At 42.7% G+C, this 112912-nt stretch overlaps 3 protein-coding genes and 1 long non-coding RNA gene across 5 annotated transcripts; all 4 read right to left on the bottom strand.

Annotated features, from left to right (window-relative positions):
- Nucleotides 1-33663: 33663 nt before the first annotated feature.
- On the bottom strand, nucleotides 33664-34649 carry LOC120433101. The gene is made up of 2 exons (XR_005608316.1): nucleotides 34235-34649; nucleotides 33664-34126 (listed from the first exon to the last, which is right to left on the bottom strand). It is a non-coding gene; the product is annotated as an uncharacterized LOC120433101 (long non-coding RNA).
- Nucleotides 34650-37980: 3331 nt separating this feature from the next.
- Nucleotides 37981-50632, bottom strand: ankef1a (ankyrin repeat and EF-hand domain containing 1a). 2 transcript variants are annotated; one of them, XM_039598552.1, is made up of 11 exons: nucleotides 50354-50632; nucleotides 49851-50057; nucleotides 49226-49387; nucleotides 47036-47235; nucleotides 46799-46948; nucleotides 46476-46599; nucleotides 43721-44537; nucleotides 43227-43453; nucleotides 42781-42929; nucleotides 39447-39602; nucleotides 37981-39270 (listed from the first exon to the last, which is right to left on the bottom strand). In XM_039598552.1, the coding sequence occupies exons 2-11, from the start codon at nucleotides 50038-50040 to the stop codon at nucleotides 39115-39117; spliced, it is 2331 nt and encodes a 776-aa protein (XP_039454486.1). In that variant the 5' UTR covers nucleotides 50041-50057; nucleotides 50354-50632; the 3' UTR covers nucleotides 37981-39114. The 2 variants fall into 2 exon arrangements, with proteins under 2 accessions (XP_039454486.1, XP_031590026.1); XM_031734166.2 differs by lacking the exon at nucleotides 50354-50632 and adding an exon at nucleotides 50186-50336.
- A 1731-nt stretch (nucleotides 50633-52363) lies between these two features.
- emilin1a (elastin microfibril interfacer 1a) lies at nucleotides 52364-92200 on the bottom strand. Its single transcript, XM_031734156.2, has 12 exons — nucleotides 91819-92200; nucleotides 64028-64144; nucleotides 62292-62470; nucleotides 61814-61913; nucleotides 61454-61562; nucleotides 61204-61374; nucleotides 58476-59753; nucleotides 57017-57431; nucleotides 56586-56702; nucleotides 55526-55543; nucleotides 55292-55426; nucleotides 52364-55193 (listed from the first exon to the last, which is right to left on the bottom strand). The coding sequence occupies exons 1-12, from the start codon at nucleotides 91929-91931 to the stop codon at nucleotides 54874-54876; spliced, it is 3072 nt and encodes a 1023-aa protein (XP_031590016.1). The 5' UTR covers nucleotides 91932-92200; the 3' UTR covers nucleotides 52364-54873.
- Nucleotides 92201-95491: 3291 nt separating this feature from the next.
- On the bottom strand, nucleotides 95492-104092 carry LOC120433194 (uncharacterized protein K02A2.6-like). Its single transcript, XM_039599067.1, has 3 exons — nucleotides 104047-104092; nucleotides 103197-103309; nucleotides 95492-97090 (listed from the first exon to the last, which is right to left on the bottom strand). Exons 1-3 carry the CDS (start codon nucleotides 104090-104092, stop codon nucleotides 96011-96013), a joined length of 1239 nt encoding a protein of 412 aa, XP_039455001.1. The 3' UTR covers nucleotides 95492-96010.
- Nucleotides 104093-112912: the final 8820 nt, after the last annotated feature.

The raw sequence follows: 112912 nt of genomic DNA, 5'->3' as shown, positions 1-112912 counted from the left end.
CAGGGAAGATGTCAATGCTCCCACACTGAACAACATTCACTAACACGGATGGAGAGGAACATGAGGCCTAGTAACTTATTAATTGCACAATAATCCTCTGGTAGCAGTAACCATGGAATCAGTTTCTTCCTTTGTCAAGTAAGCACATAGCTTGCAGAAAATTAGATAGTGGGCAGACTGGAAGCAACTGTTTTCCAGTCCTAAAGCTCACAGGAAACCAGCTGTGTGCAGTACTTTGCTGCATCATCACTGTGGCTAGCATTGCAGAAAAGGAAAGCAGAGAAACACTCAAATATAAGCAACATAGTGTGAAGTAAAAAGTCTTTTATGAGCAGAAGCTTCACGACAAATTATCATTGTGTGTCCCTGCATGGGCCGTGTAGTTAATGTTGAGTGAGAGGCACGTACACGCTGCTGACACCACGTGTGGATCATCCACCCCTCGAAGTTTAGCACCTTGTGTGTTTGCCTGATATCAGACAGAAACATCCCTGCGTTACACTCTGATTCTCTTTCATGGAAATACGCAAATAAATACAAAAACGATTGAGTTGTCTCTGTTTACATTTGGACTCAACAATAATGATACTGAAGGAGAACAGGTGCCAAAAATCAAACATGTTAAACTGGTACTTTTTTGTCCCTTATAGTTTAAATAATAAAATCAAATCATTTCCCTGCGCTGACTCACAGATCCCCATCAGTGCTCAAACAAGAGCGACATACAGAGTTCATACATACAGGCCATTGTATTTTGACAGGTCACCTTTCATGACACAAACGTCATCTCCGCTCCATATGAAAAAATAATGAACGCCAATCACGTTACAAGAGGGAAATATGCACAAAGACGGCGAGTGATGTTTTCTCAGCACGGCCACACAGACTCGTCTGTGGACTCAGCAGCATGGGAATGCCCCCACCCCCTCCTCCAACCGCTGCCTCTGCTTGGCACTGTAACAAATGTGTCTTCAATTGCTCTGAAGCGAACCTGTCTCCTAAATTAATGATAATGATAACTCTGCACGAAAAATCCATTTGGAGAGGAGAGCCAGAGGAGCGAGGATGAGACTAAGGAATGTGTGTGTGTTGAGGGCTGTTCTACGTGGCTTCAGATGTGTGCTTGAGTGTGGTGAGGGTGAAGAGAATGAATCTACAGGTTTCACGTTCATTCATTTTACTCTGAAGCAACATTACAGGAGCACGGCAAACAAAATTAGGCACTGATGGAAATGAAGGATTTAGAGTTTGAACAGAAGCATCAGAGGCTGTGAGGCCGGATTTAGGACCTAAAGAGGTAAGCTCAGGTTTGACTCTGTCACAAAGCTGGTTCACTTTTATTGCCTAACTTATGCTCCAAGTTAAATCCATAAACACAAAAACACCACTAGCTGTCCAATCAACTCTCTGGGCAATAGCGTCACCACTCCTTGGAGATCCTGTCGACCTGGGTGCACAGATAGTATGCCAGTCTGTAGTTTTTAGAGACATCCCTCATGTGCAGACTGCCAGCAAAGCAAACTTTACTCCTTTTTTCTCTTTACTGCTGGTCTAAAGCAATTTAAAGGCATCTGTTTTTCCACGTAGCTTTAATAGTGTTTCTATACCGTGGCTTATTATTCTATGAAAAATGAAATGCTACAATGATGCAAGTAGTCAATGTTTGTGATTGGTCATATATGGCAAACACCCTCTCATTGATGGTGTTAGACTGGGAAACCCTGGGTGGACTACTTAGTGGAAACACTTTGTGAGACTGCTGATGGTGGTGTCAGTGAAGCTGCATGAGGGGAGAGATGTCCTGAGTGTTGGCAGTACAGGACACACCTTCTAAGGTCAACAGTCTCATAACACATCACTTATTGTCAGTATTATTTCATTAATGGGAGTCCCAGTTAGGAAATATATCATGGACTGACTGTCTTTACTTTATGAACGTATAAATCCATACACGTGTATATTCGTGGGAATAAATCTGAGCTTTGAGTTGTAATATGTTTACTGTTAAGCTAGGTGAGACAGAAAAGGAGGAACAGTTCATTTATTTGACCGATGCATAACAGAGATGCTGTATTGGACAGCTCCAAACAACTTTGCTCCAAATAGTAACCCTTTAATATTCAGCAGCCATAATATTTACAGTTTGTGGCATCTTAATTTCACACTAGCATTAGCCATTGGCTCTAAACAGAAGTGCAGCTGAGGCTGGTATTTAGCTTGGCAGCTATCGGTTTGCTACAAATCTGACACAACGATGGCGCTAAAGGTGAAAACTTAAGTGAAAGCTCTCCAGTAATGTTCCTCCTTTTCCTACATGCTTTTTTTCTTCCAGTATTTGTTTTACTGTCCCAGATGAATGTTATGTGTGCTAGATTAATAAGTGTTTTTAAATTGGTTGTAGGTCTGCAGGAGTGAGCATGCATGGTTGTTAGTCTCTCTGTGTTAGCCCTGTGACAGACTGGTCACCTGTCCAGGGTGCACCTGGCTCAGGCCCAGTGTTATCTGAGAAAGGCTTCTTTTAAGTGATAATTTAAAAACACCTTATGAAACAATAATTCATAACTGTTTTTAAAACAGTTTTCACATGGTTGTTGACAACAGAAAAGAAAAACCAGGATAAACAATCCATCAATAGCGTGTCTATAAGCATATCTGGATCAATACAGAACTGTTTAGCTCCTGCTTCTACAAACTCCAGAGGTTTTTGCCCATTAGTCCAGTGGTAGTAATTAGATTAAATGACTAGACTGAGTAACGTGAACACAGCAAGCACAAAAATCAAAGGTACAGATTGTTACTGTTTCACAATGACAGACCCACAGCATTAGATAACAATGCACGGCCTTCCTCTGTTTTAATTTTAGTTCCCCATCAAATCTGCAGCTACAAGTACCAAAAACCATGCAGTGAACCTGAAACTCACCGGCCCCCGGGAGTCTGGTGTCCTGGGGGAATTACATGTGGGTAATCCAACCTCAGCAACATCTAACTCCTAATTTAAACCTGCAGATGGTTACATTCTCAAAATCGAAAGGTAATGTCATTTTACATTTTGCAATTTTTAAAAAGTCTTTGTATCAATGGATTAAAATGATCAATGATTAAAAAAAAGGAACAATTTATATATTGCCACTTTAGAGCAACAGTTATTCTGAGGTGCTTTAATGTTTGAAGGTAAAAACCTCCAATAATCAGGTGACTCCCTACATGCGAGCACATGGTGACAGTGGGGAGGAAGAGTCTGGTTTAACAGGAAAAACACCTTCAGCATAGCCGTACTCAGGGAGGAGCGTGGTGACCATGGCAACAGACTCACTGTCATGTTTGAGTGTGGATGTGGAATCCAAATGATCAGAACATGGCAGGCAATGAAAACTTAAAGTTTGCCTTAAATAAATATGTGTGCTGGGAAATAAAGTCCAAAGAGGAAACTAAATCCATGAATCTGGGAAAAACACAAAAGCGCAAAACCAAACTCACCAGAAAGCAGCACAACGCACTGACAACCAACAAAAGACTTAAATACACACTGAGGGAAAATGGGATTGGACACAACTGCGGGAAACACATGGGGACAAACAATCTGGGAAAATGTGAGGAGGGGAAGTAAAACTGAACACAAGGCACAAGTCCTTAAAATAAAGCAGGAAGTGAAACGTGGTGACTAAGTAGGAAAACAGCTGAACTAAACTGTAAACAACCAAGAACTGAGAACACGATTAAACAGCAAAGCACACAAAGATCAATACTATCAAAAATATGACCAGAAAGTAAGAGAAAGGAGTCAGGAATATCCAAAATGAAGTAAAACTACAAAGTCTATAAACTCCAGACACTGGGTAGACTGGGACTGTGATACTCACAATGTTTTTCTACAGCAGTATTTCAATATTATAGCATGAATGTAGAAAACAGCTGGATTTGTCGTCCAGTGATTCAGAAAAATCATCGATGATTTTGTTGTCATCGAGATTTGGACGACAGTATTATTATCATCGCTAGATTCAGGTTAATCCAGTTTCATGTGCTATGAGAATTACATTTTTACTTATTTGTTTTTTTATCTGACAGATTTATCAGCTATGTGAACCACGCATTGTCAGCCTATTTCCAGAAACTTCCCCCTGGCACTGCTTATCCTTTAGTTTCTTCACCACAGAGCAAACTGTGGCTGCAGGGTCTGAAGTCTTTCGCTTGTGGATTTGAGGGCGTCTCTTTTGTTTAGCATCTGAATATAATGACACGCCTTAAGTTCTGATGTTAAGATGCTAATGAAATGAATTAAAAGCTGTCACTGAGAGAATGAAGTCTTTACCAATCCAGCCTTGCTTCACTTTTTCATCCGTTAAAGCTTCCTGCTTTTCCGCTGTTTCACCAGGATGTCGAAGTTTTTCAGAAGAGGCCTTTGAAGTCAGAGCGGTATTTGCAAGGAGGGTTGTGCATGTATGTGTGTGTGTGTGTGTGCGTGTGTGTGTGTGTACGTGTGCATGTATGAGTGTGTGTGTACGTGTGTGTGTGTACGTGTGTACGTGTGCATGTGTGTGTGCGTGTGTGTGTACGTGTGCGTGTGTGTGTGTGTGTGTGTGTGCGTGTGTGTGTGTGTACGTGTGCATGTATGAGTGTGTGTGTACGTGTGTGTGTGTACGTGTGCATGTATGTGTGTGTACGTGTGTACGTGTGCATGTGTGTGTGCGTGTGTGTGTACGTGTGCGTGTGTGTGTGTGTGTGTGTGTGTGTGTGTGTGTGTGTGCGTGTATGAGTGTGTGTGTGTGTGTGTGTGTGTGTACGTGTGCATGTATGTGTGTGTACGTGTGTACGTGTGCATGTGTGTGTGCGTGTGTGTGTACGTGTGCATGTATGTGTGTGTGCGTGTGTGTGTGTGTACGTGTGCATGTATGAGTGTGTGTGTACGTGTGTGTGTGTACGTGTGCATGTATGTGTGTGTACGTGTGCATGTGTGTGTGCGTGTGTGTGTACGTGTGCATATATGTGTGTGTGTACGTGTGCATCAGGGGATGGAGCTTTTGCTTTAACTGAGCTTCGTCTCACGGTCAAAGAGCAAAACACAGCAAGTGGAGGAGAAGATTAGCTGCAGCATTATCAGCCCTGTAGCAGACAAGCTCACGCACTCTGATCTCTCTCCCCCTCTTCTGCTGATTTCATTCTTAATTAAACTTCACAAGGAAGGTGGGAGGCTGGAGGAACTGAAGGCGGAGGAGAGAGGATGGGGGTGAGCTGTGAAAGAGTGACGAAGCGAAAAAAACAAACCCACAATAGGTACGGCCTAAAAACAGAGAAAGAGGTGTGAAAGAGCTGCAAGCGACAAAATCAACTGAGGCAGGAGATCAGAGATGAGGCGAGGCAGCAATGGAGTGATGGATGGAGAGGCTGTATATCTATGGTATGTTATATACATGTTTCTGTGTCAGTGTGTTTGTGAAGACAAAGAGGGCAGGATGAAGGATGAGAGATGAAGCTAGTCAGCCAGGCTGAGTCGCTCAGTGTGGGGGAGGGCGCTGCAGCAGCAGCAGCCGTGCTGTGACTCAGCACTAAAATCTGCCCCCCCCCCCCATTTCCCTCAGATATCAGCCCTTAGTCATCGTACTTAGCCATCGCACACAATTAGACCGCTTTTCATCAGTCTGTTCAGAGCTCGTCACGACGATGCGTTTTTATATTAAATGTTGCATCTGATTAGAGCTGCATGTGTTCCTGAGGATTCAACCACATAAAGCACGGTGCATTTAGATCTGGCCAGCTCTTATTTGTTTACAGTTTTTAGGTGCACATACAGTATTATTTTATGGCTCCTATTAGGGATAGTAAAGCAATTCAGTTCAAAAGATATTTTCTGTTTTGCAATTCATTTAACAGTCTTAGTACACAAAATGGTCTTTAAAATGTTCAAATGTGTTGCTACAGAATAACGTATTGACAACATCAACGGGACTCCAGTAATTTTATATTGTAGTGTTAATGCTTATTTCCTTCAGTGGTTCTTGTGCTACATTTATATTCTGTACAGTAAAAACAACAAAAAAGCAAAAAGTTTATCTGGATAAATGTCGTAGGAGTAGCTGAAGACTCAGTTTATTAAATCAAAAAATGAAAGACTCTATTGGGTAAACTTAACTGTGCAGTCGATGATCATTAGAAGAAAGTCTGCATTGTTTTGAAATTAGAAATGAAAACACCTAGAATGCTATTTCCAGACAAGGACACACACTTCATATAACAGTCAGTGAACACAAAACAATTTGATTCGACTATTAAACCAGTGGGTGGCTACTCTCAGTACTTATAAGGCCATCTTCACCTTCAGGGTGTGAAACCTGAAGAACAATATCAACAATCTATGTGAACAGCAAAACCAGCCAGTAGGCGTGAAGCATGTCAGGGCCTGGTGCTGGCCAACTCTTCATGCTGGAGACCCTTTCTTGGACAGGGGGGTCTGCTGTGGTCTGCTCTTAGATCCAGTATCCACACAGCATTTCTGTTGTGGGTTGCATCCTTCTCCCATTGGTGGTGCTGTTCTCATATTGTTCCTCTGCCACTGAGAGTACACCATGGATGGTTCAGTAGAGAACAGCTGGTTTATTCTCCTACTTTCTTTCTCTCTGGTGCACCTCTTTTTCACCTTAATGCAAAACTGCCAGAACCTTTCCTTCAATTGCTCTGTTCCTCATACTCCTATGGTTATATGGTAAATGGTAAATGGACTGATTCTTATATAGCGCTTTTCTACTCTCCCAGAGTACTCAAAGCGCTCTATACAACATGCCTCATTCACCCAATCACACCCACTCATACAAGCACTTCTAAACTCAAGTGCAACTAATAAGCATTCACACATTCACACTCCGATGGACACATCGGAGTGTGAATGTGTGTGAATGTGTATTTGTATTTGTTATTAAACATTTTAATTCAATATGTAAGTGCTAGAGATGGCACGATACCACTTTTTTATGTCCGATACCGATATCATAAATTTGGATATCTGCCGATACCGATATGAATCCGATATAGTGTTTTTTAATCAATAAAACTGTTTTTTAATATCTTGCTGCTTTTTGTATAAGTTCATACTCAAGTTTAAAAAAAAAAAAAAACACTAAAGCTATTCTGTTATACCTGTATGTAAAAAATACACTGCACCCAAAATATTTCATAGTTCAGCAACACTGATCAATCTAATAAACTTAAACCTGCTCCATCCTCCCTATTCTGGTATTTTAAAGAGTACTTAGCAGAAATATTAAGCAACCTAACTAATAGGGTTGCAAACTCCCAGCAAAAAAAAAATAGGAAACCACCCCCACCCTCCACCTCATGATGCTTAATCGATGTAATCAACTTTAATTTGATGCAGGGTGAAAAAAAATGCAGAGAAATAAATTATTTTTCAAGAATAATTAAATAGATTCAACATCTTTCTTCAACAGAATTGCAGACTGCACAGATGGTACTTTCCCAAAGGAAAAAGTACTATAGCTTACTAGGGTATATTAGACTTAACAGTTACTATATACAGTAATGGACTTCTACACATTTTACATCAGATTAAAACTTTGGGTGTACGATTCAGATAATTATTTATTAAAAGCTAGACATTTTAAATGAGAATAAGAAAGAAAAGTATGTCTTTGTGCCCCCTTTTCCCTGTTAATGCCCTATCGGCCCCCCTGGCTAAACTTTGCTAGATCCGCCCCTGCACAGTTACCAGCCGTCAGCTACGTAGAAAAGGATCCTGGTGTAGAAAGTAATATTAAATACATTCTAACAACAGCTTATCTATGGAGGACCACAAGAGCCACGCGCATCGAAATAAAAAAATTCGGTGCTTAATTTTAATAAACTGCATTTCAAAAACCTTTTTCGAATTCCACTTTAATAAAAACATTTTCGAATTCCACTTTAATAAACTGCATTTCAAAAAACATTTTCGAATTCCACTTTAATAAACTGCATTTCAAAAAACATTTTCGAATTGCACTTTAATAAACTGCATTTCAAAAACCTTTTTCGAATTCCACTTTAATAAACTGCATTTCAAAATCCTTTTTCGAATTCCACTTTAATAAAAACATTTTCGAATTCCACTTTAATAAACTGCATTTCAAAAAACATTTTCGAATTGCACTTTAATAAACTGCATTTCAAAAAACATTTTCGAATTCCACTTTAATAAACTGCATTTCAAAAAACATTTTCGAATTCCACTTTAATAAACTGCATTTCAAAAACCTTTTTCGAATTCCACTTTAATAAACTGCATTTCAAAAACCTTTTTCGAATTGCACTTTAATAAACTGCATTTCAAAATCCATTTCCCTTTCCTGTTCGCTCAGGGATTAACATGTGGATTAGCAGTTGGATTAGCAGTTGGATTAACAACTTCATTTTAAAAATCCTGCTGCTATTCAAATTAGCCACACCGTGGGATGTAAGGAGCTCTCTGATTGGTTGGTCAGACACAGGCTGTCTGCCAGCCTGGATTTTTCTAGCTCATAGCTTCGCCTGCTACGCGCGTGTGTGCCTGTACAAAGGCCGTTCAGCCTCGGGATTTACACTCGGCTCGACACGGATATGTGAAGAATGAAGGGAGCCTGCAGCGAAACGGAGAGCCAACCTCTGACTGAGTGCCCGCTTACTCAGTCTGACCACCTGTTGAAGGTAACGTGCTAACATGGCTAACGCTAGCATCACCCCACGTAGCCCGTTATTTTAAGGTCATTTTAGCTTATGAAAATTTTACGTCGCAGCTGTACACGAGCTAGCTGCGTGTTTTGTAAGCTGCTGTGCTCTTCACAAATAAAGCTGGAAGCAGCTCAGACTGTTAGAACCAGCACTGAGGCCTGTTACATTTATACGGTGTTAGAGCAATAGCTGCAACCTACAGCCTTTAAACCAGCGACACAATGCTGACAGTAAACTCGTCAGTCCAGATGTTACCACATTACTTTGTGATACTTAGAGTTAAAACAACTGAGACAGGCTGATTAAAATAACAGCTGTCAGTTCTCTCATTCCTTATATCAAGACTGGAGATCACACTACTGATTTCAGTTCATTTAATATGTGAGCGCACAGATTCATTCTCAACTGGACATAAATGATGATCAAAGGTTGTATATATGATGAATTCATCAAATCCCAGCCTCTAAGCATTCACTGAACCTACAGTATCTACACCTGTGTGGCAAATGTGTGGTAAAGATACAGATAATGAAGTTTAATTATTAATACAATATACATCATGAAAAACAAAAGCTGAAATTGATTCAGTTTAGTACTTTTCTCTGTATGCTCTGTGATTATAAATGCCTTAAATTCTGTGATATATATACTGTAAATGATTTTCACAGAGGTCTTAAAGTACTTAAATCACTGCTGATAGTCTGGTTGTTTATATTTTCATGTTTTTGTGTCTGTAGGGCTGTTTGATGACGATTTGGACTCCTCTGGGAGATGAGGACACACCCACATCTGTTCCAAATCAAATCAAATCAAATCACCTTTATTGTCACATCACATGTGCAGGTACACTGGTACAGTACATGCGAGTGAAATTCTTGTGTGCAAGCTTCACAAGCAACAGAGTTGTGCAAAATACAATAACGCAACAAGCAAAATATAAAAATGGTTAATCTAAAAGTAATAAATATATGTACCATATATAAAGGTATATACATTACTGAATGTGTGTACTAAATATGTTTTTCACGTGTGTGTGTGTGTGTGTGTGTGTGTGTGAGTGTGTATATACATGTTTTACAAATGAAATAGAGTAAACAATAAAATAAGATATATAAAATATAAAATATACAGAGGTAGGTATGTGCAAAACAGTGGCATTAATGTACAGTATGGAGTGCATAATGTTGAAGTTCCAGTAGTGAGGGTGAGGTGTCTATGACGTGTTCAGCAGTCTGATGGCCTGGTGGAAAAAGCTGTCTCTCAGTCTGCTGGTACGGGACCGGATGCTGCAGAACCTCCTTCCTGATGGAAGTAGTCTGAAGAGTTTATGGCTGGGGTGACTGGAGTCCTTGATGATCCTCCCGCTTTCCTCAGGCACCGCTTCCTGTAGATGTCTTGGAGGAGGGAAGCTCACCTCCAATTATCCGTTCAGCACACCGCACTACTCTCTGGAGAGCTTTGCGGTTGTAAGCGGTGGTGTTGCCATACCAGGTGGTGATGCATCCAGTGAGGATGCTCTCAATGGCACAGCGATAGAAGGTCCTGAGGATGCGGGGCTCATGCCGAATCTTTTCAGTCTCCTGAGAAAGAAGAGGCGCTGCTGCGCCTTCTTCACTGTCTTGTTTATGTGTACTGACCACGTAAGATCCTCAGCCAGATGTACACCAAGGAAGCGGAAGCTGCTCACTCTCTCCACAGCGGCGCCGTTGATGGTGATGGGGTGTGTACTCCTCTGCACCTCCGGAAGTCCACTATCAGCTCCTTTGTCTTTGCGACGTTGAGGGTGAGATGGTTGTCTTGACACCAGTGGGTCAGGGCGCTGACCTCCTCCCTGTAGGCTGTCTCATCACCGTTGGTGATAAGACCCACCACTGTAGTGTCGTCCGCAAACTTCACAATGATGTTGGAGTTGTTAGTGGCCGTGCAGTCGTAGGTGTAGAGTGAGTACAGGAGAGGGCTCAGTACACACCCCTGTGGAGCACCAGTGTTCAGTGTGATGGGGATGAGGTGGTGCTGCCCAGTCTGACCACTTGGCGTCTGTCAGACAGGAAGTTAAGGATCCAGCTGCAGAGGAGCTGCTCAGTCCTAGATCCTGCAGTTTCCTGTCCAGCTTCGAGGGAACGATGGTGTTGAATGCTGAGCTGTAATCTACAAACAGCATTCTCACATACGTGTCTCTCTCTCCAGGTGTGACAGGGCAGCATGGAGTGTCAGGGCTATGGCATCATCAGTGGACCTGTTGTGGCGGTATGCGAACTGTAGAGGGTCCAGTGAGTCGGGTAGTGCGGAGCAGATGAAGTCCCTGACCAGCTTCTCAAGCATTTGCTCACGATGGGGGTCAGGGCTACAGGTCGCCAGTCGTTCAATGATGAGATGGTGGAGGATTTGGGTACAGGGACGATGGTGGCCATTTTGAAGCAGGCTGGGACTACAGACAGAGAGAGGGAAAGGTTGAAGATATGTGTAAACACTCCAGCCAGCTGAGCCGCAGCATGACTTGAGGACGCGGCCGGGAATCCCGTCCGGACCAGTAGCTTTGCGTGGGTTCACTCTCCTGAAGTACCTCCGCACATCCTCCTCAGACACAGTGTGCGCACTGACGTCATCCATGGTGCGCACACTGTCCGGTCTCCTGGTGTTCGCTGTGTCGAATCTAGCGTAGAATACGCTTAGATCCTCACACAGAGAGGCCGTGGTCTGCGGTGTGCTGGTTTTCCCTCTAAAGTCTGTGATCGTGTTTAGTCCCTGCCACATACTCCGAGGGTTGTCAAACTGTTGCTCCACCCTGTCCCTGTACTCACGTTTGGCTGCTTTGATCGCCTTCCGGAGTTGGTAATGTGCGTGTTTGTAGTCCGATGTGTTCGCGGAGGCAAAAGCGGTGCTCCGTGCCGCTAGCGCCGTCTGAACATCTCCGCTAATCCAGGGTTTTTGATTTGGGAAGGATTTAACTGTTCCGGATGGGACGACATCTTCCACGCATTTTCTGATAAATCCACAGACTGAGTCTGTGTATTCATCGATGTCTTTAGCAGCCACGTGAAACATTTCCCAGTCCGCGTGATCAAAACAGTCCCGCAGCGTAGACTCCGATTGGTCCGACCAACGATGCACCGCCCTCAGGGTTGGAGCTTCCTGTTTCAGCTTCTGCCTGTAGGCGGGTAGAAGCAGGATGGAGCGGTGATCTGATTGGCCGAATGGGGCGCGGGGGAGGGCTTTGTACGCATCCCGGAAAGAGGTGTAGCAGTGGTCAAGAAGCCGGTCTCCACGAGTGTTGAAATGGATGTGTTGGTGGAGTTTTGGTGAGACTTTCTTCAGGTTACCCTTATTAAAGTCCCCGGTCGTGATAAACGCCGCCTCTGGGTGTGAGGTTTCCTCACTGCTGATCGCGCTGTACAGTTCCCTGAGTGCTCGGTCAGTGTCGGCTTGTGCATACTGCAGCCATGGATGGTGTTACAGCTCTGAGTCAGCTTTGGGCCATCAGACGCACACACTGGAAAACCAGCGCCTGTACTTCATGCACGAGAGACGGCCTCAGTGATGATTGACTCTGCATCCTCTACTTTACCTCCTAATCTCTTTCTCTTTAACACACAATTAAAATCACTCCAAAAGAGTGTAAACTTACTGAGGAAGTCTCTAACTTGTACACATTTGTACTTTTACTTGTTTTATGAGTTATTTTTAAGAAGAGTAAAGTTATTCACAAAGTTTTTATTCTTCTGTATTTATTCTTTTGTATCATGTACCACAGTCATACTGAACTTTACAGACCTGGTGAATTGGGGGGGAAAAAAAGTCATATATATATACATGAATGAATCATTCAGCTTCAGCAGTATTTCTATTCATCTTATGAATTCCAGTCTAATGTCAATTCACTGTTTGAGTTCAGTTTTGGTCTTAAACTCCAGAGAATACCACCTAGTTCAACAATCTTTTTATCTGATTATTTGCAAAACGGTTTTCTTCTGAGAGATGCTGCTAGAGCTGAAATTGAGCCCAAAGAAACAACAACAAAGTTTAGTTCCTCTGGATTTTCCATGGAAAATTGTTTTATCACTCATCCAGGTGACTTCTCCAGTGTCACGGATGAGTGATGAATGTATCTCCACTGGAAACCATTGTGTCCAGTTAAAGTCAATCGACTTTTTAAGGAGAGTTGTTAGATGCTGTGCTCATGAGGACAATGAGTTTTAACTTGGAGCACAATAAAAGCTGCCATATTGGATCAACGAACAAAACACTTAATTGAGCAGAATTAAGTCAAAATGTAATATCCTCATATAATGACACATCACACATGATCCAGCATTGTTCTAAGAATGCAAACTTTCTTATTGGAAATTTTCACAGCTGCCAGAAAGTGACAGATTTCTGGCTGGTCTTAATGAGTGGTTGTTGCTCTCTCGCTTTTCTCTGGAATTGCGGCACAGAGGATGTAACACCCATGATAAGCGCTGAGGTGTGTGTCCTTGTCAGGAATCAGCCATCCTCAGCTTCCAGGTTAAGAAAAGTGGAACCAGAAGATATTCAAATACATCTCTTCACAGCTGCTGATGAATTCTACAAAAACAAAGTTTGTTAAAAACATTTGCAGATGAATCACCACTGATTTATCAGTGACATCCATTTACTCAAAAATTACTGACAAGTGGATAACTAGAATATATAGTTTATAATTTCAACAATGTACTGTACAAAATGGAACTGTATATGACAAATTGTGGTGTGGTGCTTGTGGAATTTTTAACAAGGGCCCTACAAAACTTTACAGTACTCATGCTGCCAAACTTCTGCTGGCTAGGTGTGCAGTTCCTGCTTTAAATGCATTCACTTTTAAGATTTAAGAAATCTAAGTGATAAGAGGCCAGAAATGTTTGAACTCGCTCATGAACCTACATCACTGAGGCCGTCTCTCGTGCATGAAGTACAGGCGCTGGTTTTCCAGTGTGTGCGTCTGATGGCCCAAAGCTGACTCAGAGCTGTAACACCATCCATGGCTGCAGTATGGAACAGATGTGGGTGTGTCCTCATCTCCCAGAGGAGTCCAAATCGTCATCAAACAGCCCTACAGACACAAAAACATGAAAATATAAACAACCAGACTATCAGCAGTGATTTAAGTACTTTAAGACCTCTGTGAAAATCATTTACAGTATATATCACAGAATTTAAGGCATTTATAATCACAGAGCATACAGAGAAAAGTACTAAACTGAATCAATTTCAGCTTTTTTTTTCATGATGTATATTGTATTAATAATTAAACTTCATTATCTGTATCTTTACCACACATTTGCCACACAGGTGTAGATACTGTAGGTTCAGTGAATGCTTAGAGGCTGGGATTTGATGAATTCATCATATATACAACCTTTGATCATCATTTATGTCCAGTTGAGAATGAATCTGTGCTCTCACATATTAAATGAACTGAAATCAGTAGTGTGATCTCCAGTCTTGATATAAGGAATGAGAGAACTGACAGCTGTTATTTTAATCAGCCTGTCTCAGTTGTTTTAACTCTAAGTATCACAAAGTAATGTGGTAACATCTGGACTGACGAGTTTACTGTCAGCATTGTAATCACTAGTTTAAAGGCTGTAGGTTGCAGCCATTGCTCTAACACCGTATAAATGTAACAGGCCTCAGTGCTGGTTCTAACAGTCTGAGCTGCTTCCAGCTTTATTTGTGAAGAGCACAGCAGCTTACAAAACACGCAGCTAGCTCGTACAGCTGCGACGTAAAATTTTCATAAGCTAAAATGACCTTAAAATAACGGGGCTACGTGCGGTGATGCTAGCGTCAGCCATGTTAGCACCTTACCTTCAACAGGTGGTCAGACTGAGTAAACGGGCACTCAGTCAGAGGTTGGCTCTCCGTTTCGCTGCAGGCTCCCTTCATTCTTCACATATCCGTGTCGAGCCGAGTGTAAATCCCGAGGCTGAACGGCCTTTGTACAGGCACACACGCGTAGCAGGGCGAAGCTATGAGCTAGAAAAATCCAGGCTGGCAGACAGCCTGTGTCTGACCAACCAATCAGAGAGCTCCTTACATCCCACGGTGTGGCTAATTTGAATAGCAGCAGGATTTTTAAAATGAAGTTGTTAATCCAACTGCTAATCCAACTGCTAATCCACATGTTAATCCCTGAGCGAACAGGAAAGGGAAATGGATTTTGAAATGCAGTTTATTAAAGTGCAATTCGAAAAAGGTTTTTGAAATGCAGTTTATTAAAGTGGAATTCGAAAAAGGTTTTTGAAATGCAGTTTATTAAAGTGGAATTCGAAAATGTTTTTTGAAATGCAGTTTATTAAAGTGGAATTCGAAAATGTTTTTATTAAAGTGGAATTCGAAAAAGGATTTTGAAATGCAGTTTATTAAAGTGGAATTCGAAAATGTTTTTTGAAATGCAGTTTATTAAAGTGGAATTCGAAAATGTTTTTATTAAAGTGGAATTCGAAAAAGGATTTTGAAATGCAGTTTATTAAAGTGGAATTCGAAAATGTTTTTTGAAATGCAGTTTATTAAAGTGGAATTCGAAAATGTTTTTATTAAAGTGGAATTCGAAAATGTTTTTTGAAATGCAGTTTATTAAAGTGGAATTCGAAAATGTTTTTATTAAAGTGGAATTCGAAAATGTTTTTTGAAATGCAGTTTATTAAAGTGGAATTCGAAAATGTTTTTTGAAATGCAGTTTATTAAAGTGCAATTCGAAAATGTTTTTATTAAAGTGGAATTCGAAAAAGGATTTTGTAATGCAGTTTATTAAAATTAAGCACCGAATTTTTTTATTTCGATGCGCGTGGCTCTTGTGGTCCTCCATACTTATCAAGCTTAAACGTGCTGCTGTTGTTCCGCCGCTGGTTTCCTCTTTCTGGTGCAAAGTGGGCCAAAAACAAAGAAGAGAGACGGACTCGCGACAGAAAAGCCGATCAGCTGATCATTGATCAGTTTCATGATTGAAGTAGCGGCAGGAGAGGGAGGGAGAGAGAGAGTCAGTCGCTCCATATATCGGTTGTTAAGCTTAACATGGGAACGCTTTACAAACATTCAGAGATGAACTTAAACACTTGCTTTACTTCTCTCTGGGATAACTTCCTCGGAGATGAAATGCCGGATTGGTAGCGAGGCTACAAATACACACAGCTGCTCTATCACGTGAGCGCACTGCGCCCACGTGCTACAGTTATGAGCCGAATTACACCGTGGCAAGTTTTTTGAGGTGCTTTTTGATATTTAGTGGATCGGATTACATTTTTTATTTCCCTCCGATATCCGATCCAGTAATTTAAGTCAGTATCGGACCAATACCGATACGTAATATCAGCTCGGTCCATCTCTAGTAAGTGTAATGCATATAGAATCACCAGACTAGGTGATTTTTGGTGCATCTGACTGCAAGTCGTCACAGATCTGGCCCCTGTCTTTGAAGAGACCTGTCATGTTTCGGCTGTGTGCAGGCAGGAGAAGGACCCAAACGCAAAACTCACCGAGACAAAAGTGAACTCAAAACACTGCTTTATTGCAGGCTAGCACCAAAAAAATATAACAAAACTAAACTGGGACATGGATAACTAACACACAGGAAAACAGCCATGAGGGAGACTACGACACTGACAAAGAAAACACAGGACTTAAATACACAGAGGGATAACGAGGGAATGAGACACAGAAGGAGAGCACAGCTGGGAGTAATCAGGCTGGACGAGACAAGGGAAGCAAAACTAGAAACACTGACATGAGACACGGACCTTCAAAGTAAAACAGGAAACACACTGACTGAACTCTAGACATGTAACTTAACAGCAACTGGGGAGACAGAACATAAGAACCTGAAACAGGGTACAGAAAGGCACAGTAGGCAACATGGAACACACAGGGAAGCCATATGACAGAACTTAAGAACTAAACTTTTGATAACCATAATTGAAACCTAGGGAACAACAAAGACAGTACAACAAAGGACTCAAAACATAAACCATAATATACAAACACAAGATCTCTTCAAAATAAAATAGGAAACCTAATGAGACGCAGACATGACAACCAGAACTTGACAATGTAAGACAGACATGAAACACATGAAGAGCAGGGGAGACTTAACAGGGGTTGGAAGACACAAGGGGAACCTAATAACAAAGAACTAGACAAACTCATGAGCTTAATCATATAAACATCCAAATAAACTAAACTCAAAACACTGGGTCATAAGACCCAGGACCATGACAAGACCATTTCACGTCTGCAATTTTATCACACACGGCTGTAATAATTTTGATTGTGCTGTGATCTCTCTTAGCCTGGTTGGACTGTAGCATCACAGAGAAAATCCCAACAATCAGATTATCCACTATGAGCAGCACTTGGTGACACCGGGAAGGAAGAACTCTCTTTTAACAGGATGAGACCTCCAACCGAAGGGAAGCCACCGGCCATGAGGGGAGGTGAGAAAAACACAGAGAGTTCAAGAAAAAACCACATGTACTGTAGAGGGTTGTTTAAGAGAAAGCCTCTGTTTTTCTGTTTTATTCATATCATTTACATTCATGACTGTTGGTGCTGGATATAGCATAGCAACATGTTAACCAAAGCAAGAATGTGTATGCCAAGTAACAACACAGGAATTGTTTGGATTTTTTAAAGGCTTTTAAAAAATGTTTTCTGTGATTTGATAGGAAACAAGAGCATTCAGACTGTAACTCTTACCAAAGGCTAATGGTTATACTAAAACTTTGATGTTTTACGATGTTTTTATCACAATATGATGACGTCAGCCTGTTATTGGCATCGTTGTGTTTCTATGCTACAATATGTTTTTTTTTCAAGGTCAACTTTGACCACGGGTGCTAACTATGAAAGTCAAATGCTTAGTGAACCTGAGTACTCATGCTCCCTAAGGCCTAGCATATTGTTGTTAAGTTTGAAGACGATCTGTAAAAAATTTTAGGTAATATGAAGTTTTTACTGATTTTCACAGCTGGTGTGACCTTGTAAGTTGCACCTTGACCACACACCTTTGGTAGCCATCAGCAAGCTCCTGGCATAATTCAGGTTGGATGTTTGACTGCTCTTCTCAGCAGGATTTTTACATTTCATTTGAATTGGTTGGTTTCCTGGCAGGGACCTGGCCTAGTGCACACATTTCAGAGGGATTAAGGTCAGGACTTTGGTGAGGCCATTCCAGCAGCTTAATGTTAGCCTGCTGTATCCTTTCCATTTGTGATCACTATCCTGGTGCAACATCAAACTTTGTCTAAATTCAACCCTCTATCTGGTCATTTGAGATGACATTTCAGAATATTGAGGTTGTCCTCCTTCTTCATTATTCCATCCATTTTTTACAACCTACCAGTAGCTCTGGGAGCAAAAAAGTGCCAGAGCGTGATGCAGCCAGTTTTACTCCTCCAAACGTACGTCTCGTCGCTGTGGACAAATAGCTACATTCTTGTCTCATCTGACCATGAAACTTTTCTCCACAAGGCATCTGGCTTGTCCATGTGGGGAGCTCCAAATGTCACTTGAGCTTGAAGGTGCTGACTTTGGAGCGAGGGCTTCTTTCTCTGTGGCACCTAGTTCCTGTTTGTAAATGTCATTAAAGAAACATGCAATCATTGTACAATCATTCCACTCTAGAAACGGTAACGTTCAAAGAAAACATTAAAAGCCCCAAATTACCACGACATTCATGCCCATGATGAGTGTATTTGAACATCTGATTACAACTGTAGGCATTAGCACGTATGCTGTTGTGTCACTATGGGGGAAACGAGGACTTAGGAGTGAATTAGAGACCACATCATCGTGTAGTAAGTTTCAGCACTATTATAAAAAGAACTCCTGTCTCAGTGGAGTTCTAATATTTTATCCTATAAACATGACTGACTCCCATCTTTTGTAGCAACTCTGTGTTTTGATTCTGACGGTTTGCCTGCAGGCCTGTTATGTTGCTTTGTCTTTAAATGGGAGCTAAACTGTGAGCAAGTGTACATCAACAGGGACGTGCATGAAGAATAGCTCTCAGGCTCAGCCAGCCCACTGGGGAGAGTGATACTCAATCTGATAATTGAGGTATTGATGAATCAGGAATGAGTGGTGACATTGATGAGTGTGAGACTGAAGGCCTTGCATCCGATGGTGAGGAGGACCGTTAGAGGGAGAATCGATGTGAATCGACCCGCAGAGCTACGCCTCCCTGGCCTTATTTTCTTTTCCTTTTCTATCCTTAGCTTTTGTATTTCTTTCATCTGTTTGCTCCAGTTTTCCCCACATTTTCCTGTTTTCATCTCCTCTTTGGATCTATTTGCAACCCCCCCACCTCCCCTCTCCACCCCCTTCTTTTCTGTTTTTTGCTAGTGTGGGATGAAGCATGTAGAACAGGCTTACATCCTGTGAGTGGTTTGTGGTATTTGTGACTCAAACGAGGAAACGACATAGAAGCGTTTGTCCTTAAACAGTTCACTCCAACCGAGCAGAGACAGATCGAGGCGGAACAACTGGACAGAGCAGAACCACGCACAGTCCAACAACAGGTTATGGAAGATATTGTCCCAAACTAACACAATAACAAATGCACAAGCGCTGTCACATAAAGCAACACAAGGTAAAGAAATGTAACATAATATAACTCGATGTAATGTTACAACAGAACCGAGAGCAGAAAAGGACTCAAAACAGAGCAGAAGTGATGAGGGTGCACTGGCCCAGAATCTAAACTCCCTCTTGGCTAGCTCACAGGAAGTAGCACATTACTGTCGAATGAACTCCAAATTCTCGCCCATATGTGCATATGTGTATACATGAAACTGCATATAAATGTGTGTTAATGTTTGAACAGCTGACACTGCCCCGATGCATGACTAGGGCCAGTGAGCAGAGAAATGCAATGAGCTTTGTCAGGATATGGAGATTAAAAGCAAACAGAAACGTCTTAAAGAGAAATGCAGATAAATGCCCATCGCAGGAATTACAAACGGACCAGAATGATTCTTTGTGATGCTTCAGTGTTCATTAATAAAACTAAAGCTGTGCTGAAAAGTGACAAGTGAAAAATGACAAGAATGGCAGGATAGGCTGCACATATATAGTGCGCAGGTTTTCTTTGGTAATGCTCTGTTTTATTTGATGCAACGTCCTGTTTGGCCACAGATGGTCAGTCCATTTTAAATATCTCTGCAACTATTTGGTGAATTACCATGATATTCTTGCTGTTTTGCACAGAAACAATTTTAGTTTTTGGACAGGTCACACTGTTCAGGACATGCTATATTGCTAACACAAGGCTAATATTTCAGAAAATGTTTTCCTGAAAGTTAAATATAAATTGAACCTTTTCATGTCAACTTCTACTCTGACTAAAATGTTGATTGAGGGGTGTTGGTTGGCATGGTTGGTACTGTGATGATGATTAGTAGTGATCAGTAAAATTTACATTAAACAAAAACAATAAGTACTTACATCCAGAGTCCAACTAGAACCTCAAATATCTGGAGCAGTACCCTCCATAGAAAAGGAGACTAAAGGCCCTCAAGTCGTTGCAGAGGGAAGTAGAAAGGTGTGATAAAGAAAGGGATGCCTAAGAAGTACAGCAAACTCCCCACACCTTAGAAACTGCCAAGCAAAGACTCACAGTCTTCGCCAGTCACTTGAAGAGATAAACTAGAAAGTAGGAGAAGAAACCAGCTGTTATCCACTGAACCATCCAAGGTGTACTCTCAGTGGCAGGGGAACAATGAGAACAGTACCACCAAGACTGGAAAAGCACATGGGAGAAGGACGCACCCCATAACAGCAATGCTGAGTGGCTACTGGATCTAAGAGCAGACCACAGCAACCTCCCTGAACAGGATGCAGCAAGTATCACAGAGGCAGACATCCAAGAAAGGGTCAGAGTTGGACAGCACCCGGCCCTGACATGATTCACACCTACTGGCTGAAGAAGCTGATTGCAGTCTGGCAGCACTGCTAGTAGATGAGACACACCCAGAATTGAAGGCCGGACTGTCCTGATCCTCAATAATCCCCAGAAGGGACCGGTCCAATCAAAATACCAGCTAATAACCTGCCTCAGTACCACGTGGAAGCTCCTGTCAGGCATCATAGTGGCTAAGATGAACAGGCACATGGCGGGGCACAGAAAGGAACAGGCAGGAATACCAGAGGGGCGAAACACCAGCTACTGGTAAACTGAGCAGTCAGCTGAGACTGCAAGACCAGCCTTACCGACCTGTGCACTGGCTGTACTGACTATAAGAAGGCCTATGACTCGATGCCCCACACCTGGATCCTGGAATGCCTAAAACAGGACCCTAAGAGCCTTCATCAGGAACTCAATGGGGATGTGGCAGACAAAACTAGAGGCCAACTTCAAGCCCACAAGTCACCATCAAGTGTGGGATCTACCAAGGAGATGCTCTGTGCCCACTGCTGTTCTGCATAGGCCTGACTCCCCTCAGTGAGAACCGTCAGCCGCCTCTCTACATGGATGACATCAAGCTGATGCACAGCATCAGGAAACACAGCAACGACATCAGAATGTAAAGTCCTGTTGTGGTACAGCCACTTTGGTATAGCTTCCACTGCAACACAGCAGAGGTTAAAAGACCAGAGAATTCATCATTCTGGCAAACGAGCACTCAGAAGTTGCCACAGCTCTTTACACCATAAACAGCATTTCTGCAGCACACACTGCATGCATCTGCCTTTTCCTCATGTCCTGCTCTAATCTCTCCCCTCTCTTGTTTATTCTTTGACATTGCTTTCTTCTCCTTCCCTGTCTTCACCGTGCAATAACCACCCTAGCCGAGCAATCCTCCTGTGTCTGTCTTCCCTCCTCTTCATCATGTATCACAGCCCCAGGGTACAGATCAATACTCTTTCCCCCAGCACCCCCTCCTCTCTAATCTCACTCTCCTGCCTCCTTCTCCTCCTCTCCCCTTTCCTGTCGACTCCCCCTTCATCCCCCTCCCTTCCCTCTGTTTCGCCAATGCGTCAGGCATTTCCCAGTACAGGGTCAGCAAAGTCACGGTGCTGGTTGGCCAGTTGTGTCTTCTCTATGACGGAGACCATTTTCACACGTCTCCTTTTCTCACATCTATGACCGATAATGCATGAAGCTCTGCCATTGCACTCGTCTGAGTGTCGTTCTAATCACACTGCAAAGTGCATGCAAATGTTTCACCTCAGCAGATCGAAAACTAGCTCCCAATGTCTTGCACCTGCCTGTTGCTATGGAAACTGGGTATCCTCTGTGCGTCACCTGTGCCCATGTTTGGTCTGGTTTCCTGCTCCCTTCCATCAGCTTCCCTCGTGCTCTTTCTTGTCATATTTCACTGTCTCTGACGCTCTCGCTCCCAACAACTCACTGAAAGAGAAACACACAGACACTAAAAACATTAAGTGCATTAACTAAATGAATTCCTTTTTTTTGCACATTGCAGTACACACACACATACACACACATACACACACAAACACACCGCTGGGATCCCCTCAACAGAGACAAAAACATAATACTGTACACATTTCAGAATACAAGCACTGTAGAGAAAACAGCAGTATCGAGTTCCTGTGTGATGCTCTTAATCAGAATTAGCTGAGCTTTGATCAGCGGCTGTTTACGGTTCAAACAGATGTCGTTCTTTATGAATCAGCAATGAGGACCAGAGCGGCACACACTGAAAGCATCGGGATTACTCGTCATCAAACCCTGCTGCTCTCCCCTAATACAGAGCTGATACTTAAACCCAACTGCAAGAACCAACAGGGCACCAATGGAGCCTTCCCACTTTATGATATAGCTAACAGCTAACAGCTAGCCTGGCTCTGTGAAAAAGAAAAGAAGCAGCAACTGTAACGTTTGCTCATTTATCTAATTTAATCTACACAAAGAAGGGTCCAAATGAGCGCTACATGGCAAAGTTTGTGTTTAATGTGTTTCTTTGACATAAGTGGAAACTTTAATGAACCTGCAGTTTCTCCAAAACTGATTCAGTCCCAATTTTAAAATGCCCAACGTTACAGTATTAATAATAATAATAATAATAATAATGGATTGGATTTCATATAGCGCTTTTCAAGGCACCCAAAGCACTTTACAATGCCACTATTCATTCACTCTCACATTCACACACTGGTGGAGGCAAGCTACTGTTGTAGCCACAGCTGCCCTGGGGCAGACTGACAGAAGCGAGGCTGCCATATCGCACCATCAGCCCCTCTGGCCAACACCAGTAGGCAGTAGGGTAAAGTGTCTTGCCCAAGGACACAACGACCAGGACAGAGAGCCCGGGGATTGAACCGGCGACCTTCCGGTTGCAGAAAAGCCACAGTCGCCTCTATTAATACATGTTCTTACAGCCAGATACAAAAAACATTTTGTACATCAGCCTCTAGTGATCGTTCCCACTTCAGGACAACTGGACAGGGAGGGAATTTTTATATCATCCAGGAGAAGAGATGGTAACTACATTATTTATACCATATTTGGGGAATTATTTTATTACAGCAATTGTAAAATAACAACAATAATACAGTAATAATTACTCTCTGGCAGATACCCTTTTCCAGACATCCAACCAGTGCAGAATGGTCAGAGTGTTTCTCTCTGTGGCGAGTCCTGGGGTGTACACGGGGGAGCAGGAATGGAGACAGCACAGTGCAGCTCCTGTACTGCACATCATTAAATCACACAGAGCCCTGCCCAGTCTTACATACTGTCTATCAGATAGTCACTAATCCATGAAATAGATTAAAGTTAGTGCAGAAACAATGTGGTGTAGCTGACAGCTGTCTGCTATGACAAATCTCCACTCACTTCACTAAAGGTCCCCACACTTCCAGTGCCTTTAACACCAGTTTTACTGGACTTGTCTAACAAAATGCTTTGCTGTGTTACACAGCCCAGCTAAGTACTTTGGTTTTGGTGAGTGAACCTGTAATCTTGTATTACCTTTTATAATAGCATAATATATGTGTAAACAGTTTGGTCATGATTGTGGTCATACTTTGAAAAACATGATTGAAAGAGAAAGAAAAAAGGGTCTCCTGCGTCTCCACGTTTGACATTGTACTAACCCGTCTGACCCCCAATGCACACGTTACTCTGTAACAATCTCACCCAATGTCTCAATATAACAGGCAGCTGGATGCAAACAGACACTTTCTCTCAAAATGTTCTCATCACGTAACAAATGAAGCAAAGCTGATGGCCCCGCCCCTCCCTGACCCTGGTTCTGCTGGAGGTTTCTTCCTGTTAAAAAGGAGTTTTTCCTTCCCACTGTCGCCAAAGTGCTTGCTCATAGGGGGTCATATGATTGTTGGGTTTTTCTCTGTATTTATTATTGTGCGATCTACTGTGCAATATAAAGCATCTTGAGGCGACTGTTGTTGTGATTTATATAAAATTGAACTGAATTATTCATCATAGATCATCCCGACAGTGTGTTTGATAAGGTGAAAAACCCATCCATCAGTGTATCTCTACCACTGCCCCCTACAAACTCCCTTCCAAACAAACTCTAGAAGAGTAAGTTTTGCACAAATGTGCCAAGTTAGTACAGGGCAGACGCTGATGCAGCTAATAAGGAAAAGTGTAGGATCTTGGCTGGATGCTGGATGTCTGTACACTGCAAGAATCTGAGACAACTTCACCCAAAGCTGCCAGAACAGTTGTGGACAGTGGGGCGCCAGGTATCAGAGAGCAAGGTCCTGCCTGGGGGAAAACCGGGCAGAAGGACAGGGAGAGACAGCGAGTCAAGCAAAGACAGATAGATGAGACTCCAGTTAGAATGACAGGGAGAGAGAGAGAGAGAGATGGGGTCTATCAATGTGAAGTCAGAGAGAGAGAGCCTCCACTGCAGTAAAACAATCCTATACCAGGCTGACCCTCCTCCTCCTCTTTCTCCTCATCGATTCAGTAGCGCAGCAGCGGCATAGCAAAACTCTTGCAGAAAAGAAATCTCTCAGCTTTGGGCTCTGCAGTGGCGACACGGTTTTGGGAAAACACCTCTCTCACCTCTTTGATTGCTGCGTCCTCATATTTTAATCGACACACCCAAATACAGCCTATTGTACTGACACCCACGATGATACCTGCAGTTTCATTAAAGGCCACTTTCTTTTTGAAAGACACCCTTTTCCCACTTTAACTCACTGCTAAACTTATCCTCACCTTCCACTGTGTCTGAGTGATTTTCCTCACCTGCTATAACCTCCATGCAGATCTTCGTTTTCAGTCCTCTCACGCTCCTCCTCCTCTTTATAGCCTACCGGCTGCCTAACGACAACCCTTCACCTTCTTCTTCCTTTTATCCTGAAGCACATTTCTCTCGTACACGATAAAACCAGGAACACTGTAGAAACGTGGGGATGCTTGACATTCGGTTAATTGTTTTCTCTCTGCATCCTCTGCTCCGCAGCCACGGCGGTATCATTACCATTCAGAGTGAGAGTACAGTGGCAGTGGTAAGTGTGTGATGTGTGGGGCTTTAAGGGAAATAATGCTAATTGGAAACATAATGTGACAAAAACTCTTCTGACTCCTAATTAGATAATAAAACAAGTGCTTGCATGGCAGCAAAACTAAAAAAGTTCAGTTGCAGTCTTGATGCATGAGTGGCAGCAGGGCTTGTTCTATTTTCTTGTCACCCTCCTTTTTTTTTTTTACATAACATTCATCTGTATTATTTATAGGCTTAGCAGAAAGCCCTGCTAACAATTCCTTATATAACATTTTTATTTTATGGCTGTTTTCTGCTTGGAGTTTGATTAAAACGTCTCTCTTGCTCAGGAATCCACTGCTGAGCAATTGGCCACTGAGCAGGCCCCAATCAGCAGGGAGTGTGTGTGTGTGTGTGTGTGTGTGTGTGTGTGTGTGTGTGTGTGTGTGTGTACAACTGTGTGTGTGTGAAGGAGACGGAGAGTGAGACCATCTCCCCTCATTGTATTTTCTGAAGGAGGCAGTTTGGGGAGAGTGCAGCTGATACTGCAGTAAGAACCAAGCAAACACAAAGGCTCGGACACAGTACATCAAAGTGCTCTTATCAGTACTCTAAATCCAAAATATCCCACTGAAAACAAAAGCACAACATTGACGTCATGAAACTGAACTCGTGTTTATCAGATTTTGTCTCATGTATACAGGAGAAACGCAGGAAGCTGTCGGCTCTAAACACTCCTGTTTTTAACAGTTGTTTCTACTCGTGGCTCCAGGTGACGTCAGTGACAGCTGACAGTAGAGGTCAGTGGATTGATCCAAATATCAATAATGCTGGTGTGGGTATCAGATCGATACCAGCATGATAGGACTGATACTTTGTTTCTAGCCTCTAATTTCATTATGTGACCCCTTGAATTGTATGAGATGATCTTCTTGGAAATTAAAAAATATACGTTAAACCTGCTGTATGAAAAATGTCAGAGCGTATTTGTGTTGACTGTCACATCTACTTTATTTAGAACCTACAGCACATTTACAGACCTGAGGTTGATCCAACGCGCTGTTTACAGTCTACGTCTCCAAAAACGAAAAGCTCAAAGTGTTTTGTCGTGTTAAAGTATCACATGCTGGTATCGGTGTGTATATGTTGGTATCTGCAACACTGCGCCTGTACTGACTTATTAACTAATCAATACCAAAACTTGCAGTACTGCATTACCTGTTAGGCCATATCAGTTGCTCTGTTTGTGAACGCAGCAGCCCCGCCCACCTGCTTGTTTATAACAGGCAGCCAATCAGAAGAAAGCTGGCTTAAAGGGACAGCTGACTGTTTCACAAAATAGCTGGGCTGTACCATTCCACAGAAAAAGATGGGGGAGGATTATTTTGTACAGTGAATCATGGAAAACCTCATTAAAAAATGATTGAATGAAAACATGGAGGTGAAAATGAGCACAGTAGGTCCTCTTTAAGTATAATGCTCACCCTTCTTTACGCTCTGCATCTGTTCAACACCCAGACCCAATCCATTCACCCATCCGTCCATCTGATATTTAATACTTTTAGCATTCCTGTTTCTCCTACATTAGAAAATATAATTTTTAATACCGTTTCATAAATCTTCTTTCCCAAGTCAAATTAATAATATCATGTCTTCTTAAGTACACCAAACTATTATGATATATGTATCTACTCTGGTCGAAAGAATCCACGCTTCGTACTGATGTCCACAATACTTTTATTCTGCTCACAATCATGGAGCACCGTGAAAACTAGAACAAGTAAAAAATAATATCAATAGCACATATATTCATCTCAGCGACATATTTCTTTTCACAAAGTGCACAAGTGTTAAACAAATAACAGCGTAATGCTTTTTACCGTGTACACCTCATAAACCAGCAGTAGAAAAGATGTATATTCGAAAAAGTCCGCCGTGTTACCGCTCTGTCTTGTCTCTCCCACAAGACAACTTCCGGTTCCCGCGACTCACAGGAAGTGACTACTTCACAATAATTTTATCAGAAACATTTCTTATAAGAAAGGTGTATCACTGGATTCACAGGTTATCTTTTTCCTACTGCAAATGTACACAAACATCAATACCAAATAAAGAAAACAACGAGAAAACAACATAACGATCTCAGATGCGCTACTGGTGTTGTCATGGCAACCAACACAAACATTTCAGCATCAGCTACACTCCCACCAATTACCTTTGATTATTACAATTGTGAATGTAAATACACTTGCATTGTTCATTAAATCAATGGTAATTCTCAAGCACCATGTTGTTGTTTTTAAACACTCTTGCATTGACATAAGCAATATTCTTTTCTCAACAATGAATTCAACAATTTGAACAGTAGAATTTACATCTCCATAACATGTGCATGAACTACAGCATAACAACAAGTTCTATTTTGGAAGGAAAATGTAATCAATCAATGACATTTTTCCCAATTTTAGCTGTTTTTTACCAGGACCACTAATTTCTGAATGGGTCTTTGAATGATGGAGGGTTGGACGAGGCGTTCGCCTCCTTTTCCTAACCTCCGATCACCAGTCTGGATTGTCACCTTCCGAACAAGTCCATCATCATCCTCATGTGCTTCCACAACCCTAGCGAGTTTCCATTCATTACGAGGAACATCTTCCTCTTTGAGAATCACAATGTCACCCACTTCCACATTAGGTCTTGGTGTATGCCATCGCTGTCTCAGAGCAATATTGGCCAGGTATTCCTTTCTCCATCTGTGCCAAAATTGCTCAGTCAGATACTGGACCCTTCTCCACCGTTTCTTGGCATACAGGTCCTCCTTGACAAATTTACCTGGAGGTGGAAGTGGGATTGAGGATTTCATGGTGATCAAGTGGTTTGGTGTGAGTGGCTCCAAGCTTTTGGGGTCGTTGATGTTATCAACAGTGAGTGGGCGGTTATTCACGATGCACATAGCTTCATAAAGGAATGTCCTTAATGAGGCATCATCCAACCTTCCCACACTGCAGGCAAGGACCGTGCTCAGTACGCTTCTCACTGTTCGGATTTGACGCTCCCATGCACCTCCAGCATGACTAGAGTGGGGCGTATTCATCTGGAAGTCGCACTGATTTTCTGCTAGGTATGCAGTCACTCTTTCCTTATCAAGTTCTTTTAGAGCTTTTGCCATCTCGTTTCTTGCCCCATAAAGTTAGTTCCCTGATCGGACCTAATGTGCCTAACAGCTCCATGAAGGGCAATGAAGCAGCGCAAAGCATTGATGAATGCGTCGGTCGTCAAATCCTCCAACATCTCTATATGCACTGCCCTTGAGCAAAAACATGTGAAGAGGAGGCCGTACCGTTTTTGATCTTTGCGACCTTGTTTGGTGTGAAAAGGACCAAAGCAGTCCATACCACAATAAGTGAATGGTGGTGTGGGATCAACACGGTCACTAGGTAGATCTGCCATCCGTTGCTCCTCTGGTGGTGCACGGGCTCTCCTGCACTGTACGCACTGCCTGATGTATTGGGCTACAGCCTTACTTCCACCAGCAATCCAGTAACCACTGGCTCTCAGTGCATTGAGGGTTTGTCCTCTCCCTTGGTGTTGTATCTTGCTATGATGGTGTGCAATGATGAGGTTTGTAACAGCACCATCCTTAGGAAGGATCACTGGGTGTCTTAACTCGAGAGGCACAGATGCCTTCCTCAACCTTCCTCCTACTCTCATTATGCCATCTTGGAGGAATGGGTCAAGCTGAAAGAGTTGGTGGTTGCAAGGCAGCCTTCCTGGTTTCTGGCTGAGTGTGTTTAACTCCTCTTGAAAGGCATCTTGTTGTGCCAGCTTGACGAGAGTCTGTGCAGCTTGTTTTCTCTCTTCCACGTTTAAAGGCTCAGCGGTCCTGATCCTCTTTGCCAGCCGCTGGATACGAGCAATGACATTGACAGCTGTAGTCCATCTTGAGAACCGCAGCAGATGCTTCTGGATGTCAAACTGCCTTGCTACATCAACCTTCAACACCTGAGTATTCCTCACCTCTGGGTCTCCCACCAGCAAATCTGAAGTAGCCTGTTTTGTGGCTATCTCTCTTTCCCATAGAAAGCTGGGACCAGAGAACCAATTTGACTTGATGAGGTCAGCTACTTTGAGGCCTCTAGAGGCATGATCAGCAGGGTTTTCTCCTGTGTCAACATAATACCATTTCCGTGCATCGGTGGTTTCTCGAATTCTCTGAACGCGGTTTGCCACGAACACATGGAACCTTCTTGCTTCATTATTAATGTAACCAAGCACGACCTTTGAGTCTGTCCAGAAATATTCGTCGTCAATCTTGAGCTCCAGCTCCTCCCTTAACATGCTACTCACAGCTGCCGAGGTTACTGCAGCAGTTAACTCAAGTCTCGGTATGGTAACTATTTTGGTTGGTGCAACCCTTGCCTTGCCCATGACCAAGGAGCAGCATATCCTTTCTCTGCTTACCACTCTGATGTAAGAGCACTGGCCATACCCTTGACTGCTTGCATCAGAGAAATGATGAAGCTCGGCTCTCTGAATCTCACCAAGGCTGTCAGGTATGAAGCATCTTGGAATTTCAATTCTTTCCAGGTTCTCCAAATCCTTCATCCAAGTCTCCCACCTTAACTTCAGGTCCTTGGGTAGTGGCTCATCCCACCCTGTGCCTCTCTGACACATCTCTTGCAGCACTCTTTTTCCTTCAAGAATGACTGGGGCTAGAAACCCTAAAGGGTCATACAAGGAGGCCACAATTGAGAGAATCCTCGACGCGTTGCTGGTTTCTCCTCAAGCGACACCTTGAAGGAGAAGCTATCATTTTCGACGCTCCATCTTATACCTAGCACTCTTTGGACTGGTAAATCATCGTGATTAAGGTCAACATTCTTTACCTCTGTAGCACGCTCTGCAACATCAACGGAGTCAAGGACCTCTCGGCTGTTGGAGAGAAATTTGTGAAGGTGCAGCTTTCCTTTAGCACACACAGCTTGGGCTTCTTTGACCAGTTCAATTGCCTTACCCACCGACTCCACACTTATGAGACCATCATCGACGTAGAAATGTTTCCGGACGAAACTAGCTGCGGAGGGGTACTCTTTCTCACATTGACTGGCAAGGTGTTTCATCCCATAATTGGCGCAGCCAGGGAGGATGATGCTCCAAACAGGTGAACCTTCATGCGGTACTCTCTGGGTTCAGAGTTTGTGTCTCCATTTTCCCACCAGAGAAACCGCAAGTAGTCTCTATCATCCTCACTCACATGAAACCTGTGGAACATTTTCTCCACATCACACATGATTGTGATGGGATACTTACGAAGCGGCACAGCACAGCTGTTAGGCTATTTGTGAGGTCAGGTCCTGTTAGTAGATGGTCGCTTTAAGGAGGTGCCGTCATACCTTGCAGAGCAGTCGAAAACCACTCTGATTTTGCCTGGTTTTCTGGGGTGGTAAACTCCTTGATGTGGGATATACCAGACTTTCCCCAGCTCTGCTTGGTTTTCCACTTTCTCTGCGTCACCATCCTTGAAGACACCTTCCATAAATCTCACGTAGTCTATTTTGAATTGTGGATCTCTGTCCAGCTTCCTCTTTAGGTGCTTCAGCCGTACTAACGCCAGCTTTTTGTTGTCTGGGAGATGCGGACGTGCTTTGAAAGGGAGAGGCATCTCCAGGTGACCATCCTTATTTTGTTGGATTCTGTCTTTCAAGATCTGCAGGAAGCAAATATCTTCTTGAGATATGCTTCTGTCACCAGGTTTTGTGTCTGCAAAATCGGACTCGAGGGCCTTGATGACAGCAAACGGTGTTATGGGTGGCACCTCTCTGACAGACACTCGATGGCAAAAACCAGTCACATCTTTAGCCTGCATACGCTGTGGTGCGCTTCCCACAATGCTCCAACCAAGGTCCGTCTCAATAGCATAAGGCTCATAGTCGCCCCAGTGATGACCCTTCTTGGAATTAACGCTCTGGAGCAGTCGTATCCAATCAACAATCCAACACCACAGTCCATCAACGGAGGTATCTCCCGGCTATGCTGACAAGGTGTTTCCATTTGTTGGCTGTCTGACAAGTGGGAATATGTGCGGGTCAAGAGGAATGAAGTCCCTTGTGTAGGCTGGAGGCAAGCTGATGGAAATGTTAGAGGAAAATCCTCTAACTTTGAGCTCGCATACTCTTTGACTCTTCACAACGGAGTCTCTCCCCATCATGGTGGAAAGTTTAAGTTTCACCGGTTCCATTGTTGCCTGCAGCTTTTCGCACACCTCCTGATCAATAAATGTGTGACTGCTTTGAGTGTCCAATAGTGCATATACTAGAGTTTCGGTGTCCGGAGCACTAAGTGTTGAGATCCACACTGGGACTATCATCGATGTACTCCCACCTTCACCGCCACTCACACAACATGATAATGACGACGTACTTTCTTCCACTGCGCCTTGTGTTGATGCTGCTGTAGAACGATCTTCATGCAATGGCGTTGGGTGACTCTTTCTGCATATGCCACACATGGCCCTGTTCCTACAGTCTTTAGAATTGTGACCCTTTCTTAGACATGCAAAACACAACTTCTTTTCAAGTATGCATTTTTCTTATCCTCTACAGACATGTCCATAAGCCTCTTGCATTTATGTATGGAATGGTTCTCACCACAGCAAACGCACTGGCTATTATTGGAATTTTGTGTTGGTGTGTTCCATTTCTTTGGTTTCTCCGCATCTCTCAACTTGAATTCACCAAGGTCAGATTTGGCGGTGGAGTTTGATGGAATTGGGAGGTTCACATTTGTGGCAAACGTGTTTGCTTTCGAACGCTTCATCTCTCTTGATGGTGCCTCTGCAGAGTGCCTTAAGGCATGTAAGGATGACACTGGATTGCATGCTATGTGTGACTCCTTAGAGATAAAGGAAGCAAACTCATTAAAGCTTGGATAGTCGTTGCCCCGATCCAGCTGCTCTGTGACATAACGGTTCCACCTAGATGACACCCAATCAGGAAGCTTGACTAGTATTTTCTGATTCTCCTCGCAGTCGTTAAGAACCTGTAAGCCCTTTATGTGAGGCATGGCATTACTACATGTTTGGAGGAAATCACTGAACTCTCTTAGCTTGAGATATTCCTTTCCACCAATCTTCGGCCACCCATTTAGCTTCTCTCTGAAAGCCCGCTGCACTACAAAGGAATGGCCATATCTAGCATTTAACCTATCCCAGGCTTGTTGATAGGCTTCTTCATCTTTTCTGTAGACGCTGCCTTCAAGAGAGGATTTTGCCTCACCTGCTATGTACTTTTGCAGGTAGAATAGCCTGTCAGCAGGGTCAGAGCATCGCCTCTATGAGGGCTTTGAAGCTTATGCTCCATTCTGTAAACTTCAGAGGATCGCCCGAGAATACAGAAGGTTCTGGAGTTGGCAAGCGAGTGAGAGCTAATGACTCTTGTAGCGATTGGACCAATGATGTCTCGTTTTGCACAACCTGCCGTTCTTGATCTGGGATGTGGTGAGCGAAGGGGTGTGCATCACTCACTTTGCTGAATGGAGGACTGCGTGTCCCATCCCTTCCCTCTTCTTCCGTGTAGACATTTAGCTTTGCCTGAATTACATCAATGTCCCTCTGATTTTCAAGTTTTCTCAGCTGCTGACGTTGAGCTTCGATGGCAGCTTCCATATCAATTTTGGCTCTCTTCTTGCAGCCAGCTGAGCAGCCGCTTCCGCCCTCATAGCTGAAATGCTAGGTGACTCTGAGAGATGGTTAGAATTGTGACAGCTGGGTGCAGTAACTCTGGAGGCTGTGGATCCATATATGGACCTAGCATATTCATTATCAAGTAGCATGCGTAACCTTGATCTTTCTGCCACCGTGTCAAACTCACCTTCATCTTCAGTTAGACGCGTACTCTCATCAGCTGCAGCAAGTCGGCCGTCACGGCTGAGCACGCATCGATCTTTCTTCGAATTTCTTGACTTGGTGAGGTTTGGAGTCGAATTCTGTCATACTGTTCCTTTAATTCAGACTCTAGCTTCTCAGCCTCATCCATCATGTTATACATGTCACTCTCAGAGCATACTTGCTTTAACCTTGTGCGAATGTCTCTTATGTTGCTTTTCCATTTCTCATATGTTGCTTTGAACCTCTTCTCCTTTTGAGTTAACTCTTGATCTTTCAGTTCCTGCATTTTTGGCGTTAATCGCCTTTCACGAGAGGATTTTCTTGTTTTTGTCTCAGATTTCTCAGACACTACACTTTTCCCTCTTCCAAATCCCCTGCATCTTGTACTTCTGACATAACATCAGGGTGACTATGACCATCTTTAGACATTTTAGACTTTAAAGGGGGTATCTTATGAAGAGGACAAGATATCTAAGGTAATTACAAGAATGGAATGGATATAATAGGCGGACAATTATTAAAATTAACACAAAGGCACCTTAGCTTAGATTCTTACGTATGACAGCAAATAAAACTTCAGTTTCAGCCTTTTTAAAGCTTGCAAACAATAGGTAAGAAAACAACAATAATTTTCAGAACTTTTTTTTTTTTTTTTTTTTTTTTTTTACACAGTCTGAAATTTGAACACTATTAATTTCTTGTCCATTATAGCAAATTTGCAGCTCATGTTCTATCCATCAACACAGGAGGCATAATAACTGCGTAATGAGGACTCACGCTTCTTGAAACCGCTTCTTGGAGCGTCCGCTGAATCTGCAGCTCCTGATTGGTTGTTACAAAATGCAAAGCAAGTGTCCACTGAAGCCTGTAGCTCACTGCAGGATGAGAAGCAACCAAGACCTGTAGCTTGCTGCAGGATGAGAAGCGCGTTGTAAACCGAGACCTGTAGCTTGCTGCAGGATGAGAAGAGCTTTGCACACCGAAGCCTCCAGATGGATTGGGACACGTTTTCACTGTATCTACTCTGGTCGAAAGAATCCACGCTTCGTACTGATGTCCACAATACTTTTATTCTGCTCACAATCATGGAGCACCGTGAAAACTAGAACAAGTAAAAATAATATCAATAGCACATATATTCATCTCAGCGACATATTTCTTTTCACAAAGTGCACAAGTGTTAAACAAATAACAGCGTAATGCTTTTTACCGTGTACACCTCATAAACCAGCAGTAGAAAAGATGTATATTCCGAAAAGTCCGCCGTGTTACCGCTCTGTCTTGTCTCTCCCGCGCACAACTTCCGGTTCCCGCGACTCACAGGAAGTGACTACTTCACAATAATTTTATCAGAAACATTTCTTATAAGAAAGGTGTATCACTGGATTCACAGGTTATCTTTTTCCTACTGCAAATGTACACAAACATCAATACCAAATAAAGAAAACAACGAGAAAACAACATAACGATCTCAGATGCGCTACTGGTGTTGTCATGGCAACCAACACAAACATTTCAGCATCAGCTACAATATATATTCAGCTTTACACTTATTATGTGCCAGTCCTGCTTCTTCATGGAGGCGTTTCTTTGGACTTTAGTATATTTTGAATGTGCTGTAAAACCAGACTGAAGACTGAAAGCACTTCAGTCAACAGCCCTAAAAAGGCAGCAGAGGTAAAGTCTAATGGCAGCCCTCTGGTCTTCATGATCACTGCCAGCAATGCTGATGAGTTGTTTTCAGGGCAGAGGAAATTTGTTCCTGCAGTTTGAGGAAAGGAAGCCGATTAAAGCCCAATGCCAGCGTGTTCCTTACAGAAACAATATGTTTCTGTATAATAAGATCTTAAAGTAGAGAGTCAGTGTTTTAAAATCCCATGTTTGATTATAGTGACCTGGTAATATCAAATATTGTTGTGGATTTGATTCCTTAGACGTTCCTTTGGCATCCTGTTATTCTCTTTTTCTTAAAATACAGTTTTTTTGTTTTTTTTAAATCAAAGTACAGTCAGTGAAATGGTTGCAGCTGCAATGCATCCTGTGAGATATTTATTATGCCAGCTTTTGGTGTCTTTCCCAGGAATTGTTCTGTTACATGAGCCAAGACCCCATCCTCTGTTTACCACCCAGCGTTACTGGTCTCACTATGAAATTCAGATCAATATTCTCATAATAAAAGTTCCAGGCCTGGAGCAAATTGGAATCTAAAGCTTAGAAAGCTAAAGAGATCTATGGCACTGGCAAAGCTGCACTAATGAATGATGAATCACTGCAACACACACACACACAGTAAACCTGCACAGGTGCTAAACAAAGACAAAAGATGCTGGCAGAGCTTGCTGTATGTTCTCCTGTTGTGTCACATTCAGCGTGAAACATGACTCCCGCATCAATAATGGACACAGATCTGCACAGATGCCGTCGACAGTGCTTTGCCATATCGTGGCTACCATGTTTACACTATTGGTGAGAAAAGTCACGAGCACTGGATCCATCTTACCCTGAAATTAGAGATTTTTTAACCCAAAATGTTGTTCATCATCAAACTTTTAAAGCTAACACCTGTGTGTCTATGTGGATCTGTGCGTAGATGCTTCTGGAGACTACAGGCAGACACAGACACGACTGCACGTGCACTTGTGCACAATGAGTCTGTGTATGATTATGCATGTATGTCAGCACTGGATGCTGTATGCATATGTGAGCACATTTGTGTCTGTATGAAGGCATGACTATTGCAAATAATGACACATCAATAATGCTCTGATGTGACAAACAGCAATAATATAAAATAGTGTGTGTTTTTATGTTTGTGTTTGTCCCCAGAGGCTGTTTGGGGAAGTGAAGGGTTGAAGTGCTGAGTAAGCGGTGCAGGGCCAGAGCTGAGACTGCAGTGCTGCTGCCTGCAACACAGCTCAGACTGATACTCAGCAGAGTGGAGGGTGAGGAGGGGGAGGGGAGAAGCTCCAAAAAGGCTGCTTTTACCTGCGACTCGACTCTCAGACATGTTCAGTTGGTACATAGGCACGCTTTCACTGTATGGCCCCGCTCACACGGACGGGCCATTCATGCCATTCAAATAGAAGAGCTTGTTCCTGATTGTGCTAATGACACATCATAACTCGTATGCAAAGCCACTCGCACGTGTCTCCGAGTGGTTGTGCACACACATGCGCATGCTGCAAGCCGACGCCCTAACAGCCACGCTGCATCACAGCCAGCGATCACAGCCTTGTTTACTCCCTCTAACCTGTGCGCCACTGATTGTGCTAGAAAAGCCCTCATCTCCTCCTCCCGCCCACTCTTCCTCCGTCGTGCTCCCTCCCCATCCTCTGAATCACCCTGCGCTGCTCTCTTGCCGCCCCCCCCCTCCTCCTTTCCTCCCCCACCTCCTCGTGTGCCTCTGCCTTCCCTTTTCTCGCTGTCACTCCTCACCTCCCCTCATCTCTCGGGTCTCTTTATGAATGGCACTGCTGGGCTTCCATTCCCCTGCTCACTGTCTCCATTCGTCTCTCTGTGTATCGTCACATACATGCGCGTCTTTTTTCTGCCTCTCTCTCACTGCTTTCATCCATTCCCCTCGTTCCCTCTTTCTCTCCACATCCCTGTCATCGATGGCGTTGTGCTTATGTATATTTAAACAATCCTGGGCCCGTATTGAGAACCTCAAACCTCCCCACCCTCTCTGCTGATATATTTGATTATATAACTCCGTCCCCATGGACCTTGAGGACGCTGCAATCTAATTTTATCAGGTGATGGTGGCGATGATGATGGGAGTGTGCCTCAATGCGACATTTAAAGCAGAAGAAATGCCTGTTTCCATGGCTGCATTCATGTAAACATCAAAAAATAAGCCTTATCCTAACAGGGCTCAGACACAGTATCGTTCATGTAATCTGGGCAAAGATGAAACAAGGAGGAAGGTGAAGGCGTGTTCCTCATCATGTTCAAACTAAAATGTTCTGTTCGCTCATTTTAAATCGTCTGATTCTCGGTAGAAAACCACGAGCTCACCGAACACACACGGCTGCCATTTTCTGTGCTCGAAACACAAGAGCTTGCTCCAAGTTTTCTGTTCTAATAAACAACCATACCGCTGCTTTGGAAAACTTGCCAAACAGCGCCATGTGCTGGTACAAAGATGGAACTGCACAGGACTGGAGTTCAAGAAGGACCACATCACCCCTATCCTGAAGCAGCTTCACTGGCTCCCGGTTCAACTCCGCATTAATTTTAAAATACTCCTCTACACATTTAAGGCTATTCATTCTCTCCGCCCACCACATCTCTCTGACTTGGTACAGATCTCCATCCCATCCCGGTGCCTCAGATCCTCCTCTTCTCTTCTTCTTTCTGTTCCTTCCCCTCTTCTTATTACCATGGGGGGCGGGGCTTTTAGCCGCTTTGCCCCTCGGCTGTGGAATACCCCCTGACCTCAGAAACATCAGTTCTTTCCCCCGTTTTAAGTCCACCCTCAAAACCCACCTGTTCAAGAACCAGAGCCTACTCTGTATAACTACTCCATGCTCTTAAACTTTGTTTTATTATTGTGTTCATTTCCTGTTTTTATGCTCATCTTATTTGTTCTGTAAAGTGTCCTCGAGTGTTTTGAAAGGTGTTTCTAAATAAAATGTATTATTATTATTATTATTATTATCCACTGTCTGAAACCACCTATTTCTCCTCCTCTTAAACCCATTTTCTTTAACTGTAACCTCGTTTAGCTGCACATTCAATGCCTGAGATATCTCAGAAAAAGAAAGTGCAACTGCAACAATACTGCTTAGCTTTTCTACATGATAGAAAATGCTGCTGTATTAAATGAAAGAAATCTGCCAGCACAACTCTTAAATTGTAAGAAATAAATTACAGAAAAAGTTCCAGTAGCTCATTGACAAAAGTGCCATTACCCAATCGAGTGGAATATTTTTATACAGAAAATGTCTCATTTTATTCATTTTACTGTGGATACATTGTATAAAAAGAAGATATTTCTGTAGTCGATAGTGAGAAAACAGGAACTTTTCTGTTTTTTAATTGTTTATCTTCATTATGGTCTTATGAATAGCTGTGGAGGGAGTCTTTATCAGTAAGACAGCTGTAAGTTTTATGAAAATACAGTTAAAAGTCCAAAAACATCCAGTGGGCCGAATAGGGGATTTTTCCAGGCTGATTCTGGCCCCCAGGCCTTAGGTTTGACAACCTATCGTTCTCGTGACTGCCCGTCACTCTGTGTGTCGGAGATGACCACATTAAGACATTATAGCAGCATAAATATGAGTAAAAATAAGAAAAAGCAAAATAAATGTCATTTCATGAAATACACAAACAATTTTTTTCTATAAAAGTCTGCAAGTGATCACATATTTGGCCCATAAAGTTCATTCTTATGGAACGCAAAGTTGCAGCCATGACAGCAGAAAAGCAGTGAAAAGTGATGGAAATCACTGAAAAAAGCTACAGTTTGTAAAACGTGCAGATCGGCTGCAGCCAAACATCAGGATGCTCACAGGTCATCCTTCTGAGTCATGCTGTCAAACAACATTATGATTTGACAGTGCAGATGACCTTTGACCCTGTGGATGTAATGTTATCCATACACCATGTTGCTGCATGGTACGGCTTCCTGAGTTAAAATGTATTTCATCAGGGCCATATGTTACTGTGCAGTGCTGTCTGTGTTTAATCACCTGGCTGTGATAAATGTGCCCGAGACAAATTTTCCCTAAAGGAAACAATAAAAACGAATCGATTATGTCCAATCAGTTCATCCTTGAGTCAAAGTGGATGCTTGTGCCTCCTTAAAAAAGAAAAAAAATGTTCTTCAGGCATTCCTGAGTTATCACATCGATGATTAGAGACGCACAACCTGGAAACATCAAACCTGTGACCACGTCTGTCACGGGCACAGAGCCATAATAAAAGCAGCAGCAACCTGATGCGATGGAAGGAAACATTATTCAAAGCACGATGTCCAACAAGGCAGAAAAAAAAGCCATGTGGAAAAGACTGAATGAAATATCCACAATTATGATAAGCGGCCAGTTTCGCTCCAAGATGTCAGTCTCTGTCTAACCTCGCCGCCTGTTACTCTGCGGTGTTTGTTAGCTCCAGCATTGTGGCCTGGAGCTGGTGGCTGAAAGGCACCATAAGTTCGTCAAAGTCCACCTCGAGGGATGGGTGCTTATTCCTTCTCTCTATCTTTGACATCAGCTGGCTGGTGGTGGGCGGCTTCCCCCAAACCTGACACAAAAACACAAGTCACAGTGAGAAGTGGAATTACACAGTCACTTCTGTAGGAACGTTTGTGCACTAGTGGGCTTAATGCGTGGTTGGTTTGTGCACGTTGAGACTGCTGCAATTAGCTGCCAGCAGAAGACACATTAAGCCGTCTTCTTGTAAACAGCAGAGAGGCTCACCGTCTTTGGCACAAAGGTGATGTCCACGATTTTGGTTCTCCCGGTCGTGATGCTGGTGTTCTGCAGGATGACACTATTTGAATCCTTCTGGGGTGGAGTCTTTTCTGCTGCTGCAGACGATGTCTCTGCTTGCGCAGCGAGTTTTGGAGCAGCAACCTGTAGTGAATACCAAGACTTTCAAAGCTTCTGCAGCCTCTGCATATTCGCTGTGTTCGATACAAAGTGTCAGATTCAGGTTGGTTAAAGGCAGTTAGAGATGTCCAAATACACAAGATTAGGTCACTAACAATAAACGGTTATGTTTGAGGATTAAAGCTCAACGGTTTTCAGTAATGGTGGAGAGGCAGGATAAAGAATAATCCAAAGGTTTAGCTGTTACACCAAGGGAACAGAAGTACTCTGTTAAAGCACCAGACAGCTAATGTTTACTTTGGACTGATAAAACCTGGTGAAGGAATCTGTCTCAAGAATAGAGCCAAAGAGGAGCATCAGTAACAAAACGTATTTTGTATATAAATGTGCGGTGCTACAAAAAAGTATTTGCCCCCTTCCTGATTTCTTAGTTTTTTGCATACATGTCACACTTACATGGCTCAGATGTTTCAGATGAGAAACAAAGTCATTGACATCGGTCTTGAAAAGGTTACAAAGGCACTTCTAAGGCTTTGGGACTCCAGCGAACTGCGATGAGAACCACTGTCCACTAATAGAGAACCTTCCCAGAAGTGGGTGGCGTACCAAAATGACTTCAAAAACACATCAACGACTCATCCAGGAGGTCACAAAAGAAGCCCAAACAACAAAGAACTGCAGGCCTTACTTGTCTGTGTTAAGGTCAGAGTTCATGATTCAACAATAAGAAGGAGACTGGGCAAAAATGACAGAGTTCAAGGAGAAAACCACTGCTGACCAAAGAGAACACAAAGGCTTGTATTTACCAAAAAACATTGTGATGAAGCTGTTGGGATAATACTCTGTGGACTGACGAGGCAAAAGTCCCGTCGGAGTCCTGTTACGGCCGGCATAAAACTAACACGGCTTTTCATATGAAGAACATCAAACAACAGTCAAACCTGCTGAATTCAGCTCTACCAGAAAATCCTGAAGAAGTATATCTGGCCATCAGTTCGTGCACTGCAGCTTAAGTGCACTTGGCTTCTGCAGCAGGACAATGATCTGACACACACCAGCATGTGCACCTTGTTGGCGTGGTGAAGTTGGACTTCAGATGAAGATGGCCATTCATGGTCAAAAACCCTCCAATGTGGCTGAATTAAAACAATTCTACAAAGAAGACTGGGCCAAACGTTGCTCCACAGTGAAGGACCCACAGCGAAGGACCCACAGCGAAGGACCCACTGCTAGTTATCACTGACTGCAGTTGTTGTTGTCATGGTTGACACTTAGTAGCTTTAGGAGGCAATGACTTTTCCACACAGCTCCATGTAGGGCTGGATCATTTTGTTCCCTAATAAATGAATACTTGTATTTACTCAGGTTATCGTTGTCTAATATTAACATTTGTTTGATGATCTGAAAACATGTTAGTGTGACAAATAAGAAATCAGGAAAGGGGCAAATAATTATTCACGGAACTGTGAACTTCACTAGATATGACTTCCTGCCAGATGTTTGCATTGTTGCTGACCTGCTGCTGATGTGATCCTGCCTCTGGATGGTACCAAGTTAGACTGAACTGAAGGTCCTGTGAATCTGCAGATGTAGATCATCTAGGCCTGGTTTAAGCAATTTGCATCGATTCGAGTGTTTCTTTTTGTCGGCCATCATCGTCAGATGCTCAGCCTATCTGCTTCCACCGGTCGCTCTGTCAGTGTGTCATCGCAATAATGAATGTTTACCATTGGCACTGTCAAAGCATACACAGGACAGGAGAAACTGTCTGCAGGCTGCAGGACGTGAAACCTGAGCTTTGCCAACTGCATGTCAAAAAAGGCTATCAGCTGATTGGCCAGGACTGTGGCTAAGCTTGATATCGACGGCTGCCAGAACGCTGTTTTTGTAAAACCCTGTCTACATGTGAGGCACGGTCATGGGAAGAATGTGCTGCTACACCAATCCTTCTGCACAAAGGCCCATTATTAACTTAATCACCAATCACACGGGTGTTGATGTTCTTATCAGGATATTCTGGCGTTCACCACAGACGCTGCAGAGCTCTGTACTGTTTGTGTAAGCTTGTTATCACATAATCATTGGCTCTGCTGGCTTTCCCATCCCCTAGCTGCTCTGTGTGTGTGTGTGTGTGTGTGTATCCTATATTTCTTAGTGTTATTATTCTTTCATTGACAAATATTAATTTTTTTGTTCACATTTAACTCATTTTTAAAGACAAACAGGCTGTTATAGTAAACAAGAACAACATGCAGTCGGGTACAGAGAGTGGTGTAATTCCCACAGAAGCCCCACATGTTCCCACGGCTGTGGTTAGAGGGTAGGATGACCATAGGGCTTCTTGTGAATCAGTCACACAGTGCTGAAGGTGCATGCATTATTTACAATGACTGATTAGTTTATACGTCCCAGTGATTGAGAGTTTGTGAATTACAGTAGGCCTGATAAGGATTGTTGCCCTTTATTGTAGAAAACAGTGAAACGCCTGGCAGTTCATACCGCCTCCGACCGAGCTCAGAGGAAAACGCTCTGTGATTCGTCGGCTCTCTGTGTGACAGATATTTTCATTGTCCCCAGAACTGCGACTGAATTATAAATACTCCTGATTATTCATGAACGCCTCACAAACACCTGCTGCTTCCACGGTCTTAATGACGTCAATACATCTGAACTGATTGTGACCTGCTTACAGGGAATACAAATTTAAACACCAGCACGGTGTAGCTGTAACCAAACACATGTGGTGTCATTTGCGTACGAGTGCCCAGCTTTAAGTAATCAGGTCCCTTTACAGGCTCGGGTTTCCCTGATGCTACGAGGGAGAAGAGAGCAAAACCAGTGTGTGTCGTTTTACATGATTTAGAGGTCATGATGGGGATCAGGAGACAGAGCGGATTGTATGTGTGGCCCAGACACTGATCCCAGAGCTGCCCCTGGTGCATACATCAGCGTGGGAGTGTGAAAAAGCACTGAAGCACAGGAAAACGCGCTTGCATGAATGTCTGGATGAATGAAAACGGTGTGAATGCTCAGAGTAGAACAGCACTATATAAGAACCTGGCCATGACTTGCTATATTCTTATAGTACAGAGTGAACATTAGATACAGTATAGACAAAACAAAGATAAGAGGGAAAGTCTGAAGGCAAACGATTTTAATGTGTTTTCAAAGGTCTCCTTTAAGTCGTAGATTTTTCGTGTACCTTGGCTTTAGTCGCTTTAGGCTTTTTAGCTTCAGCCTCCTTTCCTTTTGCTTTGTCCTTTGGTTTAGGCAGAGAATCCATCTTTTGTTTGACCAAGTCGATTATTACAGGGTTTGCAAAATCTCTGGAAACATCAAGGCAGTTTTGCTCTGTACAGAAATAAAATCCAGTCAGTCAAATAACAGCAGCAGCAATTAAACGAGACATGGTGATTCTAAATTGGCCATAGATGTGAAAGTGCTACGATGCAGGGTTGTAGTCAATGAGCCTAGAAGGACAGTATATAAATGTTGGTACATTATACATCACTACAAAGGAGACCTCTAGAATAAATGTTGATGCAGAGTTCAATAAAAAAGAGAAGTTAAAGAGTAACTATACAAAATCCTGTGTTTCCATTTTGGCATTATAAGAAAAAGTTACAAAGACTTTGAACTACGTCACACCTCTCTTGTTCTCTGCAAGCACATTGGCACCCGCCTCGATGAGGAAATCCACACAGGAGACTCGAGACGTTTCAATGGCCCTCATGAGGGGCGTGGCTCCACCCAGGGCCGGGGCATCGAGGTTAGCTCCAGTATTCACCAGAAGTTCAATGAGTTCCCGCTGCCCGGCGTACGCTGCATGGTGGAGGGGGGTCCAGAAGAACTGGTCACACACATTCACATCAGCCCTGTCACAAACAGTGATGTCGGAGTTTAAGGCATATATTTGTATTTAGGCCCATTCTTTGGCTTGGATCAGCAGCCATCACTCAAACAGCAGCAAGAAAAAAGCTCATCATCCAAAGACGATGTCTCAGTTTGCTTCTGTGTGTGTGCTTTGTAATACAAAGCTAAAGAAACGGGTAAAAAAAATATTGAAAATATTATTTTGGCTTTTATTGTAAAGCCACAGAAAAAAACAAATGGCGCTGAAATCAGAACATGAACTTTCTCACCCCTTGCTGAGGAGGTACTGAGCCATCTCATAGTTGCCAGTGGAGCACGCGACCATCAGCGGCGTCTTGTAAAACTCATCCTGAACATCCACCGGCACCCCTTTACTGAAGGCGTGGTCCAGAGACTCCAGATCATTGGTTCTCACACAGGAGTTCACGTTGACGTAGACCGGCGGCGGCTTGTGTATGTACCATCCTGAGTCGTTCATCACCGGATGGACTGGCGGGTGAGCCGGGTCGAATCGGAGGACGTCCGAGCAGTTAAAGTATGAGCTGATCATGAAGTTGGGTGGGCCTCCGTCTGCTCGTCGGGGCTTCAGCTCCGGTGGGAGGGTGCAAATGGGCATGGGGAGAACAAACGGAGCCTTCTTCTTCTTCTTGCCTCCTTTTTTCCCCTTTCCTCCCTTTTTCTTCTTAGGCATATACGAGGAGAGGCGGAACGGTTTCTTGATGTACTTGACTCCTCTGATGAAGTCACTGATGTTGACGTCTCCTCCATGAGCTGAGATGACTGCTTGGATCTGGTCTGGTTCAACTGGAGCTTGTAGCTCCTCTAATACAGAAACAAACCTCTCTGCAGTAACTGTGTCTGACTTGTTGCCAAAGGCTTTCCACAGTTCAGCTTCATACTCTTGAGACCAGTCGTGGAGGGTCAGTGCCCAGAGATCTGACATCTGGCCAGCGCCGCTGGGATCGCTGCCTTTTCCCTGCTTCCTCTCCGCCTTCCGGAGCTCCTTGGCTACTGCGTTGTGACCGGAATCTTTGGCAATCTGATGCGGCAGCAAACCTTCCCGGTTCTTTAGTTTAGGGTTACAACCTGACCACAGAGCAGAGTTTATATAAACACACGGTAGAATGGCCTAATCTAACTCAGGACTGTGGTTGCAGCTGTTCGCTGGATCTACAAGTATCATAACAGAGATATGCAAACACAGAGGGGAGAACACTGATCCTCCAGTATGTTATAAAAATACTGAGGAGAAGAATTTTAAATTCAATTCTGGATTTTACCCAGCACCCAGTCTAACCAGTGAAGAGACGTCAACATGGGATAAATCTATTGTCTGACATCCTGATAACAGCGAATTACACAAGTCCAGTTTAGAAGTCATAAATGCATGAACGTGGGCTGTTTCCAATATAAGACAGGGTTTAACATGCGCATTGAAGGACAGAAATGTCTCCAAATCATCTTAAGAAACATGAATGATGGGACAGATTTGTCCCCAGCTGGGCAGCAAACAGTCCAAAAAGACGTCTGATCACACAGGAAGCTGACAACGTGCACACTCCCACTGAAACCAATACACAATGACAGGTGTGGTGAGCAGCAGTTGTGCACAAGCTGGTAATTATGGACAATACTTACACGTGTGAACATGAAAAAAGCAGGGGGACTGTGTTATTATGTTAATCTCTGAAACGACTACCAGGGGAGTACGTTTGATCATAAAACGATAGTTTGATCCATATTTATAGCAGCTGGGAAATCCCCATGTTTCCGCCGTGATCAAAGGAGACGTGCTCTCATATCGCATTACTACAAAGAAACCAGAACAGAATCAAAAGTGTGCTCGACTCTTCCCAGTGTCCTCACACGTGTAAATGAATGACATATCAACATTTTGGCAGTAATGTAGAAATGTAAAAAAACCAAAACAGTAACTCCAAATTTTAGAGCTGGCCATGGAGCGTGCTCCTTTACGTTCCCATGTATACGAACACCTTTCTTCTAGAAATGGAGGGTAACATAGAAAATCATCGTCTAACTAAAAGGGTACTGTAGAGCAGTTTTTGGAAAGAACTAAAATTCCCATATTCCAAATAGATTCCCGTTCCCCTCTTTTAAACTTTGATTGAAGATGTTCAGAGTAACCATCGGCATTCTTCTCACTTTAACAGGCCATGCATATGAATCATTACACAGTTTGGGTATACAACACTTACGTAGCAATACCTCAGAAATACTGTGATCAACAATAATGTGACAGCCTCATAAACAATTACAGAGGCAACGCCTACAGAAGGTAAGACAGGTGCTGAGAAGACAGCATTAAGATCTGAGCCGATACAGACGTACGGCCATCATCATGGCCACATAAGGACATAGATGCTTAGGTTGGGAGGTACCCTGGGTACGCAGTCCAGCACCTTTGGGCTCTACGAGCAACGACAAAACAAAAAGAGAGGGAGGGGATCAGAGCGACAAGCCAGGATGAAACAAGAAGCAACCATGAATACATGGCCCCCATCCCCACCACACCCCCAAGATGAGCTGCTACAGCAGTGCCACAGGAGGACAGAGCCCCTGTTTGGGCTAGGAGGTGGCTGACATCAATAAATCCTACCAGTGGTTAGAAAAGCTCGGCCTAAAGGACTCCACAGAGTCATGGCGGCACAAACAGACAGGCAGCTGCTGACGACCAACCACACAGAGCTGTGACCGATAAAGAGCAGATGTGGCAATCCCAGCTCACAGTAATATTGGGAAGAAGTCTGATGGGTGGAAAGAACAGCTGGAGATGTGAAAGTCCAAAGTTCTCCTGACGTACATTTTGAGTAATAGCTGATGTGTTTTCCTCCTGCGTTTGAAAGACTGATCAGCGTTAGCCTACAAATGTCACGATATCAGACTGAAATTACTGAACGTAATGTTGATATAAGCTTTAAATGTCTGCACAGTCGGGGCTCCGTTTAAAGCATCAGCAGGAGTGACAGGCCTCATCACAGAAAAAGACTTTAAAGAGTACAGTACCTCTCTGTGCCAGGAACTTGCAGCAGTTTGCATTGCCCGAGGCAGCAGCGTAGTGTAAGGCTGTGCAGTCCTTAAGGCTCATCGCACTCATGTCTGCTGAGTATGCAGACAGCACCTGAAGCACCTGAACACATGAAATCAGCCCAGAGGAACACGTTAGACGATCCTAAATCTGAAGTGCTGCTTACACTAACAGTGGGTCGCTGTCATTTTAATTCAGCTTTCAGTGCGAAGTAGAATAAGTCCTAATAGATACAGTTTAACTTTGCATGTTATTGGCATTTCAAAATTATTTTGCTATTATATATGAGCAGCTACTACACCTCAAAAAAGCCGCCCATGGCAGCATAGTGGACAGCTGTGAGCCGCTTTCTGTCAGAGGCGTTGGGGTCTCCCCCCATCCTGATTATAGCTCTAACAAGCGGCAGGGAACCTGCTTTGACTGCCTCCATCAACGCTGTGACTCCAGTTTTCTGAACAGAGGGGAAGAGAAGAGAGGAAAGGCTTCAGTTCCCACAGACTGTCTTCAAGACGCAGTTCTCGCAGTCCCTGTAGTTTACCTGGTGTGCTGCATTGGGGTCTGCCCCAGCATTCAGCATAATGAGGCACAAGGGGGTGCACTCCTGGGCCTTTTCACACATCAGCTGAAATATATGTGTCCCCTGCACTGACACGCTGTTGGCATTGGCACCGCACTTAAGCAACACCTGCAGGCAGCGGCAGTGGCGTTTGGTGGGGTAGATGCAGTAGAACAGCACATCTGAGTCACAGCGCGGGTGCACAAGTTTGAGAATGAGACAGAAGAAGCAAGTAAGGGTCAACAATAAATCTGTACATCAGTGTAATCAGACTACTTTGAGGCAGCGATGGCTTGACAGCTAAGACCAACACCTACATGCTGTTTCAAATATTAATGTGGACCCCTCAGTCTAATTCAGTGTGTGCAGTCCTTCGCAGCTATTGGCTAGCTAACCCTGCCAAATCAAGCCATCTTCATCTCTACTGCAAAATTAAAAGCAAGGCCCAACGACCCGAGGGCTTTCAAAGTAAAAGTGATGGACGCATTTCCCTTTTCAGGGAACTTTGCTCTGACAGATAGCTTCCACGCTTCTAGCACCGAGCACAGCTGCTAACTGCTGGTGGAGACAGTCTCGCATCCTGGCCTGTAAAAGGAGGGAGGCAGGATGCTGTGTTTTACTTTCCCCACTCTGATTATTCCCACAGGCCTCCATATTTCTGACACGATGGATAACACAAACAGGTGTGTGTGACTACTGAAGCTCAGCCTGCTGTGAGTACTGAGCGCAGGCTGAACAAAACCCCAGGGAGAGCTGGGTCATATCAAGTTGCTCAGCGTGTTTCACAGCAGTCGATCATTAGGACTTGATCTGTAATTAGACGTGTCCATGTGGCATGACCCTCATAAGGCTCTTCACACATGCATACATACATCATACAGTATGTAAATTATGCACACGAGGGAAGTATTCAATCATTCAGCCTTGATCTACCTCTCAAAGGAGAGCCAGTTAGAGTAACTGCTACCACAGACACACTGTAATGGGGTCATTATCACGATTACTTCAACGAGCTCCTTCAGAAGACCTTTGTGCGCTCTGATTGGAGTTGTCTGGGATACCACCTCCTCATCAATATCTAAAGAGACAAACTGCATTTTCATGAGCGGAAAGACGATGCAAGCGATCCAGCTGACCTAACCTAACTTGAGATGGAAACGCCTCCATTTGGGAAACTGAGACTCAAATGAGAATACACACATTTAAAGCAAACCATCTGCATACAGATGCACACAGTGTATGAGCTTCATTTGTGCAGGAACTTTTAATGACATATCGCAAACAAAAAAGCTCTGAAATTCAACTCTCGCGTGTTCCTGTGATCATATCAGCCTTGATCATTCTGCAGCTGTTAAATGCTACAAAACATTTTTGTTTCAAAATTTTATTTAACCAGAAAGCAAAAAGCTGCAGCTTTAGAGTCTCTTTGTTTAAAATGATCCTGGGCTAAACCTGCATCCACACAGGAAGCGATTCGCTTCCCAAACTTTACTTTAAAGCTGGCTGTTACTGGACAGACTCCCGTCACCTAAGTAGCTTCTAATGCATTTACTACCCTGTTAGCTGTCAGCCACCAGTATCCTCTGCTCTCATTGCCAGCTGAAGTTGAGAAAGATTCATTTTGAGAGGTGCCTACTTCTTTCTCATTGCCATAGCTTTTTTCACCCATAGTCACTTTACGTAGCCAGATGTGACTGAATTTCTCTCGGGTTGCCATGTCATTGAAAATCACCCACTGTGTGGATAAAGCTAAGGGAGACAAAGATAAGCATCAATGTCCCACTGAAAGTGAGCATCACCATTGGGCTGAGCCCTTGAAATGCCTCTGGGTTCTTTTTTTGAAACCTTATTTGAATTCAACTCATTTTTGTGGTCACAAACACACTGAGACAACCTTTGTAGGGTAAGTCCGGCCTCTTGCTTTGTGACAGTGTGACAGCTGCAATTCTGAACTAAACAGCTGAGGAAAACCCTGCTGTTTACCACCATATACACACTACATGAACAAAAGTGGGCCGCCTACACCTGCACCATCGGCCACTGAAACTGATGCCACGAAGCTCCCGGCACACAGCTTTAGTGTGATTGAAATCCCGTAACTGTTCAGTCAGTACAGTGTTGCTAAACCTACACAGAGATTATAAGTAGCAATGCCTTTAGTTTCGAACTCACTTTTGCCCTCTACATCCAGGAGCCTCAGGTTGGCTTCGCTGTGGGCCAAAAGAGACACAATGGGATCGTTGCCCAGCTCAGCAGCTAACATAATCGGAGTGCGGCCCCTTTTGTCCTGCACGTTAGGATCTGCTCCCTTGGAGAGGAGGAAGGTGACGAGCTCTGTGAGGAGAAAAAGAGAGAGCAGAAACAATCAGGAGACAGATCATATTTGGGGTTGTGGTAAATTCTCAGACCAGCTGAGCTTGATGCAGATTATGTTTAAAAGTAATCGGAAATACATGTTTATACCCCGAGTCGTATGCACACTCATCTTTCCCCAGTGTTACTGCAGGCAGTGATTAAGATGTTTAACAAACTTAATAGCATCCATTCCTTTTTCCATTGCGCTGCCGTTTTCGAGAACTCTACATGCTGCCACAAATCTCTGTGGACATATTTTCTTTGGCAAGAAATGCGGCATGCAAACAAGGGGTTTTGAAAGACGCAAAGACCAAATGAAATAACCTGTACTGTAAATACCCACAGTATTTGAGTTGTACAAACATAGCACTCTTCCAAACAAATGTGTCTGATTTTTGCAAAGGAACAAGTCTGCCACAGTCAGCCCACAGGCATAGATTACCTAGACTGTTGGCTGAAACTGCCACATGGAGCACCCCCACACCGTCCTTCGGCTCTGTGAGATTGATGAGGTCTTCCACCCCGAACTGCACCATCTTCTCTATCTGTGCCTTATCCACTTCATGGACTAGCTGAAGCAGGCGGTAGATCTGCAGGGTCTGCAGGCGGCCCTCTGCCACTCTGCTGCTCATTGTGGACTCACTGAATGCTGGTATGAAATAGGAGCGTTATAATATGCACGCAAATATTTGGTTCTGAACATTTTTTAATTGAATTACAATTTTTAGCTGCTTTCTTTTTCCTCTGAAAAACTGCAGTACAGTTTGTTCATGTTACCCATGTGAATGGCGACTTTCACACAAAGTGGCCCAGAGCTTTTTCTGTTTTAAGACAAACATCACCACAGTAAATGAATAAAAAAGTCACAAGTGTTGTTAAAGATCTGTCAGTACAGACGCGTAAACCCTAAAGTGAGAGGCTCTGTCAGCTCATCACATCACGCACCTGCACGCAGACACGCACACGCTCGTTACACGGGCTCTCCTTGTTTGACACGCGGGTTTCCAGAAAGCGCGAACACTTGCTGCTCTTTGTGGTCCACAAACCCAGGACGGTTGGTGAGCGACGACGGTCCCGTCTGTACCTGCTTTTCCTCCCAGGCTGTAACGTCTCCTTAAAACGCCGCCTTTCACTTTTCTGAGCGGAAACAAAGTCGGCTCCATGGCAACGGAACGCGCGAAAACCCCAGGCAGGACCTCGTGCCTTCGGCAGCGTCTGATGCTGCTTTCAAGGTCTCACGATAAGCTCGGCAATACTGAAACTGTTGTAAAAGAAAGCGTCACCACCATTTATTTAGCTCGCAATTTAAAGACTTTATCTGTATTAACTTAACGAGTTTTTAAAAGCTCCCTATGGTAGTTATAATAGTTGCCAATATTTTGGAATGATTTGATGTATGTCGATTAAGGAATGCCCCTTAATTGAATTATTTATCATGTATTACAGTGAATCTGTTTTCACACTTCACTTGTTACACATTTTTCCCAAAATGGATTATTTTCTTTTTTCAAAATTGTCAAAATTCTGCACAAAATATCCCGTTAATGACAAAGTGAAAATCGTTTGCTTGAAATTCTTGCAAACGTATTAAAAATAAAAGATCATGTACATGAGTATTCACAGCCTTTGCCATGACACTCAAGGTTGGCATCATGTTCATCCTGTCTCCACTGATCATCTGTCAGACGTTTTCTGAATTGTATTGGAGTCCACCTGTGTGTAAATTCAGCTGACTGGAAATGATTTGGAAAGCACACACCTGTACATGTGAGGTCCCAAAGTTGACAGTGCATGTCAGAGCACAAACCAAGCCATGAAGTCCAAGGAACTGGACAATCCCAAACCTCCGAAACAGGACTGTATGGAGGCACAGATCTGGGGAAGCTGGCTATCAAGCCAATCCGAGCAATCAGGGTAGAAGGGCCTTAGTCAGAGGTTCCCAAGAACCTGACAGAACTCCAGCGTTGCTCTGTGGAGAGAGGAGAACCTTCCAGAAGGACAACCATTTCTGCACCACCAGAAGTTTCTCCACCAATCAGGCCTGTGTGGCCAGAAAGCCACTCCTCAGTAAGAGGCAAATGACTGCACGCCTGAGGTTCTCTGATCTGATGAAACAAAAACTGACCTCTTTGGCCTGAATCATGTCCATCATGTCTGGAGGAAACCAGCCACTGCTCACCACCTGGCCACTACCATCCCCACAGTGAAGCACGGTGGTGGCAGCATCATGCTGTGGGGATGTTTTTCAGCAGCAGGAAGAAAAGTCAGGATCAAGGGAAAAGGAATTAAAAATGAATGCAGCAATGTACAGAGAATCCTTGATGATAAGCTACTCCAGAGCGGGTTTATCATCAAACAGGACAATGACCCTAAGTACACATCCCAGATAACAAAGGATTGGCTTCAGAATCACTCTGTGAATGTCCAGCCAGAGACCAGACTTGGACCTGACTGAACATCTCTGGAGAGAGCCAAAAATGACTACGCAGCCTGGTGGAGCTTGAGTGGTTCTCCAAAGAAGGATGAGAGAAACTGGGTGTGCTAGCTTGTAGCATCGTACTCAAAGACTTGAGGCTGTAATTGCTGCTAAAGGTGCTTCAACACGATATCGAGCAAAGGCTGTGAGTAGTTATGGTCATGTAATATATAATTATATATTTTATAAACTTCAAGCAAAAATGTTTGTCACTTGTGTAGAATTTCATTTTGGAATAAGGCTATAACATGACAAAAGAACAGCACATATCTTTTCTTTGATAAGTAATGAGCTTCTTGACTGTTAAGCTTTTCCTAACAGCTGCTGGAGTAAATATCCTGAACACTAGGGGTCACTGCAGTGCAGCATATGAAAGAAAAAAAATCAACAGACTCCTTGTCTTGTCTTAAGCTAAAATTAGCCTGTTGAAGTCGAGGGAGGAGATGATAGAGGTTTGAAGTAGGAGCCAGAAACAAAAGTCAGCCCAGCTGTGTGTATTTGTGAAGGCCAAAGAAGTGCCAGATTAAATACGTGAAGTCCAAAGCAGGCGGAGCAGTGTGTAAAACCTGATGCATACCAGCTCATTTAATAAAAGAAACCAAATCCAGATGAGAGCGATACTGTTGACGTGAGCCGTATAACACTGAGTATCTGTATTTGTAGCACACGTGACAAAACATACAAAACATATACAGTACCTTGCGAAGTGAAGTGGCAATTCTTAAAGATCACAAAAATATGTACAGTCTGTTAAGGTTACACAATGCTTAGACACATACACTTATATTTCCACACTAGAGTTGATGACAAACGTGTCCTCCTTGCAAAGGAAAACATGTATGATAAGAAATAAGAGAAAATAATGTAAAAAATGCAAAGTGAATCTGCAAAAAAGTGTGCAAGCCATTTAAAAATATGTACAACACCTTATAAAATGCACACCTGAAAAATAGACAACCAAAGGCAGGCTATGTGTGTGTTTAATCAAAGAAATAAGCTTTGTATACTTGATATAAGGATAAGTGTAGCTTCTGTATTTATTATTGTTTGCTTTGCATAAAAACTCCAGCGTAAGATGGACTGATAGTAACAGCAACACAACTTTCACCCTCTGAACTCTTACAAATGTCCCTTAGAAGGACACAAGAAGGAAAACTGTTCTTGCCCTTGGCAGTCCTCCACGTCCTCTTGTGTTTCTGGGCACAGCTAATGTCCTATAATGCTCTTATTGTTTTGTATGATTTATAAAATCCTGTGGTTTCTCCACCAAACTGTCAGTGACTTCATTTGTGCATTTCCTCCTAAAGAATAGTGATAGTGGTTTGGACTTCATCACTCTGCATTTTTTCCAATACAATTGGCACTCTGTGTTGTGTTTCTGGGAATTTACTTGTGGTAAGAATGAAACTCCAAGGAATAATTCAGGAAGTGTGTGTAATAACCTCTGATCATTTGGTATGCTGTGGGTGGATAAGGGACAAAAAGCCCTCACATTAATCATCTTTTTATAAGATAACCTTTCTTTAAATGGCACCGGTGGTGCTCACGTCCAGCTCCATGTTTTAATTCTTGAACTCTGCTTAGCTTTGCTGAGTAGCTTTGAAGGATCCCTGGTTAAAAATAACCCTTTTTTATCTTATACTGGTCCTTGATGTAGCCCCGTAGTTCATCCTCTGTCTGAAAGAAGCAGTTTCAGCTCCCCCGCCCCCCTTTAAGTCAACTTTCTTCCTATTGGCTGCACAGCATAGGTGCCCATATAAGGGATATCCATTCTCAGTGACATAATATGGAGCTAAAAGTAGAAAAAAAACTACCTGAACCAGTTCCAAAAAAGTTGGGATGGTATGTAAAATGAAAATAACAGCAGAATGCAATGATTTCGAAATGTTATGAATCCATATTTTTACAAGTTTAACCTGAAAATATTTTGAGAAAAAAAATTAGCTCTTGAGTTGGTTTGCATCAACAAATCTCAAAAAAGTTTGGAGAAGTTAGCATTACTAAAAAGAATCAGCTGGAGGAACATTTTGCAGCTAATTGTAAGGTTCACTGTCTGTGACTACAGTCCGCCGTGACATCCACAAATGCAGGATAAAGCTCTATACACGAACATGATCCAGAAACTCCTCTGGGCCAAAGCTCATTTAAAATAGACTGAGGCAAAGTGGAAAAACTGTGGTTGGAAGAACTGAAATTTGAAATTCTTTTTGGAGAACACGGATGCCGTGTCCTCTGAAGAAAAGAGAAGAGGCACCATTCGGCTTGTCAGCAGCTCTCAGTTTAAAGTCCTGCATCTCTGATGGTGTGGAGGCGCATCTGTACCTATGAAATACATAAAGGTATTAGATCAGCACGTGTTCCCATCCAGACATCTTTTTCAGGGAAGGCCTTAGACAATGCTAAGCTGCATAATGCATCTATTACAGTGCAAAAGAGAAGAGCCAGGACTGTTGAGCAGCCTGGATCCTCTAACAGACACCAATGGGAAAACAATCCTCTCCCAAAAACTCCCAGCTTTTTAAAGATGAGGGATAGAGTGATATTGTGTTCTGTTTTTATTTCAATTTTACACAATGTGCCATTTTTTTGTGTGTGTGTGTGTGGGGGGGGGGGATTGGTTGTATGCATATGAAAATATTAGTAGGTCCCTTTAAAAACTACTGAAAGCTGCATGTTGTGTTGTTTTGCTGTAAACTCAAGTTAATAGAATTACATGAAAATGTGACATTATAAGATAACCATGCAGTGGCTTCTTCAGGATACAAAAACACACCAATGGCTCTTGCTTAAAATAGTTTTCCTTAAAGCTGTGAAACACAAAACAAACGACTGTGGTTACAAAGGACTTCTGGTACCCCTCCTGGCACTGAAGGTCAAATATAAGCCATTTTCTTGCTGGATAGATCCAGTCCAATAATCTCAGTTTCTCAGTGGCACTGTCTCTTGGACAAATCAGAAGCTCTCACGCTCAGGATTTTTACACATCCAATCAGACCGTCTCGTAGAGCAGCATCCCACTGAAGATGGTCAGAGGTTCAGAGGAGTAGGCCAGCTTCCCAGTTACGAGGTCGATACAGACCGTGTCCCCTTCCTCCATGGGCAGGATGACGTTAAAGACAGCTAACGCTCCAGGGATGTGCTTTGTCTCAGCCATGGGCTTCTCCAGGCCTTCAGGCTGATATCCGGCCGAGTCCGCTCGGGCCACACCAATGTTGGACTTGGACAGCACTGCCTCGATCTTTATGTTTTTGTGGCCTGTCAGGATGCCACTGAAGAAGTACTTCCCACGCACAGGAGCTGTGAAATAACCTGCGGGACAGGACGAGGTCATAATGACTGACTGCGCACACTGAGTTGAAATAAAGAAAACCTAAAACTATTGAAACGTCCGTTGTAGCGAGACTCACCTGTTTTGGGATTGTAGGCGTTATTTTCATTGACGAAGATTTTATTGAACACTATGGTTCCCGTGTTTCTCATCTGGCGGGTCAGGGCAGCAGAGAAGGAAAGGCGTGGCACGTGGGCATCGGAGCCTGGAGGACCTGATGATAGAGCAGAAACAAAGAGCAGGTGTTACTGTGGATTCGAGATCAAAGAGTTAGGCGCACTTTGATCTGCTGTTTGATAAGAACACCACATACCCTGTTCGCCTCTGAGACCTGGAAAGTAAGATGAAAGATAACAACAGCGAGTTAGTGACCCAGCAGTAGCATATGCAACATGTTAATGAAGAGACATCAAAGATGCACCAAATACATAAGTGTTATTGTACTAAGCAAAGTTTTCATCAGGTGGCACTGTCCAAAGCAAAAGCTGCCAAAAGCATCTTTACTCAGCCTCCTTCAACAAACTCTGACAGGAAGTCCATCCCCATATCCTCCCATTTTTAAATGATCAGGTTTATGGAAAATAAATGATTTAATAAAGTGTTTTCAGCCTAGTAGAAAGCAGAGGTGAGATTTTACTTAACCTTCTTTTTTATAACTTTTAAGTTTACGCATGACAGCAGGTGACCCATCCAACACAGGATTTCACACATGCCGTCAGATGGTAGCCATGGGCTAGAACCATGGCTACCAAAACTGTGGGCCAGGGCACCTTGGTGGGCCAAGGTGCTGCAGGTGGACCATAGTAATAACAGGAATTTAGTTTGAAATTAGTCTCAAGTACATTCCGGTAAATACATACATGTGCTTATTAATATAAAAAGTAAATTCAAAGTAGTAAGAAGAAGAAGTCAATTTATGGTATTCCTCATTACTCTGACCTAAATTTACTCTTCTGTGCTGAAGTTTGTGTCCCAGTTGGAGGTGGCTCACACATCTGCCTTGATCCATGACTGGGTAGCTTTAGCAGTTCATAGTTCTATAGTTTGTGTTTTTTGAGTAAACATTTAAAGCAAATTCATCACATTCTACTGCATTTTAGTTAGTGTGATGATTTAAGATTGGGTGGGTGCCATGTGATTTTCTGGTTTTTGAGTGGGTCACAATACTCTTCACTTTGAAAATGGCTAGTCGAGAGTATAGCTGCTAGCTGAGTGAACATCCTGAGAGTTCTTGGTGAACTTTTAATGCCAATTATCAGCCAAATAAAAATGATAGCTAACTTTAGCTAGCTTGGTTAAGCTTAACTTAACATTCCACCTTTTTGGCCAAAGATGATCACTTCTGGTTCCAAAACTGGGCCTACAGTATTTACCTGGGGGTCCCATTAGTCCCTGTTCACCATCTCTGCCCTGAGGTCCTATCCTCCCTTCGGGTCCCATCGGACCCCGGGGCCCTTGCTCTCCTCGGAGCCCAGGTGGACCAGGTGGACCTGAAGGAGTGCAATGTTTGGTGAGACAGCTGGGAAACACTCCAGGAAAAGTTCTCTTTACCAGTAACACTATCCCTAAAGAGAACTCTAAAAACATGTACAATAAGTCGTGACACGTGACATGGGATGTGCCCTTTACTCTCATATTTACTAAAACTTAGCTTTTAGGCAGAGAGCACAATTTAAATCATTTTATGACGACCGCCTGGAATCTTTCTTTATATTTTTCCCTCAGTCCAAACATACCTCCCTTCACTTGGGAGCGACTATCTCTCAACCAGCAGATCCCACGCCTTCTGCCCTCTGTGACTCACCCTTAAAGTCCTGTGTTTTGAATCTGTGGAAGTCTCTGACCAAGTCGACCACTGAAGAGTTCAGCTTGTGTATGTTGGAGTGGATTTGAGGCAGCTGGACGTTCTGGATATTTTCAATAGCATTTCCTTGAGATGTAACTGTGACATTGAGTCCATTAACGGAGTTCCACAGCCCAGACACATGTCGGTCCAAGCCCTCCTTGATGCCCTCCAGCTTTCCGGAAAACGAGTCGAAGCGTCCAGACACTTTTTCGAGGTTGGAGAGCCTTCGATCTAGGCCGTCACTGGATCGCCGGCACTCCCCAATCTCAGTCACATGGTTGCTCCTAATTATTTGGATCTCTCTGCCCAGATCACTGAATCGAGTGTTTGAGTCAGCGACGTGGTCTTCCAGGTCCGTTTGCAGGTTGTTCACCTGGAAAAGAGTGTTGAAAGTTCTGCTATGAAAAGACTTTTCTGTTTTCCTTTGCTCCACAATTTATTCTCCTACGGTCAGCACATCATCTGTCGAGAAAACCCAAATATCTGTAATATCCTGTTTTCACAACTGTATTAATATTCTATGAAAACACAGTTCCAAAGGTAACCACGATGCATTTGGCAGACATGACGGTTTTTTACACATCGTAAACACATTACTATTATTATTATGTTTCATTTTGTGTACTGTAAATAAAACAACACATAGATTACCAGTGTAATTAAAGGCAGCAATTTATAGGAAGGAAATCTTCTTGGCTACACTTTACAGATCATTTATTTATTAACTGAAAGCATTTGTAATATTTTTTAATTATTTTACTGTTTCTGCAACTGGGAGGTTAAGCACAGACACGACAACAGACAGATGTATCTCCCCTGATGTCACCCATTGGTTTGTAAAGTGATGTTTTAAAGCCTCGAGGTGAACATGTGTTTTTTTTTAGACTGGATAGTGTGTGTGTGTGTGTGTGTGTGTGTGTGTGTGTGTGTGTGTGTGTGTGTGTGTGTGTGTGTGTGTGTGATGTAAAGAAAAGGTCAAGTTAGCGTGTCACTTCCACAGCCGTTCTGTTCTGCGCTCCCAAAAACAAAAACACTTCCACTGTGTTTTGTTTTTGTGAAATTTTTCTGAATTTCTGTTGTTTTTTATTCAACTTCTGTTTTCTTTTGTGTGCTTTTGCATCATTTTCTGTTTGCTGGTGTTTTCTTGACTTGAACTGAACAACTGCACAGCCCACCCAACACTGCTCGTTCTGTTTTTCCAGGCAGTTTCCACTGCTGATCCTGCTGATCCAGGCTACCAACAGTTACAGTGATATAGTCTCCTTGTTTTGGTTCATTACTTACTTTATAGCCACTCCACGATGCAGTCAACATTTATTATAAGCAGAAAAAAGCCTTTAATGGCTTTAATTTACAGGTTCACAAGTCAAACAGATGTTTGCATAACTAGGCTATTATCTGCATCACATATTCTTACCTCAACGATGATATTGTTCTTAACGTGGGTCAGATCTGTTATCGTGTGCCCGTGTGTCTGCACAGTCCTTCCCAGGCCCTTCAGAGTGTCATTAATGGAGCTAAAAGTATCCATGACCTCAGCCAGCTCTCCTTGGATAGACTTCAGATCCCCTCCTAATTTTCCACTATGTACAGTATGACCTTCCAGACGTTTCTTTAGATCATTTATGTTGGTTTTACACTGTACCGTGCACTCCTCCACGTCCTCTCTGAGTCGTCCCACCTCCTCCTGCAGGTTGGAGCAAACCTGAGAGCAGACGGATTCTCCCAAGTCGACTTTTCTCCGCAGATCCGTCAGTTCCGTCTGGCATCTGTTGAGGCTGATCGTGGTGGAGTTTTTAAATGTGAGCAGGTCCTTTTCTATAGTGCTGCATATCAAACACTCCTTAAAATCGTGGCCCAAAGTTTCCACTTCGGTGAAGATCCTGTTGAAGTGCTCGCCATCCTTCCCGGTGACAGCTGTTATCTTTTTCACATCAGTTGTTAAGTTAATCACTCTCTCAAGCAGCGAGTCTCCTGACACCGAGAGGTTGTTCAGCTTGGTGTTAAACTTCTGGATCTCATCCTGGTTGGCCACAACCCTCCACTCCAAAGTTTTCACAGTTTCATCACTTGTCCGGTCTCTTGCGTTCGGCCCGCAGGCGTCTCTGCACATGTCTGTGGTTGATGTTAGCCGTCTGTCGAGGAAGGTCGTGATGTTCTCCAGCTGGCTTAAACGTCGACTGTGGTCTTTGACCGTGTCTCCAAGAACAGCCACATCCAGCTCTACTTTACCGATCTTGTAGCTGTGGTCATCGAGCTGAACAAGGACCGAGTTTCGCAGCTGAGTGACGTCTCTCTGCACAGTTTCTTTCATGTTGTTCCCGGTGTTAGTACACCTCTGCTCCGTCTTCCTCATTGTGGTATTCATCCTCTTCTCCAGCTCTCTTAGCCTGCCGTTCAACCGGTCCTCTGTCACTCTCCCCTTTCCTCCACCCATCCCAGCGAGCTCCTTATCCAGCCGCCCTTTAATAGCGTCACACTTGTTTGCAGTGGAGGTGAGTCGGACTTCGACATCAGACAGCCTCCTTCCCAGCTCAGTGACTGTGTTGCAGCAGGCCTGTGAGCGCTCGGTCTCACTGCGAGAGATTTCCAAGCTTTGCCTCAAGTGCTGGTCTATGGAGCTGATCCTCTTTTCCAGGGCTGTGATCCGGTCCCTGTCCTCCTGCTGCTGGCGCCTCAGGTCCTCCACGCCGACCTGGTGATAACGAGACATACGAGACATAACCGTCATGATGTCAGGCTCATATTCTTTCAACATACTTGAAACATTGATTTTAGAACTTTTTTGTGATTTCTAAGGGTTTCAAAGGTACTTTTCCTGAACTACAGGTTTGCTTAGTTGTTATATATACTAATACCATGTGTATACTTCACTCTATGTGAGAAAAGTAATGAGCCATCTACACATTACAGCAACAGGAAAGCTGCGTAGCCTTGGAAAGTCACCCCATGAAGCCCCTGGTACAAAGTGTTTGTGCTGATGTTTTATTATTTTTATTTTTTTATGGATCACTGTTTACTTAACATAGGCCAGGAAATCAAGTATGGGATGGTGGAGGTGGGATTTCCACCACCACCATCCCATACTGTCTGTGTTTTTAAAACGTAGCTAAGCTAATGCTGAAGTGCCTTAAACCTGCATTCTATCTGAAGACCAACAGGTGGCGACAGCTGTGGTTGTAAAAAGACTCACGGCATTGGTCAACGGCTTTGTGGCTTCACCTCTGTAAACACTTTCCTGCTTTGTTTAAGGGCTCATTCACTCTTTTCATGTAATACTGAATAAAAAAGTACATTTACAAACCTTCGTCATTCCACCTATTTCACTATTGTGCGAAAGACTTCATAGCGTTTTTTTGAAACAGGTGCTATATAAATCAAGTATCAGTCAGCACGGGGTGGTTGGGCTGACAGCTAGCCAAAAGTGTCCGAAGCTTCCACACAGGAAGTGACTAACAGTGACATGGAGAGCAAAAAACCTGCTGATGATGCAAAGCACTCAGGCTAAACTTTTCTCATTTTTGAGGCAAATAAATGAACTGAGTGTAGATACGGCGACAGACGATATAACGTCCTCTAGTTTACGTAACAGGTGTAGGTGTCATTGTAGAAGCTGCCCAGTGTACTAAGAAAATCGCCCTGCTACGACGCTTTGTATGCAGCATTTTAGATCATATGTGCTCAGAGTGAAGATCTGACAATGCAGGAGCACCTGGGACAAACAGAGGAGTGGCTTTGTGCTGTGGTGTGGGGCCCTTTATGTGTCGACGCCTACAGGGAGCCATGACAGCACACGAGGCAAATAAAAACTCACTTTATCTGATTTATGTTGCATCCTAACAAAAAAATGTAATGCAGCTGGTAAACTGTTTCCTTATTGTTGTTACATTTTTCTCATCTTTTTTTTAAGTAATCCTTTTTTTATTGTTTGTTTGTGCAGTGGTTTATGCTGCAGCATGGGGCCATTATCTTTTACTGCTTTGGGCAAAAAAAATCGCTTCCCACAGGGGGAAAGGCATGAAAATCTAACTGCTAGTAAACCACAAGTACGCCTTCGTTTTTTTATTGGTGGTGGGGAAATAATGGTGATTGTTGCCATATTGATATAATTATGACATAATGAATTAGGACATATTGGACTTTACCTGACAGGAAGAGCAGGACAGAGACACCCTCCTCTCCAGCTGTGTCAGTATCTCTTCCTTTAGGATGTTCAGCTGGTCACCTCCAGCTCCTCCTCTGCCTGCTCCATCCAGCTCATTGCCTCCTCCATTCACCAGGTGGTTGTTGATCGTAAGCAGCGTCTGATCATGTGCCTAAACGACCACAACAGTCACAGAAATGAGCATCATCCATGCTTGTGTGCACAAACAGCAGACTTCTGGACAGAGTTACCTGTGTTCTGTTATAGAGATGATCCAGCTTTGTCTGGATGCTGTTGATGGTTTCCTTCATGTGTGGCTGAGCTGAATCTGCAGGGACAATGGCCCCAGTCAGCCCGTGCCTGTGGGATAGAAACAGTTTTGATTCCTTCGTGTTTTGGCCGAGCTAAAGAAGCGTGTGAGAAGTTTTCATCCACTCCAGAGTTGAGGTATATCTCCAGTGCAATAAACAGGAATTGAAAGTGTGTCGTCCATACGTGACCCTAACACCACATCTGGAGTTTCTTTATTTCCACTAAACAGCGTTTCACTAACACTAAACTCAGTCCATGAAATAAAGCATGCACGTGTATTAAAAACAACACTGACGTACAGCCTCTGGTTTATGCCATTGATGGTGGTCTGCATGTTGTTGAGGTCTTTGGTCAGGCCATGAATGGTGTTCTCCAGCTGTCTGATCTTCTCTGTGTCTCCTGGACAAAAGGAAAGGAAGATGTAAAATGTGCTGCTTAATGCTGTAAATGTATTTGCTAAATGTCTCGCCATGTTTTTCACTCAGCTACTTATACTGACTGACTGTTTTCATATTTCCAGATTTGGACCTTTTTGCAGTAATAAAGGAAACACAGTTCACCGAGGTTACATGTGAGACACATAATACGGCAGCCTGAGCTTCTTTATTTAATGTTATGACTATTTGATGTTTTCAAGGCTTTAAATGCAGTCGTCCAGGTCTTCTTTCATTCTTGAGGTATCAAAACTCAGAAGATACTTGAGGAAAGACACAGACACCTCACTGGGAGACAAACTCAGAAGATAAAGAATATTTTCTGATGTGTTTGTGATTTCACCTTCTCCTCCCCGCTGCCCACCACCTGTGTTGTAGCCAGTGTCCGTGACACCAGTCTCAGGTGTCCCCTGTGGTCCACTGTGGCAGTCCTCCCCGGCGTAACCATGGCAACACCTCCACTCCATTTCTGTCACCATCTTGTAAGCTACTTTATATCTTGGTCTCCTGTACGTCCGATAGCTGAGGATGAAAAAGGCGTTTGTGAAACGACATCCAGGTTTTCGTGTGCTTTCACTCGACATGACCCCCGTGACCCTTTCATCTCGATTGTTTTTAGTTTCTGTTGGTCGTCTTTATAGTGTGGCTCAAAAAGCTGTTTTATTTTCTATGGCCAAATTTAGCTTTATATTACTTTCATTCTTTTTTTGGTATCATTGTATGGAGTGTAGAAAACATGACTTAACAGTCTCTAGGCACACATGTATTAGCCTGATAGCATGCAGGCTAATACATGTGTGCCTATCATTTGTGTTTGGTTTCAAGGTGCAGCCATGCCTGAGTACAGGCTCAGAGCACTAATAAAGCACCAAACTTTTAGCCTTATTGGTTTCTGCCTTCAAAAACTACAGCCAACTTGTTCCCGGTGTCGACCTGCAGCGGCCCCCAAACCCTGCATGAGACATCATCATTGTGCTGTACACTGATATTCATGTCCAAAGGTCATTAGATGCGAGGAAAATCGCAGCAAATCATCTACTGATGATGAATGAAATTACAGGGACTTTAAATTCCCATTTTCCAAAGGAACTGCACTGAGCCAGCACAAAATCTTGTTCTTAGAGCATTCCTTTGCAAAAAAAAGAAAGGAATGTTTTATTTGGAAAGCTTTGCTGGAGTCGTATCATTAATGTGCCACTCAGCTCTGCTTGTGAACAGGTCTTATTTGCAGTCACAACGCAATAAATAGACCGAATTGGCCAAAACTCTCCATAAAGATTTATCATCACAGGCATGTTAACAAGCCGCGGCTGCAAAAGTTCAGCAGGTTTTTTCTTTTTGTGACGTTCCACAAACTTTACTGTAGGTAACACAGAAAAAAGATTTCATCTTCCAGCTTCCTTTTCTGTGAGCGTGAGAAAAAAGGTCCTTGTAGAAGAAAAACAAAACACGGCTCGGAGAAATGAGAGCAGGAGCTGGGCAGAGTTAGCAAGAGAGATTGAGAGAATCATAAAAGGAAGAAACAGAGAGCAAGAGAAGATTGTTTTTGCAGCGTAGGAGACGAGACTGCGGTGCCTGGAACTCCTGTTGGCTTCATTCTTAGCATAGCCCAGGTTTAGACCGAGGCCGCGGGCAGGCATCGGGATCAAGCAGCAAGGCCAGGGTTAGACAAGCAGTGAAAACTTCAAAGGAGGGACAACATCAGCAATGTTCGATTAATGTTTTCTCCAAGCATTACATCCACATTTGGAAAACCCATTTAGCGAGTCCTATCTATAGTAAATGTGCTCCGTTACTTGTAATAGTAGATATTCACCGGTCTGCACCAAAGAGACTTTATCACTGAGATTACCCAGACACCAGTACGGAGCTGCAATCATGTGGAAGCCCAGCTTCAACCAGGCGCCCTCCTGACCTCGTGGTTGAAGCCCGGGAGACAAAAGATTGAGAGAGCTGAGTGAAGTCTACAGACAGGAAATAGAACAAGATGATGGATACAGGACTCCTGGGGCTTTAAAGATGGCGAGGCCAAAGGCGGATTAGAATCCGGAAACACGGAGACGAGGCATAGATACTCACGCCACTCGAGGACACTGTCCCCAGGCACAGCGCTGATAGTCCGGCTTGATGTACGTCTCCACGCCATCCTCCATCATGCAGCTAACCGTGCGCGTCACCACATAAGCACACCAGTTCCTATTGAAGCAGGGAAAAGGAAATGGCAGATGAATGGGTGTGTGATGGCTATCGGTTAGGTCAGAGTTTCGAGTCAGGCGTTAACACAAACATAGCTCCTCACCCTCGCTCCGGTTCTGTTCTACGTTCCCTGGCTCAGAAAACAGGGAAGGAATGACAATCAAAACTCTGGTCACACGTTGAATGTGAGTTTGCACTGTTTGGAGTTTTTGTAGATTAATATCTCAGACCTTAGACTTGGAGTTATTATTCTGTGCTACACTCAAGAAAAATTGGTGCAAAAGTCAGATCATGTCTGATATGTGCATGAATTTAACAATGCAACACACCAAGTTCACTGCAGTATTTATACTAGAGATGGACCGATCCGATATTACGTATCGGTATCGGTCCGATACTGACCTAAATTACTGGATCGGATATCGGTGAGAAATAAAAAATGTAATCCGATCCATTAAATATCAAAAAAACACCTCACAAAACTTGCGACATGGCGTAACTCGGCTCATAACCGTAGCACGTTGCAGCAGTATGCCTCACGTGATAGAGCGGCTGTGTGTATTTGTAGCCTCGCTACCAAACCAGCATTTCATCTCCGAGGAAGTTATCCCAGAGAGAAGTAAAGCAAGTGTGTAAGTTCATCTCTGAATGTTTGTAAAGCATTCCCATGTTAAGCTTAACAACCGATATATGGAGCGACTGACTCTCTCTCTCCCTCACCTTCCTGCAGCTACTTCAATCGTGAAACTGCTTAATGATCAGCTGATCGGCTTTTCTGTCGCCGAGTCCGTCTCTCTTCTTTGTTTTTGGCCCACTTTGCACCAGAAAGAGGAAACCAGCGGCTGAACAACAGCAGCACGTTTAACCTTGATAAGCTGTTGTTAGAATTTATTTAATATTACTTTCTACACCAGGATCCTTTTCTACGTAGCTGACGGCTGGTAACTGTGCAGGGGGCGGATCTAGCAAAGTGTAGCCAGGGGGCCGATAGAGCATTAACAGGGAAAAGGGGCACAAAGACATACTTTTCTTTCTTATTCTCATTTAAAATGTCTAGCTTTTAATAAATAATTATCTGAATCTTACACCCAAAGTTTGAATCTGATGTAAAATGTATAGAAGTCCATTACTGTATATAGTAACTATTAAGTCTAATATACCCTAGTAAGCTATACTACTTTTTTCTTTGAGAAGGTACCATCTGTGAATTCTGCAATTCTGTTGAAGAAAGATGTTGAATCTATTTAATTATTCTTGAAAAATAATTTATTTCTGTGCATTTTTTCCCACCCTGCATCAAATTAAAGTTGATTACGTCGATTAAGCATCATCAGGTGGAGGGTGGGGGTGGTTCCTATTTTTTTTTTGGTGGGAGTTTGCAACCCTATTAGTTAGGTTGCTTAATATTTCTGCTAAGTACTCTTTAAAATACCAGAATAGGGAGGATTAAGTTTATTAGATTGATCAGTGTTCCTGAACTATGAAATATTTTGGGCGCAGTGTATTTTTTACATACAGGTATAACAGAATAGCTTTAGTGTTATTGTTTATTTAAACTTGAGTATGAACTTATACAAAATGCAGCAAGATATTAAAAAAACAGTTTTATTGATTAAAAAACACACTATATCGGATTAATATCGGTATCGGCAGATATCCAAATTTATGATATCGGTATCGGTATCGGACATAAAAAAGTGGTATCGTGCCATCTCTAATTTATACTGCATATCTTTGCAGTAAACCCAGAGTTACATTTATTCACAAATGCCCAGCATAATATTTATAAAAGCCGGTCAGATGCATGATTTCTTATCTCTTTCCAGAAATCTGAGATAGAAGTCGTGAACCAGGGTTCACATCTTCTTGGGAAGTAACTGCAAAAGTAAATTAGATTTTCTCTGCAAACAGTCTTCAGTTCATTACATCAATTTTTAATAAATGAAGCAACACCTTCATAAACCAATCTCAGTGTATGCATGGGTGTAAGTCACAGCTGCTATTCTGTAGAAAACGCTTTTATGGGTAATGTTAAGATAAATATTAGAAAATATTCACAATGTATTTAGTATCTGTAAGCTTCAGGTAGATACACTGTAAATATGCTTTAAGTATGAAGGTGCCTGTTTGTGTTTCCCCTTACAGATAACAATATAAAGATACAAGAAAAATTCATTTCAATTCAATTTTATTTATACAAATCACAACAACAGTCGCCTCCTTTATATTGTAAGGTCGACCCTACAATAATACACACAGAGAAAAACCCAACAATCACAGGACCCCCTATGAGCAAGCACTTTGGTGACAGTGGGAAGGAAAAACTCCCTTTTAACAGGAAGAATATATAAATAATATAAGAGTAAGAAAACATTTAACCTAGTTTAGATCATGATGTTAACCCGGGGATGCAGGTCGCTCCGTCTAACAAATATCAGCAACATCAGTTTCCAGTTTTTCCAAATGTAACTATATTTGCTGTCTTTGTTAACTTTGATGTTCCAAAGCTACAAGCTGGTTGTGCTCATGCTGGGTTACTTAGTGGACTTATGAATCACACAAAAAGCTGAAGTTAGTTTATGATAGTAACCTCACTCTACACTGTCCACATAGTGTTCTCTCTGGTTGTTTCACTGTATTTGTACATTTGATACTGAGTCCATGACCTATTGACAGAGGTGGGTAGTAACGAGCTACATTTACTCCGTTACATTTACTTGAGTAAGTTTTTGAAAAAAATGTACTTTTTAAGTACCTTTTTTGCACAATACTTTTTACTTTTACTTGAGTACATTTATGAAGAAGAAACGGTACTTTTACTCCGCTACATTTGCAAAATTCGACTCGTTACTTTAAAAAAAATAATTAGTTTAACACATTAGATAACATGCCGTCAGTGGAGTTTCCGGTAACTTTTTTACCAATGAGACGTGGCCATACAGTCACATGACCAGTTTGAAACCGTGGCGGGCGGAGCGGCCCAAGCGTTTCAAAGTAGCGGACACACGGAAAGAAGAAATATGATGGCAGAGTCTACGCTAGAGCTGAAGAGGACGAACATCTTTGGCCTCACATACAAAGAATGTTTCGCTTAAAAGCAGCACAAAAGAACAGCTATGTCTGCAGTGTCGGTGTCTTCAGTCAGAGCCAAAACAAACCAGCGTGAAACAACTCAACTCGCTTAACCTGAGGAAACGGTAAGTTTTCTCTAAATATCTTTTAGCTGTGGTTAGCTGGATGTCAGTCTTATGTTACAGCAGCTGTGTCGAGCTCGAGCTGCGAGTCATATTTCCGGCCCTACGTTGTAGTGAGATAAGTTTGTGGGTGTTTTGTGCAGCTTCGCTGTCTTTTAACTGCTCGCTGGTTAGCTAGCGTGAGCTATAAGCTAACAGCTAGCCTGGTTAATGACGCTAGAGTTCCACGCACATGCAAACAGCTCGTCTCTACTGCTTTAACTGTTAAAACAGAAGGCAATACTGCGGCTGACAGGGTTTATTATGTGAAACAGCAGCTTGTTTAGTTCAAACAGTCCACATTAAGCTGGGCAAACACTGTGCGAGTTTTTTCAGTGTACAATTAAATCACAGAGGTTAGAAGTTCATAGGTCACGATGCAGGGTCTCTCACTATACGGCCTGATGCTCTGATGCGACCTGAGTGCTCAAACTGTGCGTCCATAACATGAAGCTTATCATACAAAATCTGTCACTTGCTCTCCCTCTCTGTCTTTCACTCACTCAGACACACATCAACTCTGCTAAATTACTAATGAAAAACATTGACCAGGCAGCTGTGATTGAGCAGCAATGTCCATCCAACTCTTGGTTGTTGTAGTCGTGGATTTCAAACTGGTTTGATTATCATGCGACAATACGATTGATGATTGGGAGCTGGTCGTGAGGTGTTAGCTGCTTTTTGTTACCCCGTGTATACTACACGATGCACACACGATTAAGGCAAAACACGGCCGATCCCCAAAACTGTTGCGCGACTGAAAAATCGTCTCAAAATGGGCCAAAAATCGCACAGTGTATGGGCAGCTTTTGGAGGCTAGCTCCAAACAAGCATCTGCAGCTTGGCGGTGTATACAGCACTATGATGACCAGACCTAATTCTTTTGAAAACCTTACGTCTTTCCACAGGTCTCCACTTCATCAGACATCACCTAGACACAGAGCTGGATGAGGCCAGGATAAACAGCAGCCTAACCGACGAAGATGATGGATCCATGGGGTCAGGAAAGCCAGAAGCAGAGGAACTGGAGAGGTACCTTTCACTGTCCAATGTCCATTCACTGGAGGTGTGGATCTATTGCATGGCTTTCCTCAGATCAAGAAGCTGTCGATCAAAGTCAATACAGCTCTTCCTGCATCTGCAGCCTGTGAGAGACTTTATAGTCATGCAGGACTCCTGTTCACTGCCAAACGGTCACAGCTTCACAGCAAGAACCTTGAGAGCAAACTGCTGTCTGATTTGATGTTACAATTAAAAATGTTTGTGTTTTTATCTGAAGAGTTTATAAATATCTGGTTTCCACTGTATATTTGATGAATGTCAGCACAAAGAGGGAGAGAGAGGAACAAGAGCAGGTGAGACACACATGTTAGTCAAATGGTTGTTTACCAAAAGTATCACCGTATCATAGGTACTCATGTATCTCGTACCTAGTGTTTCTTTTAGGTTTGTTATTTTTCAAATTCTATATTTATTAAGTTATGCAGGCTTGTTTGCACAACAAGGCTAAATAATTATATAAACTTTTCTGAATCTAAATAGTGGACTTTGGTAGAATTAAAAATAAGTGTAGTGCAGGTCTATGATGGTTTTAGTGCTACTATCATCTAGTTCTGGTTCTAGTTCTGTCTTGGTTAAATCCTAAGTAGTCCTGATTTTGAACTGTTGTAGTCCTGTTTTAATTCCAGATCAGTTCTGGGTCTGGTTGAATTGGGGTTTAGTCCTGTGTCTTGATACAGCCCCGACTTTGTTCTGCCTTGCTGCTTAATTTAAAAACTAGTTTAAGGTGTCCTGCATATGCGATATATATTTTTCCCTATATGAAGTCATTCTTTTTTGAACAAAACTGAAAACAGAGGCAATTGATCCTTCAGCTGAAGCTGAAGCACCATTTCACTGAAGAAATAATTTATGGTAAAGTGAGCCATACACATATGAACATCCACATAGTGGAAATTTGTATTTGTCTTTTATAATTAGTTTTACTCTGATTTCAGTGTTTATTTGTGAGTGTAGTTTTTACATTTTTACATATTACATTGTGTTAATCCACTGTCTATACTTCAGGGTATTTTAGTATACAGAATAAGTTTTGTTAGAATGTCTATTCTTATGGAATTTTAGCACAGATGTGGTTTTTTTTGTTTTTTTAATTCCTGCTGTCCGCCTTGGGAATAAACTTTTCCTGATTATACCTGTTGCATCTCTGTGTCATTTGTTTCTGATTTACTTAACCCTCATAATGTCCTCCCGATTTCCATACAGCTGTTGTCCTCAGGGGTCAAAAATGTCCCCACTTCATTTGAGTGTTTTTTAAAGTATAAAGTATAAATTGTCAATCAATTCAGTGTTACATCTTAGTTTTACTTAAGACCAACACATTAACACAAAATTTACCCAACATTACACATTTTAGGGCCACCAGACCTTGTTTACAAAAAATACACCCTGTTTTTTAAGCGGAAATAAAACAAGAAAATACAATATTTAATTGTTTAGATAATTTTGACTATCTGACTAACTACAGAGTGCTGTATGTTGAACTTTAGTGAAAAATTTGTTTTTGAACCATTTAACATTTTTAAATGGCAGCACATAATCACACCTGTGGTCCTCAGGGGTCAAAAATGTCCCCACTTCATTTGACTGTTTTTAAAATATAAATTATAAATTGTCAATCAATTCAGTGTTACACCTTAGTTTTACTTAAGACCAACACATTAACACAAAATTTACCCAACATTTTACATTTTAGGGCCACCAGACCTTGTTTACATAAAGTACACTGTGTTTTTGAGCAAAAATAAAATCAGACAATGTAATATTTAATTTTTTAGATAATTTTGACTATCTGACTAACTACAGAGTGCTGTATGTTGAACTTTAGTGAGAAAGTTTTTTTTTGAGTGTTTATAATTTTTAAATGGCAGCACATAATCACACCTGTGGTCCTCAGGGGTCAAAAATGTCCCCACTTCATTTGAGTGTTTTTAAAGTATAAATTATAAATTGTCAATCAATTCAGTGTTACACCTTAGTTTTACTTAAGACCAACACATTAACACAAAATTTACCCAACATTACACATTTAAGGGCCACCAGACCTTGTTTACATAAAGTACACTGTGTTTTTGAGCGAAAATAAAATCAGACAATGAAATATTTAATTGTTTAGATAATTTTGACTATCTGACTAACTAAAGAATGCTGTATGTTGAACTTTAGTGAAAATTTTTTTTTTTGAACCATTTACATTTTTTAATGGCAGCACATAATCACACCTGTGGTCCTCAGGGGTCAAAAATGTCCCCACTTCATTTGACTGTTTTTAAAATATAAAGTATACTTTGTCAATCAATTCAATGTTACGTCTTAGTTTTACTTAAGACCAACACATTAACACAAAATTTACCCAACATTTTACATTTTAGGGCCACCAGACCTTGTTTACATAAAATACACTGTGTTTTCGAGTGGAAACAAAACAAGAAAATAAAATATTTAATTGTTCAGATAATTTTGACTATCTGACTAACTACAGAGTGCTCTATGTTGAACTTTAGTGAAAAAGTTTTTTTTGAACCATTTATAATTTTTAAATGGCAGCACATAATCACACCTGTGGTCCTCAGGGGTCAAAAATGTCCCCATCTGGTTTGATTGATACTTAATTACTATGAAGTGGATTTTTCCCCCACTTTTAATTAAAACTTAATTCAAACATTCTGACACATTTTTTTTATTCCATTTCAAATTTAAGTCTGTTAAAAACCTCATAAAAATGAATTTTTTCTTTGTTTTCGGGTAAAAAATAAATCAAATCATCAGTTATTGTGATTATCGTTTCACAACCAGAGTTAGTTGCTTTAACAGATGATCACAGACGGGTATATGTCAAAGTTAATTTAGAAAGCTGTTTTTAAACTACTTCAAGTTTTTTACTGGCAGCAAATAATCACATCTGTTGTCCTCTGCGCTCAAAAATGACCCTGTTTGCTTTGACTGTTTATAAAGCCATAAGTATAAAATATCATCCATCTCTGTGTTTCAAGGTTTTATTCAACTTTATTCCAACTCATTACCTGACAGTTTTCTATATTTTGGCATGGTAGGACACCAGGGCATGGGTCTGAGTGAAGGCAAACTTTCATGTCCATATTTGACACAAGTGCAGGAGGAAGCTCAGGTTCATTCCTCTGCACTGGTCCCATCATGGACAGCTTTCTTTTCTGCAGTTGCAGGCAAGGGTCATATACAGTAAACAAGTTGTTACAGGTGATTGTTTTCTTTTGAAACCCTGCAATGTTAGGGACAACTCGCGTGTCCTGACTGCAGGCCAGACGTTTGCCATCGGTACACTAGCATGTTCCATGTACAGCTGGACCTGGCATCACATACTGCCATGTTTTTATCTCATAGGTTTACTTGGGATGTTCTGTTGGAATGGACAGAGTCCTCTGAACGGGACTTTGTGCTCATACAGTCACATCAGTATCAGGATCTTACATCACAGCAGGAGAAACACCCACTTGTTCCATACACCTCAAATGGGAGCGCGTTTGTGTCATGAATGACAGGGCTCGCGCAAATCGCTAGCCCAACGTCGCGGAGCTAGTGATATCTCCAGTCGGGCGATCATATAGCCCGACGGGCGGGCCCCCTGCACGATGATCATCTATTGTGTCTTTATAAAGAAATTATATCCTTTTTGCGCTTCTATGATTAATCTTGTGTCACCTTTAAAACTGCTCTACCAGACTCAGGATGTCATAAACTGTCCGTAGCGACTCCACCGGATGTAGAATCAACATACCCACATAAGACTACAGCTGCATTCGATCCATTTTTTTCCCCTCTTGTTGTCCCTCCTTGTTCGTCATAGAGTTAGCTGTAGAGCAGCTCATCTGCTAATTGGATGGTTGTTGGTTCAGTCTCTGTGTGCTCTAGTCTGGAGTTCTTACCAAGGTGTCCTTGGGCAAGTTACTGAACCCCAACTTGGTCTCTGATGCATCCATTGGCATGTGAACGTTAAAAAGCAGAGAATACAAGCAGAACACTGTGTATAATGCGTTCAGTGCTCGAGTAGAAAAGCCAATGAAGGAGTATGGGACCTGGCATATGTGCTTGGACTGTGATAGATTATCTTTCTCTGTGGCACATGAGAGAGTCATGCATCGTCTGTCATTGGGATGTTAGAAGACCAGATCAATGTTTCCTCACATTACTGCAAATATTCCTCCGTCTCAGCTGACTCCTCTTTCCTGCTTGATTCTTTGTCTTCATCATAATTGAAATGGATGATGTGCAGTCCTCTGACACATCTTCTATTCCAGTTTCACATTCTGAAAACTCAAGAAACTTCAAGAAGCCCAGTCACTTTCTTTCCAAGCTCCTCAGACTACCATGTCCTGGATGCCCAAGAACCTACTTGAACATAGTTCAGATTCTTCATCACTTTTCTTCACTTCATAGCCTTCTTCCACTTCTGCAGGTGGGTGATGTGCTTTTTCAGAGAAAGGGTAGCATGTGCTCTAAATATTGACAATATTTTCTATATCTTCTAACCCTGGATCTTCCTGAACATTGATTCTTCCTCCTCATTATACTAGAGGACAATATGTGCTTTGTCCTACTGGTCATTGCTTTGCACAACATGGTAAAAAAGTATGCTCATCAAAGTATGCAAATCTCTAGTGCAATGGAGGCTTGTGAGCATACTTTCTGTGTATGTATTATTGTAGGGTCGACCTTACAATACGAAGCACTTTGATGCGACTGTTGTTTTGATTTGGCGCAGTATAAATAACATTTTATTGAATATAGAGCACCTGCCTCCTCATTGTGCTGCCTGTTGTTGTTGTTGTTGTGGTTGTTATGACCAGTGCTTGACCCCAAACATCAGTGATCCAAGATCAAAGATGTTTGATAGCAGTATGTTGTGAAAATACGGCCTTTTGCAACACTTTGTACTTTGGGGTCATTTTTGTCCACGAGGACAACAGGTGTTATAAAATCCAATAAAAACCCCATAAATAAATCAAATTACTTAAAACTTATTCCAATCATGCATAGTATAGTAATGAATAACTTCTGTTATTTTCAGACCATTTGATGAATAAAAAACATATTTTTGATAGCAAAAGATTTCTGTAGAGGACAAAAATGACCCGTGGACAACACAAGGGTTAATCCCTCCTTGTATTTAAAAGAACCAGCCCTAGTATGACATTCTGGCGCATCAGCTGCAGTCTGTTATGTTGAAGTTGCCTCGTTCTAATGTTTTCTCTGAGGCTGCTGTAAATGCGAATATATTCACTGTGGGTTTTGCTTGAAAAAGCTTTACGTTGTGAAAAACTGAAATCTTGAAATTAGAATTGTTGTGCCTTATTTTGTGGATCTTTTTACATATATTCCTTTTGAAAATACTAAAATTTGTATATTTATTTATTTTTGATTGTCTGATAGCATTTATTTATAAAATAAATCGGACATTTCAAACAGTTACTCGCTAGATACTCTTACTTGAGTAGCCTTTTCACCAAGTACTTTTTTACTCTTACTCGAGTAACTTTTTTGACGACTACTTTTTACTTTTACTTAAATAATAATATTTTAAAGTAATGATACTCTTACTTGAGTACAATTCTTGGATACTCGACCCACCTCTGCCTATTGAGCCTACAGCAACTCAGTGCATTTAGGTGCGTAGACATGGTCAACATGACCTGCTAAACTTCAAACCAAGGTCATTTAGGTGACTTTAAACGTAGCACGGCTGATGGCACCAGACAGGTTTGATTGGGATTGTCGCACATGAACAGTTTTTCTGATTTTTCTGTGATCAAATGCCTTGTTAATGTCAGAGAGAGTGTCCAGACTACTTCAAGCTGATAGAAAGGGAACACTGCTATCAGCTAAGAACAGAATCCTCAGTTTCACTAAAAAGAAGATTTGAAAACCATTGCCTGGTCTGATGAGTCTGCATTTCTGCTGCAACATTCAAACAGGGTCCAAATTTGGTGTAAAAACCATGAAAGCATGGATCCATCCATCCTTCTAATAACGGGTCAGGGTGCTGGTGGTGAAACTGCGTTTGATGCCACTTTGGGCCGCTTACTATGAACTAAGCATCGTTTAAGCGACCATCCAATTATGACCACACGTACCCATCTCCTAATGGCTGCTTCCAACAGGAGAATGGACCGTGTAACAAAGGTACAATCATCTCAAACTGGTTTCCTGGACAGGACAATGAGTTCACTGCACTCAAATCCCACAGTCACCAGTTATCAATCCTACTGGATCACCTTTGGTGCAAAAGGAGATTCACATCATGGATCTCAGCAACTGTGTGATGCTGTCATGTCAATGTAGACATGAATCTGCAATGAATCTTTGCAGCACTTGTTAAGAATTAAAGTAGTTCTGAAGGCTAAAGGGAATCTGACCTAATGCTAACAAGGTGTACTATATATGGTGTACATAGAGTGTCCGGTGTGCACACACGTGTCACTGCTGACAGGGTAACCCTTTGATGAACCCTCTGAACCACCGATTCCCACCTGTTCAAGGAAACACGATGTTCATTGATCCTACAGTACGCACATGGAAAACCACAACACCAAGCATAAAGTGGCTGCAAAGAGCAAAGATATGTACCTTTAACAAAATGCTAACTTTTGGTTGAACATGTGAGCTTAAATCTTAAAGCAGGCTCTAGTATCATATGATACGAGTGGAGGTTACCTGGGTTGGCTGGCTTGCGGCCACGGTTTAGTGAACCTGTTGGCAAATACAGATCAACAGTAGCATTTATCTAGAGTTATGTTTCCCGGTGAAGTATTCACTTGCATCATGTACTTTCCCCTCCTTCACTGAGCCCTGAGGGGACCGTTTGGCTCTTTACTGTAAGTAAAGTTTATTTATTAAGCGCTTTTCATAGACGGGCCAAAGTGCTGTACGCAAAGATTAAAATAAACAGAAAGTTAAGTAACAAAATAGACAATATGCACAATATAAAAGGTTAAAAGTAAATAAATAAGTAAAATAATACTGCAGCTCCTAAGTGCTTCTTGTTCACAATCTGGTGGCTAACTTTGTTTGCCAGTGACTTCAGTGGAAACAGCTCCTGCTGTGGCTCAAATAACACTGGCTGCTTAACTAAAAAGAACTTTTCACGCTAAATTGAATCCATTGTTGATAAAATGATGCTCATTATAACAGCTATCTAATGCTAGGTTCAGGTTTTAACTTAATCCATACTTTTCACGCCAACTCAAATATTAATCCTAAAATAATTCCCATGAGGTGGACGGTCAAACATTTGTTAAAACAGCAAAAAATCGTCCCCATAAACATGCTTTCATAGCACGACACCCTCACTCCCACACACTCCCACAGTCTGCAGGCTACTCCGTTTGTCCTCGTCTGCCTTATCGCCCTTGACCCTCTGATGTCTCTCTTGATAACAGCTGCAGATAGATTTGAGACACGGACGTCCTTCAGTCACTTTCTATCATCATTTTCATATTACCCACAATCCCCATCTGCTGCTATTTCTCCAGTGGTCATTATGGCCAATTAGTGTCACTCCCAGAGTCATCAATGTAGAACTATGAAGTGTTTTATGGATAAAAGGTGGAAAACACAAGGAGCTCCTTCATCCTTCATCAGTCAGCAGCTTCAGTCCCTCTGTCTGTCTCTGTCTTTCATCTGTCTGTCTGTCAGGCTTCACGTCTGTCACTTTTCTCTCTGTGTTACCGTCTTGTTCAGTCTCACACAGTTTTTGGCACCCGAGCGTCTCTCTGTCCATCTCTGTTTATTATCTGCTTCTTGTCTCCTTTCCTATAGCCTTCGTTCTCACCCCCCACCCCATAAACTGTCCCCCTCCTCATTCCAGAGCTTGTTTCATTGACAAGAACAGTTTATCATGCCTGCCCCCCCCACCATGACCTATTACCTCTGTTCATGGGAAACTGAACTAATCAGTTGTCAGACTGCTGTTAATGTTTGTTGACCTGAAAACTATGAACACATAACATATGCTAACATATACTAACATATACTAACATATACCAACATATGCTAACATATACTAACATATACTAACATATGCTAACATATACCAACATATGCTAACATATACTAACATATACTAACATATACCAACATATGCTAACATATACCAACATATGCTAACATATGCTAACATATACCAACATATGCTAACATATACCAACATATACTAACATATGCTAACATACCAACATATACTAACATATACTAACATATACCAACATATACTAACATATACGAACATATACTAACATATGCTAACATATGCCAACATATGCTAACATATGCTAACATATGCCAACATGTGCTAACATATGCTAACATATACCAACATATGCTAACATATGCCAACATATACTAACATATGCTAACATATACCAACATATACCAACATATACTAACATATACTAACATATGCTAACATATGCCAACATATACCAACATATACTAATATATACAAACATATACTAACATATACTAACATATGCTAACATATACCAACATATGCCAACATATACCAACATATACTAACATATGCTAACATATGCCAACATATGCTAACATATACTAACATATGCTAACATATGCTAACATATACTAACATATGCTAACATATACCAACATATACCAACATATGCTAACATATACTAACATATACTAACATATGCTAACATATACCAACATATACCAACATATGCTAACATATACCAACATATACCAACATATGCTAACATATACCAACATATACCAACATATGCTAACATATGCCAACATATACTAACATATGCTAACATATACCAACATATACCAACATATGCTAACATATACTAACATATACCAACATATGCTAACATATACTAACATATACTAACATATGCTAACATATACTAACATATACCAACATATGCTACAGATGGATGGAATCTAGTCTGATGCCACAACTTACCAATGTCACAAAAACTTTACATATTGTTGGAGCTTTTTTATTTAAAGAAAGCAAATGTTCATTTGCCTCAATTCTCACAAGGCTTTCCCAAAGTTCTGGAGAATAAAATCTGCTTCCCGGGGAACTTTTCTGGTTTGGGACATTTGCAAATACGCAAGTGCGATTGAAACCCGACACCATCAACATGATCGCGGTACGACACCAAAGCCTGAAAGCCACAGACGAACGCTGAGATCATTTCCACACACAGTCGAGCAAAGTGACAACTGTAGAGGACAACACTGAAAATGGCCTTTGGTTTTCTGTTTGGTGGTTCAAATGACAACAAATTGGTTATGACATTGTCTTCTTGACATACGCAGACTATTATTACTGGAGCCTGTTTTAAAGCTAAATAACAACAGCAACAAGCAACACCTTTAAGCTATTCACGGTTTTGGAAATAACTAATAATTACATTTGTCGCATGGTGAACTTAATACATCAGACTTTAACAATTACCCCTGCTGTGTTTGCAGTGTGAGCATCGTGAACTACAGCAGCTCATCAGCTCTGTAACATACGCAAAGGTTGCGAATCTGAGACATCCATTTCATTTAATTATAATCATTAAAAACAACTGTTGAGCATAATTTTAAGATAAGATAAGATAAGATAGCCTTTATTAGTCCCACACGTGGGAAATTTGTTTTGTCACAGCAGGAAGTGGACAGTGCAAAAGTTATATAGCAAAAATAAGAATACAATAAGAATAAAATACTGTACACAACTGTACAGAATAAAATAAAATACTATATACAGTAGAATAAATAGAATAAAATATACAATAGGATAAAAATAGAATACAAATGCTTTATACAACTAATTTTCTCTTGTAGAAAGCAAAGAGGTCCAGGTGATGTTTAAAGAAGCACCTCAGACAAACGTTTTGTTCAAATTCAGTCCAACAGTGACGAAAGGACAGGAGCTGGGGCAGAGCGAGGGGAAGACATGCGGTAAAAGGCGGCGGGTTGATGCTCTCAGCTGTAAGCCACGTGGCCGCCCACTTAGCGCACCGAGCCAAACTGGCACCCATCTCATTGTGATCCTAAAAGCTTTAAAGTAGTTACTGTTACACTTACAAAAAGGCTTTTCAACAACTTCTGTTAAGAGTAGAAAAGTTAAAGCATGCTACTCAAAATCACACAGTGATTAAAGTTTCATTTAAAATGGAAACTAAGCCTGTAAGATTTGTTACTCTCTTTTTTTAAATTATGTTTTCTGCCCACAATAATAGATGTTCATATTAAAGCTAGCCAAAGTCACAGAGTGAATAGGCGTGTGCTTCCTCGTTCATAGCTCTACGTGACTCATTTGGCTGTTTTTAGTTTTGTTTTTTCACAGCTTCCCTCCTCACGCCGCCCACAAACTGACCTGTGTCTGTTCTGTCTTCTGTTAGGTGCATGTGTAAACCACTGTACTCTACAGCCACGGTTTGCTTGGCTAATGCGATGACAGATTATTACTGACATGTATGAGTGGGTTAAAAACAGTGGTTACATCCGTTAAATCCGCCTGTGATTCCCCCTCATTAACATCTTTTCGGATTGGCTGAAGGGAGCGTACTAATGTTCCCTCTGATGCGTGTTATGATGTTGAATTATTATTTATAGTGTTCCTGCGCAGTGTTTTGGTAGAGCAGCGGCTTAATGAAAGTGAGCTCTGTGGATAATAACCATAGTTTCCTTCTGACTCGATGTGAGGTGGAGGGTGAGAAATTTAATGAGGATAATTCATTTTGTTTCAGTTAACACAAAAAGTATTTGTTAATTATTTAGATCTTTAGTGTCGGTCTGTGAAGCTTTTGTTCTTGGAGAGTCAGTATCTGTGTGTTAATCGAGTTGATCCCATAGAAAATAATAGTGCAGATGTTGATTCAACCTGAAATAACCCAACAGCTGCTACGTCACAGCACCTGACTTAGCAATCAGCTGCTCTGACCTCCGATCTTTGTCTCATCCTGTGGCGGGTTAGATCAATCAGTAAGGCATCTATAACAGCATGTTTCAGACAGAGGGTACCGCAGAAACACTGAGCTGTGCTGTTGAAATTGTACTTCTTTATCTCATATTAAGACATCTCAAGGATTAAATGTGTAGTTAAACATTTTAGACTGAAAGAGGAGTTTTCACTCACTCAGATCAAAGTGGGCTGTTCGTGGCCCTTCATGCAAAAGGCTAATGACACATGTGATGGTTACTTCTCTTTTTACCAATAAGACATGGAGTTTGAGTGCAGGGGTTATGGGAATAACACATGAAATACTGATGGCAGATAAAGCCATGCACAGAAACTTGTGGCTTATTTGGTAGCGTATCACGTTGCCTCACACTGATGTGAAGTGGTTTCAAACTTTGGTGGGATTCAGTTCAGCCTGGAGTCAACGCTGAATCCAGCACCACTGAATGACATTTGGCTGAAATCGCCGAGCGCCCATTCGTCCAAACAGCCCCGGAGCTGCGTCTATATGTTTCCACAGATTCAGCACTGACACTCGTGTGATTTGTTCCACTAGCACTGGTGCATTGGTGTTTTTAATATATTACATTTTCCTCACTTACATTGTGTTTAATGTCTTTGTCAGAACCTTAAAGCCGACTAAAACTCTGCCCTGTACCCCAAACCAGCTTCCACGGTCTGGTGGTCCGTTGCACTGCGTTATGCTTCGTGGTGGTTTGCCGGGGTTGGTTTCTTCTACTTACACTGACTGAGAAATGAGAATCTAACATGTTGATCAAAGCAAGAGTAAAAAGAGAGCATTTAAAGTCTCACAGCGGAGGTTAATCATCGCAGCTCATCCTCCTGTTGTCGCACTTTAGCTGACTTGTTTTGGTCACAGGGATTCAGTGGGACAGTGCTGCCGCTCTGTTATCTGGCCTTACTGACTGTCAGCGTCACAGACAGCAGATAAAGCTTAGAGCTGGCAACACCCCGCCCGATTCTCTCTGACAGAGAACAGGCGCTGCGTCTCATATAAATAAACGTAACCATCAATCATTTTTTCACTTCTGAGCAGACACAGATGTGCAAACACGCATTCGTATCCATATACATCCAGAACTGCCTCAATTCTGGCAGCTTTCAAACACTTAGTGTACACACCGCCCTCGCTGTGGGCTCATTTTCCAATCTTTCCATCATGGGATTTTCACTTCAGTGAAATACATGAGAGCCGTCTTTATATTTGTCAGATGATGACGAAGTCTAAGTGTAAAGCGCAGTGAGTGCGTGTCTGTCCCAAAAGCAGACTTTGGTGGATTTGTTGAAGTTTGTCCCTGTTTTCAGGCTCTCTGCTGCATAGATGACACATCTGAAACGTTTCAGCTTTCAGCAAACCCGCTGGCCTTTTCTTCTCTCTGGCTAATCAGCATGAAGTCAGGCATTCTCAACAGTAATCCAATAAAGTCCTAATAATCCAAACGGCTGCAGAGAAATCCCTCAGATGAAAGTCCACTAACTAGACTTGGCATCTTTGTCCATAAGTGTGAAATACAATTACACTCACACTGCATTCCTAAACCAGCACTAGCACACGCGGCGTACAAAGGTAGACGCAATCCTGAGTGTCACCTGCTTATTCTTCATAAACACAAACCCACATTACTATTGTGAACTTACATCATCATTAAAATCACTGCTCAGAACATAACACGGCAGGAACATGTGTTCCTCCGTGGACGCACCGTCAAGACCGTCACGTATAGATTACTGAAGTACTTGCTTTGAATTTTACAGTGCCAGTATTTGGACAGTGACACATTTTTGTAGTTTTGCTCTGAACAGCACGATGGTGGACTTTGAATCATACAACTAGGATGTGATTGAAGAGCCAACTGTCAGCGTTATTTCAAGACGTTTAACAAAATCAATCCATTAACTGTTCAGCATTGGCAGATGTTTTTATACATAATGCCCCATTTTCACAGGGTCAAAAGTAATTGGACAAACTAACAGAATTTTAAATAGAAGGAATGGTTTTAATATTTGGTTGAAAATTTTCTGACTGAAGTGTAGAGCATTTCCTCCAACAATATTTTTCTCTTCCTTCTGTCTGCTACATTTCGTTTGTTTCGTCTCTCCAAAAAGTTGTGTTTTTTCCTGTGTAGTGTTAAATATCACACAACTGTGTAGGCTCTTTTACATGTTTTCCATGAAGGCTAGCCTGTGCTTCCTGTTCCTGGGTCTAACCAGCAGTTTGCAACTATGAACTTGTTTTTTGTAACCAACTAAAGATTGTTGATTTGTTCACTCCTAAAGTTTTTGCTATTACACTCATGGGATTATTTTGGATTTAATGATGGCCATGTTCACTTGCACTGATATCTCCTTCAACCTCGTACTGAGAGCTCGAGTTGACAGTACCACCAAAATATACGTTCAACACTCAGAATCAGCTCCAATCTCCAGGATCTTCTTCATTCATCATTAAACAATACAGTAACGGGTCTTGCTTGGCCATGACAGAGCTTGTTGGTCAGTTGTCCAGTTACTTTTGAGCTACTGAAAATAACTGGCAACATGCAAAAATGGCTGCAGTTGATAAACTGTCACGGCCGGTGTGTTTGCGGAGTGGACCCAGAAGCAGACACGGGAGAGAGAAAACTAAGGTTTAACAAAAAGCGAGCTGTTTATTTGGCTGATGGGAAAAAACCACCAAACAAAGGTGAGGCGAACTGGGGCAAAACTAAACTAGAAACTAAACTGGGAGCAGCTAAACTTACTATGAGGACTAAGACGAGAGACATAACATGTAAACTGAACAGGAGCATTCAAACTTTGAACATGAAGTAAACTAAAAATGCCAAGAACACGAACATGAAGAGTGGAAAGCAAGACTCTGTGAGCTGACGTGAAGTAAACAGACGACCCAACAATGAACAGAGGACACAGAAGGCTAACAAGTGAAGTGCAAACACCTGGGAAACACAGCTGATACAAATGAACAAGACACCACAGGAAACTAAACACACTGAACATGGAAACTGTCAGGATCGGACGGTGCCCCGACCGGTCGACCCGCCTGTGTGTGTTCTCCTCTCTCTCGCTCTGTTTTTCTCCGGCTCCACTGCGATTGTTACGAGGTCGCGTGGCAACGGGAGACCTCCGACCCGGAAGCGCTGCCGCTCTGAGCTGCCTCACCTGTGACCGATTCCTCGCCAGCTGCTGCCAATCATCCACCATCGTTGGCAGGACTATTTAATGGTGTGGCTGAGCGACAGGCAGCGCTGGAGTATTGCACCAAGCCTGGTAGTGACTCAAGCATAGAGTGTTTGGAGAGAGCTAGCTAGTGGAGGGAAGCTAATCGTGTTTGCCTGTTCCCAGGAGGAGGAACGAGACAGAGACACGGAAGGAGAGACTTCACGGAGTGTCGGGAGTTTGTGGACACTAACGCACAACCACGCATCACGGGGGGGAAAAGGGAGAGGATCACTCAAAGGACTTTCACTGTGGATAACTGTTGACTGGTTTTTCTTCACTGTAAACAAAGGCACTGTTCAACTTAAGCGAGAGGTCTGCGTCTGTTTTCGCTAACTCACCCGCCTAGACAGAAACGCAAGACTTTCAGAATAAAACAGGAAACATGGAGAGACGTAGACTGTGATAACACAAGCCTGACAGCGGGACATGGAACGCACAATAGACAGAACAATACACAAGGAGAGGAAACAGGAAACAACACATAAACAAGGGAGCATAGATGAAACTTTAACTAAACCCAACTAAGACATACTAGAACCTACCATTACTCTAATAAATCACGAGTAATCAAAAATACTAACTAAACCTAAAATGCTGGTCACATCCCAGCCCGCTGACATAAACAGTTCGTGCATTCGTTTTCTTAATGCCCTTGGATCAGAGCTGAAGGTCTACACTTACTGAAGCAGACCGATTGCTTGATGCAGCGTGATGGTACACAGAGGCAGAGCTACAAAAAAAGTGTGTCACTTACCAAAATTGTACCAGTTGGATTGTATTCACATGAATCCCAGTACGTTACTGTATTCCCAAATTAAAGTGCACAGCTGTTGACAGTATTGAACCCTTTTTCTACAGTTTGCTTACAATAAACATAATTTACGCTTTACTGCTGTTAATACATTTTAATGATGAGAAAGCTTTCCTTTCTTTGCTTAAATAAACTAATAAAGCGTTAAAAAACTTGGATTGTTTCCGAATACTCACATCCCGCTACATAACTCATCGACCGAAACTCTAAACATGTCTAAGAATAAATGACATTAAAACATTTGGACTTTGGAGAAGCTTGTAAAGCTAAAAATCTGAGTTATTACAGGCAACTGAGAATTAAAGCACTCGTGTTTGAAATGCACAGGTCTCCATGTATGGGTCTGTACTACTGCCTCCCATCAGGGCCCATTCAGCAACATTTCCTTTACTATATCAGCTCCACAGTTCCTGCACATGCTTCGGGATGTTTATGGCTACTGTGTATTTTCAGAATGCTTGTCTGATAGTAGCAGATAAAGGCAGAAATGTAAAGCTAAAGTACAAAGATATTCAATCCATATTCAAACAGCTATTGTGCTGTGCAATCAAACATTGTTAAACCTGCTGAACTTTAGTTGAAACTCACTATGTAGGCTGAGTCTGTAGATGCTTTCCTTGTGCCAGTGCAAGTGGAAAGATTTCAAGTGGAAGTGGACAAACTGGCTGGTTCAGTAATTGCAGAAGGTGTAACTGAGGCTGAGATCATGTGGAAGTAATCCAAATGGAGACACAGAAAAGGCATTTCAAAAATCCACATCCATTTATTAAATTGCATTATGTAACCTTTTTTTTATCATAGAGCTAAAAAACCCTGTAAATCCACACATTTGTATCCGTATTTACTCCTGAGCCGCCCATGCGCCTTCCCTCAGACACTGTTACATTTACAAGTGTAACTTTGTTCTCACAGCTTTGAACCATCAGCAGTAACAGAGAACTTCTGTCAGATAAGAGGACATAAAAATGCAGCTCTTTGGAGGTGTTCATTGCACGAACAGTATTGTTTGGCTTTCTCTTTGGAGGTCATGTGATGAACCGATTAGTTTTTATTGACAGTTGTAATAAAGAGATTAGCGATGGCACACTGGAAATGTTCTGGGATTGTGAAACTCACAGCACCTACAGTAATTTCCATCACCTGTTGACCTGCTGGACGTTCTGCGGAAAATCAGCATCCACATAAGAAGGGTGGGACTTTTTTTTCTTTTTTTTAACTTCATTTCAAAAACTAAAAAAATGTCTAAGCCTCTCTCTAGCAACTTTTTTTAAACACCCATTTATTGGGGATTAGCTCATAGTTCATGTGGTGGCACAGTAGTTACTACTACTAGTTAGTCGGGCCTGGATTCAAAGCTTCCAGCTGTTAAATCACAAATTAACTTTGACTTTTGTGGAAAGCTGAGTTCAATTTCACTTAAAGCACTAAAGCTACAGACAACAAAACCAAAACAAAATGCTGAAAGTGCTAAAATGACCAGTAATGGGGAGTATAAAGTCACTTTAACATGATACCGCCTTAAGACGTTCCTGATTTCTAAGGATGAATCAGGAAATTGCTTAGAGTTTGTAGCTATGAACAAGTGTTCTCTTGTAAACAGTAATGTGAGCCATTGTTACCAGAAGGTTAATGAGTATAGCAGCTTTAAGTCAACGAATGGGAAAGCTGTGCCTTTGCAATACAAGAAAGTAACCAAAAGATTGGCCTTGAATGTTGGATTCACTCTTTCACATCCTCACATCCACGTCGTCAGTCTCCTACCGTCACAAACATGCAAACTATGCCTTCATTAGCTCTCTGGCAGACACAGAGCAGTGAATCTTTGAACGTATGCGTCTTGTCTTTATATACAGAGCTGTAACTCAGCGTGAGTGAAACTCTTACACCTGCCTGAACCTTGCTTAAATACCCAGTAAATTTCACCTCCCTATGAAGCAGCAGACAGAAACTTCGCAGCCAAGCAGGAAGTTGCGGTCTGACATCTCTACCCATGCATTCCAGGTTCATTATATTCAGCAGCATCACTGCATGGGACCTGCACAGAGAAAGTGCGGGTAAAGTAGAATATTCACATCGAACGAGTGGGCAGAAGAGGGAATGAAAGAAAGAAAAGAGTGGGCTGAAGTTTAATGCTTAAACAAAGAAATGCCTCGGCGGCATCTATTGTTGAGGAATCTTTCATTTAGCTTCAAGGGGAGGCCTCGACAGCAACCTGAACGAGCGGGTTGAAAGGGGTAAGCTAGCATTTGAACTGTGAACCAGAGGCCAAGTGTCCCTATGAAGTCCTTGTACACACAGTGAAAGGCACACGGATTGCCACGGATGACTCGAGTGCACTCACTCATGCTTGAGCGATCCCATTTGGACAGGCTAATGTACAGAAAAGACAGACGCACACATACTTCCAGGCCCTCCACTCGCCGTTTTACTCGCACGCACACCAGGACATGCGTGACTATGTAAACTTCTCTCTGATTGTTTAGCCTGACGGTCACCAAGATATACTGAGAATGTCTAGGATGCTGCCATTCGCTTTAATATTATTGCTAAGACACGTCAGCATTCGGAGGTCTGCGGGGGATTTTTGGTAACCCACTTGAATTTTAGCCATTTATGGAAGTGTGCGCATTTAGAGCATAAGTGCTCAAAGCCTTGAAATCACAGTTGCCCAGAATAGCAAGGTAAAGCTCTCCAAGCTGTAGTACAAATGTCCTGTCATGGCGTTTATTCTGTGACCCGAGTCGAGGCTCATAGTCTCAGCTGTTGAGCTGTGTGGGGGATGTGATGGGAAGAAATCCCAGTCTTTATAACTTTCTGTAGGTTTATGTAAACAAAGGACGGCTTCCTCATATGCGATGCGCGCTGAAACTGTGGTAATTAGGTTACAAAGGCTGTGCCTGGAGAGCATCCCTGTTCCCACATGGCATTAGCATATTTAAGGAGATGTTTTTATACTGACCTAATTAACAGGAAGCAGAAATCACGTCCAGATAAAGCGAATTTGGGCGCGTTCCAAGTTTTGGTTCAATAGGAGACAAACCAGCCTGACACGCCGGCTGCATAGTGCAACATTAAACACGTTCTAACTGTGCAGTCCTATTAAATTTACAATGAAGTTTATGCCCCGCCCTTCTGAGTAATTCTGGTAGATGTGTCATACAGATAGGTGATTGTCAGGGAAATATTACACTAAGCACATGACAGAGATGAGCTGGAGCTGAACAAACACATGCCAAAAAGACAAATAGAGGACATGCTAATCACTTCTGTGCCAGTCAGACAAATCAAACAATTATGTTCTTCAATTCTGTTGCAACAAAGCAGTTAAAGTAATAGCCATGCTTAGTGCAAATTAGCACATGTTACCATAGTAACATGCTAAAAACTAGAAAGCTCATTGGAGAGCTTCTTAGCTGCTGCTTACATGAGATGATATTTAACACAGTCTTCAATTTAAACTATCAGCAGTTACCCCAAAGTCCTTCATATTGGTAAACGGCCTAAAACTCTACTTGAGCATTCAAGCAACATGTTACGTTCACATAACCACCGAGATTTATGCACATTCACAACAATTTGGGGTTCAGTATCTGACAACAGTCAGTGTTGTCTTGTGTTGTCAGCCGCCAGGTTTAAATAAAGATAACCAACACATCAGCCAGGTTCTTAGTCTGTGTACAGATCATTGAGTCCATTCACACTATGGATGCATTCTGCCCTCCTTCATAGACTGCAGACGGTCCAAAATGCTGCAGCACGCATTCTGACCAGAACTAGGAAGTTTGCCCGTATCACTCCTGTCCTAGCTGATCTGCATTGGCTACCCATAAAATACCGTATCCAATTTAAAATACTGCTGCTTACGTTTAAAATTACCAACAACACAGCACCGAGCTACCTTAAGGAACTCCTTAAATCGTATGTTCCTGCCAGAGCATTAAGATCATCTACTCAGTTACTCTTGGTGCAGCCTAGATCTCGGCTGAAGTCTAGAGGTGACCGGGCGTTTGCCCTGGCTGCACCAGAGTTGTGGAATAACCTTCCGATTGCGATCCGGGCGTCTGATTCTATCCAATCTTATAAATCACGGTTAAAAATCTATTTGTTTAATCTTGCCTTTCCTGCTTGTTAATGCTCGCACCTGACTTTTAGACTTACTCTATTTTTTCCTATACATATTTTTATGGCTTGTGCTTTTATTGTGTTTTTATTTTGATATGCATTTTATATTACCCCTGTGTATTAGTGGCATTGACCTGTGAGTATATTGATACTTTGCTAAGGCCTTATAATACTCGTGTTACTTCTCTGTCTCTTATGTTAAGCACTTTGGTATACCGCTGGTTTTTAAATGTGCTCTTTAAATGAAGATTGTTGTTGTTGGATGCTTATCAGCTTTGAAAAAGTGATACAAAGCAATGATATCTGAGTACAGTCGGTGATTTTGAGATTGGATTTCAGCCACACAGACCGTTTGCCTGCATACAGACAAACTCACTCAAATGTTACAGGTCAGCAATTCATGGACTACGACAGAAACGTGAAAGCTTCCTGCACCCATGCCCCCCGATTCTGCAAATTCATATGCAAACGTCTCTTTAACAACACTGTTTACTTTTTACCCTGAGAGGGACATCAATTTCTGCTTGGAATTTCATCACAAGTCATCCAAAAGCTGTTGAGACATTTCACTCAAAACCACAAATTTGAACTCCACGGTGGTCATAAAAGAAAAAAGAGCTACCACGAATGCTGAGATCATTCAGCCTGTATCAGCTGGCAGGCATGACCATCCACACAGCCAAACTTTAGCACTTGAGTGCACTGAAATTCAACCCCCTCATTGTTTAGTCTCACCGTGTATTAAGATCGGCTGAGTGAGCACTTTATGAGGTGTTTATAATTTATAAATGAAGAGCACAAAGTGTTGGATGACATGTGGGTGAACAACAGTTGTGAACATGATATTTTGGGCTAATGCTTAGTTGAATCTAAGGATTAGTTCCCTCTAGATTTATGCAGATGTGGTCAGTTAGGTTTTGCATGTGCTGATGTTAAATAAAGAGGACTAGAACCACCAAACGCTGCCTTTAAACTTCTGCGATGCTTAATGAACCGCTGCTTGCTCAGATGCAATTAAGAGAAACTAAGCTGTGGACAGCGGCTCCCACATTGCTGAACAATCCGAATCTGCTCCTGTTTCCTTAATAATTCCTTAAACAACAGAAGAGGTATGAACTCAGCCGTTCTGTATTTAGGCAGGCGGAGCGCTCTAAACAGAAAACTACAGTGAGAAGGTTAGAAAGTGAAAACAGTCACAGCCTTGTGGTTCTGCCGGTAACTTTTGGCCAAGAAGCTTTTGGAAACTTCACATTTGATTCATTTTTCAGGGGCTCCTTAAATCTTAGGGCCGGAACAAAGAAGCCTTTGTCATTCAGTTATGAAGGACTGACAGCAAATCTCAGTGTTTACGACTGATGCTTCGGTTCAGCCACAGGAGTAAGTACCAAAAAACATCAGGCCTCCGCATTCAAGACTTTTGTTCTCAGTGTCATGTTTGACGACACCAAAATAAAAAGTTTAGACTTTTGAGTACGGAGAGAGGCAACCGACTTATTCCAAAGCCATATGCTCCACAGGGAGGTAGTTACACATTCATTTCATTTTACTCCAGATTACTCCAGTGTCTGAATAAGTGTACAGTGCATTTGTCTCCCTTTATGACCCATGTATAAGGGAACCTAAGTGTGATAACTAACAGACGGAGACAGTAAGCATGTTCTGTCTCTGCTCCTTGCTACCCTCCAGTGGTGACCTAATGCCTCGTCCATCAAACTACCAGCGAGCCAAAACAGGTCTGCAGTCCACCTGCATCCATCTCCGACACGCTGCTCCTCCGCTCTTCCTCAGTCAATATCTGCAGCTCGGAGATTTTGGCAGGAGATGTGTCAGACAGTTCTGGGTCCTCCTGATCCCACAATAAAACCTCTGCTGGATGTCTCCAGTTCGTTCCAAAGCCTTTGCCGCTTTTGGAATACTTCACACATCTGTCAAAACAGATCAATTGAGTTCAAACAGATGTCAGAGGGGCAAACTGCACCGTCATGGGCCAGTGCATTCTTCTTCCTGATACGTCACTTTGTGTATGTGTGTGTCCGTCACAGGCCAACCATGGTGACTCCTTCATAGCCTGCTGGTTGCAGCAGGAGGAAGGCTTTTAAGAAGCAAACCCCCCCTCTTCCCCTGTCAGTCTGTCTTTTTTCTTGTCTTGTCTCCCCCGCCTGCCTTTTTGTCACTCTTTCACTCTCTTTTGTCATGCCTGCTCGCTTGGTCTCACTCCAGATAGTCTTTTATACCACTTTTTCTACTCCTGCAGAGACAGAGAACGTTTGAAACCTTCTTGTCTCCTTCTGATTTTTTTTCTTTTAGCTTCCTATCTCTTGCTTCCACTTGACCGATCAACTCGTTCTCCATCTCCATCTTGTGTCCTCCTGTCTGTGGTTACAGCTCAACCTGACTGTGCATGTGAACAGCTGCTTTTGGTCACAGACAGCATCAGCAGCAGAGAAACCTGATAGAAACCTCTGTTGCAGGAGCTCAGCTCCCAGAAGCTTGGTCTATCCTGCCTACACATACACACTAACTACAAACACGTGCAGGCCTCGAGGCAGACCCACACCACATGTGAGTGCCGTGAACCCCACACGTACGAACACCTACATCATCAGTCATTCAGATCAGTTCTTTATTCATCCATTTACAGCCGTACAAGTCACACGCATCGTCTGAGGGGGTCGTCCACACACGGGCCCCTGAAGCAGGCGATCAATTACATGCTAATAACAACCTACGGAGTGGATACAGCATAATAAAAATTAAACGCCCACTAACAATATCATTGGCTGGGTCTGAGCTGAGACTCCAGTAGCCATCAGTGACTTACAAGTGACTACTAAGCAGCCGTCTTAGGATCAAAACAGGAATGGTGCAAATCAAGCTGCAACCAGCAGTTCTGAAAAATGAAGCCAACATGAAAGGTTAAAAAAAACAGAATTACAAAGCATGTTTACAGGATAGAACAAAAAATGTCTCTATGGAGAGTTTCCCTTTTATAAAAGTTCCACGGCCATTTGAAAGTTAATCCAAGCTAAAGAAGCTAGCTAGCGCTGCTTCAGTTGACTGATGTGCTTATAGTGGACACTGTAGCCAACAGCCACCTACTATACACCACCTTGTTCCAGGTGATGGTGCCCTTTAACACAATCATCGTTGTGTTCTGGTAATAGAAATTCTAGTATTTGTAACTTAAGACAAACACTGAGATACACGGTATTGCACTAGTACTGTTCAGAAATGCATTGCTCTAACCAAGCTTGCTAGCCTTAGCTGATAGCCTAGCATTCCACCCTCTCACATGGTGACTTCTGGCTAAAGATAACGCAGTAAGGTGCACCTTCTGAAACATGCTAGCTGCAATGCTGAGCCACAACTTTTACTCTGAAGGCCCCGTCTTCATGGCTCTTTGTCAGCTTTTACTATGCTCATTAGCGGTTAGCCAATGTTTGCAGACAAACATAAAAACTAGCAGCAACTGTGGCAACCTGTTGACAACCAAAGCAACTCCTAGGAGGTTTTTGTGCAGCACCTTCTTTGTAACTCAGTTCAGACAGCCAGAGCCAGCAACCTCCAGGAACCATTTGCCAACCAGTCTGGGAATACACATCATTCCCTCGCAGCCCTGGTTGTGTCACATCCTTTATGGCAGACAACTCCTGAGCAATGTGAGCCCTTTCACCTCTACTTAACAAGCTCCAAGGCAGAATGATAAATCCTCCTCTGACACTTGAGGTGCTGTTAGAGATTCAGGGCCTCCTGAAAATGTTTCACGTGAGGATCTGGAACAGTAAATGTCTGTAAGCCCTATAAGCCCCGTCCAGCTCTGGGCCCCCTGAATCATCACACCCCACCCTCCGACCCACTCACTCACGCACGCACGCACTCACGTTTTATTCCCGATTTTCTGCTGCGTAAGAGACTCTATCACCAATAACGCATTTCATATGAAAATGAGAATTCAGACCGCGTGTTAGCGTCTTATAAACGGCCCATTCATCTGATGCTAGTATGGTTTAAACAGATACACTACAAGCAAACTTTAAACAGTTGTTGACTAATAGACTGTTTCATCCATGAACGGACCTGTGGGAAAAATCACAGGTCTCGAACTTTCTTTGGAGAAGAAAAAAATAACAAAGCAAACTTTTTTCACCAAAGACTTTAATTTGAAACTATTTTTACGTAAACAAACGGTTTGAACTGAACGAGTCTCCGGTACCAACCTGAGAGGACCTTTACGCGCGGTAGACCTTACCTGTGTCTGCTCGCCGCTCTCTGACCCGCTGGAACTGTAGACTCCGCGTATCCCAGACCAGAACACGCACGGGCTAGTAAGAAGGTAAGCAGGTAAAATAAATGCTCCATCATTAAGTCCAATGTAAGTTAAAGACAAATGAAAGTCATTTAGGGCCAAAGTCTCTCCAAGAAAAAGCCCGCTGGATCCGTTCAGTGACGCACTGTCGGTAAATGCAGAAGCAGAGCCATGACTTCACAGGATGAAGAAGTCCCGCAGAGTCCAGTCAAGTGCATTTCAGACGCTAAACTGCGAGCGTGCTGGAGGCAGACTGCCGCTGAAGAGTGAAGGAACGAGAAGCAAGTTTGCTGAGCTCAGTGAGCCCCCATGCCAGCTCCCTCCCTCCCTGTATGCCCTCTACCCTCCCCCGTTTGTCTGTTTCGCTTTGATACTCAGTTTACTGGAAGTGCACTTCACTTTCTACTCTGCTTCCCAAGTGTACTCATGTCGACGTGCGTGACGCTTTTCACAGTGTGTGTTTTTATCTTTTTAGCGAGTAAAGTTTATTTATTAAGCGCTTTTCATAGACAGACAGTCACAAAGCGCTGTACACAGAGTAAAGTTATTTTTTTTAACTTAAACGTTATAACCAGATTCGTCAGAATAAGAAGCAGACTCCTCTGCTCTCAGGCCAAAATTACGTATGGTAAATATAACTGTATATAAAAGATGGCCATAACTCTGGTATCCAGATGGATGAGTTAGAACAACAACTCTGAACTATTAAAACCGCCCACCGGGGCCAAAAGTGTATTTGTACCAGGCTCTAAATGTACTTTAAAAGGTGTCAGTTTGGACACATTTCTAAGTATCTTTATTTTAATATGTGCTCACGTTAAAATAAATCACACTGAGCTAAAGTCAAGGCTCCGAGGCATGAAACATTTATTCCTGATATTGTCCCAATTACTTATTTTACTTTATTTTACACGCTGTAACTGTAAAACCTTTAGTCTCATCTTTTAAACCAGCCTGGAATTGAAAATCGATTAACTCTCATCTCAAAGGGTTCAAAGTAAGGATTTTAATAGTAGGTTGATGTCAGATTTCAGTCTGAGAAGCAGATGACATCGAGCAACTCCGATCAAACTCACACAAACCCACACAGACAGCAAGTAGTAGAAGACATTGATATTCTTGTGCTCTCTGAGCCAAGAGAGAGCTTTTATTCATGCCATGATTTACGCTGCTCTTCATTTCCTGCTTCAGTTCTCTTCCTGCTATTATACGTATCCAAACTGGGCCAACATGCCCAACAGTTAAATATAGACGGCTGCAATCTCAGCAGCTCTCCTGTGAGTGACACAGTGTCCAAAGGCAGTTTAAAAACAGTCATTTTTATTTCTACAGTGCATGCAAATGTATTTGGAAACGTTCACTGAACTCTAATTGTCCACGCTCGGTGATTCAGACAAAAGGAGAAAAAGGACAAACTGGGTTTGTTTTTTGCGTTTGGTTGTTCATGTTCAGAGAGCCTCAAACATTTTCTGTGTCCTGATGAGCAACTTTTGTGAGAATGGTTGTAGGAGGCTGTTTTCTTTCCTGGAGTTCTCTTGGTCTGTTGGTTTATTTCTTTCACTCACTGAAAGCTGTGCATCTCCTCCACTGCTGCCACAGAAGAATGCCCAGCTCAGCAGCCCTCCCATCAACCCACAAATGAGATCAGCTCTCCCAACTGCACTGTTACAGACTCCCCACTGAGAGCAGAGCCAGGCATGCTGAGGAGCATGAGACCACAACAGGAACATGCAGCCGTACCTGCAGCTGTATGCATGATGATAAACAGATAGTTGGCAAATTAATGATAAACTCTGCTAGCCCATGACTCAGATATATCATTGACATACACGCAACAGTGTTAGGAAGCCGGGTGTGTACATGCTTGCCCTTTTTGATGTTTTCTACCAAGCAACTCAGCATCCTCATAAGTCAGAGTGACAGTTAGCAAAGCATCTGCTGGGCTTGTAAAATTAGCCAATGCCCAGTTCTAGCTTTGTGATCTGGATTTCCAGCGCAGTGACCCCTGACCTACGCAGATCTATGCCAAACAATTCGCTAAATTCCTGCCAGAGAAACGCTGGAACATATTAATCAGATTGGGAAGTAGTGGCCTGTGTTTAGTAATGGTAGCGCCACTGTACTTTATTCAAAAGGCTCATGGCTCATTAACTGCTGCTGCAGGCTGTAACATTACTACTGTACCTTTCAAATGACCTGTTGCTGGTCTGAGATGCAGGCCAGCCTGCAGTCGAGGTGATAAGAGTGAGAATGAATGAGCGGCCTCACAAACCACGTGGTGTGTGACACAAGCCAGATATAAGAAGAATCTGAACTCTAACTAAATGACGGGAAGGGGTGAGCGCTGTGAAAAAGACCTTCATCATGTTGGAACGTGCAAAATATTGCCCACATCCCTCCCTTTGTTAACAATAAATCTTAAAGAAAGCGATTTTCAGACAGACACGGACACGGTAACACCCTGCTGTTTTTAGACAAAATCCTCTAACTTGCCTCATTTTCTGAAGCCAAACTTTACAAAGATTAATTGGTAGCAATTTCTGAATTGCAAGTACTAAGATGATGAAATTAGTACCAGTTGGAATTTAAAAGTGCAAGAAGTCCACGTGTCAACTGGAGACAGGTGTTGCCAGCTTATCTACTGCACATTTTTAACAGACTTAAGCTCACTGTGGAGTGTTTGCTGTGGAGTGCATAACATACGGTAACAGTGAAAAGTCAAACTCTTGCCTGCTACAGTATCTCAGGAAGCTTTTATCCTACAGATTATTTTTAAAGTCTCTTTACATCAAAAAACAGCATGTTAACAGTGGACTCTACTCTTCACAGAGAAAACTAAACGAGACGGTAACACAGAAACCTCTTACTACATTTTTTTAATCGCCATAATTAATGTCGCTGGTTATTTTATCTTATACGTCCAAGAATATACAGTAGTGCTATGTGCTCTTTTAGTGCTCTGAGCTAAAAGCTAACAACAATATGCTAACAAAGGAGAAATCTAAGTCAGCTTAGAAGTGACAAAAACTGCAGTTTCTCTAACGGCTACTAGAGGGTGACTCCAAAAACAAGCCAGTCTCCATCACCCGTATGTGTGCTGACGTAAAAAGGCCCCAACAGCACAAACATGGTGAAGAGGTCCAGTTCTAACAGAGGTTAGGGCTAACACAGAGGCTACAGCTGGCTGAGATTTTATTTTTGTGGAGTTATCTATATAAATGTAATAACATTTTGTTAAGTAGACTGGCCAAAAAGCTTTGCTTTAGTTTGGGTGCTAAACCAACTTGCTAGCCAAGCTAGGTAGCTGTAGCTGAAACTTAAGCATTAGACGCTCTTGTCCAAATATGGTCACATCTGGCACAAAAAGCCAACGTGGCAGTGGCCACACTGGACCTCCAGAATCCTGTAAAGTATAAAAGACTGATTTGTAAAGTTTAGCTCTGGAGGCTCAGGTTTAGCATTTTCTCTGCCAACATCCTGGTACGTTTAAACCGGATGTGGCGACATGGGGCACCATGTAGCTGGCTTTCTTGGTTCAAGGCTTTAAACTTTTAGAGAAAAAGATTTTCAGTGTTTCATTGTGTTCTCTCTATAAACTCCACAAGACGCTCGGTTGAACTTTCCCTCCTCCGAGGTAAACTTTTATTAAACGCTTAATAAACAGTCATGAGTCTCTTCTTCTCACCTTCCGGTGTTACACTCTCTAGACTCCGGGCGGAGCACACAGGTAAAAGCAATTCCCATTGCTACATCCCTTTTCTTTTACAAAGACAATGAACTATTCATAAGGTGAGAACTCTGTTTGCAACAAAACTGAACAAAACTTAGACATGACATTTCTTTGTTGGTCACCATTTTCTTCAAAAATAAAAATTTCTTCCTTCTACTTATTTTTTTTTAATTTTTTTTAGCTTTCTTTCCATTTTCCTTTATTATTATTACTACTTTATTTATTTATTTTTTCATTTTGTTTCTCTTTTCCTTTTTTTTCCAACAAGTAAACAGATCACAAAGCCATAACTCAAAATATTATCACAGATGTGTTTTTTTTCTTTCTTCTGACCAGCAAACAAACCACAACATATAACTCACAGATTACCCCTTAATTGCATACATAGTCCTGCAGATATCCAGGTCATAGTACTACCCGTCCTGTCCTGGTAGTGTTGTTTTGTGTGTCCTCTTTGTTCTGTCCCTCAGGCTGGAGATGTGTTGACATGTCATTTTTGACCTCCACAGCTCGCCTCAGATGGCGACGATTCCTTCTGAGGACTCTGCTGTTGTCTAACTCCACATCATAGGATCTGTTTCCCAGAGTGTTACACACTCTAGCCTTGGTCCATAAGGCGTGTGGTTCAAAAGCTTGGACTCGCACCAAGTCCCCTGGGTTTAATGTGTCCATGTCTTTCGCCGCCCTGTTGTAGTACTTTGTTTGTCTCTCTCTGTTTTTCATCAGTGCTAACTTGTTATCAGTCACTTTGGGTTGCAACAGTCTGTCTCCTATTGGGAGGAGTGTCCTCGTCCTGCTGCTTAACAGTCTCTGTGCAGGGCTGGTAGTCAAACCTTGTGTTGGGGTGTTTCTGTGGTCCAATGAGGCCAGATATGGATCCTGTCCAGCCAATTTCGCCTTTTTCATGAGTCGTTTGGCAATTTTAACAGCAGACTCTGCTTTGCCGTTACTCTGCGGATAGCCAGGCGATGAGGTATGGTGTCGAAATTCCCATTTCCGGCTGAAGTTGGCAAACTCTGTCGAGCTGTACTGGGGCCTGTTGTCAGAAAAAACAATATTTGGGATTCCCTGACGTGCGAAATGAGCCTTTAGTTTCCTAATCACAGTACTCGACTTGGTATCAGGTAGATAATCTATCTCCCAAAAGTTGGAGTAATAATCAACAGTTATTAGGTAGTCCCTACCCTCAAAGTTGAATAAATCTGTCCCAACTTTGGTACATGGTCTGGTGGTCGGCTCATGTGGTTTTAGTGTCTCTTTCTGTTGTTTCGCATCCACAGACCGGCATATGTCACATGTAGCGACGTACTTTTTGATGTGGTCGTTCATACCGTGCCAGTAGACGCAGTCTCTAGCTCTCCTGAGGCACCCTTCTGTCTCGATGTGTGTTGAGTGAATTCGCTGTGTTATATCTGCCTGGAGTGCTTCTGGAATCACCACTCTCTCTCCCTTGAAGACCAATCCATCCTGTGTGCTCAGTCCATCCTGCAAAGATTGGAACTGGGTTATTTCAACAGGTACATCTTTCTTACAGGCCAGCCACCACTTTTGTATTGTTTTTATCAACGTTTGTAGTGTGTGGTCGGTTCTTGTCCCTGCTCGTATTCTGTCCATGCTTTCTGTTGAAACAGGAACATAATCCACCATGTTGACACATTCTGTCTCCAGCTCCGTCTGGCTTTTGATGCTGTCCTGCAGGTAGGCCCTACTCAGCGTATCAGCGAGTAGCATGTCGCGGCCTGGAACATATGCTATGGTTATATCATATTTTTGCAGCCTTAATGACATCTTTTGCAGTCTCTTAGGTGCATGTAACAGAGGCTTTTTAATAATGTTCTCGAGTTGCTTGTGGTCTGATTGCACTCTCACAAGACGACCATATGTATATTGGTGGAATTTCTCCATCCCAAACACAATAGCTAAACATTCCTGTTCTATTTGTGCATAACCTCTTTCAGTGAGCGTCAGTGCATGACTTGAAAATGCCACTGGTTTTCCATGTTGAGTCAGAGCTGCTCCCAATCCCGTCTCGCTGGCATCACACTGCAGTGTCAGCTCTTCTTCAGGGCTGTAATATTTCAAAACTGGGACTTGTGTTAGTTTTTCTTTCAGTCTTTTAAATGCATCTTCCTGCACGTCTGTCCACTCCCATAGGCTGTCTCTGTGTGTCAGTTGTCTGAGAGGCTCACAGTCGTCTGACAGATGCTTGTAGAACTTTGATAAATAGTTGACCATTCCAACTACTCTCTGCACCCCTTTTATGTCAGTTGGTGCTGGCAGCTCTGTGATGGCCCGTACCTTCTCTGGGTCAGCTCTCAGCCCCTCTGCTGGGAGTAGAAGTCCGATGTACGGTACTTCCTGTCTTCTAAGCTTGAGTTTTTCCACATTCAATTTGATGTTCCTCTCTCTGCATCATTCCAGGAAAAGTCTCAGGTTTCTGTCATGATCCATTTCTGCTAACTCAGTTGTCTCTCCTTTTCCAGTGATCAGGATGTCATCAGCTATGATGCATGTGCCTGGCAGGTTCTCTAATGCTTGCATCAGTTTGCGCTGAAAGACCTCTGGCACTGGGCTGATCCCCATCAGCATTCTCAGCCAACAAAAGCGACCAAATGTCGTGAGATGGCTTGACTCTTCTGTAAGCTTCACATACCAAAAGCCATGTTTCACGTCACAAACTGTGAAAACTTTCGCTTCTGACACATCTGGCAAGATGTCATCTATTGTTGGTAACGGGAAATGACGGGAAATGACTCAAAGCTTTGTTGAGCGGTCTCGGGTCAATACATATCCTGGGTTTGCCATTTGGCTTCTGCACTGTCACCATCCCACTGATCCAATCAGTACTACATTCCACTGGTGCTATTATTTGCCTGTCTGCAAGGCTCATCAGTTCCTCTTTCAGTGGTTTCATCATCGACACTGGGACTCTGCATTTTGGCATTTTGGCAGTTTGACGGGCTGCACTGTTGGGTCGATTTCCAGCTCATATTCACCTTACAAACATCCATCTCCTGTAAACACATCCTGAAACTCAGTGTTTATCTCTTCCAACAATCATCTGTTTTTCTCTGATGGAGCTGTTGTCACTGAGCTGTCCAAAGCACAGATGTTATCATATTTAACTTGTATTAGCTTCATCGCTTCACTAGCTGTTCTACCAAGTAGAGGCGTCTTATAATCCTCCGCTACCACTTGGAACTCGACTCTGTACTTTTTGTTGTTTCTTGGGTTTGTCAGCTTGACCTTACATTTTCCTAATGGACACAGCCTTGACTTATTGAACATCACAAGAACCTTGTCTGTGTGCTCCATTTTGATGTTCGGGTTCAACAGGTTGATGGGAATAACTTTGCAGGTTGCACCACAATCAACTTGAAACGTGACCAGGCTGTTGCCAATCATCATGCCTGCAAACAGCTACTCTCGTTTTTTCATGTCTGACTCTTTGATCTGGTTCACTTCTACTGCAGTCTGTGTCAAAGCTGTGACAGTCATTATGTCCTCACAGGAATCCGAGTCCTGCTCCGTCACTGTGTGGACCTTTTTTCCGTTTTCACTCTGTCAGCTTTTACTCCTGCATGCTATAGCAAAATGATTTTCTTTGCCACATTTTTTGCATTTTTTTTCCATATGCTGGGCATTTCGATTTGAGTCTTTCATGTGCTCTTCAACAAAATCTGCATGATATCTCTTTATCCAGTCTTTTTCTCTCTTTTTGTTTTATTGCATGCAGTTCTTCCACAGCCTGTCCTGCTATTGTTTTGTTGTATTCTCTTGAAATCTCCATTGCTCTACAAATATCTAGACATCTGTCTAATGTGAGGTTCTCTTCTCTGAGCAACCTTTCCCTCCAACTGGAGCTGTTCGTGCCACAGACGATCCTGTCTCTGATCAGTGAGTCTTTTAATTGTCCAAAGTTGCAGGTGCTCGCCAGCATTCTCAGGTCCGTAACATACTTGTCAATATTTTCTCCAGGAGCCTGATTATGTGCAAAAAATCTGTATCTCTCGACAGTCTCATTAACTTTGGGATTACAGTGTTCATCTATTTTTCTCATCAGCTCACTTACTGTTACTCTTGACTCAGCTCCGATCAGCGTTCCACAGAGCTCCGTGCCCCGTTCCTCGATCAGATAGTAAAACAGCTTCACTCTCGCCTTTTCCTCAGCAGAGCTAGTTCCGTGTAGAGTGTAAACTCTTCTTTCCATGTTTTCCACGCTCTAGACAGGTTCACTGAATCCATACTCCACTGTGCAGGTGGCTTCAATCCATCCATCGTAGCCGCCGCTGCGCTCTTCTCGTCAGCGTCTCACCTGTTGTCTCACCTGAGCCGTTAGCACCTCCGAGGCTAACTAGCCTAGCTGGACGCGTCGATACCGTCCGCTCAGTCTGTTGTCATCAAAGCGCGGTGTGGATCACTCGAGACCCCGGTGCCACCATGTTTCATCTTGTTCTCTCCATAAACTCCACAAGACGCTCGGTTGAACTTTCCCTCCTCCGAGGTAAACTTTTATTAAACGCTTAATAAACAGTCATGAGTCTCTTCTTCTCACCTTCCGGTGTTACACTCTCTAGACTCCGGGCGGAGCACACAGGTAAAAGCAATTCCCATTGCTACATTCAGAAACATCAAATGAGAAAATAAATAAAATTCACAACTGGAAGTGAAGTAACAGGTCACGGTTGAGTATTGTAGGAATCACAACAACAGACGACATGGATGTGTCGTTGCTCCGTGTGTGGCTCTTTGTGCAGCCATTTCCCTCGCTGACATTCAGAAATGGTTTTGATTTCGTGAAGAAGACGCGCTCATGACCAGGGTTGGGCAAGTTACTTTGAAAAAGTAATTAATTATAGTTACTAGTTACTTCTTCAAACTGAGTTAGTAACTGAGTTACAAGATTCTAAAAGTAATTAATTACTTGAAAAGTAACTATTGCGTTACTTTTAAAAAAAAGGGTATAATCGGCCATTTTTCACTATTTTTGATGTTTCCTCTACATTTCACCATTGAAAACTATTTGCTTTGCCTTGTTTGGTGTCATTGTATTCAGCACAACCTCACATGTCTGAATTTACAGTTATGTTTTCATGTTGACATACTGTATTAACACAATTGATCTGAAATCAGACAAAAAACATAAAATCCAAGTAGAAAAGTTTTTTTACTGTAACAACCACAAACATGTTTAATGAATCATATTTCATAACTTTAAATACAAATATAAATTTCCAATTTTAAAATCCTATGCACAGGTTTTGCAAACAAAGTTATTTGCATCCATTTAACTTTTACCCTTTTTTTAAATAACCATTTCAAACTATTTACAGAACAATCAGCTGTTCTTCAATAAGATGCCACAAATTATTTGTGCCACTCCAAAAAAATCATTTCTGTCCACTATAAAGGAGAACATCACAGCCTGATACCTGCAGGTCTGACAGCAGCAGGTGTATCACTGCTGTTTCTACCTGGAGACAGCAGTCGCCTCATTGTTCTGACACACAACACAAAACTATCCACAACACTACACACTAACTACACAAGACAACACATTAACTACACACTCCAAACACGCTAAACGTCACAAATCTCACACATCTCAAAACTCTCTCTCTCTTTTTCTGCTCTCTTTCACCGTCACTCCTAAAACTTCCCCCTCTTCCTAAACAACCAAATGACATGTTGCCATATCATTTTTTGATTGGTCGACATGGTGCATTTTTCCACCGACACGAACGGGCTGTTTTTTGGTTTGTTTTTTTATTTTCTGCTCATAAGCAGCGAGTGCTTGCTAGCGCTGTCCTTAGACAGTAAACGTGGGAGCTGTGCCCGCGGGAGCGCGCAGCTGCTTAAATCTGTAGCACCCAGATTACTTACAGCTACTTCCGTGCAGCTGATATAAGATGTGGTAAGCTGAGCACAGCTTCAACCGTCTGTTGGAAAATAGTAACGCGACCGCAACGCATTTTCTTGTTAGTAACGGTAACGGCGTTATATAGTAATGAGTTAGATTACTCGTTACTGAAAAAGTAACGCCGTTACTTGTAACGCTGTTACTTGTAACGCTGTTATTCCCATCACTGCTCATGACCCATCGAAGGACACCGCTGACTACCCCATTGTCGGCATGCAGTCTATTGACGTCACACTTTCGGATCGTCTCGGGACACTTGGAACCCTGGCAACCTGCCTGGTTCCAAGTATACTTGGTACCAGGTAGTACCATGTAACGGAAAACCCAAAAAACCAAGTTGAATCAAGCCGAGCTGAGTAGGAACTAGTGGACAGGGCTGTAAGACTCATCTTCTGGGAACGTCCAACATCTCTACACATGCCAATCCAAAGAGATTATTTCCAGATATGTTGTTGTGCAGCCATACTGATAGACATAGCATCTTGATGCTACTTTTTCCCTCCAGGGGCCATGAAACTTGACCTTTCTCTGACCCTAACGCTGTTTCTATCTTTCATATTGACCCTGTCCTAGAGCCTGGACGCTCTCTGCCATCTGCCGCTGTGGCAGCCTTTCTCTGTGTGCTGAAAGTTGCTGATGAGCCTCTTCTTTTTTCCTTCCTCACATTTTGTTTCATTTCACAGGAATCTCTGGCGCTTTCATCGGTTTGTGTGGTTGCACTGAGAGGCGGCCTTTGAAAAATGTGACTGGACGACGTTTCTTTTCCTTTCCTGTGGTTTTAGATTAATTGCATCTTTCTTACAGAAGAAGCTTGCACAGGGATGTTCTTGGATAGACCGTGGAGCTGTGCGGCGTTCGCTGCAGGGGCCGTTGGACTCTTGGCCAAAGCTCTTTGGGGAGATTAACATTCCTGTGGGGAGGGGGGACCACTGCATCACTGCCATTATAAATAGCCAAGATTAGGCCATACACAACAAAACAAACAACAAGCCTTACTGTGGTAGAAACACACAACATGTGTGGATGAAGGCATTGTTCCTATAAACAGCTAGTATACACGCTGCTGTGTGTTTAGAGAAATGTGCATTCTGTGCTTTTCTGTCGCTCCCATTGTGCCCATTTCAGTTTTTATCTACTCCCACCGCTTCCTTCAAGTCTTTATCTAGACTTTGTGTGTGTGTGGCTGTGACCGGTGCATGTTTCTGATGCTTTGCAGCTGCCATGTTGACATTCTTGGTGTCTTGGCCTGCATTTCACATTTGTGCAGGTCAGAGGATTTTGTTTGCCTTAACTATTATGGGAGACCCCCAGTTGTTATTTCGCACTTTGGAGGAACCTTTAAAATGCCTCTTCTAGTGTGGTATGCTCTGCTGCACCGAAAGGAGCCTCGGGGGAGGCGACTCTGGAGTGCATTTCTATGAAACTCTGGACTCGCCGACTGAGGTTATTTCTTTGAAGGGTTTATACCCCCCCAGGCCGTTTGTACTCACAATACAAACTGGATTAATATGTCACACTGCTTTGTGTGCACAGCAAACATACAGTAGTACTAAGCAAACTCACACACAAAGTGTTCTTCATGTTGTCCAGACTTTACACAAACAGTAGGAGCCACTGTTTCTGAAACTTATCTAAGCCTCCAACAAAAAGTCTCCAATCTCTGAAGCTCACCTCGGGCAGAGAGACGCGAAGGATAGAAATGAACGTGAGCCTGTTTGGGTCGAGCAGGAGCTCCCGGCTTTCATCGTTAGGAACGCTGTCGTCCAGAGTCAAGATGTCAAAAGCTAAATTTAGAGGAAATAACAGGCAATGGTGTGTTCACGGTCCAAATAAAGGTCATGTAAATATCCATTCCTGCTTGTTGTGGCCCTCGTTCACTTACTGCAGCAAAAGTTCAATAATGTTGAGTTTTCAGTGCTGTCATGTTTTTGATGGCTGACATCCTCCCAGGATTTCAGGACCGTGATCAAAGAATGAAAGCATTGCAAGGATGATGAATGTTATGTTTCATTTCTTTAATCCTGCTGAGTTTAGCCACAGTGGTCGAATCTTTCTGCTAACACTGAGCAAAAAAATAAAGCACAGAGCTCCCTGCCAACCCTCTTACCAGTATTTACAAAAATCAGGAGTTATTTTGCTACTTTTCAAAGAATAGAAACGACTCAACACGAAACCCGTTCAAGGTATTTTAAAGATATATGACAGGACCCTGCTTTAAATAATAATCTCCATCAAACATTGTTTTTCCCCCCAAAAGTCCTGATTTTCAAAAGATGTATAATCAATTGGTGTGATCCACCTGATGTTTCACTATGATGGCTGATGGAGCCTTTAATGGAACCCATCCATCCAACTCGGGGGGGCGGAGCTTATCCCAGCAGCCTTATGGAGAGAGGGAGGGTACACTGTGGGAAGGGCGCCACTCCACTGAATCAGCAGTTAACCCCACTAAGTGCATGTCTTTGTACTATTGCCTGAAACTCAAGTATCCGGAGCGAATCCACGCAGACACAGAGCGAACATGTCAACTCTGCTCCATCGAAGGCTTTTGCCTTATTTTCAGCCATGTTGAATGTTTATGGGGTAGATTGTTATATAAAGCACTGCTAAGGTTTCAAGATTTCTCCAAATTAATGTTTCTTTTCTACAGGAGTTGATTTACTCGGTTGGTCATCTGCTCCCAGAGTTGTAGTTTAATCTTTAATCATTTCTCGGGAGTTTGCTCGTTTCAATTTAGCTGTTTGAAAATGTTTGATTTTAGTTTTTCGCAGTGTCAGCGTTAGTTTTAGTCTTTTTCATCATTAAGATATAATTGGTTTGAGTTTGGGAGGAGACACAAACACAGCCATAGGAGGTCAAAGCCAGTGCCCTCGTTGTGCCAGTCCCAAGCCCGGAAAAAAATGGGAGGGTTTTCTCAGGAAGGGCATCCGGTGTAGAAGTGCCAGATCAAACAGGCAGATTCATCCGCTGTGGCCGGTTTAGATTTGTGGCGACCTCCGGGGACAGCAGGGTGCAGTCAGAGTAAGTAGTTTGGCAGGGGCAAGGCTGAACAAGTTGGGAATGGTATTACAACATCCATTCCCAGTTAAGAGTAAGAAATCAGTTTGGATTTGGGAGATACTTTCCTGATAAAGCTCATAGTTAAGTCTGAATTAGGTGACCCTGAACCTCCCCTTAGGCTCAGGCTGCCGGGCTGCACTCTTTTTACTCTCCTTATAAGTAACGACATGCAAGCTTTTGTCTGATTGTTGGGGCAGTTTCTTTCTAATATGGTTGCATCTTTACTTTATAATATAAAGCACCTTGAGCCACGACCTTCATCTTCTAACAGATGCAGCAGATGTATATTTCTTTGCTTGCTTCAGATAGAAGAGAAGCGGAGAGGCTGGATAAAGCTCTGCACTGAGATAGCATTTGATGATCACAACTGCCATCTTTATTTAATGATGGCTGAGAAAAGTCCCATGAGAGTGAACAAAGCTGCAGCCCAGAACAACAAAACTGAATACCAAAAACTGTTGATAAGTCTGTTTAATCTCCAGAGACAGCTTAAAGTTTACTGTGAGTTTGTCACTGCAGCCCACGCCTTCCACATTACACGCAGTTTTCTTAACATACAAATACTGACCACAGCAGCTTTATAATGGACCCTACCGCAATGCATGTGCAGATTCATGTTTGGACTTAAAAAACATGCAAAATCTGATCGCTTGCACAGAAACACGGGCACGCCTCCGTTTATTTTTTTAAACGTGATGTCTCGTGTGGAAATAAATAGCCAGAGCTGGCTGTGATATCTGTTCTGCTGTGTTTTTAGCTGGTGTTCCAGTGATGCCGGGTGGGGCGCAGGGGAAACAATTTCTCTGTCATTATAGTCATTACCCCCGGCCCTTATCATCACGGATGTTAGTCTAAGAAGTCTGCGTTAACACAGGCCTTGTGAAGATGGGATAGTATTATCCTTCATGAGGATGAGGATGCTTCCCATTGGCTCAGTCAGAGAAGTTCAGTTTGCTGAACTCTGTGTTCATTCATTTTATTTATTTATTCCCTCGATGGCAGTGCGTGGCACTCTCTTATTGTCCCAGCTTAGCAGAAAGCAGGAGATTATTAGTGCAGTGCAAATGGAAAACTGATGCAGGGTTTAAGCTATCAATTTACTCCAAAGTGCCACATGGCGCTACAGAAGCAATAATCAGGCATATTCTACAAAGGAACTTTTGTGTTCTTCACCTTTACGTGTCTACGGGAGTTTTTCTTTACGATTTTTTGTACGCTACCTAAGCAACCAATGATGGCGCAGCACACGAATGACGGAAGGACTTTTAGTGTGTCCTACAAGATGAAGCCGGCCTCCTCTGTGGGCTTTGTTTCAAGAAGTCGCGCTTATAATCAAATCGGCGAGGGAGTTGCAGCAGGATGTTTATGGGGATGTGAGGTAGAATGATTTAGGAACCGCAGGGTTTACACACCACAGACGCTCACTATACATCCACACGTATTCACACTCAGCCCCACATATAAACACATGCATGCCCCTCTGCAAAGATCCTCATAATCCAGTGAAGCCAAAAACCGCCACCAAGTTTAACTCCACCAACACCACTTTTATGTTCAGTAAAATATCTTAACAAGTGCTGTTTCGTTTTGTTGTGCTCGGTGGCTGCGCTGTAAAACGTGCCTTTCCCACACTGTGAGCAGGGGAAGCCAGGCGGGGAGGAAAGGGCAGACAGACAGGAAGCTAGAGAGGAAGAGTCCATCAGTGTCCATCTGCCAAAATGTAACCTTGATCCTACACCTGAACCGTGTCCAGCATTAATCACCCGCACAGGGTCAACGCACTCGAGCGCAGCTGTAAATAAAAACAACAGATTTGCACAATTTCTCGATTTATGTGCGCCTCACATGCTGCCTAATGGCTACCATGTGTTTGCAGGAATCGCACGCATCCCTGCCGCTGTGCGCGACATCCCTCCCGTGGGAAAACCACCTAAGCCTCACTCCTGTTTGAAACTAAGTAGTCTTTATTATCTGCTCGTCCGTTTGGGTGCAGCCTGATTTGAACTTTCTCTCTGAGGCTGCTACTCCGGGGAAAGCATTCGCCTCAACTCCCAACTGCTCGATTCTGGTACAATAACAGCTTGTTCTGACATTTACACTGTGCTCCACAGACTGTGCTTTGTACTGGCAATGAAAGCTTGAACCTTTGAATTAGAAAAACACTATAGGACCTCTTGTCTTAACATGTTAATAGTGCTTCTTCCTAAATTGGAGGAGAAGCAGAAGTGACCCCCGTGGGACCAAATCAGAAGGTCAGAAGAGACGTGAGCGTTCCTGCTATTATACTATTCTCAGACCATCCGCAGTCCTCCGCTATATCCAACTCCTAAAAATATTTACATCCTAAATCAGAGTCAGGTAGGTCTTTCCCAGGAAAAAAGAAAAAAATTCCCACGGGAGGTCATGTGTTTTATGTTTCCAGAAGCAACAACATTGGTCCACATGGTGTAATTAAAAGAATACGTCACAGTATTGATAGTTATTATGGCTACAGTAGCTGAAAAAAGAGAAGTAAAAGAAAATAAAAAAGGAGAAGGTAAACAAGATAATGTCATGCAATATAGCAGATTCATGCCTCGCTACTCCACAGAGATGATCGCCTTACAGAGGCGTCACACATTAACCCAACATAAAACTCTGAAATGTCCAAACTCGACACCGAAGCAGCCCACACTCAAGCCCGTACAAGGGAAAGTCCAGCTGTGAGAATTTGGGGTCTTATGGGGCCAAACGTGTGCTTGACTGCACTCGGTCCAACCTGACCGCTCAGCGATTCCCTCGAGAACGCCGGACTGGAAGCAGCAGCTGGACCTTTAATGAGAGCTTAAAAAAAAACAAGCTAAAGGCTTAAGTGAAGAAAGTGCTCTTTTGTGGGAGAGAGAGGAGAAAAACACACACATGTTTAGCTCTTTCTTGCTTGTGTTTGTAGGAGCGCACCTCCACCTCCACCTCCACCACCCGTCGCCTCCAGCAGCAGGTTCAGCTGCAGGAGTTTAACAGTGAAACTCCATCCAAAGCAAACAGCACTCTGCCTCTGTTTCGCTCTAGATTCCCACTACTTGGAGTTTTTGTTTTCTAAAAGGTGCTCTTTGTCCCCGCTGACGTGTTTTATCTGGCGAGGCACGTAGGAGTGCCCCTTACTTAAAGCTAGGCCCAGGAGGCCTGTTTGGCTGGAGCAGATACAACCACGTGAATATATTACGCTGACAGTTGGGAGCAAATTGGTTATTAGTCCTCGCAGACCTTTTTCCAGCACCCCACACCTCCACTCCTGCAAAATTTCCCTTGAAGGAGAGCTTTTAGCCAGACAACTACTGCATGTACCTCACAGTTGCAACAACTTATCGCTTTATTTGCAGCTCCTCGCTGCACAGATGAGCACACAGAGCCCATTTCAATTTGAAAATAATAAAAGGCTGTCTGGAATTTGGTGCTAAAAATAGGTTTTTATATGCTATACTAAGACAAGCTCAGTGTTTTTTCCTTCTCCACCTAAACGGCAAGCCTAGAGGTGATCCCAGCCCACGCATGTCGGCATACAAAGCCAGACATTCATACATCCGTCCGCCGTCCTTGACGCCCACAGCTCTGACAGCATAGAAAAGGCAGCGGCCAACGGGATGGAGAGAAACGTAGAGCAGATATTTCATGGAAAGGAAAAACACCGAGTCTGCTGAATGAATGTTTTTAGCATTGAATTCAGAAGGAGCAGTGTTTCAAAGCTGACTGCTTCTAATTATCGAGAAAAGCAAAGGTGGAACTGCACAGTAGCACAGTACATCCCATAGAAGAAAAGGGTTGTTCATACCATAGAAAGAAATACTGTCTGAGGGGTTGGGACAGATATTTATGCTTTTTAGCATCTACTCGTACAGTTTGAAGGCACAGTCTGCTTTTAAACCTCCATGTCTTCAGATGTTAAACTGAATACTTGACAGCGGCTGTAAAGGGAACTGATCAAACAGCTAGCTTGGTTTATAGGCGTGTTACTCCATACATATTTAACCTTCACAAGAATTTGAAACGATCTCTGTGAAGCTCTGTGGATGGGTCTGAATTCTGCACATGAAGAAAGACCAGGACTTGGAGTCACTGGCAGACCGAATAGCAGAGGGGATTGAAGTTCTTGCTATCACCGTGTCTCTTGATCATTGTTTTGCTCTTTTATAAGATTGAATTTTCTGTTCTGTGACGTGTCGTGGACTCGATGCCTGAAATAATACGAGGTGGAACGTGGAACTAGCAGCAGGTTTCACAGAAAACCCGAAACATTGATGTGACTTGTCTGTAAGGCCTCAGCTGAAAAAATGGCAGCTTTTTCCTTTAATGAGCATCAAGAACTTTGACCGTGGGTGTGGGAAGGCAGGGCTCACTGATCTGTGGACACAGTTTATCTCTGAGACCTGGCAGACAGAGAGGTTTGACTTAGGACTGTTCTCATGCCACGCCATGACATCACTGCATCCGAAGCATTAAATACCGGGCACTACAGATACATTTCTCTAATGGTGTTAAAATGAAAGTCTAAAAACGTGTAGCTAACAGTTTGAAAACACTGTAAATCGTTCTTTTGACAATCCATAATGAGTTTTGGCTGTTTCTCCTCTGTGCCTTCCTGCTCTAGTTTGTCAGTCATTTTAAAAGCACCTCTGTTATCTTCATGCTTCGCTGGACTGTGGGAAACATCCACAGTGAGTCAGCACCTGCTGTTATGGCGAAGCATTCCTTTGCCATTGCTTTATTTCTTCTGTTTTAATTTAGAGCTGTACTTTGGGAATCTCCCTTTCACGAGGGGCAGCTGATGCATGTCTGCCGAGGTTGTGGGGTCTTTCAGTGTGGCTGTAGGTGTATGAAAGCATGAATGTGTGGGAGATGGCGCATGATGGTATATGTCCAAGTGTGCAAAGCTTTCTAAAAACATCTTGTTGTAAATTATTACCCATGAAAAAGCTATCAAATAACTAAACCCAGTCTGTGGAGCAGGGACGTGTGCACTGAGCGTGCTATCAGTTACATTAGCATTAACACTGTTACTGTTGTCCAAGGGGCCCGGCACAGTGGACACGCGGCCTAGCACCAGGTGGCTAACGGCTGGCTGTTTGGAATCCCGCTAACCTGTTTACTCGACCTCGGCCTGCTATTAATTTGTCGCTGTGTTCAGGAGGGTTGTTTACAGAGGAATTTAACCTACACCATAGCACATTAACTTCTGCCACCAGTGTTGATACTAAAAGTGGTTTTAAATTGGCAGCAGCTTAGTGAACAGCATTCCAATTTTTTTTTCTGGATACTTGGGCTGGAGCTGGAATAACAGTCATCCTCGGACTATTTAGGGATGCACTGGCTGCTGGCTTCAACTCACCCGAGTTTCTTTTAGTTGTTGTTCTGTGTTAGTTATTGAATATTCACAATTTACATATAAGAAGAAGAGTTTAAACGTTCATAGCTGATCTCTTATCTGTCAGTTACACAACACGTAAGAACGCCGTAGGGTTGTTTGATGTCATTTTGATGCATGTGGCTAAAAGTGTTTCGGGTTTCGTGTTATTTTGCTTCTTAAACTTCCATACGTCTGTCCCCTCACCAGAATCTCTGCACCTCTTGCAGTATCAGTCAGATTTTAGTGAAATAAGATTAATTTGTCCTCGATGTGACTGTTTGCTCGAGTGAGACAGAACTCGTGAAGGACAGGGAGGGATTTGGAAAGGATAAGCTGCTCGAAGCAGAGGTGGTGAAGGTGAATGAGTTTAGATTAGTGCTGTCAGTGTTAATCTCGTTAAAATGATGTTAACGCCATAACCGCATTAACGTGGCAAATCTCCGTTAGCGAGTAATCGCGGATCGCCCCATGCGTGGGGCTGCACGGTGTCAATGGTGTCATTAATGTTAGCTCGTTAACGCATTAGCACTGTCCGGCCAGCCCTACGCACGGGGCGATCCGCAACAGCACTAGTTTAGATATGTGGCGCCAACCATCCAAATCAATGGACACTGCACAACAGTGCAGGTAGGGTAAAGCGGGTGTCATGGGTCACATGTCACCGAAGGAGAGCAGGAAGAGTGACGATGGCAGTGAGACCTGCTACGATGGTCTGGAGTCGGTGGCACTGACAAAAAGAAAGGAGACAGAGATGTCCGCGTGCCACAAGCCTCTATAAAAGCAAAAATCGAGGTGGCAGAGTTCAAGATGTGGGAGTTACCAGGATGGACAGGATTAGGAGTGAGTACATCAGAGGGACTGTTCAGGTTGAGTGGTTTCAAGAGTAAAGCTGAGATGGTTTGGACATGCAGCAGAGAGACCGTGTTCCAACTAAGCTGGATCAACTTTTGCTTCTCTTTTGGTCTCCACCAACTCCACAAAAGTATCCTCTATGTTGGCAAGCAAGTTGCTGCTTAGCTACTGAAGCCAGTGTGAAAGGCTCAAAAACCAAAAGCTACTGAAAACAGAATCAGTCCTCACAGAGTTCCCAACTAGGCTAAATATGAAGCCAGAGGATAAAAAGCCACCCCACTGAGCTGAAGACACTAAAGAGCTTTAAGATATTAGGTGGATCTTTTTCAGTTCTTGGTCACTTGCTGCACTCTTACTGTCTTGAGGTGCCTCCTGTTGTGATTTGATGCTATATAAATAAAACTGAATTGAACTCAGGATCATAACCAGCTTGTGTCAGAAGCTGATATGTTTAAGCTGCATGTAGATGCAGGCGCCAACCCAGTCACCTCACCCAGCTTTGTCTTTGTCACTGTATGTGTTATGTCTACATTATGTCTTCATAAAAAGTCTCTGATGATGTTGCAGCTGTGGGCAGTGTTACTCCTGTGCAGCGTCTCTGATGATACGTGGTCTTCAGAGTGGGACTTTATGACACTGCAGGGGCTCATTATGAAAGGCTAATGTCAGACACCTGTCGCTGCTGCTGCCGCTGTCAGACGGCCCGTCGTTGTGTTGCCTTCGGGGGGTTGCACACAGACGTGTGGATTCCAGCTCAATATTTATCTACGTGAGTTCCACTGAGTCACATCATGATCACAGCCAGGAAGCCGTGGAGGAGCACAGCTGTCGACGACTGTTGTTTCAGGTGATACCAAAACAGCTCAGACAGAGATAAGAGCCCTATTAGCCAAATCAGGGATACCACAATTAGACTTAAACATAATTAACCACTTAACATCCACCAGGTCACAGGAGGCCCTGTTTAGGGTTATTGTTGGGTTTATGTTAGATAAATAGGAAGACTATAAAAAACTGCATGGTGTTACCTTTCCAATAACTTCTCCTATTACGTTTCTTTCATCACCTCATGACCAGCCGTGGCAGCAGAATGGCTTCAGTTAATGAGTCAATCGATCCCTTTGGTGGGCTTAATGTTATACTGAAGTGCAAATAATAATAAAGTGATCAAGATTCTCAGTCAGGAGAAGAACAGAGCGGAGATTGTTGCAACATCTGCAGTGATGTGGACACTCTGCACGTATATTGTGGTTAAAAGATCTACAGTAAATGTGAATGCAACGAAATCAGTTTACAGGTTGATCCTTATTCCTACCCCTCATCATGGCCATGAGCCGTGGGTAGTGACGAAGATGGATGGATGGATGGATGGATGGATGGATGGATGGATGGATGGATGGATTGATGGATGGATGCATGGATGGATGGATGGATGATTGGATGGATGGATAATTGGATGGATGCATGATTGGATGGATGGATGCATGGATGGATGGATGGATGGATGATTGGATGGATGAATGGATGGATGGTTGGATGGATGGATGGATGGATGATGCATGGATGGATGGATGCATGGATGGATGGATGGATGGATGGATGGATAGATGATTGGATTGGATGGATGCATGGATGGATGATTGGATTGGATGGATGGATGGATGGATGGATGGATGCATGGATGGATGGATGGATGGATAGATGATTGGATTGGATGGATGGATGGATGGATGGATGGATGGATGGATGGATGGATGGATGGAGGGATGGAGGTTTGGATGGATGGATGGATGATTGGATGGATGGATGATTGGATGGATGGATGGATGGATGGATAGATGGATGGATGATTGGATGCATGGATGGATGGATGGTCAGGATTCAGCCTCAGTAGGGTCCATGCTGTGCTGAAAAGCAGAGTCCTGCTGAGCTCAGATCAGTAGTCGGAGGACGCTGAGTGTGGAGGTCGGCGGCAGCACTGTACGCTGTCCGTTACATTTAGACCCTGAGACTAAATGGAAGTAGACAGAAGTTAATTTAACACACACACACCAACAGTAACCTCATAAAGCACAACTTCCCTGAGTAATAGACC

The sequence above is a fragment of the Oreochromis aureus genome, linkage group 15 (assembly GCF_013358895.1).
Source record: "Oreochromis aureus strain Israel breed Guangdong linkage group 15, ZZ_aureus, whole genome shotgun sequence".
In the NCBI taxonomy this organism is placed as follows: domain Eukaryota; kingdom Metazoa; phylum Chordata; class Actinopteri; order Cichliformes; family Cichlidae; genus Oreochromis; species Oreochromis aureus.
Note: the sequence above shows the minus strand (reverse complement) of the source record. Positions and strands in the feature narration are given on the sequence as shown.

What these genes read in the sequence shown, in the direction of transcription:
- emilin1a (XM_031734156.2), bottom strand. Translation starts at nt 91,931, where the DNA reads ATGATGGAGCATTTATTTTACCTGCTTACCTTCTTACTAGCCCGTGCG. An exon ending in AGAACAATATCATCGTTGAG is followed by an intron (nt 57,432 to 58,475) that starts GTAAGAATATGT and finishes ACTCTTTTCCAG; the next exon opens with GTGAACAACCTGCAAACGGA. An exon ending in CAAAACACAGGACTTTAAGG is followed by an intron (nt 56,703 to 57,016) that starts GTGAGTCACAGA and finishes GCACTCCTTCAG; the next exon opens with GTCCACCTGGTCCACCTGGG.
- ankef1a (XM_031734166.2), bottom strand. An exon ending in AGTTTCAGCCAACAGTCTAG is followed by an intron (nt 49,388 to 49,850) that starts GTAATCTATGCC and finishes TTCTCCTCACAG; the next exon opens with AGCTCGTCACCTTCCTCCTC. An exon ending in CTAAAGCGACTAAAGCCAAG is followed by an intron (nt 39,603 to 42,780) that starts GTACACGAAAAA and finishes TATTCACTACAG; the next exon opens with GTTGCTGCTCCAAAACTCGC.
- LOC120433194 (XM_039599067.1), bottom strand. Translation starts at nt 104,092, where the DNA reads ATGGCTGAAAATAAGGCAAAAGCCTTCGATGGAGCAGAGTTGACAT. An exon ending in CGATGGAGCAGAGTTGACAT is followed by an intron (nt 103,310 to 104,046) that starts GTTCGCTCTGTG and finishes CTCTAAATTTAG; the next exon opens with CTTTTGACATCTTGACTCTG. An exon ending in TTCGCGTCTCTCTGCCCGAG is followed by an intron (nt 97,091 to 103,196) that starts GTGAGCTTCAGA and finishes CAATCTTTGCAG; the next exon opens with GATGGACTGAGCACACAGGA.